The 144179-nt window shown below is 42.4% G+C and overlaps 2 protein-coding genes across 2 annotated transcripts; one reads left to right on the plus strand and one right to left on the minus strand.

Moving 5' to 3' along the window:
• Positions 1–10761: 10761 nt before the first annotated feature.
• Positions 10762–38004, plus strand: LOC132573689 (protein FRA10AC1). The gene is made up of 14 exons (XM_060241329.1): positions 10762–10971; positions 16662–16738; positions 18248–18337; positions 18440–18485; positions 21444–21520; positions 22314–22397; positions 22842–22926; positions 24033–24078; positions 32441–32554; positions 33417–33459; positions 33787–33914; positions 35148–35186; positions 36226–36310; positions 36945–38004. Exons 1-14 carry the CDS (start codon positions 10939–10941, stop codon positions 36985–36987), a joined length of 990 nt encoding a protein of 329 aa, XP_060097312.1. The 5' UTR covers positions 10762–10938; the 3' UTR covers positions 36988–38004.
• A 4717-nt stretch (positions 38005–42721) lies between these two features.
• PDE6C (phosphodiesterase 6C) lies at positions 42722–117974 on the minus strand. The gene is made up of 22 exons (XM_060241321.1): positions 117264–117974; positions 82553–82705; positions 81416–81505; positions 78166–78306; positions 77898–77972; positions 77748–77812; positions 77592–77658; positions 71407–71454; positions 70053–70202; positions 67988–68131; positions 67831–67899; positions 59823–59969; positions 57548–57655; positions 57327–57436; positions 55898–55985; positions 54787–54887; positions 52974–53081; positions 52813–52876; positions 51800–51874; positions 50926–51009; positions 49662–49815; positions 42722–43203 (listed from the first exon to the last, which is right to left on the minus strand). Exons 1-22 carry the CDS (start codon positions 117741–117743, stop codon positions 43127–43129), a joined length of 2598 nt encoding a protein of 865 aa, XP_060097304.1. The 5' UTR covers positions 117744–117974; the 3' UTR covers positions 42722–43126.
• Between the last annotated feature and the right edge of the window lie 26205 nt (positions 117975–144179).

Genomic DNA, 144179 nt, shown 5'->3' on the forward strand with positions numbered 1-144179 from the left:
GAGCAACAACAATGCAAGCAGGTAAGGAGGAATTGCTATTGCTGTCCCCTCCACTGGCAAGAACTGGTGTGTGGGTGGGTGAGCCAGGCCAATGGAAGGCTAGGAGAGAGCAGGGGAGGTGTGGTGGTGCAATTGGCAGGTGGCTTGTCCACCAAGTGCCTGGCCAGGCAGGCAAGCAGAAGAGATGCTGGGATACCAGGAGATCTTCAGGCTCCATCTGGAGGTTGGCTACCCTAGGCCTGGCTCCTTGCTACTGTTCAGTAACAGCCAACCAGCCATTACTTCCCAGGGAACTATTGTTACCAATCTCCAGGTGAAGGCTAGAGATCACTCAGAATTGCAACTGCTTTCCAGATGGCACTCACAGACTTTCAGCCTAACCTACTTCACAGGGTTGTTGTGCAGATCAAAAGGGAGAGAGGAGAATTATGTAAGCTGCTTTGGTCACCACTGTGGAGAAAGACTGTATTTTTCTTAGGTAGAGACTGCAGGGAGGGGGGAGGGGGTGGAAAGCTGAAGTCAGATCAATTCCCCTACGGAAAATGGCCACCAGGCGTGGATCGGAAGACAGGAAGCGGGGGGCACTTGACCACAGCCTCTTTCTACAGCTTGCTGTACACAGCAACAGGCCTTATTCCTAGTGAAGTAATACATCTGTAGACTGAAGGAGCAGATAAAAGAAAGGTTGATGGGTGCAGGGGTGGAATTCTAGCAGGAGCTCCTTTGCATATTAGGCCACACACCCCTGATGTAGCCAATCCTCCAAGAGCTAAGCTCAGGGGTGTGTGGCCTAATATGCAAAGGAGCTCCTGCTAGAATTCCACCCCTGGCCACCGTGGGTGGGAAGGAAGCAGGGGAAAGGGAGAGGCTATGGGTGATGCCAGAAGTAGAGAAAGAAAAATAGTGTGAATAATGGAATACGGGGGGGGGGGGGGAATGAAGTGACACTCCCTCCCCCATGGATTCCCCTCTTGTAAAACAGAAACACCTGTTTTATTTCTGAAATGTTGTAAACAGACTATATCAAAGTGTTGGGTCTGAGGTGGGTCTTCCAGGAACTATTAAAATTTATGTTATTCTATGTTAGGGAGCTAATAAACTGACATTTCCCCATTCTAATTTCTACATATGGACATGGCGGTTCAAAAAGGTGCTTGCATCAGCCAGAGAAAGGAAGAGTAATTGCTGTTGTGTGTAGGCCCTATTTAATCTGCATGTCCAGAGCATAAGGAAAGCCAAGTATATGGAGTTGTATGACTTTCTAGCGGCTTCTAGGGATGGCTCAGGCAGTCTTTTCAGCACTATGGCAAAATGTGCTCATGGAAGTGCATGCTGACAGTCCTGATTTCTATTGATAAGATTGTCTTGATCATGCTCTAGTTTGATACTGTAGGTGGAGACCAGCCAACCCAACTAAGAATCTGGGCATAAATCCCTGATAGGAATCACAGTCAGAGCATTTTGGCTTCTGTCACCCGATCTCCCTAACAGTCAGGTTCAGTTTTCTACGTTTTACTTGCTAGTTGCTACCTTTGAATCTTCCCATGTTCTGCTTCTCATACCATTATGGCTAGGTGGCTATTGTAGCCTGGCAACGAGAAGAATGCAATCATGTATGTTCTGCAAAACCTATTAAGATTAAAACTGCCTCCCCTCTGCATTCATTTCAGCATTTGCTGTACATCCTCTCTGATGTAAAAATCTTGATGAGGCATACCTTGGTTAGTATTTTTCTCCTGCTGCAGGATTGTTGGAAACAGCCATCAGAAATGAAACAAAACAAAAGATGGAATGAAGCCAGACTTCTCCTCAGAGACAGAAACCTTTCTTTTAGTCTTCCACTTCAGTTCTTTGCCTGGAAGAAATATTTCTCTCTCTCTAATGAACAGCACTCTGACTAGTAATTTCCATGCTTTCTGCAGGATCTCAATTTTCTACTTCCCTCTTAGGCCATGGTCCACCCAACCTTTTAGGAGGTCTATCTATCTAGTACAGAACAGTAGTCACTCTACTACTGGATTATTTTGACCAAGTAAAATTTGCTGTGAATAAAAAAATAGCTATATGCCTTTAAAGGTATTGCTGCTGAAATGTTAAAGTTCCAGTGAATCAGACAGACTCCTACATTGAGTCAGATCGAAAACTTGGAGCAAAACCCAGTTTGCTTGTTGCTTTTTTATGCAATCCCAAGCTTCTATTGGGTTCCTCCCCAGCAACATTCAAGGGATTAACATGCTTTGTGTTTAACTTAAGGCAGAGAGGCCTGTTTCTTCTGTTAAGATAACTAGGAAGCAAACATATTTATTTACATTTTCATTTACAGTTATGCATGTCTTTATTTATATTTACATATTCATTCACATGTTGATAACATTATTATTATTCAAAGAAAACATAGGGCCTTTTTAATGCCCTAATTAATGCCCTAGCATGAGCTCATCATGTATTTATTTCATTATATTCATTTACTATATAGTTTGCCTTTCTCAATGAGACTCAAGGCAGATCACACAGTGCAAATCAATGTGATCAACAGGATGAGTCGATGAGTCATTTAATAAGCAATGTACTAGTACTAGGATTACAGAAATCTCAAATAAACAGAATGGCACACCTGGTACAGAATACAGACACAAAGCAGAAAACATGATATTACATTAGTATAAAATAATGCAGTGATAGCATGACAATACATACAGAAAACAGGTATCTCTCTAAATAGGTTTCTGTTTAAGAGGTGATGGATAATTATAGCCCCTTTATTTTAAATAGCACAATTGGGTATGTTGCTTAGTTAAGCTCCTATTTGTCAGATGCATTTTAAATTAAAACTGGTTCTAGATAAGGGGTTGGCAGCCTTGCTCATGCACGCTGATGGTGGCGCACCTGATCATTCTGCTTAGCAGGGCTTTTTTGGAGCAGGAATGCACAGGAACGCAATTCCGGCTAGCTTGGTGTCAGGGGGTGTGGCCTAATATGCAAATAAGTCCCCGCTGGGCTTCTTCTGCCAAAAAATTCAGCATGAAACAATGGCAGTGTTGGGGTGTGGCCTAATATGCAAATAAGTTCCTGCTGGGCTTTTTCTACAAAAAATCCCCCTGCTGCTTGGCATTCTGGCCAAGCAACCAAGACCTTGGTAGCACTGCTGGGGCCAACGGTAGGGAAGAAGACATGGCTTGTGTCTCCCAGACATACATAGACACCAGTTGAGTCCAAGGCTAATCCCTGAGATACAAGCAGCACAATCAAGACTTGGCTTGCTCCATGGGCCAATCTCCAGGTTTGACCTGGAGATTTCCTGGAATTAGAACTGATTAGAACAGACAAAAGGAAGTTCTTCTTCACCCAAACAGTAATTAACATGTACAATTCATTGCTACAGGAAGTGGTGGCTACTACAGGCATAGATGTCAACATATTTTGATATTTACTGAATACATTTATTAGTTGCTTGTCTACTTGAACTTTCCTAAGGCTAATCAGTCATTATAGTGACACAGACTACTAACTGAAATTATACGTTTCCACTATGGATCCTCCATATTTGTTACTTGACTTGCATTGCCCATAATTCTAAATACTAGAAATACTTCTCAGCTATACCGCCACCAACCACTTAAAAAAATGGACTGTTTTCTTTTCTTGTGACAAACCCAAGCTGTGTGAGACTGTCTCTTTGAAAGTATGACATACAGAATCAGACAGCAGACATCTACCACTCCTCTCCTTGATAGGCTGGGGAAAATACACGAAGCCTTACACTTAATACCTTCTTGGTAATAAATTCCACTGAGTCACATTGAACTGATTTCTAAATACACCTGTTTAGGATTATTTCCTTATATTTAGGAGGACACAAGCCCTGGGATTGGCAAAAGTAACACTTCAAACATGTGACTGTGTTAATGCTGAATAACAGAACAGATTTTTGCACATTCTAAACTGAAAGATTCAAGAAAATGCTAAGTTTTGGCAGGGCACACAGGACACACCCAGAAGTTCAGCATTTGGATTGCATTTGTTTGAAAATTAACTTTCTCCAAAAACACATCACAGCTGCTTCTGAGCTGGCCAGCATAAACAGTCTAATGCCCAGTCACAAATTCTTTCTACCCATTTAAGAGTTGATTTTTTAAATTTAAAGTGCAAAATAGGCACACAAAGAGACAACACATTCTGAAATTCTAATAATTCAGAGAAAGCAACTATACTTCTCTGAAAGCAGTGACCCTAAAATCTAAAACAAGATTGGCAACAAATAACTGTATCTACACTTGGTCCTTATGCCTATATGGAAAACAGAAAACTACAGAAATATCTCAATAAATAAAAATGCATAACCCTAGGTCAGATCAAAGGAACAATATTTACACATGTCTATATTGTATCTATTTAAAAAAATAAAATCACTAAGCAAGGCGCATAAAGCTCTGTGTACTTTCAGCCTTCTTGAAGGTTTATGGATTCAGTCAAATTTATTGGATTGGCAACTGTCCATGCCTTAAAAAAACAAACTATCAGCAATAGAGGTTCTTGTTTGTGCCACATAATTGCTACAAAGATTCCGGCTGCTGACAATAAATTCTAAATTAGTTCTCAATGTTCTGGTCTAATCTAATCTTTGAAACACTCAAGCAACGCAATCATAAAATCAAGAACATTATAATGAATCTGGAAAGGTATATATGTATTTATGGAGGTTCTCTGTGTTCAAACTGCTCTCAGCTATTGCTGAATTCATGTCAGGGCTATTCGTTTTAGACAGTCTCAGTACACATCTTTTCTCAGTAAAGGCAAGAATCTGACTGAATCTCCTCAGCATCCAGCTCTCTCAAGACTTTCTGCTCAGCAGATGCCAACCAATCATATTTCCAGGAGCAGCCTGCCACTCAAGGATCTTTGGCTCTGTGAAGAATTGACTCTTTACAGTCCTTTAGTTGTTGGTACAGCACTTTTAAGCCTCTTTAAAAGTGCAATCCATCACACCACCAACATGGAATCAGACTTTGTACACAATGGGTGGTAACAGTAGAATCCTATACAGAGTTAAGTTCATCTAGAGGCCATTCAATGCAATGGATTTAGACTGAAGAAACGTGTGTGCAGTGAGCTGTGAGCTCACAATTTGAAATAACATGAGCTAAAATTGTGAGCTCACAATTTGAAATAATGGAGCAATTAAAAATACAGTGTCATACTGAACATATAGCATGAAACTGTATACAGACAACTTTAATTTATGATCTACAGTATGTTTGCACATTGTCACAAGTTATATAAAATATGTGTTTAAAAAATAAACTTTCTTTTTTCCCCATTGTGCTTTTGGCCATTTAGCCTCTGATGTTCACAAAGAACTGGTGTGTATCTTTCTCTGCCTAGACTGATTCTAGTTTAAATCAGCATAGTTTAATTTACCATTTTGCATAAAATATGCTTTAATAATTTTTGCTTATCTGGCAAAATTAAAAATTGAATAGGCCTTTGAAGGAGTTTTCTAGTTATTAAATTAAGAAGTGAATTTTGAAACTAATTACTGTAGTGTAGGACATGAAAGTTTTTCAACAAAGAATACTGAGAAATAAGATTTTGTATAGCTACAAAACAACTGACTAGGACACACAAACCCAGTGAAAGAAACATGGGCTATGGCTTCAATCCAGTTTGGTTCTCAGTTTGTCATTATTTTGAAGTCATCGGAAGAATTCTAACGTCTCATTGAATTCTATGACTACTATTACTGCTGCCTTTTTCCTGAAGACAAGATTGTCCATTCATAAAGTATAATTTGAGTTAGGAGGTGGAAGATGACTGAGGATATCACTACAAACAGGTCTTTTTTTGTAGAAAAAGCCCAGCATGAACTCATTTGCATATTAGGACACACACCCCTGATGCCAAGCCAACTGCATCCCTGCTCTAAAAGACATGACGACAAATAAAATTCACTATCTTCCCTCAGGTCCAAACAATATATTACATTTAACATATGATCACCAAGGGGACTTGCAAGTCATATGGCAGCTGTGAATTCCCTACAAGAACTCAATTCCAGAGCACTGCATAGGCCCAAATCAGAATGGAATCATGGTACACTGCAACTTTCCCTCCTGCACCATTTGCCTAACTCAAAAGGACCATGGGAGCATTATTTGCCCCACTGTGGGGCTGCACTTGCACTGAATGAATTACAGACAATCAGGCTTGAGGCTCACCTTACCTTAAGAATGCTTGGCCTTGGAGCAATCGCCACGCATGCAAAATTGATGTTTCATGGTTCAGACTATGGACATGAACTGCACTTTTGTGGTTCAGTTTGTGGGTTGTGGCTGAACCATGAACCAAAATGTCAGTTTGCAAACTGCCAATTTGCATCAGTTTGTGACTCAGCTTTCTGCCCTCCACTGGTTTTGGTAGGGAGCAGAAAGCATGGGTTTAAATGGCTCTGAACCATTTAAGACAAATGGCTGAGCAGCGGGGAGCAAAAAGCAGAGGTTTAAATGGCTCAGCTTTTTTTTGTGATCTTTCTGCTCTTCACAAACCACTACAAACTGTCTTAAAATTTGTGGAAGTTTGTGGCAGTTCTTCAGTTTACGAACATCTCTTTGTGAACCATGAACCAGTCAAAATTTGTGATGAACTTTAGTTTGTGAGCTGATTTATGCCCATCCCTAGTACAGACTATAGCAGTCATCTACAACATGATAACAATAAAGCTGCCATATCACTTGCAAGATCCCTTATGAAGCATTTTGAGTGGCTGCAATTAATTAATTCATACTTCACTTACCTGGTCACCTGAGGAGAGTAAAAATCTGTCTTAGGCAATTAGGCAAGGATATTTTGTAATTAATTCTTTGTTTCTTGCAGACCACAAAGAGAATGGGGAAAGGCTTATGGGTTTGAAAACTTATTTGCAAGGCTGACTTATATGATTATTATTAGCAATAACTGTTTTCACATGCTAGGTTCCTTATATTTTCTCGTCTTTAAATTGTACAACAAGCATATCCAAAGTACCTTAGATAGTAGCAGAGTTAATAATGAAATAGCATCTGAGGTACATCTGCTCTAGAACAGGATTAAATGGTATTCAATTTGAAATGCAAGCTGTATTTTTTTACATTATCTGGCAATCAGTACTGTACTGTTCCTAACACAAGATCAATATTGCTTTGTATTAATTCAGTACTAATAAATGATGTCCCAGTACAGAATTGTACAAGGCACATGTGTGAAAAATGGAGTTTAATTAATTGATTCCATTTCATTGCACCAAGTGGACTCTTCACAACCTTCTTCATTCACTAGATGATCAGGAATTAATAAAGTAGATGAATTCAGCTACAATGACTCATGCTAAGCACTACTTTGTTTTGTGAATAATTACAATTAAATTACTAAGAAAGTATGGGCAGTTGATACTAGATGTTTAATTCCGTTGTGATTTAAAAGAGAATATATTATAGAACCCACCATTATGAATGATGCTGAAGTAGCTTCAATTAAACAGTGATCACTACTTTAGAGTACTGACAATTTTAACATTTAAACCATATGAGGCAGAAGATAAACTGGAGGATGGTATTACAACCTCCTTTATCTTCTTCCCTTCAACAGACACCCTGTGAGGTGGGTGGGGCTGAGAGAGCTCTCACAGAAGCTGCCCTTTCAAGGACAACTCTTGCAAGAGCTATGAATGACCCAAGGCCATTCCAGCAGCTGCAAGTGGGGGGTGGGGAATCAAACCCGGTTCTCCCAGAAAAGACTCTGCACACTTAACCACTACATCAAACTATCTGAATGTGTAATAGGGCTGCCTTTGTGATGTCAAACTTGCTTTCAAGTTTTGTGCCAGGTACTTATGGGGTAGTGCATGGACTGAAGATAGCCTATGGATTCTAATGAAAGATCACAAATTGGGTCCTGGCCTCTGTCATTCACTCGCAAGTGACATCATCGTGCCGGCAACATTGTGCGCTGGTCGCTATTGGAGCTTCCGGGAAAACTCTATGGTTTTCCTGGATGCTCTAGTAATTTGAGAGGGAAAACTCTATGGTACCCTAGAGTGACATCATTGTGCCGGCAATATCAAGGGAGGATCCCCCACACCAGCCCAATGTGGGCTGGCAGGTTGGGAACTTCCCAGACAGGGGAACCCCCACCTGGCCCGGAAACGTGGCAGCCCTAGATGTAGCCAATCCTCCAAGAGCTCACAAGGCTCTTAGTGCAGGGCCTACTGTAAGCTCCAGAAGAATTGGCTACAGCAGGGAGGTGTGGCCTAATACGCAAAAGAGTTCCTGCTACAAAAAAAGCCGTCCTGTTCTAAAGGTATGCTATGGCCAAATTTATTTGTATTAGTGTTTCAATTACTTGCAACTGCAATTATTGAGATTTGTGCTTAGATTATTTTGCAAAACCAAATATGTCCCACCATAAATTCACTAAGTAATATAGTTATAAACACCACCGCAGCCTTCAGAAAGCTAAAATAAAATTGTAGTGAATTATTCAGATGTCAGTAATGGTTGTGACCAAAGTCCTGTTAGGGAGGAACAGAGCTACTTTTCAGGCATCAACAGGGGTGGTCCACGCTTGGGGATTCTATACAACCTGTGCTTTTTTGGTAGAAAAAGCCCAGCAGGAGCTCATTTGCATATTAGGCCACATCACCTGGCCTTGGTGCACATGGCTGCCGCATGGTGGGTTCGGCCAGCCCAAGCAGAGCTCCGCTCCTGTGGGCTCCTGCAGGAAAAAAAAGAGCCCTGTATATGACTAATGGGCAAAATAAAACTAAAAACAAACTACATCCAGATTATGCTTTTACATACCAAGTCCATCTTCCTCAAAAATACAGTTAATACACTGACTGATTTAACCTTAACAAACCAATACTAAATTACTACACAGGCTATGTAGGCAAAATCAGGGCTGTAGCCAGGATCTGGAAGGTCAGGCGGCATATAATTTTTTCGGGGGGCACTCATGCCCCCTGGCACCCAACACAACCTTCCCTTTCCTCATTCCCCCCTACCCTCCCTCCCTGCTGCTCTTATCGCCTCGCCACTGAAATAGTGAGCAGGGTTTGGGGTAGAAGCAGCCCCCAGCTTCCAGCATGAGTTAAAGGGAGAGACTTTAACACACGTGAGACTGGGGGCTGCTTCTGTCCCTGCCCCGCTCACTATTTTATTGGGGGGGGAGGGAGGCCAGCGACAAGAGCGGCAGGGAGAGCCGCTCTCTCACCAGGCTTCCTTCCATGCCACTAAAATAGCACATGGGGCCAGGAGAAGCAGCCCCCAGCCGATCTGTGGCCCTTTAACAAAAGTGGGGTGCTGGGGGCTGCTTCTGCTATTTTAGTGGTGTGGAAGGAATGCTGGTGAGAGAGCAACCTCCCTGCCGCTCTGGTCACCACCCTCCCTTCCCTGCCACTAAAATAGTGAGCAGGCCGGGGACGGAAGCAGCTGCCAGTCTCTGGTGCATTAAAGGGCCCACGGATCGGCTGGGGGCTGCTTCTGACCCCACATGCTTTTTTAGTGGCGTGGAAGGAAGGCTGGTGAGAGAGTGGGTCTCCCTGCCGCTCTCGTCACTGCCCTCCCTTGCTGTCACTAAAATAGCACGCGGGCCAGGGGCAGAAGCAGCTTCCAGCCCCCAACTGCTCCGTGGGCCCTTTAACTCAGGTGGGGTGCTGGGGGCTGCTTCTGCCCCCGACCCTGCATGCTGTTTTAGTGGCGGAAAGGGAGGGCAGCGACAAGAGCAGTAGGGAGAGTTGCTATGGCTGCCAACCTTCCTTCTCTGCCACTAAAATAGAGCGCCGGTGTGGGGCAGAAGCAGCAGCCAGCACCCCCCCCCTTGAGTTAAAGGGCCCGCCAATCAGCTGATTGGCGGGCCCTTTAACTCAGGCAGGAGGCCTCTGCTGTTTCTGGTGCAGCCCTGCCAGCAACCTCTCCATCACCTGGGGGCTCCTTGGGGCCCTAGAATCAGGGGGGCTTGGCAAGAAGTTGGGGGGCTGTTTCCCCACAGCCCCCCTCATAGCTACGGGCCTGGGCAAAATGAGTCTTTGAAATGAAGGCTACAGATAAAGAATCCTCATTTCTTATTAGGACCAATGAATTAGTTTCTACAGAACACAGTTTGGGTATTATGTAGAATTAATATCCAGCTTTGTTCTGTAATTCTGCTGTTTTACAAGGAACCAGTTCATTTCTGTTACTACAAGAGATACACAATAATTGCTGGCCTCTATATATTCTAAAGTAGAGCAGTAATTAATTTTTAGTTCTAAAGATGCTTTGGCACCAGGCAAAATTAAAGCTAATTAATCTTACCCCAAATCACCATTTGGAAATAAGACTTCAATCATGCCATTTTAACATGTTTCTTCATCATATATTCGTTTTCTTTAACGCTGAACCTGTAGATGAGTTTTGTGAAAATCAAAAGCTGGCTCACTATTATGTAATTTTTCGTGACTATTTTTCCTGCTTTCCTAACGGACCGCATCTCTTTCCCTTTTCTTTTTTTTTTGCACGGAATATCCAGTTTAGTGAAAAGTTCTGGCGGTTGTTTGGGGTTTTGCTTCTATTGGATCTACACGGCTATTGTTTTCTATTTCTAACAGGAGATTTAAAGGCTCTTTTTAACTCGGGAGCCGGATTACATCCAAGGAAAGGTTATTCCATTAAGAAAAAAAACAAAGGAAGGTTTTTCTTTTCCTTCTCACGGCAACTCAAACTAGGAGAGCACCGCGTGAAAAAAAAGAGTATGACGAGGAGTTTCCCCCGAGACAAGAAAACGCTGCGGCCCTTTCGCTGCCCGGCTCCCTCGGCCTTCAGTCGCAGTTTCCGATAGGGCGCTTCTTGCTGTGGGACGCCGCTGAGCAAAGGCCTAATCGCTCCGCTCCGATTTGTGAGTAAGTGAGCCGTAGGGAGGCTCGGAAGTATGGATCCATCCCAAATGAAGCTCTCCAATGCTGTAAGTAACCGTGTTTCGCTGCGGGAGGAAGCGCGGGGCTCAGACTCTCGCCTGGCAGAGAAAGGCGGGAGTGGGAAGTCACGCCCTGGAGGGCCGGGCATTCTCATTTCTCCCCTCCTTAAACGAGCCCGAAGAGTAGGCGTTTGGCTTTGCTCTTTCTGATGTTCGGAGGCGAAGGCTTTCCAACCGGATCAGTGATTCGGCTACAGTACCTAGTGATTTCACCCCAGCCTAACCCCTTGTACTGGCATTGTCACATCGGGATTCAGGCCTGAATGCAGATGCTAACTAGATAAAGAGAGCTCGGTGATCCCGACTGTCACAATTTTATGTGTCATCTGCTTCCTGCTGTTGTTGTGATGGCAGAATGGGAATAATCACAGACATGCTGCTCTGAGCTTCTTGAAGGAAAACTGGAATAAAACGTAGTAAATTCATTTTTAAAAGAATCGTCCTGCTTTGCACTGTACATCAGTAACCAATATACTTTAAAAGATGCTCATTAGCCTAATTAACTATGAAATTGTATGTTAGTGATATGAAACTATATATTGGGAGTTAATATTTTTGTACTCCACGTTAGTTATGCAAAACTACTTCCCACTGCTTCCATATTCATAATCACTATTGCTGATTGGAACTCTTCGATTACCCGTATGTATGTTGTAAAAGGAGGAAATCGTTTCCTTCCACTACTCTTTTTAAATTATAATGAAGGTGATTTTGATGAATTTATAATATGGTCATAAAGAGATATTAAAGGGTGATTAATCCATGTATCTTGTTGCAGAACTGCACTTTCTTGTTACAGTTCATGTGTTTCTTGTATTAGATGAGGTTTAAAGTATTGTAGAAAAACAAGCCATTGAAAACCATAACAGTGTAAACTATAAAAGTAAGCCATCCTTTACCCACACCTCTGGGAATAATAGTAGGATAATTAATTACCATTTCTAAGTGTTGGGAATCATCCATGGCAGAAAGGAATCCCCACTTCTGCAGGGAGCAAGTGCCAATACAAATGGAGTAATAGAAATTGCTGGTTTATTGGAAAGGGTGTATATCCTAGCTACACTAACATTATATATATATATTATATATATATATATATATATATATATATATATATATATATATATATATATATATATATATATATATATATGTATATATATATATATATGATCCTTGTTGGATCTCATACGTATGCTGATCCTTGTTGATCCTCATACACATAGAAAAACTATGTCATTCTGGTTCTGTACTCTTACAGTGCAACCCTAAAGAGAGCTACACCCTTCTAAGCTCGTTGACTTCAGTAACTCTGTTTAGGACTGCAAGACCAATCATAGAGTTGGAAGGGACCTCCAGAGTCATCTAATCCAACCTCCTGCACAGTGCAGGAACCTCACAAATACCTTCCCCCCAACACACACACACATCCCCAGTGTCCCCTGCTCCGTGCCCAGAGGAACCTCCAGGATCCCTTGCAAAACTGGGCGGGAGAAAAATTGCTGACTGACCCTAAAGTGGCAATCAGCATTTCCCTGGGCATGTAAGAAAAGGCCATGAGAACTAAGCAATGCAATCCTTCCTGCCCTCCCTCTCATGATCTGTCTGATTCACAGAATGAACATTACTGTCAGATGGCTATCCAGCCTCTGTTTAAAAACCTCCAAGGAAGGATAGCCTACCACCGCCTGAGGAAACCTGTTCCACTGAGAAACTGCTTTAACTGTGAGGAAGTTCTTCCCAAAGTTTAGCGGGAAACTTTTTCAATTTAATTTCAACCCAGTAGTTCTGGTCCGACCTTTTGGGGCAACAGAAAACAATTCTGCACCATCCTCTATATGACAGCTCTTCAAGCACTTGAAGATGGTGATCTTATCATCTCTCAGTCATCTCCTCTCCAAGCTAAACATACCCATCTCCTTCAACCTTTCCTCATAGGACTTGGTCTCCAGACCCCTCAGCATCTTAATTGCTGTCCTGTGAACACGCTCCAGCTTGTCTATAACTTTCCTAAATTGTGGTGCCCAAAACTGAACACAGTACTCTAGGTGATGTCTAACCAGAGCACAGTAAAGCAATACTATTACTTCACATGATCTGGACTCTACTGTTGATACAGCCCTGAAATTGAATTTGCTTTTTTAGTCACCACATTATACTGCTGACTCATGTTCAGTGTACGGTCCACTAAGTCCCCTAGATCGTTTTCGCACATACTACTGCCAAGACAAGTCTCCGCATCTATTATACATCTGATTTTTCCTACCTAAATGCAGAGCTTTACATTTATCCCTGTTAAAATTAATTTTATTTGCCTTACTCCAGTTTTCCAGCCTGTCAAGACCATCCTGTATCCTGTTTCTGTCTCTTATTGTATTTGTGACCCCTCCCAATTTAGTATCATCTGCAAATTTAATAAGCATTCCCTCTATTCCTTCATCCAAATCATTTATAAAGATGTTGAACAAAACAGGTCCCAGAACAGATCCTTGAGGCACTCCATGGCCAAAAACAGACAGCTGACTTGGGGAGGCATCAAGCCGCCCCAGAAGTAAGCTGGATGGAAAAGGAGTGGCCAGGAGCCTCTGGACAGCATGCGGCCCACCCCCAGAACATGGATGGGCTGCGTGCACCCTGGAGAAGCTTCCAGAGCGCTTGTGTGCTTATCGGTTGCTCCCCAGGTGTTTCCTGGCCATGCAGATGGGCGGCGTGCAGGACGGGGATAGAGGCAGATGTGCACGTGTATATGCACTTTTTTGATCCGCCTGCATTCCATCCCCGGGGCGGTTTAAACCGCCTCTCTGTTATCACTCTACTTGTTACTCCTCTCCAAGAGAATGAGAAACCATTCACAAGCTCTCTTTGGGTGCGATCTGTCAGCCAGTTATAGATTGAAATTGAACTTACCCTTCTCCTTTCACACATAGACCAGCATTTATAGTTGGGGGGGTGGGGTGGAGTATTCTTTACTCACTGCATCGCATTTTCTGAAGTCTGTGTGAGATTTACATAATAGAGAACATGTTGTTGGGGAAAATTTTACTCACTTTCCCTTAAATAAACTGAAGCTGGATACAGGAGTATATGTGAGGAAGAAGTATTGCACAATCTTTAAAAGAACTCTCCTAGCTTAATAATTTCCATATTTCAATTCCGAAGTATTTTCTGTTCTTTCTACATTTATAATTGTGGCTGCATGCCTGACTAAGAAGGAACCGAATTTACTTGTTTGTCATTGAAATCTGACTGTATAAACTGAACCTTCATCCAGGAGTTAAAATGATTGGATATAGGAAGGCTAACTAGATGCCTATATTTGAAATAGGCCTAAGCTGTTGTAAATCACCCAGAGCCCGACACTAGCTGGGATGGGCTGATTCATTAAATTAATAATAATAAGCTGATTCATCCAGAACAAATGGTAAACTATCTTGGATTATCTCTTACCTTGACAACTCTTTAGGGTTGCCACATCATTTACAAATTGATTACAAAAGTGGGGGGAGGGGTTATATGATGGTACCAATTCTGTTTTCTACCTTTTGTAGAAAACAGAATTGTCTCTTAAGGGTGACAGGTTTGACAAGAGCTAATATCAAAAACTGGAGAGTGCTTCAGAGTAGCAAACTATCACCATTCCTCTTATTAACCTGCTTGCCAGAGACCAGTGGCACTTTTAAGACCAACAAAGTTTAATTCTGGGTATAGGCTTTTGTGTGCTTGAGTTCTGGATTGCTAATCCTCATGTTATCTGACCAGGCCTGTAGTCAGAAAAATTTTGGTGGAGAGGCCCAGAAGATAAATTGTTAGGGGGGGGGGGGGCGTAAAACACTGCTGCAGTGGCTGCCGCCCCCCTTTCCTCCCCTCCCCTTCTGCGACTCCGCATGCCGCCCCCCACGGTGCCTCCTTCTCTCTCCCTTCTTCACACTTTTAAGGCTCAGGGAAGGGTTGGTGAAGCGCTGCTCCAGGCTCTTTAAAAGGTGACCCCCAACCGATCAGCTGATTGGCAGGAAAACTGGTGTAGAAGGCTGGCCACTCAGCCCCTGTGCCGCTCTGGTGTGTTCACAATCAGTGCTGGGGGAAGGGCAGTGCTGTTTTTTCCATGGGTCGCTCATTGCTGCTGCCCCCAGCACTGATCATGAGCACACCAGAGGGGCATAGGAGCCAAGTGGCCAGCCTTCTACACCGGTTTTACTGCCAATCAGCTGACGGGGGGGGGGGGGTCACTTTTTAAAGAACCCGGAGCAGCACTTCACCACCCCTTACCTGGGTCTTAAAAGTGTGAAGAAGGGAGGAGGAGGCGCTGCAGGGGGGGACAGGGCGCGGAGCTACAGAAGAGGAGGGGGTCAGCCGCTGCAGCAGTTTTACCCTCTGATCAGCTGATCAGCGGGGGGGGGGTGGCAGTGTCTGCCTTGGATCTCAGCCCAACAGAGGGGCCACAGAGCTTTAAGGGGGGGGGGGTGAATGGAGGGGCCGTGCCCGCCCCCAATGGCTATGTGCCTGTATCTGACCAGATTGAGACACATAGTCCAGAGTTTCAGAATCTAAAAGGCAGGTCTCCAGGCTGCACAAAGCCTCCATCTACAGTCCAGAATTAAGCAAGTCACTTCCCCTAGCCAGGGTTCCTTGCACTAATGAGATGGAATGCAAGGCGGAACTCCCTCCTGGTTCTGGCCTTGAAAGCCTGTAGTCCCCATGATTTCACTGGCACCTGTGTCTAACTCCCATCCTCAACTCTTTCTCTGAAACTGCAGTCAGCATGACCTCAAGTTCTCAGAGAAAGATGCTTCTGTGGTTTTTGCTAGGTCACAAACCTAAACCAAAGTTATAAAAGCTAAATTTGAAGGTCAAGAATGGCTGGGAGGCCAGTTTCTTGGCAAGAGTGGCTGGACCATGCTGAAACAGCATCACCTTATCAACTGCCACCCACTTATTTTCTTACAGGTTAAAAAAAAGAAGATTGTAGCTCATTTTTCTTTTTACATGGAAGCTTTGTCTGAGAAGAGGTAACCTGAACAATAACATGTAATTGATTTATAGTATTGTTTTCTGAAGTGGGAGGTCCTTGGCAGATATTTGTATGTATGTAAAAAAAATCTGTGTATTCCTTTCTGATGTAGTATTTCCATGCCCCCTCTTGTCTTTATAGTCTGTTCTGCATATGTAGCAGAGTGAGTCATAAATGAACTGCATCACTTCAGATGGGGTGTGCCATTTTTTAAGGCTGGCCTCCGAGAAAGAAAACAGCACTAAAAACTAAGGCACCAGGAGAGAAGTTCTAGCCCTGTGTGTTTGTTTCCTACTTCAAGGAAGGTTTTATGTAAGCGAACTTAAAAATGGACATAAGAGTGGTCAATTGCCTACAGTCTGAAGTGGTACAGGTTATTCAACCATCTTTGAATTTTACTTCTTCATTCCCACCTTGCTTTGCTACAGGAGCAGGGAGGGACAGAGGCCACAGACAGCAAAAATCTGCTGACACCTCCACCCTCTCTCCTCTCCTCTTTTCTTCTCTTGCATGTGAAGCCATCATGCTAGGACTTCCATAGTTTGACTTTGCTAACCACAAATATTTTTAGTTTTTTAAGCTGGGTGGGCAGCAGTGTCTTTTATGTTACCGTCTTGTGTGCCTTTATTAAATTTAATAATATGCTTTTTTAAATCTAATTTTTTTCCAGATCCTTGGTCGTGGGGACTATGACTCTGATTTCAGTGATGATGAAACCAGCAAGAAATCTGACAGGGAAAGAAATAGGTAACACATTGTACTAATTGTACTATAATGTGCCTGTAAATGAATTTAAGTCATACTCTGCTGTCATGGCTCCATCTATACAAACTGCTCATGAAAAGTAGATATGCATGTTTGATTCCTCTGCCACCTTTCTGTCAAATTTGACAGAGCAGCCTGTCTCCAAGGTGCTGTTGGGGGAAGGAAGTTGCCACATCCATCTGGTGTCTGTAGGCCATTTCATGTCTTGCAGGTCTGTGCTTCCAAGAACAGCATGGAGAGTTGGCTGGTCTTTTCTTTTTCTTTTTGCTATTCTGTCTCTGTGCCAGTTCTCAACATTATTAAGCTACTGAAAAATAGATCAATGTAGTTCAGGCCAGGCCAGTGTCAGGCTACGTAGGAACAAGACACCTGGCTGGGGGACATGAGGGGCTGTTGCTTCATGTTTCCTGCTGTCCTGTCTTTGTATTAACTAGAGGTGCAGTTTCCTGCATGCTTATGTGGAAAGCTCTGCTGACCTAATGGGTATTAATTCCGAAGAAGCATGCATAACAGTGGCAACCTACCTATCACTGGTATGACTAGAACAGGGGTGGCCAAACTTGCTTAACGTAAGAACCACATAGAATAAACATCAGATGTTTGAGAGCTGCAAGACACGAACAACGTATTTTTGAGAGAAGGGAGGAAGGAAATAGATGAGAGAGGGAGGGAGGAGGTGGAAAGAAAGCAACTTTAACTTTAAATGCATTCTTCAAGCTGCTGGCTGGCTTGACTTGGAGAAGTGATTTAAAGAGACAAATGCTTTCTCTAAGCCAGCCAACAGGGCAGTGGGGGCTTCGAGATCCATACAATATGTATGAAAGAGCCACATGTGGTTCCCGAGCTACAGTTTGGCCACCCCTGGACTAGAAAGTGGCTCAGAGAAGATATGTAGTAGTCCATTGCTTGACCCCAACCCACCAGTCTGGCTGCATTAACTGTTAAGTTCACAATCAGTCCTGTCATAACATATCCTGCAGGCTGGGCCAGCCCAGCCATAGAGGCAAACTACATAACTGCACTGTTACACCTACAGAATGATTCTTGTATAAAAAATACATAGTGTTACGTTTCTCACCTTGACTATCTTTCCTCCTAAACAGATGTCTTAGTGCTCATTGCAGTTACTCATTGGTAAAGGAAAGCCATTCTGCATATGCTCTGACACTATTTTCTTGATTCTAATGTCATATAAAGGAGCACTGTGCTTCAAGGACTATTAGGAAATTATTTAATAGTGATAGCAGCCCAAACTTAAGAAAAGTATAAAGAGGAAACAATGGGCAGTCCAAGACTAGGTGAATGGGTGGGAAGTGGCCCACTATCCTCCATCTTCTGTGCAACTGACCCTCTCGTAAAACTAGTTAGCTTTTATTTTAAGACTAAAGGCTTCTTATGTAAATGCTTTAATATAATATGTACGTATAGCACTGCTGATCTTTAAAAAATAATCAATTATGTGCTTTTTCATCTTTTATTGTATGTACCAAGAAATGAAGAGGTGTTACTTTCAAAGCCCTTCCAGAAAGAGAAACAGAGCAAGGTGGCCCACAGACAGGTAGCGGCAGAGGAATGGGACAGGTACTTTGCTATAGTTACCCATTTCCTCCCCCCCCCCCCAACCCCCATCCCGTAAAATAATCATTTGGTTTGTAAAACTGGAATAATTTTTTCTTTTATTAGGGAAGAAGCAAGAAATAGAAGATTTCATTTAATAGCAATGGATGCTGTATCCTTTAAATATGCATTGGATTGATAGCAACATACCACTTTATAGTGCCTTTTAACTGAAGGGGAGAAAATCTTTCTGTAGGAGAAATTTCTGTGGGATTTAATTCATATTCAGGGTAGCCAACCCCCAGGTGGTGGCTGGAGACCTGCTATTACAGCTGATCTCCAGGCGACAGTGATCAGTTCACCTGGAGAACATGACCTCTCTGTAAAGTGGACTCCGTGGTGTTATATCCCATTGAAGTGCTAAAAAGAAATCCTCTCTGCTGTTGAGTGACTTTGCCCTCCTGTTATTCCTCTCTGTGTGTTTAAAAGAAAGGCAGTTGAGGTGGTGTCCTTGCTCTTTGTGCACGTGAACTTTTAAAAACCCAGCAAAAATGATGGTTCTTTAGAAGCTCATAACCCAGCAAGTGGAGCTGTGTGACTTACTTGAGATCACCGTCCTAATAGGTTTGTCATTTATCCACAGAAGACACATGGCATAGTCAGTGACTTGGATCCAGCCATGCACATGTGGAAACATAAAAGGGCTTCATACAGTTCTGCTTGTGCAAGATCTTGTGCAACCCCTAGCACTTTCCTTCTTATATATTATAGTGCCCAGAAATTGGTTGCACAAAATTACTCACAAGCAGAAACACAAGTGGGGATGCAATAGGTTTGACTTAACACGAGTAGTTGTCTTGGTCTTTTCCCTGCATTTCTGCTTGTGAAAGAGCTCTAGCAGAAGGGGAAATTTTGTGCTGGATCCAATCTGATGTGTTCATTTTCAGAAATATTTTAATTCACTTCCACTCTTTATTCTGGCTGTCCCTCAGACAAGTTGAATGGCTAAAATGAAAATGTATGTAAAATTTGTTTAAAAATCTTATACAGATTTCTTCTTCAGTGTAAAATGGCTGTTTTGGGGAATGCAGGATTTAAACTGGAATAAGGAAAAAAAGCTGGTGCTGCTATGAAATTTGCTTTGCTTTAAATTTGGTTTGAATGGGTAGTCTGCAGTGTTCTAGGTGCTGCATATTTAGGAACATCTTCAAAACCAAATGGGTTAAAGAGCGGAGCTGCCTTAGTTTAGTACTTTCTAGAAGTATTGCTTTCTGGACCAACAGAGCCACTGGCTTTTAACCAGACTTTCCCGGTATAATGAAACATCAGGCTACCAAATTACACAGCACTTAAGGAAATATAGCATGAACTCAGTGCCTTACATAACTATAACAAAATAATACAGGACAGGCCATGAGTTGTTAAAGTGCAGACACCATTATTAACAAAATACACAAAGTTCAACTGAGGACATCCCATCCCAGAAAAGTATTGAAAATGATCTTCCCATTAGTATGATCCCTGAGATAAAGCAACTCTAAGAAAGTTCAATGTCACATATTTGTATGGCAGAAAAAAGGTAAAGGTAGTCCCCCATGCAAGCACCAGTTGTTTCTGACTCTGGGGTGACGTCTCATCACAACATTTTCATGGCAGACTTTTTTACGGGGTGGTTTGCCCTTGCCTTCCTCAGTCATCTACACTTTCCTTCCAGCAAGCTGGGTACTCATTTTACTACCTCAGAAGGATAGAAGGCTGAATCAACCTTGAGCCGGCTTCCTGAACCCAGCTTTCGCCAGGATTGAACTCAGGTCATGGGCAGAGCTTGGACTGCAGTACTGTATCTTACCACTCTGTGCCACGGGGCTACATTTATGGCAGAAGACACACATTAATTCTACAGCTGTTAAACCTGGTTTTTATTGGAAAGGTACCAACTGATGCAGTTCCGGGCTTCACCTCATCCACTATGCCTCCTGATCAAGACGCTAGCCAGCATCTGCATACAGGGTAGCTGGAGGCAGGGTACCTAGAATCCAATTGTTTGTGCCCAACTTGGCAAGGTCTGGTGTTTTAATTTGATTTCAGGAGTTCAGCTTACCTCCAGGGTAACTTTAACTGATGAATATTGTTTATAAAGTTGGCCAGAACCAAGGTAATGCCGGTAGATCAGTTTTAAAAATAAGAGAGAGGGATATAGTCAACATTGCATTCAGTCCTCCCTTTCAAGTTGGTACATTTGAAGGCCTGTTTTCAGCCTGCACATCAACTGGTAAACATCAACATAACCTCCTCCCTGGTTATACTACTTTTCCAACAGACATTAGAAACTAATGTAATTTGGTGGATCCTAAACACTTTTTAAAAAGACATTTATATTCCACTTCTCTCTCCCAACAGTGACCCAAAATGTCTCACATCATTCTTCTCCCCTCCATTTTATCCTCCCAATAACAACCCTGAGTGAAAGTGTCAGACCCAAGGTCACCCATGGAGCTTTCAAGGCAGAGTAGGGGTTCAAACCTGGGTTTCCCTAGTTCTAGGTCAGTACTCTAACCCAGGGGTCCCCAACCTTTTTGAGCCTGGGGGCATCTCTGGACTTCTTATACAGCATGCTAGGTGCAGCCACAAAATGGCTGACACCAAACAGCTGCTGCAGGAGGTGGAGCCAGCCACAGCTTACCTTCAGTCACAAAGTGAAGATTATCATGCTGTGGTGGCAGCTGCTGCCAAAGCAACGTTTTTAAAAATCTGCATAGCCAATCATAGACTCCAATGGCTAATCAGAAGCTTTACTGGGAATAGGAAAAGTCCCACCTGGCCCTTCCCACTTTCTAAAATCACTTGGTGGGCACCAGGAAAGATGTTACTGGGCATTGTGGCAGCCACTGACAGCACGCTGGGAACTTTTGCTCTAACTGTTAAACAATGCTGGCATAAACATATGTCTTGTAATTGTCTTAATTATTGGTATGACTTAACCTCCATTACAAGTAAACTTAGCTTTGGAATTTGTGTCCTTACAACTGTTACACCATTCAAACATTGTGTGTGGGCGGTTGGTGCCATGAAGCCCTATTAAGCAGCCATTGATGAGAAACACTCACAGTGAATTCCTTAATTCTCTCAGTATGCAAGGCATAAGAAACTGGTGAATGACTACATTTTGTTCTATGGTGGTAAGAAAGAAGACTTCAAACGTTCAGGGTAAGTGCCGGCTAATTACCAGAGTCTGTTTTTTTAAAAGCTTCTCAATAGGGAACATCAAACAATTCTAGACAGTTACATTCTGCTTGTTTGTGTTCCATGTTACACTGGCTTACAGAACAAAGAACATTTTTGGCACTCCAAAAGATCTTGCCTTGCATTGAGGTTGCCTGTTCTTATAGGAATATAAGAAGCCCTGACTTTCAGACCTCAAGAGCCTGGCTTTGTTAGCCACTCTGTTATGATGAAGTCCTATGAACACTTTCCTGGAAGCAAGCCCCATTTAGTAGACAAGAGTAGGATTCTGAAGAGTCCTTCTTGGAATTTTTCTCTTAGGCACTGAAAGTTTGGGTTCCCCAGAGAAAGGCCTCTGTAGAAGATCTTAATTGTCAGGAGGTGCCAGAGTTCTTGGGGTAAAAACAAAAATTCCTTTGATGATGCACATTGTCTATGGCATTTAAAAAAAACAACACTGCTTATACATTCAGAACCAAGAACACAAATGAATATAACATAATTGAGAAGTTTAATTTTACGGTACATGGGTTAAAAAAAGGCACACTTGAATGGCTGTTTCAACCTTGGTTTAATATAAAATGAGGTAGGCAGTGGCCCTTGAAAATTTTAATGTTGCTTTTCAGATTCTGGTTACTGTTTTGTTGTTTGTCATTAGAAAATGGTGTTCTTGTTCTGGAATTAAAATTTTGAGGTAAAATATGGACAGTGAAGATGTGATTGTTTCCTACTGTAAAAATATATTTGATATCTAGGTGTAAACATATTTTTTTCACAGAGCAAATGACAAGACTGACCTTGATATTGTAAGGGAAAACCACAGGTTCTTGTGGAGTGACGAAGATGAAGTGGATATGACCTGGTAACTTGGGCTGTGATTGAGCTTCATTTATTTATGTTGTGCTGACATTTTAATTCCTATGTATAATTTACGGTGTCATCTTGGATGAAGCACTTAGGAAGATTAGTACTGCACCTCTGTGGCCAAGTAGACTCCTTGATGAGCCATAATGAATGTTATGAATTCCTAATTAAAAGCAAACTAGTATTAAAAACGCCCACAAACCAAGGCTTTTCCAAAGCTATTTCTAATCTGTGCTTTTAATGTTTATTTTTAACACAAAACTTCTGTTTAAGGTAGTTACTCCCACTGAATTTTCTGTAATTTTCTTCTGTAGCTACTAATTATTATGTAGAAATGACTTGCTAGTATTTCTGCTTTGCTGCTGTTTGAGCTAGGAATAGCTTCTGTTGCTTTTGCCCACTTGTATTATTTTGTGTACCTAATAAATTCTTCCATTTTCAGGGAGAAGAGACTTAGCAAGAAATACTATGATAAGTTATTCAAAGAATACTGTATAGCAGATCTGACAAAATACAAAGAGAACAAGGTACAGGTTTAACTTTTAAGTTTCATCTTGTTCGGGGGACGTGTAAGCCCAGGGTTGTTGTGCTGGGCAGGCAGTGGCAAACCACCTCTGATGTCTCTTGTTTTGGGAACCCTACTGGGTTGCCATAAACCAGCTTGGATTTGATGGCAAAAAAAGAAAGGCTCAAACATCCACGTTTGATCTCCTTTTAAGGGCACTTAGGCAGTAGGTTATTGAATAGAATATATATAGGTAAAGACATAGTATCCTGTATTCAGCTGCAGTCAGTAATGGGAGCTCCAAAGGATGAGTGCAGGAAGTAAGGCTATATATAGGGTAGTTTATCCATTATTGTTTACTGCCAGCTTTCAACAGAAGCTTATGGAAACTAGACTTTGTATGCAGGGATCATGTTTAGATAATAAATGGAATTCTGAGTGTTGCCGGGTCTGTGTTGGAAAATACCTGGAGACTTTGGGGCTGAATTCAGGAGAAGATGGAGTTTGGGGAGGGGCCTCAACATGGTAGAATGCCATAGAGTCCACCCTTCAAAGCACCTGTTTTCTCCAGGGGAAAGCAAGAGATCTTCAGGCCCACATGAAGGCTGGCAACCTTATGAACCTAGGCATGTTACTTTTTATGTTCCATTCTAGAAGTTGTCTTGGTCTTGTGAGCTTCCTCTAAGACAACTGTATATTCCCCTTGGAAGAGAATTACTGGTTCAGACCAGAGGTTCAGCACCATGTTTCCAGCAGAGGCCAGGCAGCTTTTCTGGGAAACCTGCTAGCAAGGCCTCCTGGTCTTTGTCCACTAGTAGTTGTTGCCTGGTAGCATTCTGAATGACATTAGAGGGAACTCTGGGTTAGAATGGATCTTGCTTATTTTGTAATATTTATTGTGCATGTAGTACTTTCAGTGATTAGTAAGAGGAACACATTGGGACGCTTACTTCTTTGGGTCACAAACCTGTTTGTACTCCAGATGTAGCCACTGATGAGATGCAAGGGAACTGAAAAGTTGCAAATTAAGATAGAAGAGGGACAGTCTGCACTTAGAACTTGGGGATTTTGCTCTCTTTTGGCTGAGTCTGGAAAGTTCTTAATGGTGCCTTTTGATTTCTCTACTAGTTCGGGTTTAGATGGAGACATGAAAAAGAGGTTGTATCAGGAAAAGGCAAGTTTTTTGTTTCTTTTTTTGTTTGTTCTTGCTGACTGGTTTGTAACACACTGTGTAATGCATTGTGTGTTTATTTTATTTATTTATCAAATGTTAATTTTAAAAGTTTCAAGCTTGCTTTGCAAAGGCTGCAGTTGTTGGCACAGATTAATAATATAGTTCACCACTAAGGGGCACAAATGCTTAACGTTGGAGTAAGGCCATCTTGAAGTTCTAGAGCAGTTAGTTTTTCTGAATTTATAATGTGGTTCTAAACAGAGTTGTGCCTTTCCAAGCCAATTGACTTCACTGGATTTAGAAGGGTATAGCTCTTCTTAGGATTGCATTGTTATTCCCCCCCCCCAACAATAAAGTTTATTTATCCTTTACATAAAATAGTGACAAAGTGTCAACAATGTAGCATACCTCAAATCTGACATATGAAAATCACAGTAAACAAGGACAAAACAAAAATTAAATACAGATCAAAAATAGATCAGTTTTTTGTAGAATGAATTGTTAGGTACAATGTCATATTGAGTTAAATACTTTACCATAGGAAACCAGACAGCTACCACACAATGGTCATATTGCTCAATCGAAAAATCAAAAGAATTGCATGCAATTTTATTCAGAACAAACAATTCCCACAGCCTATGAAACCACTGATCTAATAAAGGTGGAGAAGAGTTTACCCAGTTTGCAGCTATTGTCATTCTAGCTGCTGCAATCAGAATATTAATTAATTCAACAGTACTTTTGTTAAGCACATGGTCTTTCCATGTGTAAAAGGTATACATCAAGTTTTAGAGGGAGAAAGTAGCCTGTAATAAGTTTGATCTGAAATTGGATTTGTTTCCAAAATTTTGAAATATGCTTACATGTCCACCATCCACTATAAATGAAGCAACCTCACCACAATTTTAATGCAACTAGGTGCAATAGAAGGGACAAATTTATGTAACCTAGCTGCAAACCAATACCACCTCATAAGAATTTTTACAAATTGGAATTTAATATTAAAATATTAGATTTGTTACCATATGAGGATCAAATTCTGTTCCACTGAAAGCTGTTGATATGTTTATTAATGTCTTTGACCCAACTAGCCTGATAGTTTAGAGGTTTAGTTTCAGATGTATTAAGCAGAACTTTGTATAATTTGGATAGCATACCTTTAGAATCACCCTTCAAGTCCTTGAGCAAAGCCTCAAAAGCTGTTAAGGGGCGAGCATGCATTACTTGAATTTGAGGGGAGAAAAACATGCTTAATTTGCAGGTATTGAAACCTGTAAATTTCCAAACCTATCTTCTTCTGTAAAAATTGCTATTCTTTAAACTTTTAAAATACATTTTATTATTGTTCTCAAATCAGACAAGTATTAAACCTATTTTGTATGTATTTTAGGATGTCATAGAGGGGGAAAAGTCAGATGGTACTCTTCCTGTTAAGCTATAAAAACTTATGCAAGTATACCTGTGTAAAGCCTGAGTTTTTACCAATGTAGGTAAAAAACTGCAGGCTACTGAAAACAGTGATATTTAGTTTTAACATAGCAACTTTCCTTATTAAAGGCTAATATTAGTTAATTTCACCAACCCTTAATAAAACGTTGTATTTACCTTTAAAAACCAAGATGGAGTTTTTCTCCACTGCACATATTTTTGCTAACTGGAATACATTCTAAAACTGAATTGGAAAGCATACGTTATGTAGCCATTATTTGGCCAGAAAACTGAGCTAAATGCAGATCTGTTTACAGGAGAATAATAAAGAATGGCTTAACAAAAGTCAGTAATCATAACAAAGAAAGGGAGCTGTACTGTGTGGCTTCAGTGTTTGTAGATTACATTCCAGATTAATTTAAATTAATTTAATTTAATATTCTCATTCTGCGGACTCAGGGTAGCTCACAAAATGAAATACACAAACCAAAATACAATTTAATTAAAGACGTACAGCCCAACAAGCCTGCAGTACACTCTTGAAGCAAGTGATTACTGATAAGGTTGTCCCAGATTGTTGCTGGTTCTGCCACCACAGTGAGAGATGGACTCAAATCAAAAGGGCCAATATCACTGATACTAGGAGATGTCTATTTTTAATTGTTGTGCCCAGAGTATGGAAACGTGAACTAATTAATGCTAATTACATACACCAGTAGTGTAATTCAGGATGTCAGGATAGAAGTAGCCTGTCAGAGAGAAGCAGGCTATGGCCTGCCATTGAAATCCTTGCCCCTTGTGTTGGAATATAGAAAAGATTACATAGTAGAATATGACTTGGAATTAATTATGCATATTTTGATGTTGGTCAGAACCAAAAACAGTATCAAGATGGGGATCTCCTGATGTTCTAACTTGGAAATGGTGAAAGAGAGTGGCACCTATGGTATTCAGTAGCCCTGACCTGGATGATCTCATTGGATCTCAGAAGCTAAGCAGGGGTGGCCCTGGCTAGTATTTAGATTGGAGATCTCCAAGGAAGTCCAGGATTGCTTTGTAGAGGCAAGTAATGGCAAACCAGCTTTGAACATCTCTTGTCTTGAAAACTGTATGGGGTTGCCATAAGTCTGCTGCGACCTGGTGGCACTTTCCACCAACACTGTGCGGTATATTTTGATACAATGGAAACCATTTGTTAATTACTGGAACAGGCATTGATCTTGAAACCTAATTAATATTTAAGGATTCCTTTATGCTGAGTTTTATATTCGCTGTTTTCTGCTGTCTCTTCTCTATTGGCATCATCACTGATTGCAGGAGATTGACTGGTGCTCCACTGTGACAGAAGATGATTAAGTATATGTACGTTTGACGACATAATGGTAGCATTGCCATAATAAAAGATGGATGTATATTGCTGTTTATCAAATTTCTGAGTCACTTTTTCTCCAAACATTGCTGAAAGGTAGTTTTGTAACTATATCCCTGCAGTTTTGAGCTAGTGAGTAACTGGCCCAAGGGTCACTAAGTGAGCTTCATGCCACAGCAGAGATTTAAATACAAGTTTCTGGTCCAAGTCAAACCTGTAGCCAATATACCACGCAGCTGAGGCTTTGCTCCATCAGTGCCGTCCCAGTTTAACATTATGAATGTTACGCTATGGCTGGGAAATACTTTGGATTAGTGTAATGAGCATTTACAGTTCTGTCTGTAATCTACGTAGAATCATAAGGATGGAATTGGTCAGAAAGTGATTCAAGTCCAGTCTGTTACCTCACAGAAGGATACTCCCTTTGAGTGTAAGCTACATAATTTGGGACTGAATTCACCCATACCAGTTTAAATGCTCTGTGGATGTGTAGATGTGAAAGGGCTGTTCTAGATGTGTGAGTATCTGTTGTCTGAGATTTGAAAAACAGGCTATTTTAAATGTGTTAAAACAGAGGCTGTGGCAAATCAAATGCAAGACTGTGATCAGGCAGGCAAAAAGAGACTATGAGAAACATATTGCAAAAAACATAAAGACCAACAATAAAAATTTCTTCAAGTATATTAGAAGCAGGAAACCAGCCAGGGAGGCAGTGGGGCCCTTGGATGACCAAGGGGTAAAAGGATTACTGAAGGAGGATAGGGAAATGGATGAGAAGCTGAATGCATTTTTTGCCTCCGTTTTCACTGTGGAAGATGAGAAGTGTTTGCCCACTCCTGAACCACTTATCTTGGAAGGGGTGTTGAAAGACCTGAGTCAGATTGGGGTTAAAGAGAGGAGGTCCTACGACTGATAGATGAATTAAAATCTAATAAGTCACCAGGTCTGGATGGCATACATCCAAGAGTTCTGAAAGAACTCAAAGTTGAACTTGTGGATCTCCTGACAAAAATATGTAATCTTTCACTGAAATCTGCCTCCGTTCCTGAGGACTGGAAGGTAGCAAATGTCACCCCATCTTTAAAAAGGGTTCCAGAGGAGATCTGGGAAATTACAGGCCAGTAAGTCTGACTTCAATACCGGGAAAGTTGGTAAAAACCATTATAAAGGACAGATTGAGTAGGCACATTGATGAACACGGGTTATTGAGGAAGACTCAGCATGGGTTCTGTAAGGGGAGATCTTACCTCACTAACTTGTTACATTTCTTTGAGGGGGTGAACAAACATGTGGACAAAGGAGACCCAATAGATGTTGTTTACCTTGACTTCCAGAAAGGTTTTGATAAAGTTCCTCATCAAAGGCTCCTTAGTAAGCTCGAGAGTCATGGAGTAAAAGGACAGGTCCTCTTGTGGATCAAAAACTGGCTAATAGGAAGCAGAGAGTGAGTATAAATGGGCAGTCTTCACAGTGGAGGATGGTAAGCAGTGGAGTGCCGCAGGGCTCGTTACTGCGTCCCATGCTCTTTAACTTGTTCATAAATGATTTGGAGTTGGGAGTAAGCAGTGAAGTGGCCAAGATTGCAGATGACACTAAATTGTTCAGGTTGGTAAGAACCAGAGAGGATTGTGAGGAACTCCAAAGGGATCTGTTGAGGCTGGGTGAATGGGCGTCAATGTGGCAGATGAGGTTCAGTGTGGCCAAGTGCAAAGTAGTGCACATTGGGGCCAAGAATCCCAGCTACAAATAGGAAAACGTGCAGAAAAGGGCAACTAGAATAATTAAAGGTTTGGAACACTTTCCTTATGAAGAAAGGTTAAAACGCTTGGGGCTCTTTAGCTTGGAGAAACATCGACTGCGGGGTCACATGATAGAGGTTTACAAGATTATGCATGGGATGGAGAAAGTAGAGAAAGAAGTACTTTTCTCCCTTTCTCACAATACAAGAACTCATGGGCATTCAATGAAATTGCTGAGCAGTCAGGTTAAAACGGATAGAAGGAAGTACTTCTTCACCAAAGGGTGATTAACATATGGAATTCACTGCCACAGGAGGTGGCGGCGGCTACAAGCATAGCCAGCTTCAAGAGGGGGTTAGATAAAAATATGGAGCAGAGGTCCATCAGTGGCTATTAGCCACAGTGTGTGTGTATTTGGCCACTGTGTGACACAGAGTGTTGGACTGGATGGGCCATTGGCCTGATTCAACATGGCTTCTCTTATGTTCTTACGTGTTTGTATTGGGTTAATTAATTGACCGAGAACCATGCAAGAAGGTTGGTTTACAATTTATATTTCAGCCTGCTTAAACTTTACAAAGCACATGTGATTTCAGTCTAAAGGACTGCCAGAAGCCAAGAGCATGGTATACAAGGGAGGCCAACAGTAGCTCTCCAGATGTTTTTTGCCTACAACTCCCATCAGTCCCAGCCATTGACCATGCTGGCTGGGGCTGATGGAAGTTGTAGGCAAAAAACATCTGGAGAGCTACCGTTGGCCACCTCTGGTATCACATCATGCCACCAGTGAAGAATTTTAGCAATCACAACAGATGCAGCATTATTAGCCAATCTAATCTAGGATTCTCAGCAGCAAATATGACGACCAGTTGGATCTTTAAATAAACCAAATCTTTTCATCCAGGACTTTTTTTGAGCAGGAACGCACAGGGACATAGTTCTGGCTGGCTTGGCAGGAGGGGTGTGTGGCCTAAAATGAGTTCCTCCCGGGCTTTTTCTACAAAAAAAGCCTTCTATGATACAATGGTGACATCAGGGGTGTGGCCTAATATGCAAATGAGTTCCTGCTGGGCTTTTCCCCCTGGGTTGATTAAAAGATCTGTTGAACCTGAAAACTTGTTGGATATGCAGTCCATTTATAAGCCTTAATTTATTTTCTGGGTTGGGCCCAGTCAAAATGGCAGCCAGGTTTATAACACAGGCTACAATCCTGATCTATTGAAATAAATAAGTTTTTATACTGGTATGGTTGGTCTTTCTCTCTCTTTCAAGTCACAGCTGACTTACGGTGATCTTGTGACATTTTCAAGGCAAGAGACATATCTCTAAAAGTATGATTTAAAAATGTTTCCATTGTGAAAAGCAATTATTTACTGTGGCAGACAAAAGGCTGTCCTGCACCCGAAGAGAAAAAACAGCCGGTCAGATGAGCCTATGGTAGTGCTGCTCCAGCATCCAGTCACTCTTCAGAAAGGGGATGGAATGTAAGAGGGAAGCACAGCAGAGGAAGTTTAGCTCTGCGACAGGCAGAGAGCACTTATAGCTCAGATCTGGCTCATCGAAAGGTAGCTCTGCCTGTAGTATGGCAGAGTAGTATAGCTCTAGCTTTGGGAGAGAATAAAGTACACAATTGTCAGCCTTGTCTCTGGTAATAAGCAGACCTTTTACCATTTAGCCTGACTCTTGGGAAAGGGCAGACTGGTGTAGGTAGCATTCTGTGTATGTGAGAGGACCCAATCTAGTGACTAATCAATTTATACCTGAAAGCATTGAAAAAAATTTAAACCACACTCTGAAGTCATAACTAGCTTAAGTTTATGTGCCTCAGCCAAGTTTCTCTTCTGACTATCTGGAAACCTGTGATGCTTATCTATTCTCTGAAATCAACCTGTAAATTAATAAATTTTCTTTGTTTATATACAATTCCTGTCTCAGTGATCTCCAAATTCTACGTGAGCACCACAAAATTTACCTCATGGCAGTGAAACCATTCCTATATCCTTGCTATCTTTAGGACACCCGGTAACTGAGGGGATGGTTTATAGTTTAAAACAAACCTGGTTACCCAGAATCATGGGAGACTGTGAGTCCCATCGGTTGGTAGAAAAGGCTTGTCATTTAATTTTTACAGTTATACAAAGCAATTGATTTTGTTCATTGCCTTTTCTTTAATGAGGATTTATGAAATCTGAATGCGTTTGATGAAATATACAAGCAGCAGCAACTCTCTGTATTCTTTGGTCCAAGCGTTAGCATGCCACTTGGTTTGACACTGCAGAACTGAAGTGTTTGAGGACACTGTCAATCCACTGGATAGCAGCTTAGGCGGACCATTCTGAGGTTAATCTGTCAAAAACAGTCCTGGAGGTGAGCTTATTAATACAGATCCTCACACGACCATGTGACCACTATCCAATGAAATGTTGTGGTTTTATTTAGCAGGTCCGTCTTAAACAAAGCTGTTTAGTTTGTTATTGAAGCAGTTCTTCTGAAAATAAGCATTTGGAAACATAAAACAATGTAGTGGTCATACCCTGCATTGCAGAGAACTACCTGACTAGCAGTCACTGCCCTGGAGGGCATTTCACATATTTGTTTTGAACAGGAGCCCTTCCTTCACTCAACACAGAAGGCAGTCCTGCTGTTTGGAAACTCCAGGGAGTTTGAAAAATAATGTAGAGTGTGATATATAGGAGAGTTCTGTTTCCCGAAGGGAAAAAGTCAAAATCTCCTTGGGCACGTTCTGGGTTAGAGGTGTATGAGTGCCAAATTTTGTTCTTGGTAATAAGTTCCAGAATGTTTCCATTAAATTATTGTCTGTATGCTTCAGCCATATGTTTATTCAAGTTGCAAGAAAAACAAAGCAATTAAAAATGAGTTAAAAACAAAATATATAAACACAAGCATCAACAAAGGGCTACTCCACTCCTTTTCAAAAATTTAGAAAACCAAAACAGCTCTAAATTTCTTCTGGAAGATCATGCCACAGCCTCAAGCAATGACGACAGTCCTTTCTTCAGGCCACAGATTACTTTGCTCCCTGGGGTATGGGCACGAGGAGCAGGGAACATCCTACAGAACATAGGCAAGCGCTGAGCTTGTTCTCAGAGATCCCATGCCATGAAGGGCTTCAGAAGTAAGAACCAGCATCATGAAATTAATGGGAAACTAATGCAGTTCTTACAGACAGGTTGGATAGGTTCCTGTCTTTGTTCCAATCTCTGTCAGATTTTCAAGGGCAGCCCTGCATCAATAGCATTACAGCAATCTATCCTAAAGCTTATAAAACATCAGACAGCATAGCAAGATGTCTATTCTCTAGAGAGGGGAGTAACCTTAGTAAAAGATGAAATTGATTGGTGGATTCTATCCCAATCCTACCACTCAGCTGAGGAAAGCATGACACCTTTCTCCAAATTAAGAGTGTCTTCTTCCAACAGTAGACATGTTGGGGGAAGGAAGCCAATAAAAGTTTATCGTAGCCACTACTCTTACCTGTTTATCCAGTAGGCAAGTTCTTTGAACATTGTAGGCTTCTAACCTTTGAAAATTACGTTCTCATCTAGGTTTCAGGTAAGACACATATATATGGCACCCCATAACTTTCACTCTTTACTGAGCAAAAACGCATGGAAGATAAACACTCCTTATATATGTTAAATCTTTAATGAAACATTACTTGTGAAAAATACCAATGGGATTAGATTTTACTTGAACTACCCTGATCTGTTGTTATTTTTTGCCAATATTGTGCACTGTTAAACACATAAACATAAAATGAATCCTCATTAACTGTTTTAGTTATTTGTTTCTGACCTCTTTGCAGGACAGTTTTTCTGTGGCAATAAACACTGTGATGAAAAGGAAGGCTTGAAGAGCTGGGAGGTGAATTTTGGTTATGTTGAGCATGGAGAAAAGAAAAATGCACTTGTTAAATTGAGTGAGTTCATATATTCTTGACATTAATAGTTGTGTTTTTAAGGTTAATGTGTACACAGTAAAGAGAAGACCATTGTGTTGTTATAGGCGGCCATTTAAAAGCTTTGGTTAAAGGAGAAGTCGAAGGCAGAAGGAGCTGCCTAGTTTGATTTAAAGTTAGTCATAACATGGCTGAACCACTGATAGCTGTTGAATGTGAACATGCATCATCCTGTCTTGCCTCATCTGCCGGCTATTGGATCCAGAACTTCAGGGATGGAGCCCTGGCTGATGTCTGTGTCCTGTCAAGTGACTGCCACAGACAACAGGTCTGGATGGTTGTTTGTGCCAGTTAAAGTTTCCTAGGCAACATTAAGTATCTTTCTCCTTTTCCCAGTATGTGTAAACAATAGGATTATAGAATGTGAGGATATATCAGTATCCATCTAGTTCAGCTCTCATTTTTGGATTCCCGTGTTTATCTAATATATCCCACAGGTGATTCCATAATTTCTCTGAGTGAATCCAGGCTTTCTCTGCCCCAGAGTTTTTCATCCTGTGTCCATATTTCAAACAAAATCAGCGTAATTTGAGAGCTGTTTCTTTATCGTTTGAGGTACAGCAGATTCTACATCAAGACCCCCTGAATGTTTAGAAATCAGGACCACTTCAGATAGAAACTTAGGAAATGCCTGGTTACTTACATGTATTACAAGTTTTTATTAAGTTTTTAAGACAGCCTTTTTAATTAAAAACCTAAAAACTAGCACTGACAGTTTCCTTAGCATGTGGGATTTTAAATGTGAAGAACTAGAAGACAAATATATAGAGATAACTGCCATCAAACATTTACTTTGCTAAGAGATTTTCCCTTTTTTTGTTAGGGCTCTGTCCAGAATGCTCTTACAAATTAAACTTTCACCACAGGTAATACATCATCTACTCTATCTTATTTTTGTATAAAATAGACTCTTCCCTCAAGTGCATCGCTAAAATTTGTCTCTCACAGGGTGGAGTCGAAACTTTATTATTCTTTTTTTTTTTAAATGCATATAGAAAAGGTATCTTCTTTATTTAATATTTACTCATCACCTTTCCAACACCGTTCAGTTGCTTAACTTTAAAACTGAAATTTACAGGGCCAACTATTGAAAAGTTTAAGGAAAACTTTCTTTTATAAACCCATGTATGTTTGTGTTGTATGCATTTGTAATGCACATTAGTATAACTCTGAGATGTATTTGTGTTACAAAGGAGAAAAGAAGTCAAACCAAAGAAAAAGAGAGCAAGCTCTGAACAAAGCTCTGAAGTGCTAAGAAGTAAGAAGTCGAGATTATCTTCACCACAAAAACACAAGTCAAAGAAAAAGAAGAAATATAAAGGTAGCCTCCCTCAGTTCTTATTGAATCCAAACATGAATAATTGATGCATATGTCTGATATTTTGGGGGATCACAAAGACTTTGACCATTAAGTTGTGTTGTCTTTGGTAGGCCTGTAGTAGAAATTAGTTCTGCTTGGGGAAGCCAAAGTGTATGTGTGTGGGGGAGAACTACTGATTACTGATTTATTTTCTGCAGGTTAAAAAAAATATTCAGATAGTTATACCTTTTGAAGATGAATGGTAAATACACAGTTGCAGCCTTTGTTGTGAAAAGGATTTATTTCAGTGTACATTATGGCTAGCACGATTCAAGAACTCAGGACCAATGGTCCCTCTAAACTGTGGAGTCTTGTGAGCAAAAATTCAACTTTGTGAGCTGCTGGCATTAAAGTTGTGAGTGAGTGATTTGGCTACTGCCTAAACTAGTTTGCTCTGGAGCCATCCTTTCTGAGCTAAGACAAAAATGTGTGAGCCAGAGGCTAAAAAACTGTGAGCTAGCTCACACTAACTCAGATTAGATGGAACATTGCTTAGGACTGTTACACAAGGTGGGGACCCCAGACTCAGTAGTATGGAAATTGGTCTGCAGTGCAACTAGCTAGAATCTGAGGGCAAACAAAGTATATATATGCTATTACTGAGGCAAAGAGACTTGTGCTTCTTTTCTTCTGTTGTGCAGCCCTAGCAGTTTTCTTGTACTGAATGGCAAGGCTTTTGCTGATCCAGTTCACTTCATAGAAACAGTTAAGAGCAGGATATGGTTGGGATGAAGATACAATTCTCTCTGCAACCCTTTCAGAGGAATGTGCTTTTGGAGGTGCATAAGAATCTGCATTCTGGCCCAATTAGCACATTACATGTCACTGAATCTGGGTGAGGAAGGATCACCCAGTTACCTGGGCAATAGGGATATGTTCTCTGAACCACTATGATACCAGTTCCTGTGAGCACAGTTTCACATTCTTTTACAAAGGCATTTAAAAAAACAGCTAAAAAAGGAGAAGTAAACAGTATTAATAAAATATGCCTCCTCTGCCTCTTAGCTCCACTGTGGATTTACTCGTAAATGTCAGATAATTGCGGGCAGTGCAGATTAATCACTAGCCAGTCATTAACTACAATTTAAAGGATTGGTGGGCCACAGGAATTACTGGGGAAAGTGAGATTTCTGTCCCTTAATGTTCATAAGAGTAAATATTTATGTAATGTTAATTATAATATGGCTTTTTCAGATCAAGAATTGTTAGAAGAATCAGATGATTCCGATAAAGGTAAATAATACAAGTGACATTTAACTTTTTTTTTTTAAAAAAAAATCATTAATAGCATTATTTTCAGTTTTTTTTGTTTAAATGTTCTTTCTGTTCATTAGTAAAATCAAAGACTGAGAAGGTAAAAAAGCTGTGAGAAAGGAACTGGACTATCTCAGAGTTTAAATTGATAAGTAGTCTCTGCTTTAGGAAAGAAGTATCATGGATTTGAAAGAAGATACATTTAGGAGTAAACTCTCTCCCACCTCATTACTGTGCACATGTGCAGATACTGAATGAATGAATGAATGAATGAATGAATGAATGAATGAATGAATGAACTTTTTATTACGGTCATAGACCAATATAAAAACTATGTGCAGATACTGAAAAACAAAATCAGTGGCAGTTCAGCTGCCATTGTATGTTGCCATGGCAACCACAAATATGTGTTGGACATGGTGGAAGATGAGATAGTGACAAATGGAGGGAAGACAGAGATAAGGGAAATGTAGATCAAATTTATGCTCATCTGTGTTTTCTCACATCTGCCAGCAGCAGGAGGAGAAGGGTGGGGGGCAGATGTTGCAAAAGGGGACCTGGAGCCAGAGCCCACATTGGAGCAAGTCAGGGGAGTGGTTTCTGTTTTCCTAAGACTTCGTACCATATTTTATATATATTTTACTTCCATTGGGCAGAATTCAAGAATTAAATTGTACAATTTTTTCCCAGGCCTTGTGTACAGTGTTTTCTTCATTAAGGAAGTCTTGTTGATCAAACATAATCAGGGCTTTTTTGTAGAAAAAGTCTACAGGAACTCATTTACATATTAGGCCACACACCCCTGATGGCACCATTGTTTCACAGAGGACTTTTTTGTAGATAAAGCCCATCAGGAATTTATTTGCATATTAGGCCACACCCCCTGATGCTAAACCAATCGGAATGGTGTTCCTGTGTGTTCCTGCTAAAAAACAACAACCCTGAACATAATATAAAATGTAGAAACGAATGGAGTAAAAGTTATTTTAAATAATTTTCAAGTCACACTGTTTAACAGGTTCAAGCAATAGTGATGACCAAGATGGTCCCTCAGATGCTGACTATTGGAAGGGTCCTGCACAAGAGACAGAAGAAAAAACACGGTCAGTGCTGACACTTTTCATCTTTAAAACTGTGTTTGTTTAAAGAATAAACCCACAAATGTAATTTCTTTAAGACTGATAATCTCAGAGTTCACTCCTGGTTCATGGCAGTCCATCCAAAGAACAGTAACAAAAAAAGGACTGGAGAACTCATATTCCCAAACCCCCATCTAATCTTCACTTGTTACTATGTTGTTAGTACTTCAAAACTGTAGCCTCTCATTGACACTTTTGGAGAAATGATGGGCAATTGTCAGTAAATGCTCCATTCTTCCTTTGTATGCTCCACCCACACATATCAGTCATCCAAAGGGCTTTTCAGTGTTGGTCATTTAAAAGCTTTGGTTAAAGGATCTTTTAAATGCATCTTTCCTCTTTTAGTTCCTTTTGGAATTCCCTAGCAATATTGGCATTACTGTTACTGTATCTGCTTTCAGAATTGATAAGAGTACATCTGCAATGCAACTATAATAGCATGATTTTTAAATCATATGCTTTTATAGTAATATGTACCAATTATTATTTTTTGTTTGACCAATCACTTAAAACATCATCAGCTAGCACTTTGAAGTGCCCTCACTAAGTGTAATTTCTCGAACTTCTTGAAATAATCTTACTTGCTTTTATTTTATAGGGAGGAAGAATTTGATGAGTACTTTCAAGACTTGTTTCTCTGAAATACAGTGTGGAGATCTCAAATTAGTTGCTTCATGCTTCCTTAGAATCCACAAATGAACTTCAAATGAGATGAGCCTCATTTTTTTCTTTCGGTGCGGTTTTAGTTTTATAGTTGATAGAAATTATTCAGCAAATCTTTCCTTGGACTTTTGGCACAGGAGTAATTTTGCATTAATGTGGTCTTGGCAGGTTTTTTAAAAAAATATTTACATTCAAAAACTAATATGACATTATGTTAATACTTTTTGCAGGCATCATCATTCTAAGATGAAGATTAATAGGTGTGTAGAAGTTGCTGGATGTTATTTAAAAAAGACCACCATGTGTACTGAGAAATGATAATAATTGAGTTTAGCCCAATTACATGAACTGCTCTGGAAGGGAGCTGGGGGGAAAGCCAGAGGGGGGGAGACTTGCATACAGAGCATTTTTTGTAGCAGGAACTCCTTTGCATATTAGGGCACACACCCCTGTTGCAGCCAATCCTCCAAGAGCTTACAGGGCTCTTATTACATGGCCTAATGTAAACTCCAGGAGGATTGGCTACATCAGGGTGTGTGTGGCCTAATATGCAAAGGAGTTCCTGATTAAAAAAAAAAAGCCCAGCTTGCATAAGATGTGAATCATTCCTCCTCTGGCTCCCAGCTCCTTTGCTGGCACAGAAGCCATCATGTCACAGCTGGCATTTGATGTAAGAAGCAGGTCTAGACTGATAATAGCTCCTTGAATAGATTCCCATGACCTGTCTGAGTGACCTCAGATTTCAAGGACAGGTGCAGCTGTGTTTCCAGGACCAAATGACCCTAAATACCTTTTCTTGGAAGTATATTTTAATGGCATACAAATGTGCTCTATACTACAGCCCTACCAATCCAATGTATTTATTCAAATGACTGGAAGTAAACTGATTAAAATGTCCATTGGAATCTGTTGGGATTAGTCTAAATAATTATATTTAGTCTAGCTGAGCATTACGTTGTTATTTATGTTTACAATTAAACCCTTTGAAATATAAATTGCTTTTTGTTACATTATGTTTCAGAATATATGCTATTAACCACTGCATACAGATTTCATATGCATCTCTATAGATAACTTCTTTAAAGGGACTTGATTATGAAAGTCCTTCCCCATAGAGAGCCAGTTTGGTGTGGTGGTTTAATTGTGCCGACTCTTATCTGGGAAAACTGGGTTTGATTCCCCATTCCTCCACTTGCAGCTGCTGGAATGGTCTTGGGTTAGCCATAGCTATCTCAGGAGTTGTCCTTGAAAGGGCAGCTGCTGTGAGAGCCCTCTCAGCCCCACCCACCTCACAGGGTGTCTGTTGTGGAGGGAGAAGATATAGGAGATTGTAAGCCGCTCTGAGTCACTGATTCAAAAAGAAGGGCGGGTTATAAATCTGCAGTCTTCTTCTAGTGCAAGACTAATAGGTTGTGGGGATGAATGAAAGGCCCTTGAATTACGTAAGTCCTAGCTGACTTCAGATTCACCCAGTCCAGAACCTTTAGCACTGCAGCACAAGTGAATTGTAGCAGTGGGGATTTTCCAGTGATGAAAAAGGAAGTTAAGGTCCCCAATGACCACTAAAAAGGCTAAGCTGGGAGCCATGGGACCTGCTTGCACATACAACAGCAAAGGGGGATTAAGGAAGGAGGGAGGGAGAGAAGTGAGATTACACAAAAAACCTGGCTGGATCTAACCTGTTGATGGATGAACACAAAGTTCTTTATGTAGCCCTGAACTTGAGAGTGGCTGCACTGGAGGCTGTGGTGAAAGTGGCATCTCTCTCTCCCTCCTCCATTTTAAATTGATGATCAACATTTGGTGTTTCCTGCTAGGCAACAAACATGCTCAATCTTCCCAGGACTGGGGTGGGGTAGGGTGGGAAATGCTGATGATGAATTAATGTTATTCTGTGTATCTGGGAAATTCCCTGTTTATGCAGAAGTTCGAACCCCTTAACATGCCTTCTGCTAGAATTCATAAAAGGAATTGCGGTTGATTTTTGGCATAGCAATTTTAAACAGCATTTCCTTTCAAATTGTTGTAAATTATATATTTTTAAACAAAGACTGCTTTTGGTTGAAACCCCTCAGGCCACTTTCACAGGTACTTTTTGTTCTGATCATGTAATGGGCAAGTTCAGCAGTGCTTGTTTTAAGAAAGAGAAGATGACTCATCTGGGGAAAAGTACATGTTGCTTGTATGGTATCCATGGTTTCTGATCTCCTTAGCAGTGAATGAACGGTAATCTTGTTTTAGAAGGTAATCCTGAACACACAAGACCACATAACATTTCAGCCTTTCTCTTTTTTTCTTACCATGACCTGGATGGCCCAGGCTAGCCTGATCTTGTCAGATCTTGGAAGCTAAGCAGGGTCAGCCCTGGTTAGTACTTGGGTGGGAGGCCACCAGGGAAGGTCAGGGTTGCTACACAGAGGCAGGCAATGGCAAATTACCTCGGTTTGTTTCTTGCACTGAAACTCCTACGGAGTTGCCATAAGGTGGCTGCAACCTGATGGCTCTTTCCAGTACCAGGTAGTCCCACCCCCCCATTTCAGATTGCAGCACAACATAGTACAATGTTTTAAGAAACAGTCTGCACAAGAATAATTGAAGGATTTAGTCTCTAAGCAAAGGAAAATCACAGCAAAAATGTTCATTAACATGGTATTGAATGAAATTTACACTTAGTCCATCTGGGAAAACAATGGCAAATAAAATAGTCTATCTCTCATTGTGGAATTTGGAAATTGGGTATGCCATACAATAAAGAATTTGATTTAAAATATTATTGAATGCATTTTTACATGGTACACAGTTCAGCTGACCATTCATGATTCTCTATTTACATTTAACATTACTTTAAAACAATCACTTTTTATACATGTCATGCATAGGACAATAGAACAGCCTACATCAAGGGTATCCATGAATAGCAAAGAAAGGTAGAGCCTTCCGCGTGTGAAGGTTTCCTTAGGTAAGAGGCTGGATTTAAAGGTTAATTCCTTGTCATCATGCAAGCTTGATTGCGAGCCAAATCTAATAAGAAGCTCTCAGCTTATATCTCTATAACTTGACAGTTAGGACTTTGGAAGGACCCACTACTATATTTCTGTTGCAACCCCCTTAGATGTCTCTCGCAGATACGTAACACTCTTTTTTTCATACCTTTCCAATGTAATTATAAAAAGCAAAACTTGTACAGTACTTTTGAATACACTGGCTTTTAATACAAAGTATATGATTAACATCAATCTTAGTATGCCCTTCTACATTTAGTACAGAAATATAGTGATCTTTTTATGGCATTTAAGAATCTGCACGAAATATTTGGCCCAGTAGTATGATGTCTAGAATAAATTGGAAACTTCATAGAAGGCTGTATAATTTTGGTTGCTCTTACACATTATTTATGTCTTCTTGCATTCCTCTTAGAAACACTCCTGTGGCACTTTTAGAAGTGCATAGGACCAAGTGTTACATAACACCAGCCTAAAAGTTTGTGTCAGTTGGCAGTGGCTGCCACCTAAGGACGTGGCCACTGCCACTTCTTACCTATCCTTCCTATTGTATCCATTCGAAGAAGCCAACATTCCTTTTCCCCTCATTCCCCAGACATCTTTAAACATAGCACAGTAAGCCACATATGCCTAATAACATTTCCCAGCTTTCACAAGAGGAGTTTCACAAAAGTTTGGGAAGCCTTTGGGGGTTCAGCATGATTGTTATTACATTTCTGAAGCTTTTGGAACTGCCTTGAGAGAGGCAGCATTTATGTTTTCTTAAACCAGTGATAGTGAACAATGAGTAAATCTTACCTTAAATGCAAATATTTCCAGTGCCTGCTTAAGCTCAAGGACAGGGGAAAAGATTCTTCAGTATAGATTTGATGGGAGTCTAATCAACATGAATCCATGGAGAAAATCTTTTCCCCGCTCCAGCCGATGAATGGCTGCTTAAACTTCGTAGAAGCTGATCCATTTCTAAAACTGGAATAGTGGCCATGGAACATCTTTCCTCTTGACCTTCATGTTGGTTGCAGGAATAGGATTGTGAATGTGGAGTGGGGGGGGGGGACCCTTCCCCTGACTTAAGCATGAACTACAGTCTTAAACATACTTTTGTAGAAACAATGCCTATTGAAATCAAAGTAACCTAATTCCACATAATGCCCACAGTCTCCAGATCCTTTGTGTTGGTATAAACACCAGAGGGTTCTCCAGAATATTTTCTGAGAACATGTTCTCCAATTGGCTCACTTGTGTGTGTGTGCGTGTGTGTTTGTGTTTGGGGAGGGGGGAGCTGAGATCTAATGACAGGGAAAACTAGGTCTCAAGGAAGGCCTCAAAGTGTTACAGTTGAGCCTTCTAGATTGTGGCCAACGTATTAGGATGAGGTTAGGGTTGATTGTTTTTGCTTACCTATTGACTGAGCACAGCAGCTGATTCCAGGTCTGAACTGTACATTTTTGTGTGTATGTGGAGATGTCTTTTACAAAACAAATACTCCCATTTTATATGGTCCTAACAGTTTACACAACACCACCTCTTTCCCCTTTTCTTATTTTACCTTCCCAGCAGAGGAACATAATGTGAGAAGCCATGGGTCATGAATTCTTTTCCCCCAAATAGTACAATACTGGTGAGGAGATGAAATGCACTATGGATTCCACTGATATGGCCTGTGGTTTCTGATGTTATGTACACTACTGAGGAAGGAGCCATGGTACAGTAGTTCCCTATGCCACAAAGGCAGTAGAGCACACAAGCTTTCCATTCATTCAGTGGATATGATATATCCATTTGTGCAAAGCAAAGCAATGGCCAGCTATGTCAGCTTCACAAAGCAATTAATAAGGAAGCCTTTGTGAGTAGGAAAACGTTTTGTTTGCACTAGAATCTTGCACCAATGAAAATTCATTGGACCAGGGTACATATGTGCGTGGGCAATGAGCCTGTGTATAGGCACCAATCTGACGCTGGAATTACAACTTCTAAAATGCTACAATTTTATTACTGATAGTACAGAATAAAGTTTGCATTTCATGCCAGATGATGAAAGTAAACAGTAGAAAACCTCTTTCTAGTCACTAGTAATTACAGAGTTACAAGAGTGCAACACAGAGTATACAATATGACTGAAGATAAAAGCTTTCTACACATGACATTATATAAACTGAAATCAACTCATGTGGAAGGGAAACAGGTACAAACATGTTGGCTCTGCCTCCTCCCTGTGAATGATTACCAACTTGTGAACATGGAACCTATACACATAAGAAGTACATGCTCACAGAAGCCATCCTGATTATCAGGAAATTTTTCATAATGTTTCTGATCACATAGAACCTTTGCATTCAGGCTACAGTCCTTTTCAGACTGTCAGTTTTGGCACTCAAAAAGTGCATAACAGGAATGTATGCTACGGGCAATCCTTCCAATATCTGTGGCTACCATTTTGTACAAATAGGACAATGCCAATTTTTTCATGGGTGCCCAGCTTCAATATGTGGAAAAGGAACCCCAAATGTTTTGAGGGAAACATTTGCATGTACCTATGCTGCCCATACATGCAACATGCATATGTGGTCTCCCAGGTAACACTAAATGGTGACTGTGCATATTGGAAGGACTAAGTGTTCCTGTTATGTACAGTTGGTGCACTGAAACTGAATGTGTGAATAGGGCTTCCATGCTCATGATCCAGCAATTGTACAGAGGCCACTCCACTCATCCTATCTCCTTATCTGTGCAAGCTGATTTTATTGCACATAGTATCATCTGTAGAGAGCTATTGTAAATATCATAGATTCCTGACAATTTACAGTTTTAATACATAAAATAAAAAACATTCTCCATAAATCATGAATGACAGAACCCAATAACCAAGAAACAAACCCATAAACCATTTATTTTGTAAAACCTCTGATCATGTTAATCTCTCACGATTTTTCAGTTTTCATTGGCTTTCTCCGCTTTTCGTTTAATTAGTAACGGCAAATGTGTAAGGACCGAATAGTCTATGCTACTTTATGTTTTATAGAAATCCTCTGGGGCTCCTTGAAGATCTTCCTAGATTTCTTCCACGGTAGCAGAAATATAGTCCTTGAAAGGTTTACAGCCACACTGACATTAATTATAAAATTGTACATGTTTTTGATTTGCCATCGTCTTCTCCTCCTCCTCCTCCTCCAGCAGCAGCTCTTGCTGCAGCTAATAAAAGGCAAATAAAAAGTGTTGTTAAGGTGAGCCTGTTTATGTTAATAAACATTATAAATGTGTTTACTTTTTGGCACAAAAGGTACATGTATGTGACCATTATAAAACTAATTTTCAACATTTGGGCATCAATTAATATCCAAATATTATTCATCCAATGGAGTGACTGTAGTAACAAGCTTCTCAGCAAGTAAGCACATTCTAAAACTAAAGTCCAGTGGTGCCTTAAAGACTAACAACATTTATTCCGGCATTTATTCCACTCTTATGTTTCTATGAGCTTTTGTAAACCAGACTGATAGTTTGTGAGTCTGTACAGTGCCACTGGACTTCTGTTTTGTTTAGCTACAATAGACAAACCATATCATCCTTCTGAAGTGCATTCTAAAACACGCTCCCTGGGAAATTTCAGTTAATGGGTTATCATTAACCCCAAGCAGAAAGTATTAAAAACCATCTTGAAAGAGATGATAAGGTCATGGCTCAGTAAAATCCTCCATGCTATTGAGAGAAAAAAGCATGCATGTTTTTTATTCTTTTTGTTGTTGCTGCTGTTTGAAGCAGGGAAGATGGGACAATGAAGCTGTTGTAAGCCATTTGGGGTCCCCATTTGAGGAGGAAAGCAGAGTATAAAGAAACATATCTAAAGACCAGTTCCCAAATCCTAGTCAAGTAGGGTTGCCAAGTCCAATCCAAGAAATATCTGGGAACTTTGGGGGTGGAGCCAGGAGACGTTGGGGGTGGAACAAGATTGTGACAGGTATAATTGAACTCCAGAGGGAGTTCTGGTCATCACATTTAAAGGGACTTACTGCCTTCCCTCCATGGGAAATAATGAAGGATAGAGGCACCTTCTTTTGGGGCTCAGAATTGGACTCCCTGATCCAACCTTTTTGAAACTTTGAGGGTATTTTGAGGAGAGGCACTGGATGCTATACTGGATATTTGGCGCCTCTACGTCAAAACACAGGCCCCACAGAGCCCCAGATACCCATGTATCAATTCTCCATTATACTCTATGGGAATAGGTCTCTATAGAGAATAATGGAATGCCCAGCAGACATTTCCCTCCCCCCCCCCGCTCTCTGATGACCCTGAAGTGGGGGGAGGGCCTCCAAACTGGGGGATCCCCTGCCCCCACCTGGGGATTGGCAACCCTATAGTCAAGGCAGAGATATTTCTTCTAATGCCTCGTAGTTTTAAATAGTTCCACATAGTTTTGTCATAGTTCTTAGCAAACTGTTGCTTTTCTGATTTATCTAAATTAACATGCCAATATTAGCATTGTTATAAATGTGGATAGTCAAGTTACTATTTTATATTTGACATTTTCTGCCTGCACTAAAACTAGGCTTGCCAATCCCCAGGTCCCAGCGGGAGTTCTTCCACTTTCCCAGGCTCCTTCCCGCCCCCATTCAGCTGGCCGGCGGGGGGGGGGAAGCCCTACCCCCAGAGGACCATGTGCCTTTGTACCTCCGGAGGCTTCAGTCTCCGATTGAAAGGCTCCCTCTTGGGATGGTGTGTCTGTGTTGCTGTGAAGAAGTTGGCAGCAACTCATGAGTAGAGAGGCCAATCCCCTGCTTCAGACTCACCAGAAACGGGGGGGGGGGGAGGGAAACGTCTGCTGAGCACTTCATTATTCCCTATGTGGAGATTGATTCTCATAGGGTATAATGGGGAATTGATTTGGAGGTTTCGGAGGCTCTGGGGGAACTGTTTTTTGAGGTAGAGGTACCAAATTTTCAGTATAGTATCTAGTGCCTCTCCCCAAAGTACCCCCCAAGTTTCAAAACGATTGGCCCAGGGGGTGCAATTCTATGAGCCCCAAAAGAAGGTGCCCCTATTCATTATTTCCTATAGAAGGAAGACATTTAAAAAGGTGAGCTATCCCTTTAAATGTGATGGCCAGAACTCCCTTGGAGTTCAATTATGCTTGTCACACCCTTGTTCCTGGCTCCGCCCCCAATGTCTCTTGGCTCCACCCCCAAAGTCCCCAGATATTTCTTGAAATGGACTTGGCAACCCTAACTAAAACATGTCACCTGATATTTCTTAACTATTTGGGTATAATTAGCAACCTGATATTCAAAATATTGATTTTTAAAATTTGTAGTATATTAACTTGTTTTTATTTACTGTTCTGAACTTTCCATTTTACTGGCTCAGCAAATGTATTACATTTTGTAAATCAAAAAGAAAATGCAGTATCATAACTATGTGATTTGATACGAGAATATGAATATAATATAACATTGGACATTAGTCCTCTTCATATTTAAGCCACTGCTAATGCCATTGGGAGTAAATTTCTACCCCAGTTGTACTTTTTAAGGCAAAATGAACAGGGGTAGCTCTAGAACATTTTCCTCATACAACATGGTTACCCACACAGGAGCAAACAATGTCCCCTAGGCAAGAGCACATCCAGCTCCCCTCCCACCCCCGTAAACAAAAAGCACCTGGGTATAAACTACAGAAATCAATTGATTTTGCCATAGGTATGTTTTGTTAAATGAACCCCCCTCCCCCCAAGTACTGGGGTACAAAAATGTATCAAGGATTTCCTGCCCCCATAAAACAGTTCTCCAAGGAAGCATTTTAAGTAGTTTGGGGAGATACAGTCCTTCTGGAGAAAATTTACCTCACCACAGTAAAAGATACCCAAGATACAAAGAGCATTAACAATTATTTGTGAGATGTTTTCTGCCTCTGGGTGCTTGTGGTGGCAGAGACAGTGTGTTTCACAATACCTAAACATATTTGGTTGATTTTTTTGGTGGGACATTTTTTACCTCAAGATACATTGCAATTTGGCTTGATGCGAGAATATATATTTCAGTACAAGTTGTCCCCCCCCCATAACAATATCAGTTTTAAGGTCTAGTGTACTTTAATGGTTCTGGATTGCATCATTGTGTCAATGGCACATTTTAATAAAACCCATATTTCTGTATGCAAAATCAAGAGTTTATTGTGGACAGAAGGCATGAGGGGCAAAGCCAAGGTGAAGGGGAGAAGAACAAACAGACCTTGTTGACTTGGAGAGAAAATGGCCATAGCCTTTTACTGAGTAGGAACACTGGCATAGAATTGGACTGGATCCAGTATAAAATGATTTGCCTGTCATCTGATGGCATCCCTTCCCAATACCACCTGCTGAGGAAACACCTCAGGATGGCAAGTCCAGGGGTCCCATATGGGTGTATATCACTGCACAGCTCCCTTGTCACCTGATGTTCAGGCACGCACCAGCCTCTGAGCAAGTATAATGCAGAATGCCCCACCCTCAAGACCCTAGGGGATGCAGGCTCAGCTTCCTCCAACACTGGATCCATCCTGCCTATAAAAGACTATGATGAGATCCCTATTCTACAGATTCCTATACAGGTTGTGACTGCAGAATGCACAAAACCGAAGGAAGGGTGGGGGGAAGCTGACTGAAGCACTGTTCCAGGCATGACTCCTAGAACAAAGGAGGGTCAGGCCAGCAAAGTTCTGGCTTCTGCCCGCCTCATAGGCCTGTTTGTTTTCTCCATAGCCCCACTGATGCAAAAGCAGCCTGGAGATAAGTCCCAGGAGCTAATCTCTGTATATAATAACAAAAGCCTACTCCAGTGCAGACAGGAAGATCTGCACAACCAGGCCAATTGCACCTGTCATTTAGAGTTCTTTAACTTTGGGAACTCCCAGGTTTCTGAGGGAAAAAAATCTGACTTTTTAAAAAAGCCTACTTTGAGAGTAACCCCTCTCAAAATAGTGACATTTTCATATGCAACAAATGTCACAAAAGAACATTTTTTGTTGCCATAGCAATCCCAAATGGGATATGAGTACAAGTTGTAACCAGCAGAAGGAAGAAAGTGGAAAGGACACAAAAACAAAGTACAAGAGGGTATATAAAAACAGGGACATATTGTAAACTACAAAATGAAAACACCACCTGAAGCCACAATAGGAATAAATATATGACAAGCATACCATCGTAAATATTAAATATAGTATTAATAAGTCAGTAAATATGCAAAAAAACCTAACAGTATGGTTACAGAAATACAAGACTTATCTTTAAAAGGAGATTTTAAGACACAAGACAAACTATGGGTTGTCAGCCAAATTCCTTTTCAAGATTTTCAAATTCCTTTTCAAGATTTTCATCAGGCCATTTTGGTGTTTTCACTTTGAAAACAGTCACCAGATCAAACCAGGGAGCCAAAATATCAGCAGTTGTTATTTTTCATCTCATACAGCAGGGCAGAGACTTGTTTTGGCTCTGTGTTTTGAACTGGTGACTATTTTGAAAACTGAATAACAAAAATGGTCTGATGAAAATCGACTTGAAATGGAGCTTGGCTGGCAAACAGTAGTTTATCATCTGTGTTAATGTTTGCCATGTGTGTTTTTCAGGTTTTCTGTAAAGGTCACAACCTCACACTTCCTTTCTTGAACAAGCAGTTCAAAATGAAGAGATTTATTGGTTATTGCTATGATGAGTTATGAAAGGGTTATCTTAGTCCTTGCATGTCATGCAGATTCAGTGCCTAGGAAAAAAAACTCAATGTGAAAATAGTGTCTATCCAGGTCTGGCCCTAGACTTTCTGGCACCCTAGACAAGGCTAACTTTTGGTACCCACCCCTGCACTGATAACATCATCGAGTCACATGCGGGGCACCCAATTTGGCATCCTCCCCCCAGAAGGCTGGTGCTCTAAGCAATTGCCTAATTTGCCTAGTGTTAAAGCCAGCCCTGTGTCTATCAGAGGATGCTCCGAGAAGTATCATATCACACTTTTAGAGGGTTCAAATATGAAGGTTCAGTAAAGTCATATGCTGGGCTATGTAATAAGATGGCCACACCCCATAACATCTGAATAAGATGGCCACACCCCATAACTCCTGAATCTCTTGCATTTGGAATTAAATGAAATCTGCTCCCCCTTCCTTTTTTTGGCAAAGCAATGGATAAGAAGCTTGGAAATTTAATCTCCCTACCTTAAAATAAGTATAGGTAGAATATGCTTAAATAGGATTGATTTTTCTGGGTTATGCCTGTGTTTTGTGTTATCTATTCAATAATATTTTAGTTAATCAGATCTAGAACAAGTGGATTATTTTTAAATAAACGCTTTAATTAATTCATTGACTGGCTATTTTCTGGGAAATGCAAGATTTTCATTTTGAACCTGCAACAAATTAGTAAACCTCAGTTTCTCCTTATAAATCTGAGGGCTGACCCTTCAAGGACAGAATGTTTTAAGGAAGCATTCAGTCACCAAGTGGCACTGTGGTTTTGTGGTTAATGAATTGCTTTAATTCAGCCAAAGGAATTTTAATCTCCATGGGACTGTTTAACACAGTGCCCCCTCACAGGTGAGCTGAATAACCTCCACTACACAATACATGACCTGCCCATGATGACCCTGGGGCATATATAATCCAAGCACAACAGTAAATATGTACCAAAAGCAACAATTTAGTCAGCTGCTGTGTTGAATGCAACACAGCACAAATGCAAAACTGTGGTTGAAATTCTATTTGTTTTTGGTTTGTGAAGAGAAGGTCACTGTGACAATACAGGGTGCTTAATGCTGGAGAAGCCAGGCTTTGTGAACTATGATTTTCTAATGCCTTATTTGTGAAAACTGAAACATCCCTGTCCAGCAGGGGCACCAGTGAGGAAGGGGAGCATTGTTGCCAGCGCCAGGATGGAAATCTCCTGGAGATCTGGGGATGGAGCCTGGGGAGGACAGGGACCTCAGTCTATCCTCCAAAGCAGCCATTCCTCCAGGGGAACTGATCTCTGTAGTCTAAAGATGAGCTGTAATTCCAGGGGATCTGTAGGTCTCACCTGGAGACTGGTATCCCTACCTGAGTGTCCAGGGCTCAAGTTACATGCAGGGCTTTTTTTGTAGCAGGAATTCCTTTGTATATTAGGCTATACACCCCTGATGTAGCCAATCCTTCAAGCACTTACAGGGCTCTTAGTACAGGGTCAACTGTGTGTACAGGGCCTACTGTATGCAAAGGAGTTCCTGCTACAAAAAGCCCCCTTCATTTCAGAATTAGCACAGAAGGAGAGAGCTAGTTTTTAAACAGGTTAAACAACACTATTTATTCAGCCCTTCTGGCAGTGATGATAGCTGCCATTTCAAGTCAGGAGAAATGTTGATGGGAAGTGGCATTCATGACTAATATAAACTCTGTTCTTCCCACTCTATCCATGTCCATCTCACTTTCATATTTAATATGGTATTCTGGGGCCACTTTGGGGGAGACAATTTTTTTTCCTTTTTCACTAATATATTCTACCATATACTATTTAACCCAGTTCAGTGACATTTTACCTTGAAAAATCCAGTACAGCAAAACATTCCTGAATGATAATACATGTTCTCCTGCACCTATGTACCAAAAAGTTCTCTCATATAGGAATGCCAATTTTAAATACAAATCACCTCTCTGGGCAGCTTCTTCCTCCTGCTTCTTCTTTTCTTCCTCAAGAGTTTTCAACTTTTGTTCATAAATATCTGCTCGTTTTTTCCACTGAACTCGGTTATTTAGAAGACCATTAAGCATAGGCGTAATTTCCCTGTGGAACCTAGAAAATTCCTGAGTAAACAGTGCCCAGCTGTAAATTGATTGTTCATGGTGCATTTCAAGGCAGTATAGACAATGCTAACATGTTCAGATAATCTGCAGTGATTTTATTAAACAGTTGATAGTTCAAGATAAACCAGTTTTAAGCTAACATACAGGGTTGGTGCGAGCGCAAGAAGTGTGCAAGGACTGTGGAAAGATCACTGATCCTCCCCACCCCGGTTTTCTCCTATCCCATCATTTGCTTCCAGCTCTGGGGAAGTGTATTACTGGGGTTGCAGGATCCGTGTGGAATAATAGCCATGCTGACTGGGAAGCTGCAATGGAGGAGTGAAATGGCTCCCTTCTTGTTCCATAAATGCAGCTCCACTCGTGGAAGATGCAGAAGGAAGCTATCCTTTCCCAGGGTTGGGAAGGGTTGCTTGGGGAAGGGAAAAGTTGGGAACACCAGCAAGGGTCAGTTTGCAGGATTCATCCTTTACTTTAATGATACTGCTCATTTAGCCTACAGGCCTTGAGCAATGTTACACCAGACACAACAAAAATAATCATTTTCAATAATTTCAATAACCAGTCAGTTAACATTCTTGAGGTCCTTTGTATTTGAATACATAAGTAGAAAAATTGGCTAGAGTCAATGTAACTTCTGAATCCCTGCCTGCTAGAAGTTTCATCTGTGTCTAGAGCTTTTTTTGTAGAAACAGCTCAGCAGGAACTCATTTGCATATTAGGCCACACACCCAGGCACCAAATCAGCTGGAACTGTGTCCCTGTGCATTCCCACTAAAAAAAAAAAGCCCTGTCTGTATCTGGTATTAACAGCCCCTTATTATCACAAAAAAGAGGAGTAATACACAGATCCCTGATACTGCAAAAGATACTGCATTTCAGTAAGGAGTGCTTGTGATATTCCCAAATCTTGCATTTGCCTTCCGCTTGGAAAAAGGGCGGGGGGAGGTATTGGTAAAGGAGGAAAAAACCTTAAGTGGATTCAAAATTTTTATGAAATGCAAAATCCTATGAGGTCGAACATAATTTACATAACAGACCGTTCTAATTCTTAATTTGTTTTTAAAAGGTTGTAAAACAAAAGTCTATCTGAAATGAAATGCTTCATCTTACCTTGTACACAAAGGTACACACAAAATCAATGAAACCAACTTGAAGCTTGGGCAGTTCATCAGATTTGTTCCTGTCCATCATAGGCTAAAAAAAGATAGACTATTGTAACATGCTTGTTTAAGGAAACCGATTTTAACAAAGGTCCACCACACAACCATTAGCACAGATCTTAAAACAGTCAGTTATCTCAACCCAGAACAACTGGGAACCATATGGAACCAAACAGAACACTTATATGCACAACAGCAGTCCCCCGCTGGGCAGGAGGTACTTGTGTAACCAGTTCAGTTTGCAAAGGAAATTGTAGACTTGTCAACATTTATTTATGCTATTTCTATGCTGTATCCTGCTCCAAGTGGCATACAATTAAAGCAATGTAATGATATTAAACAAGCCAAGGAACATAAACAGCATAAAATTATCCATAAAATAGAAGCAAAGCATTAAAAAGCTGATAAGACAAACTCCCTAATTTAAAGCTGTGTAAAAAAAAAAAAATGTGTTTCGACCTAGTGCCTCCAGACTGAACTCACTTCTGGGTTTTCCCCAGAAATAAAATTATGCCATTGCCCATTAGCAATTTTTAAATTATTTTTTTTCTTGTTGGCTGCATCAACTTCAGCAGGAAACAGGAGTAGGGAGGGGGCAGAGGATTCCCTGTGCTCTGGGCAGGTGTATTGTGTCAGTCCTAAGCACACTATGATAAGCAGAGCATGGGTACCATGGACAGATCACACTTTTTGAAGAATGGCTGTAGCTGGTGAGCCAGCCAAAGCTGGTAAAAGGAGCTATGTGCCACAGCCGAGCCTCCAACTGTAGGCCAAGATCCAACACCACCCCCAAGCTACAAATATTAATATAATCAAGTACTTACAATTGGTTGTTGCTGTAGGACGGTTCGTTCAAGATCACCTTGCTCCCAGAATTCATTTGCAACCATCATGGCAACCTGGGAATAACACACAGTGTTATGTGTATGGGGAGGGGGGAGTAGGGGGTTGCCATCTTCAGGAAGGGAAATTCCTGGAGTTTCAGGAGTGGATCCAGTGGAGGGCAGGGTGGCGAGGGAAGAGGAGGGGGCTCAGTAGGGTGTAATTTCATACTGTCTACACTCCAAAGCAACTATTTTCTCCAGGGGGATTGGTCTCTGTAGTCTGGAGTGATTCTGAGAGATCTCCAGGCCCTACGTGAACCCTTCTGTCCCTCTGGCTTCAGCCTGCAGCTTTTGGGCCAGGGAATACAGGTAAAATATCTGCCCCTAGCAGGCAGGGTCAGCACCGGACAAAAACAGATAATGTAGCAGGAAGCCATCCATTGTTTATATTCTTTGAAAAAGCTCTTCCCAAGCCAACAGGAATAGCAACATAACTGGTAAAAACGGCTGTGCATAGAAATGGCTAGGAGGACAATCTTCTCTGGCAGGAACATCTACTAACTTTTCTAGGTAGATGTCCCTGTTGGATTATCTTTGGCATCATCTCCCCCCCACCACCACCCTTGCCTCTTTCCCCTCATCTTGTGGAACTGTGAAAAACAGACTAAGTACCTTTTGAAAGATTTCTACAGATCAACAAACATCATTACTTTTAACAGTTGTGTCATATTAAAAAACAATTACTGAATATACATCTCTCTCTTCTGCTGTCTGAGTAGACAGAGAGCTATTTTGGAGTTATTCCTTTTAACAAACGATATGATTAGTTGGTCTCCACAACATAAACCTATCATTTTTGAAAGCTGCTTCACAGGAGAGTATACATTTAAAATATATGCACACTAATTTGAGCATAGCACTTAAAATATTTCCCCCCTGAAACTGAAGCATCATTCTTTACAGATATATGAATAAAACCCTAACTTTTATATGTGACTTCTACAGACACCCACCTCACTTTGCACCTCCCAGGGTTTTGTGATAGCAGACAAGTCACAACCGGTCATCATCATAGCCCTTTAAATAAAGACAATAGATTAGAGAAAGAAGAGAAACTATAGAGTATATTGTCATAGAAAGGATAAAAGAAAAGGATAAAAGAAAATTGACCTACATAATTACTTCTTTTTTTGTTGGGTCCATGGTTATGTATCTAATTGCATCTTCTTCTTTTTCCATTTTTTCAATGGCATCCACTATCTTTTGAAACATAGTCCTTTTCCTGCGAATATATATATTATGACATTATAAGAGAGGTACACATAGTCCCTTTCTATGCAATACATGAACTTCTGAAATGCAAGTCTTATGTAAGTCTTAGGCACAGCAAGTCCTGATGGACTGATCATGCTGTGATTCTAGTTGTAGCAAAAGAAGACTTGGTTTTTATACCCCACTTTTCACTACTGAAGGAGTCTCAGAGTGACTTACAATCACCTTCCCTTCCTCTCCTCACAACAGATCATCTGTGAGGCAGTTGGAGCTGAGAGAGCTCTGAGAGAACTGTGACTGGCCCAAGGTCACCAGCAGGCTTCAGATGGAGGAGTGAGGAATCAAAAACAGTTCTCTGGAGTCTGTCACTCTTAACCACTACACCAAACTACACCAAATTGCCTCAGTAATAAATAACTTGATCAGCTAATACTAAAGTGAAATTTAATAAGATTTAATAAGACATTACTGGTCTTCAGATATCTTTTTATATTGGTCTTGAGATCTCTTTCTTAATTTTTAACCCCAATCTGTACCACGGTCTGATTTAAATGGCATTTTTCTTATGAAAAACAGAATATAAAAGGTGCTGGGCGAGAGATGACCAATGGTTCATCTAGGGCGCTATCACACTGGGAAACTAGCACAATATTATCTCTTCCACTTATGAGTCACATGCAGGCATTCAGAAGGCCAGTGAATATGTAGCCTAAATGTGATTCAGGGGGAAACTACTGGGAAGATCCAGGTGGCTTTTTAATCTGGATAGGAGGCATCTGGAGATGAGTGAGAACGGGTGCAGCTCAGGGGCAGATGTGCTTGTGTGATCAGGAGGTGTGGCTAAATCAGGCCAAATCTCTTGTGTGATAGCACTTCTAGTCCTGCATTGTGTTTTATACAGTACCAACCAGATGCTTTTGGGGAGGTCAACAAACAGGGCACAGAGGCTGATTCTTTGCTCCCGTGTTGCCTCCAGGTCATGTTATTCAGAGGCTGGTGCATATGGAGGCTCTTTTAGTTACCTTAGTTAGTAGCTATTGATGGACCTATCCTTCACTGTTTCTAAGCCTCTTTCAATGCCATCTATGCAAATTTCCAGACCACCAAGGAAGTCCAGAGTTGCTATGCAGAGGCAGGCAATGGCAAACCATTTCTGTTCATCTCTTGTCTGGAAAACCCTACAGGGCCACCATAAGTTGACTGCAGCTTGACAGCACTTTCCACTGTCAACATACTAGCTACACTAACAATGTTTTGGTGGACATCCTTCCCCCCCCCCAAAAAAAAAAAATCCACTGTTGTTACATAAGAACATAAGAGAAGCCATGTTGGATCAGGCCAATGGCCCATCCAGTCCAACACTCTGTGTCACACAGTGGCCAAAAACCCCCAGGTGCCATCAGGAGGTCCATCATTGGGGCCAAACACTAGAAGTCCTCACACTGTTGCCCCTCCCAAGCACCAAGATGACAGAGCATCACTTACTACTTGGTGGTAACATGGAACAAAACGTCCATGTGGAAGAAACCACAAATAGAGAATTAAAAATTTGTTCCATTTGTTTTAGAAACCAGCATTTAATCAAATAGAAAAATAACAGCATACAACATACTTAAAATAAATAATTAAAAATTATGATTCTCCTAATAGTGGTAATGACAGCATTTTAAATTGTGTAGACAGATTATTTTAGAAGGAAAGAATTTAACACTTACTTGAAATATAATGCCAAGTCCGTTGCTATGATTGCAACTTCAAATAAATGTAAAACCACTTCATGTTGCCGCTTATTTAAATTCTGGAAGATGTTTAAAGTCTGCAAGATTGAGATTTTTATAGAATAAATTCTGTTTGCAATATCAGTTTGGGAGTACAGTATAGTATATTATCACACATCTACTTTAAGTATTTGTTAAAATTTCCTAACATAATCCAAAATTAAAATAAAAAGACTAGATCCATGGTAGAATATCCTTAGACATGGTATTCATGCTTCTATCATACCTAGAGGGTCAAAGGCCAAAATGAATCCTACTATACTGAATATAACATTTAAGAGGTGTTGCATTTTAGTCCAGTTTGCTGCCATGACATCCAAACACAGATGCATGAGTGAATTTAGGGCTGCTAACTCCCGTTTGGGAAATTCTTGGGGATTGGTGGTGATGGGGGGGGGGGCGCTTGGGAGGGCAAGTTATAATGCCATATAATCTACTTTCCAAATCCCTGTTTAAAATCCTGATTTCTAGCAGGCAGAATTCCAGTTGCCCTGGTGCCACCTTTCCAACATCATTGCAAACTGAAGCATGATTCAAGGCTTCTCAGACTAGCAATTTCTTAGTTTGAAGTGAAATTAGGGTAGGGTAGGGAGGCTGGAGACAGTGTGACAACATAACAACTCACTGCATTTGTGCATTAGTATGTATGCGAGTGTTGCAGAGAAATGAAGGTTTATCAAGCTATAGAGTTGCCAGGTCTGGATTGGAAAACACCTGTAGACTTTGGGGGTACAGTTGAGAGAGGATGGGTTTGGGGAGGGGAGGGGCCTCAGTATGGTGCAAGGGCATGGAGTTCACCCTTTAAAGCAGCCATTTTCTCCAGGGGAGCTGATCTCTGCCAGCTGGAGATCAGTTGTAAAAGCAGGAAATCTCCAGGCTCCACCTGGAGGCTGGCAACTCTGTCAAGCCATCTGAATTTAAAGTCTTAACAAACATTGGTAAACTTCAGCATGTTAGCTAAAAATAGTGGGTATTTTTAAATTATTTAATGGTCTAAAAATACATTTTCACAATGTTAACAATAAATAACCAGACATTAGACACAAACCTCATCCTGAAGCAAAGTTTTACTGTATTCTAGATGGTGCCTTTCTAAAATGGAAGTGCCATGGAGTTTTGCCAATGGAGAAGATGACCTGTGTTAAATAAAAAAAAAATTCACAGTGCATAATTCTGAATAATGGTTATGTTTTTATTCTATCTTTCTTCAAGGAGTTAAGTCCATCATACATGGGTGTTCCCATTTCTATTTCACATCAATCCTGTGAGGTATGTGAGGTTAAAAACGAATGCATCGTCCAATGTTTTCCATGAGTATCATGAGCAGACTTCATGTCAGAGCAGGGATTTGAACCCAGGCCTCCTCATTCTTATTCCAACATGTTAATTACTAGTGTAGTATAATTAGACACTAGATGGTTTTATCCAATGTAAACTTTATCAAACAAGTTCAGTCCAATTACTACATTAATGCCCTTTCCATACTCCCTGACTTTCCCCCTCTTTTCTTTCCCTGTCATTTTATGAGAAGGAGGAAGAAATTGCAGGAATTGTTGTCTGTGTGCTGCAGAAGCCTGTTGTGTCTCACTTTGTATAAATGTAAAAAAACAAAAGTTTTTAAATTCAGTGGCAGAGGAGGTGGTCAAGGTTTATAATCAGCTGCAGACTGACACACCTTTCCCCAAGAAAACAAGGAAGTCATCGATTTATGTGTGTGTATGCATGTGACTGCATGCACGTACATGTACACATACAAACGTGACACACATGCATCTGTACACACAAAACTTGGATTCCACCTACAATTTCCACAGACACAAGGATTTCCATCCACAGATGCGTGACTTCCCCAACTCCTTTTTCCTGCTGTAGCCCAAATGCCCCTCATAATGCTCCTTCCCTCTGTTCTATTGACAAGTTCTGCTCTTTTTGTCCTGTAATATGAGTAGCTTCCAGTGACGTCAGCAAAAGAAAGAAAGGGAAGTAGAGTAAGACAAGTGATATAGGGGCTCTCACTAGCTAAACAGGGGCCCACGGGGCCTGGCCCCCTGACAGTTTTGGGGGGCTCTTGCCCCTGGACTGCCCCTCTCCCTCCTGCACGATTTAAATTGCATGGGAGGGGCACCCAGGAGCAGCCCTCCCATGCCATTTAAAGGGTCCAAGAATCAGATGATCAGTAGGGTCCAAATCACGGAGGGTGGGCAGCAGGAGCAGTCACCAGCCTCCTGCATGATTTAAAAGGCCTCCTCCCCCCATGGCCCCTAGCTATGAGCCCATGAAACTGGAATTACCACTCTCCATGTTACTTTGACCCCACCTCAACAGACCTTCTGACTGCGACCTTGTAAATTCCAAGCACACCCTCATGGAACATGTTTGCTTCTATAACATGAGCAGCAACCACTTGAAAGACTTTCCCTCCCTGTACTGGAAGGGGAAACTGCCCCCTGCATTTCTTGTTTGTAGACAACACTTACTTCATCTGATACAAGTTGTTGGTGCCTCTGTGATCGATGTCATGGCAAAAAGCTGCAGCTACCATAGCAAAGGCTTCTAAGTCACTATAATATTTCTTTATTTTACCTGTCTATAAAGAGAAAAGTGGTTTTTTTTTTCACTTTTATGCCTGCATACATTTTATAATGTGAATTAGCATGAAAAGTAAAATCTGCAGTAGATCCATAGCAAAACAACATACCATTAAGAGAGTAAACATGGTCTGCCCAACGTTGAACCCATGTCGCCAGTTGTGGTAAGTGATATCGCGATACCCTTTTCTGACTGTATACATCCACCTTGTAAGTATCTGTCACAAATGAAAGACACTTAGTTCTTTGTACTGCTGAATCTCATAACACTATTTTTTTTTTAAAAGGAGTTCCAATATATTTATTAAAATTGGCCATTTAATAAAGCTGAGAATGGATGTCTGACAATTTTGTTCAATGAATTTTGTTCAGACTTCCCCCCACACACACACACACTTGTGTGTGGGCTCCTTGTCACTTGCTGGACCTTGCTTTTTTGGTTTTGGGGGAGAAACTCCAAGTTAAATCCACCTACATACTAATCTAGGAAAACACAGTCAACAAGTGCATTTCCTACAGGGAAGGAATGGGAACTGTGCCAGAGCCAGGGTTTTGTTTTGGTAGAAAAAGCCCAGCAGGAACTTATTTGCATATTAGGCCACACCCCTGATACCAAGCCAGCTGGAACTGCATTCCTGGGCATCCCTGCTCAAAAAAAGCCCTGGATGGAACAATTCTGGATCCAAGTTGCAGTCTACTTATGGGTGACCCCCTTAGTCTTTTCAAGGCAAGAGACATTCAGAAGTGGCTGGCCGTTGCTGGCCTCTGTGTCATGACTCTGGTATTCCTTGGTGGTCTCCCATCCAAATACTGACAAAACCTAGCCCTGCTTTGCTTCTGAGATCTGATGAGATTGGGCTAGCTTATGCTATCCATATCAGGGATGTGTACTGCAGCAAAATTCTACCAACGTGCTGGCTTCTGTTACAACATGGAAGAGTCATCTCTGGTAAATGTAATACATGTCAGAAACGAATAGAAACAAATAGCAGCGTCATTCACTATTGTTTAAGGCTGGAAGATATGCTTCTGAGATGGCAGAATTTGTTTTAAGCAATATTCATGAAGCAATTTTCATGTGGAATGGCAAGGAATAGCCTGATGTAGTCAGATCTTTGCAGCTAAGCGGAGTCAGCACTTGGATGGGGGAACACCAAGTAAGACTCTGAGGAGGAAGACTGTGGCAACCCACCTCTGCTTCTTGCTTGTGTTGAAAGCCCCTTACTGGGGTTGCCATAAGCTGGTTGCAACTTGAAGGCACATAATCAGGGGGGGTGGTTAGCAGGAACTTCTTTCTTTGCATATTAGGCCACACATTCCTGGTGTAGCCAATCCTCCTGGAGCTTATAGTAGACCCTGCACTAAGAGCCCTGTAAGCTCTTGGAGGATTGGCTACATTGCGGTGTGTGTGTCTGTGTGATCTAATATGCAAAGGAGTTTCTGCTACAAAAGAAGCTCTGACATACATACATAATATGAATTGCATCCTGTCTTGCATATTATGGTGGCTGAGGAATGCTGAAGCAAATGAAAACACTATTATATGATCTGGCCCTTAGTTGTTTTATCTATTTCACTTTATAAAAAGCTGTCGTTTTCATAGGTTGGAAGATCCCTCTGCACATAGCCCCCCCCCCCCCATCTCAATTTTTAGCTATTTGGAAGGGCAGAAGATTTTGCTATATGTATTAGGTACATTGCTCATGTATATATAAAGAAGCAACTGCTGTCCCTGTGTATGTTTCTTTCCCCCCAGTTTTAATTTCCACATAAATACTTAGGATTTGGTCTTGATGTGAGTAGCCACAGGTTTCTTGTGCACTACACACACACACACACACACACACACAAGGAAGGTCCCCTAGAAAAGCATCAGACTGTAAAAATGCCTTGCCAGCAGTAATTCATCTATAACAACAGGAAAGCACTTAGTCTGACTCAAAGGCTATGGCTGTAAATAGATTATTTTCCTCCTTCCGCATATGTTAGCCATGCATGACGCAAAGGGCAAAGAAATACCCATAATGATATTCACGTTGGTCATAGGCAGACTGGGAGCCTTCCACCTTGGGTCTGATTGGGCAGAGGGACAGATAGGGGACGTAGTGTTGGCAGCCTTAAATTGAGCTGGCCTGCACTCCAGACTTTAGAGACCGCACCCTGCTGTGCTTTCTCTCCATGCTTGCAAACATGAATTCCAAATAAAAACCTGCTTGTTGCTGACCACCTTGTATTGGTGTTTTCCTGATGAGATGAAAACAATCCATAACAGTCCCCAGGGCACCCTGAGTCAAAAAGACTCATTACTTATAGAATGCATATTAGATGCAAAGGAGCTCTTGTATCTCCTTCTACTTTATGAAAATAAGGCACAATAAATCTGACCTCTGCTGGAACTTTGAACTTTTCCACAACATTTAACTCAAAGAACATTCGTATTCCACACTTGATCAAGTCAAATTCATCAACAGGGAAGTCACTGAAATGAAATTCAAAAAGCTCCACTTCCTTCGGATCAGGCAATTCCGCTTTCTGTTGAGGAACAAAAAAAAATCAGTCAGACACATAACAGAGATTAGGCATGATCATTAAGTGGCTTTCATAATTTTTGTGTGTGGATGTGTTGCCTTGCCAACCATTTAGGAAGAACACCATGGAGGGCACAAAGAGCTCTCATGCTTCAAACCAAGGCTTCTAGCAAAATTAGTATTGCACACTAAGCTACTTCATACTTCCAAAATATTTTTAAAAGGCGATAAATATAAACATTTGAGCTTGTACAGCTGTTGCTTCCTGGGGAGTTTGCAAGTATTAGTTAGGAGGAACTGATGCACAGTTAGATCAGTCTATAGGTACCAGTTTACCATGAAATATACCCAGGGCTTTTTTTGTAGCAGGAACTCTTTTGCATAATAGGCTATGGCCCCTTGCCCCCCCCCCCATGTAGACAATCCTCCAGGAGCTTACAGGGCTCTTCTCCCAGGGCCTACAGTAAGCTTTGGAGGATTGGCTACATCAGGGGGGGGGGGTATAGCCCAATATGCAAAGGACTTCCTGCTAAAAAAACCCCCAGACCCTTGAACATACCTACACAGTTTCATAAAAGTTGGGTTGCCAACCACCAGCTTGGGAAATTTCTGGATTTCGGGATGATATCTGCTGAGGGCAAAGTTTGGGGAGGGGAGGGAACTCAGTGAAGTTCTGCTGGAGAATAGAGATGTGAAGGCCTGTGGGAAAAACCAGTAAAAATTCAGGGGGAGACTTGTTTTTCTGAGGCCCCCTCCCAATTTTCCCATTGGAAATTTTGAGTACTAAAAAAACCCTCCTTGAAATATTGCTGCTCCCCCCCCCCCCCGCTGCACTGTCATGCATGAGCAGCTTTCAGATGTTGGCATGAGTGAAAGGCTTTTGAAGGCAAAGTAGGCAGGGCATTCTGTAGACATACATAGCTCTTAAATCCAACATGAATTTTTGCACCTAGAAAGATACCTAATCTTCATGAAGGGAGTATGCAGGGCTTTCATTGCTTCTCAAATGGTCTTAAGTATACCATTTATCAGGGTGGTTTTTTTGTAGCAGGAACTCCTTTGGACATTAGACCACACACCCCTGATGTAACCAGTCCTCCTGGAGCTTACAGTAGCCCTGTACTAAGAGCCCTGTAAGTTCTTGGAGGATTGGCTACATCAGGGGTGTGTGGCCTAATATGCAAAGGAGTTCCTGCTACAAAAAACCCCCTGCCATTTATTGTTACTGCGGTTTTTAGACCAAATGCTTCTCAATTGTTGCATGTCTTCTGTTGTCCTTTTTAATTGGTCTTCCCTTGTGGTTGACTTTTGCACCTATACCTCAAACCACTTCTATGACACAAATACCCACAAAGTGGATAACAAGTAATTTATTGCCTTGCTTTGCTGGAAGGAAACAAGATTAAAAGGAGGTGGCACAGAAACTCACCAAACATTTAAAGGAAAACTCTGAAAATTTCATTGAGAACTGAGTTCACTCTAACCCGTAGCCACAGAAGGAAGAAGAAAGCATCTAGCTGGGACATCTACTTCCGCAGGTACTATTATCAACCCTTTTGACTGACCCCCTCTCTAACTAAATAATATATTTTATTTACCACAAAGCTCCACCCCAGATCTCCAGGAATTTCCCATATGGAGTTGGCAACCCTGGTTTCAACTTTAGTATTGCTTCGGAAATCCTCAATTGTTTTTGATTGAATGGAAGTGATATCTCATTCAAGCTTTCAACTCTGTTGAAAATGCATATAGCCATGCATACAAAGGTGTGCCTTCTCAATCCATATAGTGAGAATCTCAGAATTAATAGGACAGCTTATTCTGTGGGCTGATGTCTAACTAGCATTCTTTGATTTCTTTGTTATTAAATGGCCTTCTCCATATTTCTGAATACTGTTTATAAAACATAAAGGGCTGGTTCAACACTCTAGTGTAGTGGTTTAGAGAGTACCAAATCATGTGGAGAGGAGAAGGTGATAGGCATGTTTACCTCCCAGCTCACCCTTCTCCAGTGGCCAACAAAGATATTCCACAACCATTTGGAGAGGGGTGAGTGGGGAGAGACGCAGTAAATCAGTTTTGCTAACTATTTGGAAACCAAAGAAGGGAACTACCTGGGGATCCTAAGCTTAAAAGGGTAAAGTCTAACCTAGAGTGCTAGACTAGGTCTGGGAGATCTGGATTTGAATCCCCACTCTGCCAAGGAAACTTGCTGGGTAACATTGGAATACTCTCAACCTCTGATGGAAGCAGCTTTGGGTTCCCATGGAAGGTAGGATATAAATTAAGATTGCCAACCTCCAGGTGGTGGCTGGAGATCTGCTACTCAACAAATGTTTGAGTAGCAGAAAGCAATGTAAAGAGATACATTTAAATTTGGAAGGAGGAAGTGACATCACAGGAAGGGAAGGCGTTTGGGTGCAGTGTGCTGAAAGTGACACCATCGAAAGAAGTGGAGTGTGGAAGTGACATCACTTGATCTTTGACCTGGAAGTGACATCACAGGATATGAAATCACAAAGGTGATGTCATATCCTGCTCCTGGCTCCACCCACAAAGTCTCCTGGCTCCACCCCCAAAGTCCCCAGATATTTGCTGAGTTGGACTTGGCAACCCTACCACGGAGTGAGACAGAGACGTTTGCCTACTCCTCATTTAAAGACTCCCATGGGGGGGGGGGCATGGGAGCAGCCTGGGTCAGCAAAAATTCCAGCACCCCCACCCCACTGGTCCATGGAAAAATTGTCTTCCACAAAACTGGTCCCTGGTGCCAAAAAGGTTGGGGGCCACTGGTTTAGAGCAAAGCAGCAGGTTTCAAAGGCAAAACTAAATTGAGGTTGAAAGGTGGAAACATCTCTCATTTTCTTGCATTGCCCCGAGGCAAATGGAGGCTTCACAAGCCTGCAATTTACATTTTATAAATTCACAAAGATATGTCTGATTCATCATGCCTCTTTGATTATCATAAAAGAGTGCAATTGAGCTCCACCAATATGCTACAGTAACTAGATCCTTTATCCAGAATATATTTAGCATTGGAGACGTTGTAGAAAACTCATCTGCAAATATTAATAATATGACAAAACTTGTTATTGTGATTATTATGCAAGTTCCTTCTCCATTTATTCTGGTCCCAGGTCAAGGACAGAAACTAATGAGTCCTGAACCTACAGCAGTTTTAAGATGCAACACTTGCTTTATCCTATTAGCAAGCTAAGATTCCAAGCTTTCTAAGTGGATAAAGCAGTTGTATGTGGCAGAATAAGAGATCAGACCTTAAGTTTAAGCACCCTACTGTTTCAGGAGACTATTTGCATGCATTTCTGGAAGTTTCTATATTTTTTCCTCTCACCGGGAAGCTTAGTGGAGAATAATAAGAGACATGGGAGTAGGCAAGCTAGTATATTACATTTTAAAATTCAAAATGTCAAAATATTAAAAGTCCAAAGATTTTTTAGTTTCTTCAGAGCCTCTGAGGGCAGAACTCCATGTTATGGGAGACATATTGGTGAAAATGATGTTCATCTCCTCTTTTCTGTAACATCCCCTTTGCTATGTACCATCTTGTGCATTTTCCTGTTTCCCAATATGATGTAAGTTATTCTACATGCTACAGAAGAGAAGAGCACATGGATACTATTTTCAGTGACATTTCTTCCTTTAACCTGAAATTCATTAACATTACTGCTATTAATTCCAGAATCTCCTCTTATGTATATATGGAGCTATGAAAGCAGACAAGTTGATCTGTAGGGCTGCCAAGTCCAATTCAAGAAATATCAGGGGACCTTGGGGGTGGAGCCAGGAGACATTGGGGCGGAGCCAAGAGCAAGGGTGTGACAAGCATAACTGAATTCTGAAGGAAGTTCTGGCCATCAAATTTAAAGGGATTGCACACCTTTTAAATGCCTTCCCTCCATTGCAAATAATGAAGGATTGGAGCATTTCTTTGGGGGCTCATAGAACTGAACTCCCTGGTCCAATCTTTTTAAAACTTGGAGGGAGTTTGGAAGAGAGGCACCGGATACTATGCTGAAACTTTGATACCTTTACCTCAAAACATAGTCCCCCCCCCCCCTCAGATACCTGCAGATCAATTCACCATTATAACCAATGAGAATTGGTCTCCATAAGAAATAATTGAGTGCCCAGCAGACATTTCCCTCTCCTCCTCCCACCCCCACTTTCTGATGACCCTGAAGCAGGGGGAGGGCTTCCAAAGTGAGGGATTTCCTGCCCTCACCTGCGGATTAATAACCCTAATGATTTGAGATGTTATAGAGCAGGGTTACCAGGCCACAGCTGGCAATCACTGAAAGGCGGGGGGGGGGGCGGGTTTGGAGCAGGAAAGCACAGGAATCCAGTTCTGTCTGGCTCGGTGTCAGGGGGTATGGCCTAATATGCAAATGAGTTCCTGCTGGGTTTTTCCTACAAAAAATCCATTTGAAATAATGGTGATATCAGGGAGTGTGGCCTAATATGCAAATGAGTTCCTGCTGGGCCTTTTCTATTAAAAAAGGCCCTGCTGAAAGGAATTGTGGGTTCAGGGCCTGGCACATCAGCATTGCTACATCACTTTTGGTAAAAAACAGAAGTGACATAACATATGTTCTAACATTTCTCAAAGAATCTGTGGCAAAGCCATTCCTCCTCTGCCTCCCATTTTCTCCCACCAGTGCCTGAGGCACCAGCAGGCAACAAGAAACATTGGAGTTCAAGGGGTAGCCTTACAGTGGCTGTCCTCCTTTCTCCGTGGTTGGGACAAAGGGTGGCAATTGGTGAGCAGACCTCTCTGTGACACCCACTTGATTGTGGTGTGCCGCAGGGAGCAATTCTCTCACTGACAATATTTAACATCTATATACGCCCCCTTGCTAAGATTGTCCGAGGTTTAGGACAGGGTTGTCACCAATATGCAGATGACACCCAGCTCTATCTGTTGATGGATGGCCAGCCAGACACTGCCCCAGACCATCTGACCGGGGCCTTAGAAGCTGTGGCTGGATGACTGCAGTTAAGCTGGCTGAAGCTAAATCCAACTAAGACGGTCCTGTACCTGGGTCGGAGGGGATTACGATCGGGCATCTGACTTCCCACCCTAGATGGTGCTCCTTTGGTGCCAGCTCAGCAGGTGAGGAGTCTGGGGGTGATACTGGATGCCTCCCTTTCCATGGAAGCCCAGGTCACTACAGTTGCACGATCTGCCTTTCATCATCTTCGGCAGGCCAAACAGCTGGTGCCCTATCTGACACCCCTAGCTCAGTGATCCATGCAATGGACACTTCCAGGTTGGACTACTGTAACTCGCTCTACGCAGGCTTGCCCCTGAGACTGATCCAGAAACTCCAAAGAGTGCAAGGTGCGGTAGCACGGCTTCTGACTGTATGGGCAAGCAGTTGACCAATGCTGTGCACATTGCACTGGTTACCAGTTGAGTACCGGATCTGCTTCAGGGTTCTAGTATTGACATTCAAAGCCTTACGTGGCCTGGCACTGACATACTTGCGGGACTGCTTCTCCCCATATGAGCCCCAAAGGCAGCTACGATCTGCCAATCAACACTTTCTTGTTATCCCTGGCCCAAGGGACGTCCGTCTTGCCTTGACCAGGGCCAGGGCTTTTTCAGCCCTGACCCCATCTGGTGGAATCAGCTCCCGGTGGAGATACGGGCCCTACCAGATCTGTTACCTTTCTGGAGGACCTGTAAGATGGAGCTGTTCCGCCAGGCGTTCGACTGAGGTGGGCGGACGCCCCCTGCCCTATTGCCTATACCATCGGCTATCCTCCCCCACAGTGGTCGGAACTTTGGTATTTGGGTCGCTAACTCTACCCTAGCCTGTATTATGAGCCCGCCCCCTATGTTATACTGTATTGGGCTGTCATTGTTTTAACTGTATTTATTGATTTTATTGACTTAGAGGTTTTATTGTACTGTATCTATTTGATTTTATTTGTATGTGATCCGCCCTGAGCCCATTTGGGATAGGGTGGAATATAAATGAACCAAATAAATAAAGAGGGAATGCTGGAAGGCCTGGCATCTTAGTTCTAGATCAATATGGGCCACTTTATTAGACTGTACTGACCATCAGTGATAATTTCATTATAAAAATAACAGAGATGTGCTGTTCCTGAGCCTCCAACTTGCTTCCCATCAGAAAGCGCTGGGGAGGGGAAGTGCCGAGTGTTCTTTCTTGGCTTTAAAGGGTCAGAGGAGCTCCCCCGACCTCTTAAAGGCAAGAAAGAATGACACTTCCTGTTCCCAGCGCCCTCCGAACTCAAAGAGCGCTGGGGAGGCAATGTGCCAAGTGCCCAGCATAATGAGTGCCCTGTGGATGGCATCATCATGCCGTACGCGCACAAAAAAGTTTACTCCAGGGGGCTGAGCATGTGTTGGGGTTCTGCCTTGGACAACAGAACCCCATGTGCTGGGGCTGGCTACAACCGAAGAGTGGGGATACCAAAGAAAGGCTCCTGCACAGATGACTCAACCAAGAAAGCCTGTTTGCCATAGAAAAGCAAAACAGATTCTAGTGAAATTGCTGGGAATTTGCTATGTAAATGTCAGGATCAAACAAATAATAATAAAAACCCCTATGGATACTAGTATCAATTAGTATTATTTAGCTCCCTTCTATTTAACAGAATGCTTAATGGATAACTGTTTTGAGCCTGCTTTTACTGATCTACTGATCCATGTCAGTGGTGGGTACTCCAAGAAACCAATGTGATGCAAAGATCAGGGTATCCTGGGTTCAAATCTTTATTCTGTCATGAAGCCCACTCGGGAGGAGATAACAGTTACAGTCTTCAGGTGGTGCCTGGGATTCAGTGTGAATTACAATTGATCTACAGACTAGAGAGATTGATTCCCTTGGAGAAAATGGCAGCTTTGGAGGGTGGACTCTATGGTGTACTATAGAGTATAAAATTAAGACCCTCCCAGGCACTGGCCCCCAAATCTGTAGGCATTTCCCAAGCCAGAGTTGGCAACCCTAGGAGGGGATCCTGTATGACTCCTTGAAAGAAATACAAGTAAAAAACTTATAAATCCATCCATGAAGCAAACAGCTTCAAAATGATTTCTAATATATATTGCTCTCCCACAACAGCAGAGAAGACAGTTCCACATCTTAAACCCAAGATAATCTAGAGTTGATCTTTACATTACACTGTTATAAGAAGGGAAACCATAAGGGGAAAGGAAAATCTCATTACCCAACTGACTGCATCTGGATTGCCTCTCTTCCCTCATTCCAGTTTAGGCCCACATTGGCTGCAAGCACGCCTGCTAAATAATGCAGTTTCACTCCACTTTCAGTGCACTTTCAAACTGGATTTTGCCAGTTCACGCAGTAAAATCCAACTGAAAAGTGCATTAAAAATGGATTGAAACTGCATTATTCAGCATGTGTGATTGCAGCCTTTTTTTGTCACCCTCATCTCTTCCTCCTACTGGCAACCACCTCCTCCTCCTTCTGGCCGATGTGCTTTTTTACCCACCACTTTGAGTTGCTGTAGAAACCCAAAATGCAGAGATATTGCTATTAACTTGGGTACAGTTAATTGGCAAAAGGTAAAGGTATCATTAGGGAGGGTTAAACTATCTTTCTGAAATCTGAGGATTCTCTGGTTTGTAGCTGTGTCCCTGTTGCAAAGGTTTGCTTATTTTTGCAGTGGGATCAGCCCTTGAATTACTGGCCTATGGTGGACAAGTGACCTACAAATCAGAATGATCACACAGCTGTAATAAGGAAGACTATATTCTCAGAGTTATACCCAAAGTAAACATCTAATTCCTGTAAAATGTGAGCTCTTTTGACATGGGTGGGAGGATTACGATCTTTTGGTATTTTGCTACTCACCAAAATTCTGAGAAGATCCCTCTCATCACACTCGTCAATGCATTCTGCTTCCAGTTTTTCCCTGTATGGCTAGCAATAGAAGGTGAAAAAAACCTCACTGAATTGATCTGGCAATATAAGTCAGGCATAAGTGCTGTAGAAGTGCAAAGATACTCACCAAAATGGACTCAATTTCATCAGGTGTGGCCTTTGTTTGGTACATCAGCATTTCCTGAGCAATGTCTTTCCTGTTTTCAAGCTTATTCATTTTGTCATATGTGTCGGTATTTAAAACAGACCATCCAAGGAACTGTGTTAACATCTGAAACAGTGCAAAGAACTATGAATACTTAAATACCTCAATTCAACACGTATGTAACTACATTTGCATTTGGAGCAATGCAAAGTTATGCTCCCAGTGATGATTTATAAATGGTTATGTCTTTTATACACATACGAAAAATGCTGAGCTTAATATAGTTACAAGTTCCCGTTTACGGCTGTAGCCTGAATAGCTCAGCTTATCCCAAACTCATCAGAACTTGGAAGCCAAGCTGGATCAGCCAGGGGTTAGTACTTGTATGGGAGACCACCAAATAAATCTATTAAATAAGAAAGATGGAGATTGTTAGACAAAGGAAGGCAGTGGCAAACCACCTTGGTTCCTCTGATGCTTGGAATGCCCCATTGATGGGGTTACTGTGAGTCGTTTGCAACTCAACACCAACTCCCCCTAAAATCATAACATTATGGTACTGTCAGTCATTCCACAGATAATCCAGGAAGCAAGGGAGGACTTGTCTGGAATATGGAACTGAATGCTTTCCCCATAGATACTCAGCTGACACTGAGTGTGGTAAGTTTCTGGTGTCTTGCTACAGCTTAACTTGTTTACCTAGGTTTCCTGTTATTTTTCTATGATTATAATAATCAGGTAATAACATTTAAAATATTTTTGAACTATGTGACTGTTGTCAACATTGTTAATGGTATGTAACTGCCACAAGTACCTCAGGTGCAGAAAGCAGGATAGACATTATTTAAATAAATAAAATGTCACCCTCTTTTCTTTCAGACCTCTTGGTCTGACAAAAATTCACATTCAAATTAATGCTACCAGTATACAGTTACTTGAGACTACAAGACAACCTGTAAATCCATTCATGGTCTCTTGTCCGGTAACAGATCAGTCTCTAACCTCACACCTCTGGAAAGGTAGTATATGTAGTATTGTATGTAATTTCTGTTTAGGACAGCAAGAACAGCTTGTTGTTATTCTGTAGATTTTGCAAAAATATTAATAGGAATGGTATCCATAAATGTCAGACTAACATTTTATGTTAATAAAAATGACCTTCACCCCACGTTCTTAAAACATGTTACAGTGAATTGGAGCATTGGTTTATCAAGGTCAGTATTATCTAGCTGGACTGGCAGCAGCTCTCTCAGTTCTTGGGTCAACATGAACTATTATTTGGTTCTTGTAACTGGAGATGTCAAGGATTGAACCTGGTACCTTCCACATGCAAAGCCAATACCCTTCCACTGAGCAACAGCTCCATTCCCCTTGTGTGCTTGGGACAAGCAGAGTTTTATGCAATTCATTATGAAATGCACTGTCATGTTGGCTATGCAACAATGCTGGATACTAATAACATCAATGCAAATATTTGAGATCAGAACATTTCATAATTAGAGCTGTCAAAGAATTTTAATGGATTAACCTCTTGCCTTTCAACCATTAGTTGATAAAATTTAAATACATGTGATATTATCAAAACGTCAGTGTATCTCCCCTTTTGAGATATTGAAGGAACTGTAAGGTAATATTTTAACATTTTTATTCTGATTATACTAACATACTGGACCCCAGTACGTATGAACTTATGAAGCTGCCTTATACTGAATCAGAGCCTCAGTCCATCAAAGTCAGTATTGTCTACTCAGACTGGCAGCGGCTCTCCAGGGTCTCAAGCTGAGGTTTTTCACACCTTTTTGCCTGGACCCATTTTTTTTTAGTTGGAGATGCTGGGGATTGAACCTGGGACCTTCTGCTTCCCAAGCAGATGCTCTACCACTGAGCCACCGTCCCTCCCCTTTGCAACAGTAAGGGCTGCTTTAAGTTGCACCAGTTACAATGTGTTTTATTTGATGAATCTATTGATTAGATCAATTAAAACTTGCAAATAATGCCATTTTTTCTCTATTGCATCTTGCCAATATCAGTTAACTTTCAGCCTTACTTCAGTAATCTGTTCATCATATTCATCAAAGGGTTTGCCATCTTTCCTGTTGTAAAATGTAGCTACGCCAACAATTTCTTCCTTTTTGTTGACAATAGGTAAAGACAGGACATTTTTGACTAGCCAGCCTGTCTCATCAAAAGCTTCTTTCTGCAGAACAGTAAAAGAATAGGCAATGTTACGTACTTACTTAAAAAGAGAAATACAGGCATGTGTTGTAGTTACAAGGGTCAATGTTAACACCAAAGAGGGTGCAGAGTAACAATCTAACCAAAGGTTAGATTGTTTTAAATTGTTTTAAATTGTTTTGGTTTCAATGAATACATGTTCTCCTGGTGAAATGTATGGGACCAAAATTGCTTAACTTTGGTGGGAGTGCTCTCTAAGATTTATTTTTTTAGGAAAGTTGTGTAAGAAATTATTTAATATTAATGTTTAGAACTGCAGCTGAATTGAAATGGGGCGATAGTAATTCCCAAACACTTCCCCCTCCCCAAATCCACAAAACCTACCCTATCTAGCAAATTAGGGGATTGTTTTCAAAAGTGGGCAAAAACGTTCCCTGTGCTTATCCCACTGGCACATTTTCTTTTTTAAAGATGCAGTGGTTATTTTTACAATATTAAAAATTAATTACAAATGCATGTAGGACTTGTTAACTGCACTGGCACATTTTTGGACCTTGTTTCCTCATGGTGATTTACATTCAAATAATAGAAGTAATCAGGGCTTTTTTTGTAGAAGACCACCAACAGGGATTTATTTGCATATTTGGCCACACTTCTGACATCACTATTGTTTCACGTGGGATTTTTTTGTAGAAAAAGTCCAGCAGGAACTCATTTGCATATTAAGTCACACACCCTGACAGCAAGCCAGTCGGAACTGCGTTCCTGTGCATTCCTGTTCAAAAAGCCCTCGGAGTAATGCTTTAGTCTGGTTGTAACCAGTACCAAATCAGCCTTCACATCTGTTCACATCAAGACTGTTCGCATCAGTCTTCTTTTCATGATTGATGTCACTAATCAGATTTGATTACGTGATGATCTCACTGGGGAGATAAACAATACCAACTCAGAGCGAGGGCATTGTCAAATTGCCTTCAATGATACTGTTAGATAGCCAGATCTACCTAGTATAGTGATGATGGCACTGTTCATAAGAAGAAGACTAATTTGCAGTTACAAATAAGGTCAAAACAGTACTACAGTCAAGTTGAAGTCACAGAATATTTCCCCACTCCGAATTTTTCTTTCATTCCAAAATGGTCACAAGGAAGCACTCCAAGCAACCATACTTACACCTCACACATTCCGTTGCAAGCATACTATCAGAATAAAGGAAACAATGTTACCTGAAAGGTGAAGTAATCATCTGCAGGTGCATTAATCATATTACAAATCTAGGGAAAGAAAGACATGCAATAAAGAGAAGTCCCTGCACAAATACATACACTGATCCTGCTTGTCAAGGCCAGGAAACAGAAGGAATGATCAAGATGTCACATGCCGATTGCTGAGGACCTGTGCCGAGACCGTAAGTGGCAGTCACCTGAATTTTCCTCTGTCCCCTCTTATAGAGAGGTTCAGATGGGAGGTGGCCCATTTCAGGTACTGTTGCCTACTCCAGATTAGGAAATTCTGAAGAATTTGGGATGGAGCCTGGGAAGGGTAGACTCTGAGGAAGGAAAGGAGCTTAGCAGGGAAATGATGCAATAGAATCCACCCCCCCCCCCAAGCTGCCATTTCCTCTAGGGGAACTGATTTCTGTAGTTTGGAGATCAGTTGTAATTCCAAGGGATCTCCAGGCCACATCTGGAGATCGATAACCCTAATTCCAGGTAGGGTTGCCAATCCCCAGTTGGGGGAAAGGAATCCTCTGGTTTAGAAGCCCTCCCCCTGCTTCAGGGTATCAGAAAGCAGGATGGGGTTTTTTGAATGTCTGCTGGGCATTCCATTATACTCTATGGAGACTGATCCCCATAGAGTATAATGGAGAATCAATCTGTGATAGGATTTCCAGGTCCAACTCAGAATATATATGGGGACTTTGGAGGTGGAGCTGGGAGACTCTGGGGACGAAACCAGGAGACTCCCATTCCCTAAAATAAATAAAAATACAGCAGTTCATGTCCCCAAATACGGTCTTCATTTCCTTGTCCCCTAGCAGCTAAACTTCTACTAAATGAAAGTGAACACACACACACTCACACAAAGCAGCCAAAATAAACACAGTTAGCGAGCACATATTTTTGTGATCTCACTGGGGCAATTTGCTCACATTGCTGAATGTAACCATCTGCTGTATTTTAACCAACTTCTTCTTCAGTCTAGGGAATGGAGTTTCCCCCAAAACAAATTAGGGACTGAGAGCAATGTGGCTCTGTCTGCTCACCCCCCACCCCCACAGATTTCCTGCCAACATTTAAAGGCACACACATGTTCAGAAACATAAACAGTTGCAAGCTTCTTCTAAACCTGCTGAGGTCTAAAGGTACATGGTGGCTGTTGGGGAGGGGCTCTCCCCCACTGGCTGGCAGCAGGGAGAAGCCTGAAAAACTGCGGGATCCTTGCCCGGACCTAGGGACTGCCAAGCTTAATCTGTGGGTATCTGGGGCTCTGAGGGATTTTTGAGGTAAAGGCACCAAATTTTCAGCATATAAACTGGCAGAACCAGCGCCATAACAGCTCTATCGCTGCCAGATATACTCATATATATTTAGTCTAACGAAAATCATGTATTTTAACTTAACTGACTGGTTTTTATGTTTAATTTTAACTGTTAAATTTAAAGTTTTATTAATTATGTTAATGTGTAAGTTGTTGTTAGCCGCCCTGAGCCGCCTAGGCGGGGAGGGCGGGATAGAAATAAAAGTTATTATTATTATTATTATTATTATTATTATTATTATTATTATTATTATTATTATTTGGTGCCTCTCCTGAAAAAAACACACCCAAGTTTCAAAAAGATTGGACTGGGGGTCCAATTCTATGAGCCCCAAAAGAAGGTGCCCCCATCTTCCATTATTTCCATTGAAGGGAAGTCATTTAAAAGGACCATGGTCCCTTAAAGTGTCATGGCCAGAACTCCCTTCAGAGTTCAACCTTGCTCCTGGCTCAACCCCCTAAGTCCCCAGATATCTTCTGAGTTGAACCTGGCAACCCTAATTCCAGGGCTCTTGGGTTGGATGCTTCAGTGCTTTGGACTGGGCTGCCAAGGGAAGTTATAGCTATGCCATCCCTGGCCAAGTCTCCTGAGGCTATAATGTGGTGCTTTTTGAGAACATTTTGATAAGACCTAGAGAGGGCTGTATTGAACCAGGATAGTAAGCTTCCTACTGGGGTGAGGAACCTCCTGCCTGCATCTCACATTGTCTACTGCCATTCAGATAGGCAGAGGGAGTGTAAGGACCCTGTCCCCTCCTCTTGCTGAGACCCCTCCAGTCTGATCCCAGACTCCTCTTTGTTCATTTGAAGGTTACCCCTTGAAAACCTAAGCTCAGTGGGGATTGCAAGAGTGAGTCTTAAAAAGCACACACACACACAGCTGGTGTGCCATGACCAAGATAAACTCTATCATGGAGGCAGAGTGTCACTGGAATGCAAAAAAAGGGGATATCAAACTCATTTGTTACAAGGCATGGATCTGACATTAATGGGACTTTGTGGGACAGGGCCATGCATGTCTTAAAATGAAATGCCAAGTAGCAGAGATATAAACTTTATAAAGGATGCAGACAAACAGACATATATTTTTAACTTAAAATGCAAACATGCCTAAAACTCTTGCGATATTTAAAATAGAAAGCGGGGGGGGGGGATTTGGAAATGCAATTTTTAAAATAAAACATCAAGAAAAAGCACAAGCAGAAATTAAAAATATAAACTAAACATATAAGCCTAGGAAAACATGAAATGAGTGGGCACTGTAAGCTTCCCTTCCCTCCCCCCAGTGTACTCAGAGTGGCAGTGGCTCTCCAGTTTAATGTCCTCCTTTTGCTGTAGGTTTCCAGGTTAGAGTACACACTAGGCACCAGTTCTCAGGTCCATTCAGAGACAACTCCAGCAAGCAACAACTTTAGCTGGCCATACAAATGCTAGAAATGAAACTACTTGAGCTACATTTCATTGAAATACATTGTAGCACAAAGTTGCAAGGAAAACGTGGAATGGATTTTCCATTAAGGTCTCTGAGTCCAAAAACACAACTCCTGGACTGAAATGATAGCCCTCAGTGTGAAATGACAGTACCTGGGAGTAGCAGAAACATTCTGGGATTAGAATGAGGGCCCCCACAGTGGAATTCCATTCCCAGAATGCCACTGCTATTCCCAGGGGCTGTCATTCTATTCTGCATGCTGTCATTCCAGTCCCAGAACACAGATTCTATTGCTAGGACTATCATTCTACTCTGGAGGCTATAATTCCAGTCCCAGAGCACTGTTTCTATTGTTAGAAACAATCCAAGAGTAGTCTATCTGGGCCAGATACTTTAATGGAATCTCCATTCAACATTTTCTTTGTAACTTTTCAAGCCCAGAAGAGTTTCTGCCCAAACAGGTGGAGGGAGCTAGGAACTTCAGCAGCCCTGGGCTTCAAAAGGTGAGAACAAACAGGTGAGGGGGAAGAATGGGGAGAAAAGAACCACTGGTCGGATTAAAGCCATCAGTGGGCTGAAAGTCTGACACCCCATAAAACACTTATGCTCTAAGGCATGCCTAATACAATCATATCTCTTGCTCCAAGAGTTGCTTCATCAAGGCAATATAAACCATGTAGACAGTTGAGCAGCTCTTAATTATTACTAATTCAAGCCACCCACTGATAAAGACAACCTGACATTCAATCAACTCAGGATGAGTCATCAAACCCATGAGTCATGCCCAGTCTTTTGTCAATGATTGCACCAACTTGGAATGTCATTTATTTTTCTCCTAGTCTTCTTGCCAGCTTTTGACAGTTACTTTCAAACTGCCCACATTCATACTTCATATCTTGGACTAGGGTTGCCTCCGGTGGGAGATTGTTTTTGCATGCGTGTGTGCCGTGATGACATCACTTGCAAATGACATCATCGCACCGGTGACGTTGCGCGTTGGCTGCTCTAGGAGCTTCCAGGAAAACTCTATATGGTTTTCCTGAACGCTTTAGCAATTTGGGAGGGGAAACTCTAGAAAACCATAGAGTTTTCCCAGAAGCTCCAAGAGCGGCCGGCACACAACATTGCTGGTGTGATCACGCTGGCAATGTTGGGGGATGATCCCCCCACCAACCCAATGTGGGTTGGCAGGTTACAGACCTCCTGAGCAGGAGAACCCCCACCTGGACCAGGAGCTTGGCAGCCCTATCTTGGGCCAATCCTGACCTTGAGGAGGTCAAATGTCTAGCAATAGGACCCTTCCCCATAAAAAGACCATCCTAAGTCAGTGAAGTGTGTGCCAGGCCTTCCCACTAGCCAGATACCCCTGTAAGTGCTTTGCAGGCCCCCTTTCTCTCCTCTGGAGGCAGGATTCCTCTGACACCCGGCCCCACTTCCCAGTCACTGATCAGCTGGTTGGAGGTGGGCTTACCTGGAAAAAGAGCAAGGCCCAGTTGACATTGCAGCATGGTGTCTACATCACGTCTGGCGTGACCTGGAAATGACATCATCAGGTTGGTGATGTTGGGGCAATGCTCTGGTATTTGGTCAAAAACTTTATTGTAGGAGCCAAATTTACTTTATTGTAGGAGCCATAGAGTTTTGCTCAAATACCAGAGTTGCCCTGAAGTACATGATGATGGGACTTCTGGGTCACATTGGAAGTGACATAGACATGTCGTTGCAATGTCAGCTGGGCCTCCCTCTGGCTTTTGGTAAGTCCCTTCCATCCTCACCAGTTGCCAGGAGGGACCTGGCAATCCTTCTCAACACTCTTCTACCTTGGACTTCTGCTGCCATCATTCCCACAGTCTTCTGTTTCTTATCCTCCCTTGGATCACGTAGTAGCACCAATTTGAATGTCCTCCCTTCCCTCTCCTTGTCTCTTTTTCTTTTTCTATTCCTGGTCTTAAGGGTCTGTTGTTTGATTTGCTCCTAGTGGTGTATATTTGCTTTTTTTTTTAGTAAAGAAATCTTCCATTGGATCAGTTGGTCTTTGTCTGTCATGAGTCAGCCAGCACTCAGAGATAGCAAGGACTTCTCAGGAGAAGAAGGAGCTCTACGTAGCCAGCCACAAGTCAACAGAAGCCAACCAGTGGTGAAATGAGCTGCAGGCTTGTCAGGATTCACAGTCATTACTATCCTCCAGCCCCAGCTCAACAAGTGAAAGTCAGTTGTCCATTCCCAGGCCTCTGCTATCACCCATACCCTTGGAGCAATGCAGACAAAGGCTGAGAACAGAACTTCAGGCAAGGTGGCAAAGTGCTTCCCTCCTGGCCTGATGCCAGCTGTTTGCTGATAATGAAGATACATTGTTGCAGGACTGTTCCTGAGTAGCGGACTGAAGGCTTGCAGCTATAAAGCTGCCCAAAGAGGACGGCTGTGTGTGTATATAACACATATGTTATACATTGAACTGCTGCCACTGCCACACCTGATCTCTGGAACTCTGACTTCAGAATAAGTGACATTGCCTTGTTTAATCTATGATCCTCTGACCCTGGACTGAACATTGATCTGCTGAATCTCTGACCCTCTGACCTCAGAATGAACATCACTGCTTGGTCTCTGAACAACACCAGACTTCAGAACCCACTCTAGCTGAACCTCCATCAACAAACAGACTGGGGTGTGGCAACAAGATATCCAGAGCCTACCTGCCAGCCAGTACATTGTCACTTTTCATTTGGGAATATTGCTCTGGAATATATCCTCCGTATACATAGACAAAAGATTGTTTACTCTTCTGCAGATCCTTTAACAGCTAATTTCCCCTCTCTGGGTCCAGTTTAGATAAAATGAGGAAAAGCCAGGTGAAATGGGGAGGTTCACCACCCTGAAGTGATGTCATCATGTCAGGTGATGCTCTAGCATTCACCAAAAATTCTATGGTTAAACCATACAGTTTTGGATGAATGCTAGAGTGACATCACCAGCAGATTGACATCACTTCCAAGCCACAACCAAAGTGATATTATTGCACTGGGTATGCCTATCACCTGCACAAGACAGAAGTCTGAGCCTTTCCCAGCTCCTGACAGTAGTCAGGTGATGCCTGGCAACCCTATAACTGGACTGAATTGTTATTCAGCTGGCTGACTATTGCCATGAAGATGTATAACTGACTGCTAGTGGTCTATTTTGAAGTGCTTTATTATGGGGATTTTATAATTTCTATTGTATTCATCTGAATACTACTTTGAATTTTGCAATTTGGTGAAAAGAGCATTGAGGGGGGGCAGATCTTCCACTACAGCAGGAGACCTTCCAGCCAGGGCCCACTATTTTCCAATGCCACTTGAAAGGCCAGTGGGGAAGGAAGCTTTTTAATTGAAACACACACACAAATATACACACACTCGTACAGTCAGTTCAAGAGAGATGAAAAGTGGAACTTACAAATCCATTTTCAGCAACATATGTCGGCAACCCACTAACCAAACACCAGTGGTCAGCAGGTGGTGTCCTTCAAGAAGAGAACAGATAATATGAGTGCCTCCAACCTGAACATACACAATTAGATATGATAGAGCAGATGGACCAATAAATACTCACGGAATGACTTTGATTTCTTCTTTTCCAATTAAAATATAATCAATTATCTTATAAAAGTTGACTTCCTAAATGCAAGCGGAGAAAACAATGTAATAATCTTTAAACAAAAAAAACATTCTGAAAATCGCAATTTAGAAAGAGGAAACTCACTCGGCCATCAGGTGTTTTTGGTCCTTTATAAGGCTCTACTTCTCCTAGCTTGACTGGCCATACATCATAGAACTCCTAGAAATAAGGAAATAGGAATTAGCATAAAGTCCCATAGAGTGGGAGACTTGAAAAATGGCTTCAAATTTCAGCTAGGATTGGACAGTAGATTTGGGCTCAGATCCTGTGAAGTCAACTATGTGCAGGATTAAGTCTTAAATTACCATTTAGAGTTACTTTATTTTCTAATAGTAAATAAAATGATGGTGACCTTCTCTTTGGTCATGTCCAGAAGACCAACAGAGTATCTTTCACAGTTCAAATATGTCCGAATAGTATATAATGCTTTGTGAAACTGTCGCTCAATATCTGTAAGCTCTTCAAATACTTTGTTAGCAGACCACAAGAGCATCTGTTTAAGAGAAAGAAAAAATGAAGACAATATTTTAAAAATTGCCATTAGGTGCATTACAGGAAGAACCCCAAACAATGTAAGAAACAAAAATATGGCACAGTCAATATAATCCAGCTCCAGGTTTTCTTGGAGGAAATGGACATCCTAGACCCCTTCTCTGGCTTCTGCCCCATCCATGAGACGGAGATGGTGCTGGTTGCCTTAGTGGATGACCTCCGGAGGCATCTGGATCAAGGTGGTTCAGCACTGCTGATACTTTTGGATCTGTCAGCAGCGTTTGATATGGTCAACCATGATGTGTTGGCCCACCACTTTGCCAATGCGGGAATTTGGGGATTAGCTTTGCAGTGGTTGACCTCCTTTCTCCAGGGTCAGGGATAGAGGGTGGCTCTTGAGAGGGAGGAGGAAGTGTCCCAGTGGTACCCACTAGAATGTGGAGTACTGTAAGGGGCGATCTTTTCCCCAATGCTATTTAACACCTATACGTGCCCCCTCACCCAGATAGTCCAGAGGTATGGGCTGGATTGTCACCAATATGCTGATGACACCCAGTTCTATCTGCTTATGGATGGCTGCCTGGGCTCTGCATCAGAGTTGGCTGAAATTGAATCCATCAAAGATGGAAGTCCTGGGTCTGGGTTGTGAGGGAGTGGGAGCTGGGATCATACTCCCATCCTTTGATGGTACTCAACTGGTGCTATCAACAGAGGTGAAGAGTTTTGGGGTACTCCTGGATTCCTCTCTATCTATGGAAGCCTAGGTTGCCGCCACTGCAAAGTCCACCTATTTCCATCTGAGGCAGGCTCGGCAGTTGGTCCTTTATCTTGCTTCCCGTGATCTAGTCACAGTGATTCATGCAACGGTCACTTCCAGATTAGACTATTGTAACTCTCTCTACATGGGGCTACCCTTGGTCCTGCTCCAGAAAATCCAGCAGATGCGGAATGCAGTAGCACAGTTGTTGACCTTGACGCCTGTGCGGGTGTGGATCCACCCAGAACTGCACAAGCTGCACTGGCTACCTCTTGAGTACCAAATCTAGTTCAAGATGTTGGTTCTCATCTTTAAGGCCCTATATGAACAGGGACCTGCATATCTTTGGGACCATCACTTCCCAGATGAGCCCCCCACCCCGAGTTCTGAGATCTGCTGTGCAACATCTTCTTGTGGTCCCTGGTCCTAAGGACACCCAGCTGGCTTCAATGAGGGCTAAGGCCTTCTCGGTCCAAGCCCCTACCTGGTGGAATAAGCTCCTGTTGGGGATCCAGGCTCCGCAGGACTTATCAAAGTTTCGCAGGGCCTGTAAGACGGAGCTTTTCTGCCAGGCTTTCAACTGATCTGGTGGGCGTCTTCTTGTTACCAGCTGCCCGTTACCAGAGCCAGTTTGGTGTAGGAGAGCCAGTTTGGTGTAGTGGTTAAGGGTGTGGACCCAGACTTAGGACTTCTGTGAGAACCGGGTTTGATTCCTCACTCATCCACATGCACCTGCTGGAATAGCCTTGGGTCAGCCATAGCTCTTGCAGAGGTTGTCCTTGAAAAGGTAGATGCTGTGAGAGCCCTCTCAGCCCCACCCACCTCACAGGGTGTCTGTTGTGGGGGAGGAAGATAAAGGTGATTTTGAGACTCTTGTGTGGAGGGCGGAATATAAATCTAATGTCTTCATCTTCTCTCCCCAAATATTTACCATCACTGTGACCACGCTTATGTTGCCAGACATTGTCCTAGGCTTCCCAACCCTCCCACCCTGGCGGGGGACCCCCGAATTTGCAGCCTCCTCCCCCGCTCTCAAAAAATCTGGGGGCGGGGGGGGGGAAGAGAACATACCTGTAGGCATCATGTTATTGTAGAGCTTCTGATCCGTTTTTAAAATGTGCCCCTTTAAGGCTGCACAGGAAACAGGAAGGGCTTCATGGGAAAGGGTCAGTAACAGTTTCCATGGAGAATGGCCCCTCCCTTTCTTTTCCTGTGCAGCCTTGCTTTCATTTTCACAGCAAAGTTCTGCTGGAAGAAGACCAAGTAAGAGGGAGGGGGCAGGGAGGGGGGATTCCCTGGTATGGAGGCCCTCCCCCCCTTTAGAAAGTGTGGGGGGGAGGGAAATCCTTACTAGGCACTCTATTATTCCCTATGGAGAACGATTCCCATAGGGAATAGTAGAGAATTGATCCGTGGGTATTGGAGGCTCTGGGGGGGCTATTTTTTGAGGTAGAGGCACCAGATTTTTAGTATAGCATCTAGTGCCTCTCCCCAAAATACCCCCCAAGTTTCAAAACAATTGGACCAGAGGGTCCAATTCTATGAGCCCCAAACGATGGTGCCCCTATCCTTAATTATTTCCTATGGAAGAAAGGCATTTAAAAAGGTGTGCTGTCCCTTTAAATGTGATGGCCCGAACTCCCTTGGAGTTCAATTATGCTTGTCACATCCTTGTTCCTGGCTCCACCCCCAACGTCTCCTGGCTCCACCCCCAAAGTCTCCTGGCTCCGCCCCCAAAGTCCCCAGATTTTTCTTTAATTGGACTTGGCAACCCTACATTGGCCTATTTATTGTTGTGTAGATATGCCTTCTTGCACCTGTTTGTTGATACGTTGCACTGCCCTCAGATTTTTATGCTGTATGCTTTTATGATGTTTTATATTTTAATTTGTAAGTATGCTACACTTTTGTTGTAAGCCACCCTGAGCTTGCTTGCGGAAAAGGGTGGGATATAAATATAAAAATTAAATTTAATTAATTAAATTTAAAATTAAATTTACCATATCTTATTTTTACCATGGCATTGTTAAAGTAACCTGTCCTGGATGGCCAAGGCTAGCCTGATCCTGATGATTTTGGAAGCTAAACAGGGTTTCTACTGCTTAGTGTTTGGATGGGACCCCACCAAGGAAGTCCAGGATTGCTCTGACAAAGCAGGCAATGGCAAACCACCTCTGTTCATCTCTTGCCTTGAAAACTTTACAAGATCTCCCTAAGTCAGCTGTGACTTGATGGCACTTTCCACCATCAGCACCACAGCTATTAAAGCATTAATTATAGCAATAAATTCAATGCTAAACAATGGAATATTCACTGGCCTTGCATTTAGGCAAGTTAGTAAATAGTACCTTACCTGACTTTTCCTGGATTCAATATTGTAGAGGTATGCAGTGTGAGCTTGTTTTAAAGCAAGTGAAATAAAATTCATATATTTCCTGAAAACCTGAAATGAAAAACATAAAAAAAACCAAGCTAAAGTTCAGATTTCATTATTTCAATGAGAAAGTCAAGCATGTGCCAAAGTTTGTTGGATTGTGGTATATTTATTAATATTTACATCACATTTTTCTTTTGAATGACTGGAGAGGCTTAGATATGGATGCTGGTAGGCTGCCACCCTGGTTCTTGTCAGGCCTAAGCTTCAGTAATGCTACAATTTTGGGTACTCCCAAATCAGCAGCTGTTGCCTACTTATTTCTTCATTTTTGTCCCCTGGGAATCGCGTTTCCAATCCCCAGGTGGGGGGCAAGGGATCCCCTGATTTAGAGGCCCTCCGCTTCAGGGTTATCAAAAAGTGGGGGTGGGGAGGGAAATGGGCACTCCATTATTCCCTACAGAGACTGATTCCCATAGGGTATAATAGAAAATTGATCTGCGGGTATCTGGAGCTCTTGGGGGAGGACCTGTTTTTTGAGATAGAGAAACTGAATTTTCTGCATAGCATCCAGTGCCTCTTCCCAAAATATCCTCCAAGTTTCAAAAATATTGGACCAGGGGGTCCAATTCTATGAACTCCAAAAGAAGCTGCCCCTATCCTTCATTATTTCCGATGAAGCAAAGGCATTTAAAAGGTGTGCGGTCCCTTTAAATGTGATGGCCAGAACTCTCTTTGGAGTTCAATTATGCTTGTCACAACCTTGCTCCTGGCTCTACCCTCAATGTCTCCTAGCTCTACCCCCAAAGTCCGCAGATATTTCTTGAATTGGACGACAACCCTACCTGGGAAACTTCTGCTGATAGAAAGGATTTCTGTCAGCAAAGAGGGTCTTCTTCACTTTCCCACTTCTGCTGCAGCCCCAATGCACCCCTAAAAATGCTATTTGTGGATGGCAGAGAACCCCCAAAACAACATGAACAAGATGGATGTCTGCAGTGGGAGGAAGGGATTTTTAAAGATCACCCTCCCCATTTTGTCAGTGGCAATTTGCATTACATCCAACACGTCAAACCACTGTGCTCCTTAAAGAAAACAAAATAAACCCCCTCTTACCTCTTCATCTGCTTTAGAGAATTCAGGGGCACCTTTCTTATTAAGTGCCATAATCACACCAAGGACTTCCTTGCCTTGTACAACTGCAGTCGCCAGCATGCTGACAGTTTTGTAGCCAGTTCGCTTATCCACAAAGTCACAAAAATGATCATTCTGAAACAAACAGGAATAATGCATTATTTTATTTTATTATTTATTTATTATATTTATATCCCGCCCTCCCCTATCGGGCTCAGGGCGGCTAACAACAGTTAAAATACATAATGTTAAACGAAAATACAATAGAATCATTAAAAATCATTTCATACCCATATAATACATCCTAAAAGATGGTGTCAGTAGTATTGGTTTGTATTTAGCGCTACATACACTAATGTTGTTAAATATTGTTTGTCACTCTATATTTATATTGGGATGGGTTTAGATATCAATGCTGTGGTGTAGTGGTTGCTTCCCCGTTAGTTATTAAAGGCCAGTTTGAACAATTCTGTTTTACAAGCCGTACAGAATTGTGGCAAGTCCTGCAGGGCCCTGATATTTTTGGGAGAATTTTCCACAGGGCTGATAACGAAAAGGCTCTAGCCAGCCGAGTATCTTTTGGCCCAGGGATCACAAGGAGATTTTGGAAACTTGATCTTAGTGCTCTCCGGGGTCATACGGGGAAAGGCGGTCCCGGAGGTAAGCAGGTCCCTGGCCATATAGGGCTTTAAAGGTCATAGCCAGCACCTTGAAGTGAACCTGGAACGCTACAGGCAACCACCACAGCGTCACCAGCACAGGTTGAATGTGCTCCCTTCAATAACAACCTGGCTGCTGCGTTTTGCAGCAATTGCAGCTTCTGAATTTGCGTCAGGGGCAGCCCTATGTAGAGAGCATTACAGTAGTCTAATCTTGAGGTGACCGTCGCATGGATCACTGTTGTCAAGTCACTGCACTCCAGGTAGGGAACCAGCTGCCTTATCTGCCTAAGATGATAAAATGTGGATTTGGCAGTGGCTGCTACCCGGGCCTCCACTGTCTGCTTTTTTCAGTATTTTACAGTATTACTATAAATTGAAATGCCTCTTCTAATTCACACAGTGCTATTTGGTCTCATAATAGTCCTGAAATGTTCCCTTCAGAATGGACAATTAAATAATTAAATGGACAATTGCCCTCTCAACACCCCCCCCCCCCGCTCCAGCCTAGAAATACCAGCTCTCCAGCAGCCCTGGCCTCACTCAATGCACAGCAGCCAAGAAGGTCAGAATGCCTGCTCCGGCTGCAACGCCACTGAGGATGTTCTCCGCAGCTGAGAATGAAACGTCTGGAAGAAAAACTTTCTCCAGTAGAATACGGCACTTGAGCCCGAAAGATTCTACAAACCCTAATTAAATAAGAGAAAGTGTTCTGGCCGAAACAAGTTGATAGTTCAGATATTAGTTGCTTTAAAGTGCCATCCTAAACATAGTTACACCCTTATACGTCCACTGAAGTCAATGGGTTTAGAAGGGTGGCATTCTCTTTGGCATTGCATTGTTCGATGCCCATCCATGCAAGAAGAAAATTACATGTGAATCTGGCATAAGTAGGGTCATTAATTACCACAAAGTCTTGTTTGCACCACTGTGCTGGGAAAGGGAAGGGCCAGTAGGAGGCAGCTGGCCATTACAGCCAGGCAAGATGAAGGGTGGGTGAAAGAGGGGTGGGTGGCAGGAAATTTTGGCTCTCTCCTTACCTGTTGGGCCAAAATCCAGTCTGATCAGTGCTGGGTGAGTGGTAAAGGGACAGGCCACTTGAGTGGTTTTATGCATCAGGAATGCCACCCACCTGCATCTTTTGGCCACGGTGGACCAAGGTTGACCCTCCCTTCTTTATTTGATAGCTAATAATAGTGAATGTATGTTTTGTTTGAACTTCACTTGGGTGAGGGGCCATTGGGGTGAGATGAGAGGTACGATATACAGAAACTATGTGTATTCTTGTCACAGTTTTTAGCGGTAACAGCATGGGGAAATTGGCCTGCTTGCCATTTCCAGAATATGGGAATCCCCATAAGGGATCTTGGGGTGAAGGTGCTTGGGGAATGCCCAGCTTGGAGGCTGCCCACAAGCCACCCTCATGCTCAGGTGGCAGGGGAGACCACCTAGTGGTGGTCACCCTGGTAGAATCCCAGATGCCTGCCATTCCATGGTCTTTCCACCCCCTCCCCCCAGCAGGCTGGCTAGTGAGCGACAGGGATGCATTGACTGGCATGACTGTCAGTTGATGCTGGATCTGTAGACCCGTGCTGTGCCAATGCTACTTACAGCTGTAACCAGTAAAAGTTTTGGCCATTTTTATTCCATATGTTCCAAATGTTATGAGTCTGTGTTTTTACTGGGACAAGGAGAAGGTGGTGGGGTTTTTAGCTTTATTGTACTCCTGCCCCCAGATATGTGCCAAGGCTGCAAGCATGTAGCAGTGACTGTCTAACTCTGCAGGCATTGTCCAGAAATGACCATCCCAGAGGTGCTATCAAAGTACTTGTGTTCAGAAGTATACCAAACATACACATGCACCTGAAATTATAGCAGGCTTTAGCACAGGTTTCATGTGATCAATGCCTACTTCAATCAAGTTCTGTATATTTTTACCCTTGGCCAGCTAACATTCTATTTTCAGAAAAGTATAATGGAAATAACTAAGGGGTTAAAGAAATGTCAGATTTATATAAAACTTGATTTCTCAAAACTAAATTACATTTGGTGACTGTGGCTAAATTTGTTTCCTGACACCAGGAAAAGGCTCAGTGTTTGAGGGCCTATGGAAGCTCTATTTTGTGGTGGTATGATGGACCATCAGTCAAGAGCTGTACATGTGAACCAGCTCTGCATATACCAGCTGACAGAGATGAACCAGCTGATAGAGATGAACCATTCTGTCTCCCAAAACAGAAATTAAATCTTACCTGGATTAGACTTTATCTTAATATCTTCATTTTACACTATAAATGTTATAAATATAGGTCAGGATTAAACAAATTTTAAACAACTAGTTTCCTGAGCCCAAGGAGCTTTGGAACTGTACTTCTAAAAAATTAACCAAACTTATTAAATGAAAAGTTCCAGGATTCTATAGAAGTGATGACAGTTAAAATAATATTAAATTGATATCCATTTGTAGGCCAGATATTCATTGAAAACCTCCATTGACTCAAAGAAAGTAGTTTGTTTGGAAACCATTGCTGGCTCTATGAGGACTGGTTTATTTATTATGCATGTGTGGAGACAATAGAAGGATGCAGTTCTTCATGATAAGACAACTTCAGTGCATTGAACAAGTTGCTGTCTAAGAAATTTGTGGGCCACACCACATGTTCCTATTTTTATTAATATTTATATAGCTCCATGGAAATGCCCCCCCTTGGGTAGAAGGATAGGGAATGGTTGCCCTAAAGCAAAGTTGCAGACATAGATGTGCAACAGCAGCATTGCCGCCGCCACCACTGAACCAGGAAAAAGTACTTCTCTTGTTTCCAACCTTAATTTGTGCTTCCTTGAGTTTTTATATATTGAGTCCTGCTTTAATTACCCATAACTCCTTGTTGATTAAACCCCATGTTTATTTTGTATTCTACTTGTGACCCTTAAAAGGTAGTTAGAGGGTTTTGAGTAGGGTTGCCAAGTCCAATTCAAGAAATATCTGGGGACTTTGGGGGTGGAACCAGGAGACTTTGGGGTTGGAGCCAGGAGACATTGGGGCGGAGCCAGGAGCAAGGGTGTGACAAGCATAATTGAACTCCAAGGGAGTTCTGGCCATCACATTTAAAGGGACAGCACACCTTTTCGAATGCCTTCCTTCCATAGAAAATAATGAAGGATAGGGGCACCTTCTTTTGGGGCTCATAGAATTGGACCCCCTGGTCCAATCCTTTTGAAACTTGGGGGGTATTTTGAGGAGAGGCACTAGATGCTATACTGAAAATTTGGCACCTCTACCTCAAAAAACAGCCCCCCCCAGAGCCCCTGACACCCGCAGATCAATTCCCCATCATTCCCTATGAGAATCGTTCATGGAAGTGCATAATGGCTGTGGGGGTGGGGCTTCCCCCGCCAGCCAACTGGCTGGGGGAGGGGGGAAGCCTGTAAAACCAGGGATTGGGAAGCCTAGTTTGGAGAGCTCTTCAAAGTTGTGATTTCCTTTCTTTTGCCTACTGGAAATTACACACACACACACACCCCGTTAAGAGCACTGGAAGCCTATGGGGTGGAGGAAATGCTACTTTCCCCTCTTGCCACCCTGCTCCCTCCATTAACCAAACCGGGTTCCATAACTGCTGCCATCAATTGGGGTTGAGTGATGAAACTGGGGTTATGTTGAAAATAATCATATAATAATTGTTACTGTTATTTATAGTTTTAATGAGCACAAGCTGCTGTTCTGAGAACACTTTCCTAAGAGTATACCCAGTTGACTACAATAGCACTTCCTTTTGACTAGACCCACTTAGAATTGCTTCCAAAGCACTCCACATTCACTTCCTGATTAGTTACAGGTTTTGTATGTTATTAGCATTCACGTGTTATGTTATTTTCTCTACATCCAGAGAGAAGAATCATCCAAGATTACAATTAATCCATGAAGCATCCCAGAATGTTTCCCACTGAGTTGAATCCCCAGCTGATGCTCCTATTTACTGTACCTCTTCCACAAAAGGGAATTTATTTATACACCAATTCATAACAGCGTTATTCAATAATTATGAAACATGCTAAATGTGTCCTCATGTACATCAGTGACAAAACCTCCTTCTTCGCATATGTTGTGATGTTATAACACCATAACAATGTTTAAGAAATAGTAAAGAAAAGAAAACACATCAGGAGCTGCAGGGGGAGAGTGAAGGAAAAACATTAACGCTTGGCATCAAAACCTACCCACCAAAAAAATGAAAGGAAAGGAATTTCATGGATGGGTAATCACACAGAGAAGGCTACATGAAACCTCACTGCCTGTTTTGTTTGGTTATAATGAAAAAACTGTGTCATAATGCAATCAATATTACATTAAAAAAATAGCTGATTCCTCAGAGGACATCCTGAGGGGGCAGGAGAATAGAAGGTGGGTGAACACACAACACTGATGACACAAAAGGGCAGTGGGAAACAAAATTGGAAATTACTCACTAGAAAACTGAGTTCAGATTCAATGGGGTGGGGGAGGAATCACAGAAAAAGTAGATTGGAAAATGTGGGGTAATGGAGAAATAAATTCAGAACTACTCTGGGGAAGCAAAAAGTTGTACAGACAGTTTTAAAAACTTCAGTTATTTAAGAACACCGGTGCATAGGTTTGCACTTGTGTGGAAATGGAAGAGGAAAAAAATCCCAGTCTGAAAGGATTTGAAAAATGACTCTTATCACCACCAGCTGTATTTGCTTCTGTCTAGTGGATGTAGGTTTATGATGTAAAGCCGATTCAGTTTAATGGAAATAAATGAAATTAAATCCATGTATTTCCACGTCACCAGCGGATGACAGTTTGGATTTCAGTCACAATTTCACCAAGGATGCTTTCTGAAGAATGGTTTTCCAGGTTCCAAATAAGTAATCTGGTGTTTCTGCATGATTTTTTGACATGATGGATCCTATTAACATGATAGGTCATTTTATTTATTTTAAACATTTCTATGCTGCCTTTCCACCCAATTCATGGGTTCTAGTGCTGACTTTTAAAGCCCTATGGGGCCTGGGGCCTGCGTATCTCAGGGACCATCTCTCCCTTTATGTGACCTGCAAAGCCTTGCGCTCAACTGATCAACATCTTCTGGTTGTCCCTGGCCCCAAACACATCTGGCTTGCCTCAACTGGGTCCGGGGCTTTTTCGGCCCAGCCCCAGCCTGGTGGAACAAGTTCCCACCTTAAATCAGGGTCCTGTGTGATCTGTTACAATTCTGCAGAGCCTGCAAAACTGAACTGTTCCACAGGGCTTTCAGTTGAGGCAGTGGGTATCCTAATTATGTGACATTGCAAACTGCTGTAAGCCCACTTGCAGGGACGGCGGGATATAAATATTTATTTATTTATTTACTTTCCATTTATATCCCGCCCATTCCGAACGGACTCAGGGCAGCTAACAATTATATAAAAACCAACATCTCGATTTCAAATATAAAACAATAAGACAGTCAATTATAATTTAAAACAATTTAAAACAAAGGGTGCTATACAGAGTATACAGTTTATCTTTTGGTGGTCCTTCTGGTGGAGTTGCCCAGTAATTTGCTCCACATCAATGTTGAAATAACCCAAAAATGGAGAGCATGAGGTTAATCCTCCTGAAATATAATAGAACATGCAGGAGAAATTAAACAAATAACGCCAGAAATCAATCTGTCATGGAGAGTCAATTAAGCAGGCCAGACAACCAACACTCCCTCCTCATTCAACTAAAGAACCACCAAGTGGTAGAGCACAATGGATCATCACAAAATGAATCTGACACCGGGGTGGTACTGATATACTGGCTCCTGTACTCCGATTGCAAGTCCTTAGTTGGGAGCAGGGGACCCCTGGTTTGCAGGCCCTCCCCCTGCTTCAGGGTAATCAGAAAGTGGGGGTGGGGTGAGGTTTGAATATCTGCTGGGCACTCCATTATCCCCTATGGAGACTGATCCCCATAGGGTATAATGGGAATTGATCCATGGGTATTTGGGGCTCTTGGTGGGCTGTTTTTTGAGATGGAGGCACCAGATTTTCAGCATAGCATCTGGTGCCTCTCCTCAAAAAAAACCCTCAAGCTTCAAAAAGATTGGACCAATTCTATGAGCCCCAAAAGAAGGTGCCATCATCCTCCATTATTTGCAATGAAGGGAAGGCTTTTAAAAGGCGCATGACCCCTTTAAATGTGATAGTCAGAACTCCCTTCAGAGTTCAATAATGCTTGTCACAACTTTGCTCCTGGCTCACCCCCAAGTCTCCTGGCTCCACCCCCAAAGTCCCAAGTTATTTCCTGAATCAGACGTGGCACCCCTAAGACACAAATTAACTGCTGGAACAAAGCACATGGTCAGGCTTCATGACTGATGCTAACAGGCCTTACTCTCAGGTGTTTAGGATGATGGTCTTATTTTATATTACACTGACCCTTCTTTTGCATTTTATGCAATATGCAATATGCATGCTTTCTGTTACTGAGGATGATATTGTTTAAGCATGCTTCACTTTCTTGATAATCTTACAGATTTCACATGGTGTGTAATTCATAACAGGAATATGTGTGTTGTACTTTGCATTTTGTGCTTCATTTTCATAGTATTCTGATTTGCATCAAACATTGACTTTTCTTATTGTGATTTCAAATCTGTCTCTCTGCTACATAGGGTGAATTCATAATGATTGTGCAAGATTAAAACAGAAAATCATTGACAAAAGTGAGTTCCAACAACAGATGAATTCTAACACACAGTGTACTTTAGCTATGCAATGCTGCATATTCAAAGCACCATTTTCTGAAGATCTAGACTGCCTCATAATCGTGAGCTTTCTGTTTTGAAGTACAGAGACAGGACAAATGTTTACAATAGGGTTGCCAAGTCCAATTCAAGAAATATCTGGGGACTTTGGGAGGTGGAGCCAGGAGACTTTGGGGGTGGAGCCAGGAACAAAGGTGTGACAAGCATAATTGAACTCCAAAGGGAGTTCTGGCCATCACATTCAAAGGGACTGTGCTCCTTTTAAGTGCCTTCCTTCCATAGGAAATAATGGATGGGGACAGCTTCTTTGGGGGCTCACAGAATTGGACCCCATGGTCCAATCGTTTTGAAACTTGGAGGGTCTTTTGAAGAGAGGCAGTGGATGCTATGCTCCAAATTTGGTGCATCTACCTAAAAACACAGCCCCCCAGAGCCCCAGATACCCGTGGATCAATTCTCCATTATACCCTATGGGAATTGGTCTCCATAGGAAATAATTGAGTACACAGCAGACATTTCCCTCCCCCCCCGCCACATTTTCTGATGACCCTGAAGCGGGGGGAGGACCTCTAAACTGGGGGATCCCCTGCCCCCACCTGGGGATTAGCAACCCTAGTTTAGAATTATAGTTGAATATGGGGAATAAATGGATATGGAATGGTATAGTATAACCTGATCTTCTCTTATACTGGAAGCGAAGCAGAGTTGATACTTGGATGGGAGAGCACCAAGAGAGGCTTTGCATAGGAAGGCAGTGGCAAGCCACCTCTGCTTAATCGCTTGCCTTGTAAACCCCATGGTGGGGTCACCATTTAATTAGCTGCAATCTAATGGCACTTTATACACACACATGCTTATCAAATAGGCATTAACTGGAGAATGAATCCAATTTCAAATTTGAGATACTGTGACTAGGCTCTAAACAGGGGACAGCTGGTAGCCATACAGAGAATGCAAGCTGAAAGATAGGTACTTATTTTCCTTTCAAGACTTGCTAGGTGGAAAGTGCCCAGGTATTTTTGTCTCCATTGAAAATAAAAAAGATGTTTATGATTATCATACTTTGAATTGCTACTATAATACCATTCAGACACATTGTCTGGAAACATATTAATACAAAACGTTTGGGATGGAGCTAAGGTTGCCAGTCTGGAGACTTTGGGGGTGAATCCAGGAGAGGGCAGAGTTTGGGGAGTGGATGGGGCCTGTCAGCATGGTACATTGCCATAAAGCCCACTGTTCAAAACATCCATTTTCTCCATGGGAACTGATCTCTGCCAGCTGGAGATCACTTGTAAACACAGGAGATCTCCAGGCCCCACCTGGAAGCTGGCAACCTTAGACGGATCTGAACTTTCACTGGGAGAGAGCACGACTTTCCCACCTCCTCATTCCAATATACTCCACAGAGGTCCCCCATTCTTAGAGTTGCCAGCCCTGGTTTGGGAAATAACTAGAGATTTTGGGGGTGGAGCCTGATAGGTTCTGAGGAAGGGAGAGACTTCATTGGGGTGTAATGCTATAGAGTCCACTTTTCAGATCAGCCATTTTCTCCAGGTGAACTGATCTCTGCCACCTAGAGATCAGCTAGAATCCCAGATTTTCAACCACCACTTGGGTATTGAAAACCCTACCCATTCTGCTTCTGGGGTTCAGAAAGCCTCAGAAATAGCATTGATAGCAAAGTGGTCCACAAGGAGAGGTGGAAATCTTCAGAAATCGTTGTTCCCCTTTGCCAACAGAAGTGTTATTCCAACATTGTATTTACATTTCAGGTGAAATTCTTTTAGTCAGTTGCTGGTAACATTTTGGACTCACAGAGCTTGTTTCTAAAATATAAGTCAACCAGGTGAATGTTTTTATAGTAAGGTAATTAAAACAACATTTTTTTCTTCTGATAAAAGTCTAAGGATCCCCCCCCCCCCATTTTTACATTTCTATTCGCAATAGCTACTTTTACCCTCTCTGCCAGGGGATAAGTTCCTCAAACACTGTCTATTATACTTGTCCTTTTGCTTTATCCTTCTGAATCTCTCTGCAGGCATCAGATGGCAGAAGTACTACAGAAAGTTGAGATGGAGAGGACAGTAATAATAGACAGTGTTTGGGGAACTTATCCCTTGGCAGAGAGGATAATATTATTGCTTTCCCCTGTTTTATTGCTTCTACGATAGGGGTGCCAATCCCCAGGTCCAGGCGGGCGTTCTCCTGCCCAGGAGGTTCCCAACCTGCTAGCCCACATTGGGCTGGCAGGGGAAACCTCCCCCAACGGTGCTGGCACGATGATGTCACCTGGAAGTGACGTCATAAAATGGCGGCGCCCATGTGGGGCCGCTCTAGACATTTCCAGGAAAACTCTATGGTTTTCCTGGACACTCTAGCTATTTGGGAGGTAAAACCTCTATGGTGCATAGGTACCATAGAGTTTTAACTTCCCAAATGCCTAGAGCAGCCCCACATGGGCACCACCTTTTTGATGATGTCACTTCCAGGTGACTTCATCGCATCACATGTGTGCTCCGCGCGTGAGAAAGAGTCCCGCACTGTGGGAAGCTGGGGACTTGGCAACCCTATACGACGCCATCACCCATCAGACCAGTCCTCACCTTTATCTCACTTCAGTTTCTTGCCTAGAAACCATCAAGTATTGCACACTTAGCTCTGCAATCCTCAACAGTGTTACGACCTTCTAAGCTCATTGTCTTCAATAGACTTTGAAGGATGAACTCTACAATTGCAACGTAAACAGATAGCTCATCATGCAACTGTTTTTTTAAAAAACCATTTTGTTCTTACACAAAGAATTCACCAGTTTGGTTTTTATGCTTAGCGGGCAACTGAAGGCTGTATTACAATGCATGCTGTTTCCTGCTTTGAAATATTAACTGCATGTTAAGAATATCGTTGAGTGCCAGAAATTTTGATTGTAATGCAGTAGGTAGGGTTGCCAGGTCCAATTCAAGAAATATCTGGGGACTTTTGGGGTGGATCCAAGAGCAAGGTTGTGACAAGTATAATTGAACTCCAAAGGGAGTTCTGGCCATCACATTTAAAGGGACCACACACCTTTGAAACATCTTTCCACTGGAAATAATGAAGGATAGGGACACCTTCTTTGGGGGCTCATAGAACTGGACCCCCTGATCCAATGTTTTTGAAACTTGCAGGGTGTTTTGAGGAGAGGCACCAGATTATATGTTGAAAATCACTTCAAAAAATAGCCCTTGCAGAGCCCCAAATACCTGTGGATCAATTCTCCATTACACTTGTGGGAATCGGTCTCCATAGGGAATAATGAAATGCCCAGCAGATATTTCCCACCCTCTCTCTCCACCTCTGCTTTCTGATGACCCTGAAGCGGGGGGAAGGCTTCCGAACTGGGAGATCCCCTGCTCCCACCTGGGGATTGGCAACCCTAGCAGTAGATACAGCCAGGAGACAATGTCCACGCATAGGCTCCTGGTTCTTTATCTTTTCATCAGTGGGTTAAGAAATATGAACATAAACACAAATAGTCATTGGAAAACATGTCACAAAAATAAAAGGATAGCAGTCAGGCTTCCCACCCCCTCACAACATTAAAAATCTGCCAGGGTGAACTGTTCCTGTTTTTTTTAGACAGAATACGTATAATTTTCAACATCAGCCTATCAGCCATAGGTAGGTGCCTCCTCTGCTTGCTTACTTCTGATTAGACAGGCATAGTCTTGCAGTATAAATGTGCAAACGCTGAATGCTATTTTAATAGCATAAAGGCAAGATATGGATTTTATTAATTCTTATGTATGTGGACTCAAGTGAAGACTTTGAGTGTGCTGACCGGGCTCATTGGAGCCATATGAAGTGAGCTTGAGGACTTGGGAACAAAGGGCTGCAGGATCCAAATCTCTGCAGCCCTAGACCAATCACGAGCCCCCACCGGTTTGAATGACCCAGTGATGCGCTAGTGCAGGAATCCAGAGCTGTATATAAGTTGGGCCGGTAGGCCCCATCCCCAGTCTTGTAATGTAGCCATCTCCTATATCATGTGTATTAAAGAACTTGTTATCACTCAACTGTCGACTCCTCCATGCATAGAACCCACTATATTATAGTGGTGATGAAGATGGGATCCGAATGAGCGAGGTCCAGGACCAACCGGCATCACCAAACGCGCAGAGCTCCAGCACTACCACGCAGCAGGCACCGCCGACCGGCCCGACCATGGCCACCGCGTCCGGATCACAAAACTCCATTTCGGAGTTCGACATACATAGCCCGAGGCCTGGGAAGCCTGGATCAAAAGACTCAAGTACCACTTCATGGCACAACAAATCAAGGATGAAGAACCAGAAATCAAAAAGGCCATTCTGCTGAGCAACTGTGGAATCGCAACCCTACAGCTCGCAGAGGGCCTGGTCGCACCAGGAATGCTCAAAACATCCTCTGATGAGATCATCAAGGTGCTGACCAGCCATTTTGTCCCGAAGCCAACCCAGCGTTCACTAGCTGCGACTGGCCACAGAGTCAGAAGACTCTGACGGAGATGATGCCCTGAAGCTGCACCAGGCAAGTTGACAAAAGCCATGGGCACGGGCGACAGAAACAACCACCCCCAAGACCTGTGCCAGCTGCAGGGAGACACACGAGCAACACACCTGCAGGTTCCAGAACATGACCTGCCACACATGTGGAAAGGCTGGACACCTGGCCCGGGTCTGCCGGTTGGCAGCCAGCGGCAAGGGAAACCTCCACACCAACAAGATGGCTGCTGCCATGAGGTCACACTCATGGACGACATCCAGGCACTCTCCATGACAGGGACCCAGGTATGCTAACTGCCCCTTCCATCCCCCGATAAGTACCACTTGACTGTGTTCATTGATGGCAACCCTTGCAAAATGGAAGTAGACTTGGGGGCAGGCCAGACAGTCATTTCAGCCTGCACATTTAGGGGGTTATGCCCTGGGGAAAGGGGGCAATTACAACCATCCCTATTCATAGTCCGCGATTTTCAAAAGTGGGAGGTTGCAGTCCTGGGAGTGGGCCTGGTCCAGGTTACCTACAGGAGGTTCAAGGGCAAGCTTCCCCAAATGGTAGCGGAGGGGGACCTGAGCAGCCTTCTGGGGCTGGCCTGGTTCGAGGCTCTAGGGATACGAGTAATGGGTATCCATCAATTCCCAATTCAAAGAGACTTCCAAACCATGTGCGAGGAATTTCCCGCTGTGTTCAACGGAACCCTGGGGATGTACACAGGGGACCCCATAGTGCTACAGCTAAATCCGAATGTGCAGCTCATATGGCTGAAGGCCAGGCATGTGCCCCTAGCATTAAGACTGAAGAGGAGCTAGACCACCTCGTGACCCAAGGGGTCCTTGAACCGGTAGCAAAGGTGAAGTGGGAAACAACCATCGAAACCCCGATCAAGGCTAATGGCAGCATCCGCATCTGAGATTATTACAAATGCATGATTAATAAGGTGCTGCAGGGCCACGCCTACCCGGTTCCGGTGGTAAGCCACGTACTAGCCCTCCATTGACTTCCTGGGGTACATGGTAGACATGAGCGGTATTCACCCGGCCCAGGATAAAATAAAGGCCATTTGTGATGTGCCACCGCCCACCAACAAGGCGGAATTACAATCCTTCTTGGGAATCCTCAATTTCTACCACGCCTTCCTCCCCTACATGGCGGCGGTAGCAGAGTCCTTTCACAGACTGTTGGACAAACGGGCATCATGGTTTTGGGGTTGCAGGCAAACTGCTGCTTTTCAGACTGTAAAGGACATTTTAACTTTCAACAGCTTGCTGGCGCACTTCGACCAAAGGTTGCCTGTTGTTTTAGCATGTGGTGCTTTGCCCTACAGGGTGGTGCTGTGCTGGCCCACGTACTACCGGATGCTGCGAGGTTCCGGTAGCTTACTATTCAAGGAATCTACAGAAACCGGAGCGAAACTACACTCAAATAGACAAAGAGGGCCTGGCCATCGTGGCAGGGGTTAAAAAATTCCATGATTTCTTGTATGGCTGGCCCTTCACCATATTGATGGACCACAAGCCCCTACTGGGCCTGTTCGCCCCTGACTGACAAACGCTTCAAATGATTTCACTGCAGGTGTTGACGTGGTCTATCTTCCTCGTGGTGTACCAGTGCGACCCTAAGTACCGCCTGGGGAAGGTGATGGGCCATGCCGACGCCCTGAGCCGCCTGCCACTGCCCTCAACGAGCCCAGATCCAGCCCCAGTGTTCCAGATCATGTTGCTAGAGTCTCTCCCAGACCGCCTGGTGCATGCCAAGGACATTGCCTGCTGCTCCTCTAAGGACAAAACTCTGTCTCAGGTTCTGGACTGGGTGTGGAGGAGGTGGCTGGAAGGCCGGGTGGGCTCTAAATTCTTGGTATTTGCATCCCGCAGGGACGAACTGTCTGTACATAAAGGGTGTCTGTTGTGGGGAACAGCCCCCGGTGCTGCAGCAGCGAGTCCTAACAGCCCTGCACAAGACCCACCCGGGAATTGTGCGCATGAAGGCGCTAGCCTGCAGCTATGTGTGGTGGCCTGGGATAGACGAAGCAATCGAATCCTGGGTGGCCAGATGTCAGCCATGCCAGGAGACCTGACCAGCGCTGCCCTGCGCCGCAGCACAACATTGGGAGTCCACTCTTTGCAACCCCTGGTCCTGTTTGCACCTTGACTTTGCAGGGCCATTCCACGGGCAGGTATTCTTCATTATTGTGGAGTCCTACACTAAGTGGATGGAGGTAGTTACGGTAGCGTCCGCATCCATGCAGGTGGCACTAGGGGTCCTCTGCAGGGTTTTTGCCACACATGGCCTCCTGGATACTCTGGTATCGGATAATAGGACGGCTTTCACCTCGGCCAGATTCCAGGATTTCTGTGGCTGGAACTTAATAAAGCACATACAGTCAGCCCCTTTTCATCCTGCCACCAATGGCCAAGCAGAGAGGATAGTGCGGGTTACGAAGAAAATGCTCCGCCGCATCATACAGGGAGAGTGGGAAGCCCACTTAGCCGAGTGCCTCCTTGCACAACATTACACCCCCAGAACCATCACTGGCTGCAGTCCAGCCAAGTTGCTCATGGGTCGGCGGCTGACTACCCTTCTCGACCGCATGTACCTGGACTGAGCTCCCAACCAACAAGAGGTGCCAGAGGCGGTCCGGGCACCCTGGGGGTTTGACACAGGGGACTTAGTGTTTTCTAAAAACTAGAACCCACTATATTATATTAATAAATACATATTTTTAGAAAAGTTGTTAATTGACATTGTTCCTTGTACCTTGCTTCCTGAATGTGGATTTAATGTTTTAAAAAATCTGCACACCCAGTCAGACCTCCAATGCCAATCAGAAGCCATGCTAGGTAAAAGCCCCCTCTGGCCCCATCTACTTTCTGAAAACATTTGATGGGGGCCAGGAAAGGCATTGACAGGTGCCATGTTGGAAACCCCTGCTTTAAAGTGATGCAAAATGCTGCTGCAAATCTTCTCTTTAGTATGAGTTATAGCTGACACAGCTCTGAAAGATCTGAATGGACTGTTGGTTTGCTTCTAGGCACAATTCAGAATGCCTTCATGATAGGGTTGCCAACCCCCAGGGGGGCCTTGAGTTCTCTTGGAATTCCAACTGATCTCCAGATTTCAAAGAGAGTTCTTCTAGAGAGTGGAATCTATGTAATCATGCCGCCTGAGGTCCTTTCCCTCTCTAAACCCATCTTCCTCAGAGTCCATTCCAGGAATTTCACATCCCAGAATTAGCTGCTCTAGGTTCTATCAATTACCCCACAGCTGCTAACAGCTAGGAAATGTTATTTAGGCAACTTCCAGAGAGCAGCTTCCCCAAGCAGTCAGAGTACTTTCTACAAAGAACAACTGTTCTGATTTACTGTGTATCTCTATTCTACAAGGTTAAGATGCTTGACTATTTGGAGTTTAAAGTAATTGCAACACTCTGTAACACCACTAAGCAATGAACCATTTACTACATCACTGAGAAACAAACAAACAATGCTTAAACCAGGTCAGTTTCTAGCCTTTGGAGTGTGGATACTGTCACATACTTCCACCTACTAATTTCAGTTTTAGTTTCCTACTGTAAATCACTCTAAATATAAGTCAGACACATCACCTGGTAGCCGCAGAATGTGTTGAAATGAAGTCAGGAACTAGACTTTCTCATGGCTCCATTTAGGGATGCCAGCCTCCAGGGGGGACCTAGGGATCCCTTGAAATTACAGCTCATTTCCAGACTACAGAGATCAGTTCTCCTGTGGAAAATGAATGTTCTATGGCATTGTATCCCATTCAGGCCCCTGTCCTCTCCAAGCTCCATCCCCAAATCTCCAAGTATTTCCCAACTTGGATCTGGCAATCCTACCCCCCTCAATCCCCCACTGGAAGCGAGGAGGGATTTGGCAATCCTAGTTCCATGCACTGAAACAGTAGTGCAACTGGACCCTAAAAAGATGCTGAATTATGTTGCCGTTGATGCTTTGCAATAAAGTGACTGCTGCCAAGTGGCTTAGATGTTGAACCATGGACAAAAAACTTCTACTTCTAGTCTCACCACAAACTTACAAGGTTGCTTTACCATTCCCTCCTATCTAAGCCACATGCAGTGCAGGAATCAGGGCTTTTTTTGAGCAGGAACACACAGTTCTGGCTGGCTTGGCCAGGGTTCCAGCTCAGAAAAAGGTCTCTGGCACAGAGAAAGCACTGGGCAGCCACGTGCTCCCAGACCACATGCTTCATCCTCTTGCCACCTCTAACGGGCTTGCAAAGAGAGCGAAAGAGCAAGAGACACCCACGAGCAGCACCTCCCAGGAGAAGCTGGGCCTGCCGCTGCCTGCTCTGCCACACATGGCTCTCTCTGGCCATGTTTTGGGCCGGGTGAAACAGTCTCTCATTGGGCTATGTGAGAACACACATCCATTAAATGCAGCTGATGGCACTGTACTGCTCTGTGTCAATATGTGGAAAGTAACCTACTGAACAGGTGATGCCACTTCCAGTGATGTCATGGGGCATGGCCTAATATGCAAATGAGTTCCTGCTGGGCTTTTTCTAAAAAAAAAAAAGCCCTGGCAGGAATCATAATACCTTATAGAACTGTTCCAAGGATTCATGAAGGTAAAAGGGGAGAGGAATTTTCAACTTATAGCACCAACATCAGGGAACTAGGACAATTTCCTTACATCTCTTTGTTAAAACAATATCCACTTCCTGTAAAGTACGATGGTTGGCAAAATATCATGATCCTCCATCTATTGAAGAGCAGGTAACCAAGTTAACTCAAAATTGGCATATGATGTAGCTGTTTCCATATAATTTGTCAAATTAGAAAGTTTACACATAACTTTCTCAAACTTTCTCATACCAGAGGGCTATAGAGAGAGGTTCGCGTTCTTTCCAATTAGATGCAATTGTAAGGCACGCTGAGGCCAGTAAGATGGAAATTAGTTCTCACTGGGAATGTTCCAGGTTCGATTCCAATCATAAGTTCAAAAGCATCATTTGCGGTGTTCTGGGTATTTATTGAGTGACGATTTTGCTTATAACCACTGCAACTCCTTGCCGGAAGGTTTGGATATAGACACAGTCCCACCAGCAATGCATATAGTTATCAGGGTTCCCCCAGTATTTCCAGCATCATGTGTTTAACTGAGCATTTACATGGCTCAGGCGCACTGGAGTCCAATACCACATGGAAAGCAGTTTAAATAATTGTTCTCTTATATTGAAGACTTTAGAGATGTTTGCCAGGGATCTCCAGATATATTCCCAATGTGTCTCTGTCACAATAGTAGCCAGATTGTTTTACCATGTCTAATTCTGTAATTTAGGGGTAAAGGCAAGAGAGAGGATCTAGTAGATTTTGGAGAAGATGCCTTTAGAGGTGCCATCATAGTCCATGAGACTCTTTGCAAAATCCATTAATGATGTTCGAAGGTGTCTACTAGAATGTAAGCATTCAAAGCAGCTTCTCATTTGGAGATATTGAAACCATGGGATGGGGAAGCCTGCCTATCTTTCCAATTGTGCTTTATCTAAAAAGTGATCTTGTTGGGATGTGTCTATGGATCGAGTAAGACCTGCATGTAACCATTTTTGAAAACCAAGTTGTTCCCTACTAGCGAAAAACAAGTCATGATTTGTAAAAGCTGCAACTGGTGAGATGTCTTGTACAAGTTTTCATCTCAGGAGATCCCAGATTTTTAAGGTAGCCAACAGAAATGGATTGTTCTGTATCCAGGGTGATGGTGATCTGAGTGAAGGTTTTATCCAGATTGTCTCTTTAATCGAGAGTGGATAAACAGCTTCTTGTTCCATGCCTATCCCTGGTGATGTAGGGAGTAACATTTTAATAAGCATAGTGCTTTTAACACATTTGCTGCCTTCTATAGTGTTAGTTTTCAAGGCAGAGAATGGGTCTTCAGTGTATTTTCACACAGAGGTAATTTATGCAAAGTGAATGTACGAAATTAAGAAGAATCAGACCACTCGTCCATCTAGCTACTGTATGGCAGCAGTTATCTAGGCGCTAAAAGAAGATGAGAAGGTTTTTATATCCCACTTTTTACTACCCGAAGGAGTCTCAGAATGACTTACAATTATCTTCCCTTCCTTTCCCTACAACAACTGACATCCTGTGAAGTAGGTGGAGCTGAGAGAGTCCTGACAGAACTGTGACTGATCCAAGGCCACCCAGCTGGGGAATCAAACCTGGTTCTCCAGATTAGAGTCCACCACTCTTAACAACTACACCACACTAGCTTTTCCAGCAGTTTGTTGAAGTGCTTTGGACAAGCTGTATAGAAATATACTATTACTACCACTTCACCCTGAACATGTCCAGATGTGCTCTACCTACAGTGTCACGACTCCAGTTTTGGCAAGTGAGAAATGGTTATATTCACTATGAGAAAGTCAACAGAAAAAATTCCACAAGGTGGTAGCTCTATGTAGGATGGAGGGCCGGGGTCTAAAATATTGTTTATCATGGGAATCCTCCAAATTGCACAGAAGGTCTCCTCAGTCATGTTAGATGCCATAGAAATTACAAGCTTTAGTTCTGAGCAGGGCTTTTTCTGTAGAAAAAGTCCAGCAGGAACTTATTTGCATATTAGGTCACACACCGATGACATCACCATTGTTTAGAATGTAGAAAAAGCCCAGCAGGAACTCATTTGCATATTAGGCCACACCCCCTGATGCCAAGCCAGCTGGAACTGCATTCCTGTGCATTTGTGATTTTTAAAAGCCCTGGTTCCAACATTATACTATCACACTGGACAATTTCCTGGTGACTTCCACATGACTTGTATAGTGTGTATGGAGAGATGGTGTGGCATAATGGAAAAAAGCTTTTGACCTGTGAGCTGGGAAATCCCCTCTTCAAATGTTACATCACCAATTAGCCAGGTGACATTAGGCAAGCTGTTCTTCTGTCAGCTTCAGCCCTTCATCTGTGATATGGAGAGAATAAAATCAGCCGGTTTCAGGCTGCAGTAATGACTGTGTAGATGAAGTGATCTGAACTCATTAAATACACCCTACAGACACAAAGGCCAGTAATTACAAAATTATGTGCTGGAAGATACTAATGTACCATGAGAATAGTGATAGTGTACTATGACAGATAAATACAGGTCTTTTCAGCCCAAATTAATCAACCATCAAGAAGAATTCCCTCTGCAACCCTTGCTCAAGATGCACTGCTGTAGTCTTCCTTCCTTCCAGTCATCCCTCACTGGGGGGGAGTAATTCTGCCATGTCTTTGTAGCAGGTATGACTGGATAATTCATTCAGTGCCAAATGAGATGAGATGCTGTCCTCATGTCTGCCACAGGGATACTGCTGCCATTTTAAGGTGATTTTAAAAGGCTGCAAAGGCCTGATCCTGATTAGGTCTGGACTGTGGTGGGATGAGGTGCTCCCTGGCAGGTGCTGTATCAATTGCCAGAACATTCCCCACCCCCAGGCTGTTTTGGCCGTTGAAAAAACATGGGGAGAACAAGAGTGCCTCGGCCCACTGTACTGCAGGGATTGGGCCCTCGTGGCATTTTCAAATCATTTTTAAGTGGTGGCTATAGCGGTCATGAGGATGCTATCAGGTTTAGTTTGGCCTTCAGTCCCAATGTCAGAATGAAAAGCATCATGAGATGCTGTCTGTTTCTTCTCTGCATGAGTAACTGTTCTGAATATGCATCCTTCCAGTCAATAGGCATACTTAGATCAGTGGCTTTTACAGAAACTTACAGGCTAGGCTTGTCTAAGGGAAATAATTCTAATATACTTTGAAAATAATTTTCTTAATGCTTTCAACTTCAGTCAAAAGAAGATGGCCTCAGCCAATATACCAGCATTATTACTACCAGCTCTGAATTAGCCCCACTTTAAAGACTGTCCCTCATGTTATCTTTGCAGATCTTGGGATCCTACCACATTCTGTAAGATAGAATTGCTCTGATACTGGAGGCATAAGTCCCTCCTCCTTTACTAATCTTAATTACCTTGACCTTGTTCCTTGGAAACTCCCTTCTCAACACTGTTCTCATAATCTCCTTCTAGCCTCCAAAGATCAACTTAAGGCCTATTATGCATGGGTATCTTCCCTCGCTTTTAATGTGCAATTTTGTCAGCTTTTCTTTTTCGTTCTGCATTTACCTCGTACCCCCCCCCCCCTTTCAGTGCTCAGTTTAATTTCTAGTTACTGTTTTCCCAGATTTTCTGAGAGTGATTTTGTGCTGATTTCCCCCTTGTTTTGCTTCTGAACCAAAGGTAATCCAAAAGCATACATATTCCCCTCCAGTCCCTTTGCTGCCCCTGGAAGGTCACTCCCCTGCCTACATCGAGGTCATTCTGCCCACTCTGCATCTTCTGATGGTCACTTTGTGTGTGAGCTCCATTCGGATAGAAGCTTGCCAGTCAAACTTCTGGAATGAGCATTTCTGCTGAATGCTTTTGCACATGCTTAGTAAAATCCTGTGCTCCACCACCCCACCCCAGGAGGGGAAATTCTTCCCTCCCCCACATTTTTCTTCACAAGATCCTGCAGAAAGCGAGACAGACTTCCTTCATGACAGACAAGCTATCTTCACTCTCCAAACCCACACATTATTTTTATTTTAAATAATATTGTTGTATTTGCATGGGAGAGGGGGTGGGGCAAAGGGGGGAGGGGAAGACCAGTAATGAAAGAAAGGGCTGGCAGAAGATGGTAAGTCTTTTCCATTTTAAAATGGAAGTATTTTACTTGACACTGTTCTGCAGCAGCAACAGGGCAATTGCATAAATTAAAAAAACTTTTGGACACCCACATGCCACAAGTGACATTTCCACCCAATTAAGAAAAACTGCGAAGAAAAAATAATGGTGCATAGGGCAGGCACAGATTCCGAAGTCAAGCTTAAAGGCTTGACTGCTCTGATTCTCTGCAGTAAACTGTGCGTGGTTAATAGGCCACAAATATACCTCACCACAATATTCAGTTTGTTAGGGAAATGGCACTCTTCTCTTGTTCAAACTGCCAAAAACAGGAAATAACATCCTATAGCGACATTACCCCATCTTCAGTATGATCACATAGTGTTTCAAAATTTACTAAAATCTAATATTGTCACATGTTATGTTGTTTACATTTAAGAATTGTCTAGTGGGGCAAAAGAAAGATGGTGGTATAAAATGGTTGTACTATCAAGAACCTGTCATCTGAGAATTTATTCTTGGTCCTGATTCTGGTTATATTTATATATAGTGAATTATTTTTGCCGAGTGTGCCGAGGATATTCTTATTTAACCAGCTATAAACCTTCTTCGTTCTTAAAGCACCTTTCCAAGGTTCCAAATAAAGTATCGGTAAATGAATCCTATCCCAGAATACGACGATAATTTCCCAAATGAAATTACAGATGAAATATAGCTAATTTACTATGTTGTTTATCCTTTTTGACCAGCCTATTTGTCGGGACATTGGACATAGCTGCTTTTCTGATCCTTTATATGATTAAATCCTGGGTTAAAGTCTATTAGCTCCTGTGAGTAACAGTTCTGTTTCCCCGCTAATCCTTCTTGGGGGGGAGGGAGCAGCTGCTATTTCTAAGCTAATTAGTGAAGGTCTGGATCTTTCTCTGTACTCTTAAGTTTCTGAACCGTGCACCAGGGCGAGGTGCTTTCTTATGTTTAGTGGCAAACTCCCAGGCTTCAGGTAGATAATCCTGGAATAAACAGACACTGAAAGGGGAATATCACTGATTTTAACTGATATCCCGCCTTTTCAATAATTTCTTTTGTGATTGATTTTCTCTAAGGGTTGGTTGCCACCTTTTTCCTGACAGAAGCTCCACATCTTAAAAGCTGTTTGTCAGGCTCCAACGGGTATGCACAGCTTTCACCAATCCTGTCTACTCTGTAGCAGGAAATCTGAACGCATGGCATTTCTGCTGGGCAAGGATTAATGGACATCTCAGGGCATCGCTTGGGTTGTAGAGCTGGAAAAATTCCGGACAGCACCTGGAGGTTGGCAACTCTACGGCGCCCCCTATCAGTGAAAAAAATAGATACTTTCCTATTTTCCCTGATATCATCAAGTATTATAAATTTAAACAAACTGAAAATGTTACAGCTCATATCAGGTCAATAAAATTAAATTGATTTATTTCCTTTATTTTCAGCAACTGACAATAAATCAGTTGAACCTTGGAAGTTCAATACTAAGCAGAGTTACATTTTAAGCCCACTGACTTCAGTGGACTTAGAAGTGTATAATGCTGTTTAGGACTGCCTTGTAAAACACACACACACACACACACACACAAAACAACAACCACCCTCCAACTAATAAATTACAATAAACCATGAATAATCCAGCAGCCAGGAGTATTCTGAAACTAAAAAATCAACAGCAGATTTTTAAAAAGCATAATGGCATCTAAGGGTTACAGCAGTTAAAACTCAAGAATGAAGAACAAATACCAGAAACAGCTTCACTGTACGACAAAGGATAAGTGGACACAGATCTGACATCAGGAATCACAAAACTGAGAAACCCATAGGAGAATATTTTAACCTTACAGAACATTCAATGGGTGCCCCCAAAATTGCTGTTTTACTGCAAAGGAACTTCAAGAACAGAATGGAGAGGGAAATTGCTGAATTACAAATTATTATGAAACTTGAAACAAACCCCAGGACTGAACAGGGATATTGGGGTTTTTTATCTCATTACATATGCTAAACCCAGTCTCACCAAGTATAGCTATATATCCACAGTATTCCAGTGCATTTCTCTTTTAAAATAGTGTACCAGAATGTTTTTTGTATTGATATACTCAAATAAGGGATATTGGCTGTTTATCTCATTACATATACTAAACCCATCTTTCACTAATGGCAAACTAGAATGATCTTTATATGTGTGTTATATGTTAAAAAGTAAATTAGGTCGACAGGAAAAACCTCTGAGAAAGAAATGTCCTCATTTTCACCCAGACTTGTTAGCAATAGAGTAATTAAAGACATTTATTACCTCATTCTTCCATTCTGACATGTTACTGTTTTCTTGGTTTCCCACGCAAATGCTATCCAGACCAAATGTTCTTTCAATTTGTTAATTACACTATTTTGCCATTGGTTCTAATTTTATACCACTTTGCATTCTAAACCACAGCCTACCAGCTATAAGTAGCTCTGCTCACTGTACCCTGTTCTGATAAAGTATGCATGCATACGAAAGCTTACATTCTGAATAAAACTTTGTTGGTCTTAAAATTTTGTTGGACTCCTACTTTGTTCTACAGTTTCATCGGGAAGCATAGTGGGAGTGTATAAAAATCATATTTAAAACTTGAATGAATAAAAAGTATTTGCCTTATATATGAAGAATTGCAAATTTTATTACAGATGAGAGAGAGGTCCAAACCACTGGTGCTACAACAGAAAAGTTTCATCTTTGCTGTACTCACTCACTCTATCTCTGACAGTGAAGGCACACAGAGCACAACCTTTAATGATGATCTCAGTGGGTGGGCAGGCTTATAGGAGAAAGTGATCCTTCAGGTAACCTGGTCCCAGACTATAGAGGGCTTTATAGGTACTGACCAGCACTTTGAATTGTGCCTGGAAACACATTGAGCAAGATTTGAGTACAGTAGCGTCTTAAAAAGACCAACAAGATTTCTAGGCTATATCTGCTATCTGATGAAGGGAACTTTGACTCTTGAAAGCTTATACCCTGGGAATCTGGTTGGTCTTTAATGTGCTACTGGACTTAAATCTTACCCTTCTATTGCAGACCAACATGGTTACATAACTGAAAACACATTGGCAGCAGTGCTCCCTCTGAGCTGAGTTAGTGTGAGCTAGCTCACAGTTTTTTTAGCATCTGGCACACATATTTTTGTCTTAGCTCAGGAAGGATGACCCCAGAGCACACTAATTTATGCAATAGCTCACAACTTTAATGCCAGTAGTTCACAAAGTAGAATTTCTACTCACAAGACTCTGCAGCTTAGAAAGAACATTGATTGGCAGCCATTTTAAAATGGCAAGATTGGATCCCCATAGCCCACACTTGCAGGCAGTTTTGAGGCTATATTTTGGAACAATGGAAGCTTCCAGTATCTTGAAGATACTGGAAGCTTCCTATGTGCAGGGCACACTGTTGTGTGAAATCAAATCTTAACTGTGGTCAAATCATAGTCTGCCATTGAGTGAGCACTTTATGGAATTTACAGCACCACTGCATTTTATTTATTTTATGTCCCAGTGAGCCACTTGGAAAGATAAATGTTGGATCTGATGAATAATAAATATTATAACTCTGAAGTCATAAATCATATGAAAACTGTGTAATTTCCATCAAATTTATTTCTGCTTTACCCAGTCATGTTATGCTTGAAATAATAAATTCCTGTGGTTCAATCCTGCCACTATTCTGCAATATAGCAGTATTCATCTTTGGTTCCATTAATCACATCAGGCAAGCTCTGAGACCACACAGTCATGCAGATCTTGGTTTGTGTGACAAATGCTGGTTTTATTGCTTTCACTCTGTAGTGTGGAAGGACATCACTAGAGGATAAACCAGGATTAAACCACGAGTGGCCCATGTTCAGAAAATCAGGAGGGCAGGGAGGGGGGTAGCCATTCTGACCCATCTATGAAGAAATTGCAGGATGGGAATGATTGGTCACAATTGTAGATTCCACACTGCTACAAATAATTATGCAACCAACAAAATGGTGCAATTGGTTCTGATTCAGGTGTGCATCCTGCCACACCATGCCTTTGAGCACGGGTGGAATTCTAGTAAGAGCTCCTTTTAGGCTTACCAATCCCCAGGTCCCAGCAGGGGTTCTTCCGCTTTCCCAGGCTTCTTCCCACCCCCAGTCAGCTGGCCGGCGGGGGGAAGCCCCGCCCCCAAAGCCACCATGTGACATTCCCCCTCCGGAGGCTCCAGTCTCCGATTGGAAAGGCTTCCTCTTGGGAGGGGTGTCTGTGTTACTTGGAAGAAGCTGGCTGCAACTCATGAGTAGAGAGGCCAATCCCTCACTTCAGAGTCGCCAGAAAATGGGGGGGGGGGAATCTGCTGAGCACTTCATTATTCCCTATGTGGAGATCGATTCTCATAGGGTATAATGGGGAATTGATCTGGAGGTTTCGAGGGCTCTGGGGGAGCTGTTTTTTGAGGTAGAGGCACCAAATTTTCAGTATAGTATCTAGTGCCTCTCCCCAAAGTACCCCCTCAAGTTTCAAAACGATTGGACCAGGGGGTCCAATTCCATGAGCCCCAAAAGAAGGTGCCCCCATCCTTCATTATTTCCTATGGAAGGAAGACATTTTAAAAGGTGTGCTGTCCCTTTAAATGTGATGGCCAGAACTCCCTTGGAGTTCAATTATGCTTGTCACACCCTTGTTCCTGGCTCCACCCCAATGTCTCCTGGCTCCACTCCCATTGTCTCCTGGCTCCATCCCCAAAGTCCCCAGATATTTCTTGAACTGGACTTGGCAACCCTAGCTCCTTTGCATATTAGGCCACACATTCCTGATGTAGGCAATCCTCCAAGAGCTTACAAAAAAGAGCCTTGTAAGTTCTTGGAGGATTGGCTACATCAGGGGGTGTGGCCTAATATGTAAAGGAGCTCCTGCTAGAATTCCACTCCTGACTTTGAGTAAGAAATATGTAATTTGGACTCACTAAACAAAGGATGCTGTGTTAAGCTCTTTTATAGACCTACATTAGGAACACATGACATTTGTTGTCCATTTTTTAAAAGGGGAAACCGTATGAATTGTTTTAAGTCTTGATAATAATTAATTTAAAATGTATGCCCAAATTCATTTTATATTGAAGTACTTTTTCTTGCTCAGTGCTACAAGAAAAATGCCCCCTCTTTTTAAAGTTCATTGAATGGCATGAGGATATCTGTTGCAGTACTGATTATGAATGACTTCATGGACAATAATCCATGGCACTCTCACCAACAACAGTCCACACAGTAACACCAGCAAGGTGCTATTCCGTGGGGAAGGGAAAGTGCATATGAAAACATTTTTGGGCACAAAATAAGGCACCTCAGCATTGTAACATCCTATATTTTTAATTAAATATTTTTATTATATTATAAATCAAAATACAAAATTTGGCATCCTAACATTAAAGTAGGTGCTGACATTAGGAGTGGGTGGAACACATGATATCTTGAGTTAATGTTTGCATTTTGTTTGTTTGTATGATAATTTGGCAGCCATTTTCTAAGAAATGACAGGAGGCCAAACCTTGTTCCTTGACATCATTATTCTTAGATTTTTTTTTTTTTTTTGCTTTTTATTTACTTAGTAGAGGCAAATTCCAAAGAGTCTTTTGCGACAAAAGCACAAGTCCAGTGACTCCTTAATTAGTTTATTGTGGCAGAACTGTTCATGCATCAGAGCCCCTCATCCATATGAAGCAACCTCAAACTCTTGAAAACTTCAGTCACAATCTATTTATTATGACTTAATGTGCCCCTGGGGTATTTGTTAAAATTGTTTATTTTCAAACGCATACTTTCTAAATTCTAGAACAGTTGTTCATAAAAGAAAAGAATATTCTGGGGCTCTCCCCCAGCTTTTATCTCCTTTCTCCCAGACTGAAAGAATTCTAGAAATGTTAGAATGGTTGTGCATGCATACATACACACTTAAGAAGAATCATTCAGGTGGGTAGTCGTGTTGGCTTGGACCAGCAAAACAAAATTTGAGTCCAGTGGCACCTTTAAGATCAGCAAAGTTTTATTTAAGGTATCAGCTTTTGTGTGAGTTAATTAACATACACACCGTCTGAAGTGTGCAGGCACGAAAGCTTATACCTTGAATAAAACTTTGTTGGCCTTAAAGGTGCTATGGGACTTAAACTTTGTTCTGCTTTGGATGAATGATGTCTCAGGAACCAATATTTCAAATTATTGGCGTTGGGTTATCTCATAAATTAATTTTAGCAATATATCCTGAGTAAAAGTTAGAGCTGTAGTTTGCAATTAGGATTTATAAATTCAGTGATGAATGCTAGGCCAAGACCAGTACTTGAAATACTTGGGAGAGAGGCATGATTTGGCCATGATCGATTGAAGGCCCTCCCCAACTTCACCAGGGACCCTTCAAATAGACTTCTAGCAAATTCTGTTGTCACGATAACGTCTCCTACTTTTTCTTAGAGGACAACTGAAGGACTGATAGTACCTCAGGTGACAGTATCAGTAAATTTTTCATTTGAGAAAAGAATCAGATAAATTGGACCAAACTAATGAAATGTATAGAATTTGCTGAAGTAAGATGTAGCCAATCCTCCTGGAGCTTACAGTAGGCCCTATACTCATAGCCCTGTAAACTCTTGGAGGATTGGCTAGATCAGGGGTGTGTGGCCTAATATGCAAAGGAGTCCTGCTACAAAAAAAGCCCTGGCTCTCACCAAAGATCTACAAAGAGATGGGTAGCTGTGTTTCTCTGTAATAGTAGAGAAGAGCAAGAGGCCAGTAACACCTTAAAGACTTAACAAAAATTATGAGCTTGACTTGAGCAGTAGCTTATGAAAGCTCATAGCTTTCCTGTCACAAATTTTGTTAGTTGTTAAGGAGCTACTGGACTGTTACTCTTTTCTACTGCAAAGATCCTCAAGAACATTGGTTCAGCTTTGTTTTTGCTAGTGACAGAAAAATTTAATCAATTTTAGCCATTTTTACAACTTTGGTATAAGAAAGGTGTGAAAACACTGCCTTGGCGAGAAGACCTTCCTGTGTTCTTCAGAGTACATTCAGGGATAATTTTGTCTCTTCAAAAATAACCTGTTAAAGTTTTTAAATAGAAACACTAATGACTCCTAATATAATTAACTCAGCACTGAATACGTTACTGATTAAGGCCCAGAACTGCAGCTCTCTACATGCTGGTGACATTAATGGAAGTTTTGAGTAGAAATTATGTGTCTGAAATTGGGTTTTCGCATTTTTTACTAGCAGAACTACAGCAATTATGATACTGTAAAATACAAAGCTGTGTTGTAGATTGAGATTTAATTTTTGCACTAGGCTTGTTCTGGGTGGAGAGCCCTTTTGCTCCCAGCGCTTCTCTTGCTTTTTACACAAGCTGCCCGAAAGCTGCGAGTTGGTGCGCCGCTTTTCTGCATCAAGCAAGATCCTCTTATAAGTGGTTTCTGTTTGTGGTGGAAAAGCAGCTCTGGGGCAGCTTTTGCGAAAACTGAGAGAAGCACCGGGGGCAAAAGGGCTCTCCACCTGGAACAAACCCTAGTGCAAAATCGGTTCTACATACTAATTATTTGTCTCCCCTCAATTAAAGTCAATCATAATTCTTCAAATAAAACAAGAAAGATCAATATTTAGCTCTAAGAATTTAAGAACTCCAATGAAAAATGTATGTGAATTGCACATATCAATATTGTTATACTTTAATGGAGTAATTTTAAACAGAGCTAAATGCTTCAAAAACCACTGAATTCAATGGGGTTTGAGGGGTGTAAATCTGTTTAGGATTGCACTGTTAATCCATCTATTACATCATTTTATGAAACAATAATGTGGTAGTGATTAGCAAAACCTTTTTTTCCCCTTTCCTTTGAGGAAATATTCCTCTATCAGAGAGTGATTGGTTTGGTTTACTGATTGTTCTCAATAAACTTTGTGCTAAAATATGGCACTTAGCAGACAAATCGTGACTGTAATGCTGTCTCCCTAAGCTTCTTGTAGGAAGAAAAGGATAAAAGTGTAACAAATAAATAACACAAGACATTATAAGTCTGAAGAAATGTGCACACACATGAAAACTTGTCTCTTGAATAAAACTGTGTTGGTCTGAAAGGTGCCACTGGACTCAAACTTTGTTGTGTTGCTTCAGACCAATATGGCTGCACATGCAAATCATCTAAAGTTAAGCACTGCTACATCATATTAATTTTAACTGTAGATAAATTAAAGTATGTCCTTAGTTGTTTGTTGTTTAAAGGGTATAAATGACATCTGTACTAATACCAGAGAGGCAGAATCCATTTTAATTTGAGGGGCAACCTAAATTGTTAATATTAGAACAATAGTGATGAGATACACATATCTCGATCCACTTGATCTTTTCTCCTGCAATGTGCCTTATGAATTTAAATGAATTGTCCACCAAGCTTCCCAGCTGGCAGCAACAAGCAGTAGGTTAAATGCTGTTTGTCAGTCCCACAAGATGGAGCCAAGCTGTAAGAAATACCTAAATGTAATAGGTTGGATCCCACTAACTTTCCTGCTGGTGCAAGGAGGAAGAGGAGGGGCAAACCAGGCTATTTTTCCTCTTTGCTGCTGTCCCATTCCATATCAGTTTTTGTCCATGTGGGTCCCATGATAGCATTTTGAAGTGTGGAGACTATTCTTCCCTTTTTTACTAGTAGAAAAGATGGTGGGACCCCAATCATAAAATCCTAATCCCTGGTGACATGTTGCTGCAGTGCAGCATGATTTCAAATATTGCAACTAAATACTCTTTCCTAACCCAAGTCAATGTGTCCTTGGGAGGAAGGAGGAATGTCCTTAAGCCAAAATTGGCCAGTCAGTAAAATATTTTCTTTCCATAATGGAACACAGGCCGGATAGGCATCTACTTTTCTCCCTATTGTATAGCAGTGGGTACAGTCTATTGCTTAAAGTCTCATGGGAGCTGTACAGGAACTGAGGAATGCTTTTTCATAGCTCCTACTAGTTTCAGTCAGGCTTGTGCGGGAGAACCTTCTCACTAGAATATGTCCTGTGGATCAGAACCATTTGACCAGCACCCAAAATCTGTCACTGGATGTGGTTGCTTACTTTGCCTCATGCTCTCTCCACCACTAATAGATTGTAAAATTCATTCTATTTACTTTGGAATCACCCTAGTGAAATCTATGAGACTGCTCCAGATCAAACTGGTTGAAGAGATGACTATTGGAAAATTGTTCAATTGTGCATTGATAGCTGGATCCTGTACAGAGTTAGGTTTTAATTTAATTTATTTAGAAGAAGATATTGGATTTATACCTCACCCTGCACTCTGAATCAGAGTCTCCAAGTGGTTTACAATCTCCTTTATTTTCCTCCCCCACAACAGACACCCTGTGAGGTAGGCAGGGCTGAGAGAGCTCTCACAGAAGCTGCCCTTTCAAGGACAGCTCTGTGAGAACTATGGCTGACCCAAGACCATTCTAGCAGCTGCAAGTGGAGAAGTGGGGAATCAAACCCCGTTCTCCCAGATAAGAGTCTGCACACTTAATCACTGCACCAAACTAGCATTTCTATGTTGCCTTATCTCCACAGCCTCAAGGCCCATAAACCCATTGATTGCAAGGAGCTTACAGTGCAATCTTAAACAGAGCTGCATCCTTTTAAATCCATGGATTTAGAAAGGTGCAACAGTGTTTAGGACTGCAATGTTAGGCATGTATAACTCAGAATAGGATTAGTCTATAAGACTATGACTATGTACTGTCACCTTTTGGAAAGGATTTTTATATGGCTATTCTCAAGGGATTGAACACTTTCTGTGATATAAACACAGATTAAAAGCAATAGTACCGTAGTGAGTTAAGTTAAATTCAGTTTATTGGTTAAGCACAGACGTTTGAATTTCTGAGGACAGCAAGCAGCAAAACATTAAAACATAGTAAAACCTAATACAGCATACTGAGTTGGCAATTAGGCCTTATAAATTTCCATGAGTTCCGTCCTGTACTGAATATATTGACTGTTATAATCAGAAAGTAAAAATGTAATTTCAACAGAATCATCAGTTCTTTTGATCTAACAATTCACCAGGGATTTTTTTACCCTGGCAAATTACAGAATGGTAGCTTAGTAAATGGGGACAAACATCTTCTGTTTCACCCATAATATATACACAGTTAGATTTATTCTATTTATTGAAATTTTAGCCTTTGCTCCCCTGTAAGCAGTAAATAATTATATTTATAAACAATAACCACAAAATTAACTATTAAAACAATTTCTGTTGTATTATTAATATCAAACACATGGCACCTAAAACAGAAGTGTGATTGCAGATGATAGGCTGATGTTAAAGACAGAGTAGACAGCCAGGGGGAGATCTGTCTAAATGTAACTGTTGTTGCCTTGATCATAGGTCTGGTGGAACATTTTGGTTTTGAAGGCTCTGCAGAACTGCATCAGATCCTGAAAGGGCCGGATCTCACTTGGAAGGACATTCCACCAGGCCCAGAGGTAATTTCCAGTACAGTATAGCTCCCCTCAGGCCACATTAGGCCACACCCCATGATGTCACCATTGTTTTTGCACAGGGCTTTTTTGGTAGAAAAAGCCCAGCAGAAAGTCATTTGCATATTAGACCACATCTCGGAATGCCAAGCCAGTCAGAACTGCATTCCTATGTGTTCTTGCTAAAAAAAAAAGTCCTGCCCCCTCTCAAAAACTTGAGTGGGCATGGTTTGAAACTGGAGCGCCATCATAGGTTGGTAAGATTTTCTGTTTAAAAAGTTATTTTTAGTGGTACTGTATAGCAAACAATAAAAATAATTTTATTTATTTAAAACTCCTGCACTCTTTAGTTTTAAAACCTCTTACTGTGGCTCACAACAGTGAGTAAATTACAAAACAACAAAATATACAATAAAATAATAATCAGTGGTATTAAAAATTCTAACTGGGGCAGGAGCACCATTTTCAAAATAACCTAAAGCATTATAATATAATGAATTAAATGGAAGAATACACCCACATTTTGAATACTTCACCAGGCAGGCAGGATAAGCCTTGTTCTCAACAAAGCAAAAAGATTCTAATATAATTACTGTTGGAGGTTTGAAGACTCTGTATAGAGACATAGCATCTTTCAATGTCTACTGAGATATTTGGCAACTACAAGTTGGCACATTCCTTTTCATATTTTTTTTCCAAATGTCTGCCCCCATGGTTTCAGTGGGATTTACTTCCAAGAAAATGTGCAGAGGATTGCAACCAAGTTATTTGAAATAATTAATGTTTTTAGATATTTCAGTTTTAGGAATATTTTTATTATATCATATAAAACTGAGCATGAATTTAGGCTTTTGATGTTCACCTGAACTGAGTATACTGTTAGGCTTCTATCACCTTTAAGCAGCTGATAGCCCAGCCAACCTATTTTTGTTGAAGCATGGAAGCTATGTAGGGTTGGCCACGGATAGGGTTGCCAGCCTCCAGGTGGGGCATGGAGATCTCCCACTTTTACAACTGATCTTTAGCAGGCAGAGATCGACTCTCCTGAAGAAAACCCAATGCAAAAGAGAATCATGGAAGGAGGCAAAATACAAAGAAAGCCATGAACATTGAGTAGACATTATTTATAAGGATTGAATGTATTTTTGTAATGGGCTATTGCATGTATATGTGGTGTTGTTACTGCATTGCATGGAAATAGAATTTTTTGGATAATGAATGCCTTTAGTTATTTTTCATGGCTTTCTTTGTAATTTGCCCTGAAGAAAATGGCTGCTTTGAAGGGTAGACTCTATGGCATTGTACCTTGCTGAGGTCCCTCCCCTCCTCAAGCCCCACGCTCTCCTGGATCCACCCTCAAAGTCTCCAGGTATTCTTCAGCCACTGTTAGTACATTAATGGGAAACCACAAAGGAAGACTGTGGGGTTGCTGTCCAGAAGAAGGCCCTGAAGAAAGGGCCATGTTTGCAGTACAATCCTAGGAAGAGTTATATCCTTCTAAGGCCATTGACTTACAAAGGTATAACTCTGCTTAGGATGGCACTGTTAAAGAACCTGCCTGTGGTCAGTTATGTTGTTGTTGTTATTATTATTAGTTTATTTCTATTCCTCCCCTTCCCCCTTTTGGGGGGCTCAGAGCGGAGTACAACAATTTGAAATGTATGGGTGATGGGGTTGCATTCTGTTTAGTAGATCACAAATCATGCAGACCCGCTCTGGGGCCTGGGGTCTTAAGTATTTTCACATATGAGGCTTTGACGTTGTCTATGTTTAGGTAAATACATGGCTGTTGTCAATGCAGAGCAGAAATAAAAGAGAGGCATTCAGATTTGTATTATGACCAAGGCTGGTTTTACATTCACATTTTAACCCAGTTTAGGCAATGCACACTTTAAAGTTTTCATGGAAATACCTTTATCCAGTGTTCCCTTTATGCTGAGTTAGTGTGAACTAGCCCACGATTTTTTAGCCTCTGGCTCTCTTAGCTAAGGAAAATGGCCTCAGAGCAAACTAATTTATGCAGTAGCTCACAACTTTAATACCAGTAGCTCACAAAGTAGAATTCTTGCTCACAGGACACCACAGTTTTGAGAGGGAGTATTGCATCCCTCTCTAGAAGTCTATGGCACTCTACAGGCTAGAACAATTCATCATAGGACATTGTATGGACCCTCCAAATACTTAAACATTTGTATGCGATTTAGTGATACAGGACTAGGCTGAAACATGCTAAACAACATCCAAGTATGCAGCAACCATTACTAATTTAAATCAGATCATCACCTGGTTTGAATGGAATTATCTCTGCTGATGCATACTGAGTTTTTCCGGTTTAAACCATCTGAAATCTCATCAGGAGTAATTCTGTGCCCGTCAGCTGCAGTGTACCATACACATTTTCTTAGCAAACTTATTTCACATATTTTCAGCCTTGTCTGAGATTTGGTAAATAGAAAACCTGAGAGGTAACTTGCAGAGCAATCTTAAATTTGTTGAAATAAATGAGTTTAGAAGGATATCATTCTGGTTAGGATTCATGACATCCAGGGATAAGTAAGCACCCGAGCTATAAGCCCAGTCATAAATCTTGTGAAGGTTTTTTTTTTTAAATCCAAATTTGGATAAATTATCAGATCTCTTTCAAGCAGACACTCGGTGGGATCCAGCCAGCATTTTTGCTCAGTCTTACCTCATTCCGCCCCCCCCCCTTCCTACAGGCTCATCTAACATAGCTTTTTCCAGGACTTTTTTTTGTAGAAAAAGCCCAGTAGGAACTCATTTGCATATTAGGCCACACACCCCTGATGCCAAACAAGCTGGAACTGCATTCCTGTGTGTTCCTGCTCAAAAAATCCCCTTGCTTTTTCTCATACAGGTTTCATGATCCCCAGCACAGCCTTTTTGATGGTCAAAGGAGAACATATTAGGCCACACCCCCTGACATCACCATTGCTTTCCACTGGGCTTTTTTTGTCGAAAAAGACCAGCAGGAACTCATCTCCATATTAGGCCACCAAGCCAGCCAGACACCAAGCCAGCCAGAACTGCGTTCCTGCTCAAGAAAAGCCCTGCCTCTTCCCATTTTCAACATGGCTGGGAATTGGAAATTGCTCCTGCTATTGAAATTAATGAGAGTTGAGCTACAGATTGCATTTTGTTTCTCTACATCTTGACAGCGGCTACCTAAAACTGTGACAAAGCAAAGTTAGACATTTTACACATGGCTAGTGCAAACTACAATCTTATATCATAGTCTGCTCTCTTCCATGTCCTACATATAGTTTCTTGCTGGAGAAACTGAGTTTGGACATTTTCTCATTTTGTCACTCCTGATGAAACTTCCTGAGTCACTATCTTTTTCGCATCATTCCCCCATCCCCATTTCCTTCCCAAAGATAGGTCCAAATGTAGGCTTAGTCTACATTGTAGGCTTAGTCCAAATGTAGGCTTAGTAAAACTCTTTTGGTTTTACAAACTGTATGCCCTTGCTTTGCCGGGAAAAAAAAATCCCCAATATAAAAAAATAAAAAATAAAATTCTCACTCACCTTTCTTACATCTGGTATGTTATATAGCTTCTTGGTATGGGCAACCCACCCCACTAGCCCAATGTCCATAGGGAAAAAAATTTCTTTTTCAGGGGGTATCAGGTTGCTCTCATATTTGGAGGTAGGGGTGACATCTAAGAGCCGGGTAGCCACCTCTGGTGAGCCATTGCGGGAACGGGCAAGAAACAGGCTACACCGGTCAGCTTCCAGCACCTGTGCCATCCTTCTCAGGATTTTGTGAATTGTCATCTCAATGCTGGTTGTTTCATCCTGGATTTCCATCATCAACTCAAACAGCAAGTTAGATTCCTCCAGTTTAGTCATATCCTTGAAGGAGACTCCATCCTTCACATTCCCAGGGCTGACTTTGAAGATCTCCTGCAGCGCTTCCGCTCTCAGCTTTCGGTCAAAATACTCCTTGGCAAATTGTGGATTGTTTTCCAGATATTTCTCAACATCATTTTTATTGATCCCACCCATTTTGTGTGTCTCTTCCTTGGCAACTTAAAAAAAAAAGACTTAGAACCTCATCACTCTTGAAATGGTGGCAGTAGCAGTCACAACAAAAACTCTTATTTTGCTTCTAGTGGGAAAATGGCAAGCCGCACATTCTGTATCTCCCATAGGCGTAGTACTGTAGAACTGCTCTGTGGCTTTCCAACCTTCTAAAATCCTTGAGGTATGACAGCAGTTCACTGGCTTAGCGTCTTCTTAGTGAAATATCCAGGAGACTGCTAATTAAAGAGATGTCAGGACACTAAACCCTTGAGCGCTCTTAGCTCATAAATCCAGAGGGAGTCATTTTAGTATGATAAACTAAACTAATCATTCCTAGATTGTGCAGTAGTGCTATCATGAATATTGCAAGGGTGTGTGCATCTATGTCCTTTATGATCTCTTGAATGTGCTTTCCACTGACATGCAGTGTGGTGAATTCTTCTTAAGGTTGTTTCCTTCTCCATATTTGTGCGGATTATTACTTCAGAAGCTTGCACATCACATGTAATCCCATGCACATGCAGAGACCTCGCACCATATAAATTGCAAATATTGTAGACGTGGGCACAAGCAAGGAAGGCGCTTAATTCTGAGAACTGCTTTCTCCTCCAAAATATGTGCACATGGTACAAATCGCAATATCCAATAGGTTGAATACCTGTTCCTAGACTGTAAATAATCAGCTGCCGGCGATGAGACTTAGTGTTTGGAAAGGGTCAGTAATGTTTTAGAGATCTGTTGTGATACTGGGAAAAAGTGACCTTGAGGAGTATCTTGTAATTTTTTATCATAATTATATATATATATATATATATATAAAAACATCTTAGCCTAATAAGACTTATTAATAATTAGTGTTACTAAGTACTTCTCACTGATCTTTAGATTCTGCCCTATGTATTTATTCAAAACACATCCATAATAATTAATTTTCATTTATATATATATATGACTTTTTTTGTAGCAGGAACTCCTTTGCATTTTGGCCACACACCCCTTATGGAGCCAATCCTCCAAGAGCTTACAGGGCTCTTAGTACAGGGCCTACTGTAAGCTCCACAAGGATTGGCTACATCCTTGTGTGGCCTAATATGCAAAGGAATTATTGCTACACAAAAGTCCCTTCGCGTGTGTGTGTGGTAGTGTAGTAGCATAGTATATGTGCTTTTTATACATCCATAGCTTCAATGGGTTAATCAATCTGTTAACCAATACAAACACTACTTCAGGTAAACTATACTGTGGCCCTATCCACTGTGTCATGCAGTAAAATCTTAAACAGCATCACACCCTTCTTATCCTATTGACTTCAATGGATTTAGAAGGGTGTAACTCTGCTTAGAATTGGGCCATTAGTGATTATGCAGTTTGACTGCACATATTATAGCTCCTACATCTCAAACAGAGTCTATTCTTTGTCTGCTTTGCTGGGAATGTTGTTTTCTTTTTAACTTTCAGTGCTTAAATACAAAGCAGAAAAATATACATCCTATGAGAATGTAAAATTAAAGTATGAAATTATTGTACAATTGACATATATTATTTATCAAATCTGGATCATTCAGCAGTTTCACAAACCAATTTAATCTGCAGGATCTCTCATTCCAGGAACAGATCGTGTGTTTTATTTTCATTACACCTTGACAACCCATTAGGGTGGTCAACTGCATGGAGAAAAAAAATGTTCTGTCCCTTTAACAGAAGTTTAATGGTGCATTATTGAATAGGTGATGTTATTTACATGCCATGCTCATTTCTACACATTATGCCTGCATTATAATGGACATTTTTCTTCAGGTCTGTTGGCAACATTGTCTCTGCCTGAGATCCCGGAGTCCACTGCCAGTCAGAGGTACTGAAAAAATGATAAAGTGAGCAATTTCAAAGATTGCCCTAGAAGGTGAAGAGGACTTGTTCTCAGCACAAACAGTTGCTTCCTCTCCCCCCACCCCCCATTATTGCATCCGAACTGCATCCTAACTGCTAACAGAAGGAGAGATATTATTTTTGCCAGTTTCCTCTTCTTGCTGCAAAGCACATTTGCCCTACATGCCATTCCTGAGGGCCTCTTGCCCCACAGGAGCAGGATTTCAGGGAAATCAGGGGTCTGCTGTGGTCAGGAGGGGCAGCAAAAGAAAACCTCTTTTGGATCCAATCCTTTCTCCCAACCTGGCTCATTTCTGGTATTAAAGCCTGGCTAGAACACAAATGTTTCAAGCACTAGACTGAAGTCTAGTAAGGTATGGGAGGGGGAGAGGGTTTAGATCCCCTGGACCATACGCTCCATTTTTCTTTAAAAATAAATCCCTCCTTATTTGCATTGGGGTTATATTCAAGGATTCCCCCATATGTGTTTATAATACAGTGGGTTCAATGCAAGGAGAAGACGAGGTTGCAGTGATTATAGCTCTCCTTATTAGTTACAGCATGGTAACGAGTAAACTAGAAGACTGGCTGACTGGGCCAACAGGGCCAACTGTATACAGTTCAAGGTTTCCATGCTAGGATGCCATGGGACCATTCAAACCAGCAGGGGCCCATGATTGGAGCAGGGCAGCAGAGATTTGGATCCTACTGCCCATTGTTCCTGATTACATCAGCCTTCCTGGTTACATCAGGAGTGTGTTGCCTAATATGCAAAGAAGTGCCTGCTACAAAAAAAAGAGCCCTAATTATGATGGAAAGATGATCCTACTACATCATCCTAACCAGGTCCCTGTTAAGAGTGGCATAGCCAAAGTAAGATGTAGTTGATATAGGCTTGCCAATCCCCAGGTCCCAGTGGGGGTTCTCCCACTTTCCCAGGGTCCTTCCCGCCCCCAATCAGCTGGCCAGCAGGGGGAAGCCCCGTCCCCACAGCCATCATGTGCCTTTCCGCCTCCAGAGGCTTCAGACCCTACTTGAGAAAGCCTTCCTCTTTGGATGGTATCTGTGTCTTTAAGGCTGAAGGGGAGCTGGGGGCGAGGAGGAGGCAGAACAACATGACTGTGAAAGGAACCCAGACCCTCTGTTTGTTGCACAATCCTTGCAGAGGTCATTTGCATAGTGTGAAGGTAAACTTGTGTCATGAGCCCTGACGAGGAGGAGCTGGAAGGGTTAGCAGACCTGGAAGAGTTGCCAGCCAGTTCCTCAGCTGAACAAACAGCAGCTGGCTCATCAATCACTCTCCCGGCACCAGTGTCAGCTGTTGACGATCAATCTCCTCCAAGCTCTCCTCCTCCCATCTCAAGAATTCGAAGCAGGCTCTGGAAAGAACTTTCAGAGTGAAGACATGAGGCACGCCAACGCTTCAGATCTCTCAACCCTGAGTTCTAGCAGAGTCACTGCCATCCAAGGAACAGGCTGATTGAGACTCCCACATAGCTCCCACCCAGGACCTGGTAACCTTGTGGAAGCAACAAGTCTATTCTCTGGCTTGCATCCACGTTCCTTCCTGATCCTGACCTGCTTGATTTCCTTGGCACCCTGACCTTTTGGCTTTTGGACATTGACTTCTCATTCTGGTTTGTGATTCTGCTTTGGTGACTTGGCTCCTGCTTGACTTCCTGAACTTTGACCTTGGACTTGCTTTGAACTCCTGCCTGCCTGCACCCTGAGAACGTGACAACTTGAACCTTTGATTGCCCTGTGTTACTGTGAAAAACTTGGAAGTTCAGCTACTCGTGGGTAGAGGTGCCAATCCCCAGGTGGGATATAATGCAACATAGTTTGGAATTTGAGTGTAATAGAAATATTGTGCTATTTCAGTTTCTCCAGATAAAACATTTAATTGCCATAAGACTTCATAAACAAGAGTTAGAAAGAAAATCGACTTCTTTAAAGCTTCTTTTTACCTCTGAGAATAACTTTTTCTATTTCCAGTTTTCACAAATTTGTTATCTACTAGTGTTTGGGGTTCTGGCTAGACTTATTTACAAAAAAATGGCAGAAAACCTTAGGACATGAATTAAACATTGTAAGGAGATTCTTTTTTCTCAACTGCTCTGACATTTTTCAATACTTCTTCGTTTTCATGAAAATGCAAGATGTCACACCAGTGGCATTTCTCTCCCATTAGATTTGTAAGAATCTATAAAGATGTTACTGGCAAGTACTGGTACTGTGGTGAGTTAAATGTGGGCAATATCGATATGTGGTGGAACTGCGCAAGAGCACAGTGCTATTTGAGAATGGTTACAATCATGTTATCTTGGATATATGGTTGTGTCTTCTGCTGAACTTTCTCCATTAAATTATGTTGAACTTCTCCTTAGGAAATTTTGGATTTGCTGTCCATCTGTGCATGCTTTCAGATTGTACAACATTTCAAATTGAATCAAGTCTTGGAGCAACTGGTTCTTTCTGCTTCCTGAAGAAACCAGCACTGCTATTTGACTGGTGCTTATGGGATTTGAAAGAACCAAGTCTTTCCCTTCTATCCAGTAATGCTTCAGGTTTGTTTGTTTAAGAAAGGAACAAACTTTTTAAAAAAGCTGTGACAAGGAGGTCAAATAAGTGGGTGGTAGATGAACATGCAGGTGAGCATGCTAGGAGAAAAAAAAATTGGGGTGGGGGGAGGGCAAACAAAGTTTACTCTTCTGCAGAAAAACCAGCTCCTGAAAGGATGTCATTCCATCTTCATCATTAGTAACCTTAAAATTTGACATTTTAAAACTTTGTTTTATATTTACAAATAAAATAAAATCAGTAGTTAACAGGGCTTTTTTTGTAGCTGGAACTCCTTTGCATATTAGGCCACACTCCTCTGATGTAGCCAATCCTCCAAGAATTTACAGTAGGCCCTGTGTGGTCTAATATGCAAAGGAGTTCCTATTACAAAAAAGCCCTGGTAGTTAACCTTTATATATTTTCAAATATTCTTTACAAACTGGTTATTTTGTTTTTAGGTCAACCTAAATAGGAGGCCCTATTGACTTCCTTAGATGCAGTGCATTGGGTCTACGTTCCCTTGATAATGGTGCTATTTCGAAGTAATTTTGACATACATGTGGCTTATTTTAACACATATGACGTGCTTTTAATTTGACGTCTACAGTTACTATAGCAAATAAAACTGTTTATGGAATAGTTCTCTGTAGTACACCATCCTTGAGCTCTATAGTACATGGAAATTCCTAAGAAGGATAACCAACAGACGTGTGGTTGTATAAATAGAATCAAGTAGCATGTAAACGCCAAAGGTATTTATAAGGTTCCACTTTCCAGCCCGGTGTTTACATGCAAGAATAGCCATAGGGACAAGAGGAAGTGTGAATCCATTCATAATTTTTTTTCAAAAGAAATAAGTAAACAATTTATGACCTGTTAGTAAAGGTGTTGTGTTTGTGTGACATCTGTAAGTTTACATAACTAGCAGTACTACCCTAAGCCCATTGACCTCGATGGTTTTGTAAACTTATATACAAAACGCTGTATGTTAAATTACTTGCACTTTCCAAGTTTTGGAATATTTTTGGGGTCAAGAAAAAGGGGTGACTTCCTTGATCTATCTCTCTTGTTCTGTGATACCTATATAGCAGCTACAGTTCCAACAGCTAAACAAGGAAATTCTGAAATTGTGATTTATTTTAACAATAGTTTTCACAACTCAGTTAAGATGGAATATTTGATTTTAAACCAAGTGTAAGTTAGGTTTCCAAAAGGCCAGAAGAGGAAATATCCTATACCTTTAACAGAGGCATAATGTAATGTTGTTACTGGGTGATGTTATTGACTTGCATGCCATAAAAAGTTTCAGCGGTCCATTTCCACACATTAAGCCTCTATTAAAGGTACAGAACATTTTTCATCCGACAAAGGGCAACCCTAGATTTGTGCAAGGCAACTAAGGCGGACAGGGTGGACAAAATTCCAGGGGCGATGTATGTCAGATTCCCTGAATTCCCAGGTTTCACTTTTTAAAAGTCTCCAGCCTTTCCATTGTGGAGATATGCATTTGCCCTTATAAATCCACAAACGACTAGAGACTGCCTTCAATTTAAAAAAAGAAAGCAAGCTGGGAAAGAAATCCAGAGAACCTGGTACAATATTTTTTAGAACGTCACGTCTGTATAATATTCTAGTGACATTTAAAAAATTTAAAGCCTCCTATGATGGTGAAAGAAATGGCCACTGCCAGGACAATCTCAGTGAAAATGGCTGTCATGTGGGTGGAGTTCTGGCCATCACAATCAAAGAGACCACCATGATTCTTTTAAATGCCTTCCCTTCATTGGAAATAATGGAGGACGAGGCTCATAGAGTTGGACCCTCTGGTCCAATTTTTGGGAGGGGTTAGGAGAGGCAGCAGGTGCTATGCTATGCTGAAAATTTGGTCCCTCTATCTCAAAAAATAGCCCCCCAAGCTCCAGATACCTATGGATTAATTCTCCATTATACCCTACAGAGACCAGCATAATGAAGAGCCCAGCAGACATTCAACTCACCCCCTCCCACTTGCTGATAACCCTGGAGGGAGGGCTTCCAAACCAGGGCATACCTTAGCAGGCTTGTAAACTAAAGTATGATGCAAAAAAACTGAAGAGGGAGATTCCCCCCACCCCCCCCGCCTCACTGCTACAGTTCATCCATAGTGAATTTGATTGGCAGCAGGTTCAGGACAACAACTATGGGGGAGGGCCGATGCCGCTATTCCCCGCTGGAGGGATTATTTATTTATTTATTTACTTTCCATTTATATCGCACCCATTCCAAAAGGACTCAGGGCGGCTAACAATCAAAATAAAACCAACGGCTCAATTTCAGATATAAAACGATAAGACATAATAATTTACAATTTAAAACAAAATTTGTGCTTTACCAATTACCGAAAGCCTATAGCTGACCTGGATGGGAAACAGGATGTTGAACTGGACAAAACTTTGGTTTGATTCAGAAAGCCTCTGTGATGGACAGCATATGTTCTGCCTCTCCCTAAGAGTGACCAATGAGACCTGATGGAATGTTGGACAGACAGTTGGAAAACACAGTTGGGAGAGCAGTTGGGAGTTGACAGCTAGGGATTTGAGAGGAAAAGATAGTGAAACTGTTGCTCAGAGCTGGTGGAAAGCAATCAGTTTCTAACAAAGGATCCCAATTCTGGGAATAGGGAAACAGCTCAAAAGCTGAAGGGAAAATAAACTTTGTTACTCCTAGGGTGCAGCCAGATGTACCATTAGTGGCGACACAGCTCCGTCTCACTGACGGATTAAATGTGTTCGTTCAGACATCCACATCTGGCAATTGAGCGTCATCCAGGGTCATTCCGACTTGCTGCGGATCAGTGCCGCATTAATTTGACAGTGCAGAAAGTCCGGCCCTTTTTCAAAACAGCGGCACAAGATTGGCTTTTTCCTGTTTGGACAGCTCACGCGCGATACTGCCCCTTGGAATGTTTACCGCCCCTCCCACCTTTTTTTTAAAAAAAGCCCCAGCAGACATGCGCATTGCCAGATCATCCAGGAATCTGAGGTGACACTTCTACTTCTCCAATCAACATAGGATCGGGGGGGGGGGACGTTATCCCACTCTTCAGAACAGGAAAAAAATCTTTTTTTTCAATGTAGAGGATTTCCAGATATCATTGTCACTTCCAATTTCTAGGAAATTAATTCCTGGCAGGTCCCTGGTTTGAATCCGCAATGTTAATTCCGAAAATTTTCCTCCTTCCTCCTTCCCCCCTGCCTCTGAAGCAACGTTTGATTTCCCACCTCCAAACAGTTGGGCGCATGTTCAATGGACCCCCCCCTCCCAGAAATCAACATCTGATCACGCATGCTCCAAGAAAAGAGCGTGATAGTTTTGGATGTGTGATCGCTCAACAACAGAATGAGTCGCATTCTTGGATGCTCGTCTGAACAGCCCTGCATCAAATCAATATTCAGCCATTCAAATTTGAGCGCTACACACCCGCTTTAAATGTGAGGTGTGGCCACACCCCTACCTTACTTTCTTCAGTATTATTTTCAAACCATAAATAAAAGTTAACTCCTTGTCAATATCTCAGTCTATATCTCGATCTATATATTCTATGTATATAGCAGGGGTGGCCAATGGTAGCTCTCCAGATGTTTTTTGCCTACAACTCCCATCAGCCCCAGCCAGCATGGCCAAATGGCTGGGGCTGATGGGAGTTGTAGGCAAAAAACATCTGGAGAACTACCGTTGGCCACCCCTGATATATAGGATCTGTGAGTGAGGGCCTATTATTAAAGGGGGCTGAGCTACCCTGTTTGCTGATGTCTCTGTGAGTGAGAGAGAGGACCTGAGAGGGGAAATGGTCATGGCTCTCTAAATGTTTTAAGAGAGACAAGAAGGGTGTCAACGAGTATGGCATCATGATCTACAGGTAATCCAGTGCCTAAGAAAGAGGTTGTAGAGGGTGGTAGCCACTTTGTGTGAGTGGGGACAGGGCATCACAGCCTCTTATTTTATTCTTATGAAAGCTACAGCACCTGTAGTTAACTTATTCTCATTTTACAGAGGGGTTTTAAAATGCAGGGTGTCCATGTGAATCCTCTACAATTTGGAGTAAATACAATAAATGGGGTCACATAACATTACACAGCTTTTTTAATCTTTTAAGGCAACTCAGAAAGTTTATTATAGGAATTTTTGTGTGTTCCCAGGTGACTGTAGATAACTGAGGAATGCTACAGCAGAAGATAACTGATACAGTTGCAACAGTAGATGTGAGCATTTGTTTATTTGTTTGTTTTAGAGCATTTTTATGGTGCTCTTCCACCTGATGAGGTTCTCAAGGTGGCATCCATAAAATATCAGAACTATTAAAAACAACATTAAAATTATAACATAAATCAGTAAAAACACATAAACAATCAGTAGTTGAACCAGGGAGAAGAGCCAGCAGCTGTTATCAGGGATATGCCAAACAAAGTCTTCACTCACTGGTGAAAGACAGCAACAGAAGGGAGACAGATTAATGGGGGGTGGGGTTCCAGAGTTTTGGTGCCATGATAGAGAAAGCCATTTCTTTGGTTGCCACCCATCTAGGTTCAGATGTCAGGGACAATTGAAGCACGGCTTCCAAAGATGACTGGTACGAGTAGGTAGGTTCATATGGAAGTATGGTTGAACGAACCTGGAGCATTGACAAGAAGGATTCATGTTGAAGTGGAATTTGGATCTGTCTGTAAAAATAAATTTTTGGATTTGCTCTATTCAATAAAGTAAACTTTATTACTATGTGTGTTTTCAGTCAATATTTATTGTGATTCAAAGGTTTTATTTGGACACACTATATAATCAATAATCCTGCTGCTTCCTCTGCATCTATAAGTACACCACTGGATTAATAAAGTGTGAGGGAGGAAAGGAGACTGCAGTTTTCCTGTGTTGATGAGAAGGCACTCTGTCCATGCACCAAAGTATTTTCCTTCCAGTACTCATTCTGTGCTGAAAACAGTCTCTAAGATCTAGTGAAACCTTGGCACAAGTTAAGTAGTTGTGAAGCTTGACAGTTGGGACAGATTCTAGAGCAGTAGACATGTTAATCTGTGGTGGCAAAACCAAAAAAGTATCTTATGCCACTATAAACAAATAACAGCACCTGGGGCCACCTTGGCTAATGTGCATGGAGGATATGGCCGACTTTTCACTTCACCCCCCATTTTCCCCCCATTAGGCATTTTTACTATGTTGTGAGCTTGTTCATTTGCTTTGAGTGAGTAAAAATATTTAAAATATTTTTTCCCCCCAGTTTGTCACAGACATCCATTTTTGGGAGGCTAGTCAGGCCAGGATCTTGGAGGCCATCAAGCTATCCAGTTACCTCAGTTGCCAGTATTTAGTCTGCCAGAAAAGGGAGAGAATCCATTATATAAGGTTATTCTCCCACAGAATAAAAAGAGCTGAAGCACTGCATCCTTATTTTATTATAAAAGTATATATATTTACAAAAATAAGTGACAGGTTTTAAGGAACAAGCATGGATTTAAAAAGCACAGTATACTCTTTGGCATTGTTTCAGGCTCTTTCTCTTTAGTTGATTCTAAGCTAAAAGTTCATGAAAACCTTCCAGGATGCTTCACAACAACATGATAGGATGTTATGATTTCATTGCCATAAACAATTTCAGCAAGCAACATTAGCTCCTTCTGACAGGGGCAATGTGACCTCCAAAAACTCCACAGGCCGTATTTTCAGAAATGCTGAGCAAGGCTGTCACATACAGTGGAAACTTTTCTCAAAAACTAGAGCAGTCAGGACATCATGGATGTTCTGAGGCATCATACTATGGCCAGCCATGACATATGAGAGATAGATATTTTATTTTATTCAGTGAGGCTTATTCTCAGATAATTTATGTCTCATCTGTATTTAATTTATAGTATATTTCAGTAGTCTAGCTGGGCCCCTTACCTGGGAAGTCTTCTTGTTCATTTTTTGGTACTCTATCCTATTGCAATCAACGCAGATGTATTCTTTAAGAATCTTGTCCCTTTTTGTTTACTGCCTCGTACCCAGTGCACAACTATTATTCTCTTTAATGTATAGGATAGAAGCCAAATGATTTGTTTTGTTATGATGTTTTGTGTGAATCAGGGTTATGGCCCAGATGGAAGTTTTGCTTTGGACATGTAAACATAGACAATAGGCCCTACCTTTTATATAAATGGATTTGGATTTTGGATCAGAGAGAGCGACCACACTGAGACCCAAATTACAGTTCATAACTGTATCTCCATATAGATACAGATGCCACCTACCAATAGCAATATCTGGCTGAAAAACAGCACAATGTATGTAATTTTGCTAGCATTTCTCTGCCTCCTGCTCTTATCCATTAGCTAACAGGAGAACAGTGGTGGCACAATAAAAGACCAAAGTAACAAAATAACTGTACCTGAAGAAAAAAACTTTCATACAATTTCAATGGAAATATCAAAAGTTTCTTAACAGTGAATAATCACAAAAATATCAGTAATAGCAGTACAAAACTTACAAGCACAGTATCCCTTATACCAAAAGTCAATACTCCTGAAAAATTTTTGTCATTAAAAACTGTCATAGAGGATCCAAAATTCAAATCCAAAAGAGGAGTCTACCCACAGTAATCGGCTCAAAAGGATAATTTTCCTTCACGTGCTCACCAGCTTGAAGATTCACATTTCGCTGAATATTTACTATTCTTGGAGAAAGAGAAAGAAATTTAGAGCTTTTTCCGCAAGCCAGATAGAATATTTACTATAGAAAATCTCTTGCACTCACCAATTTCTCAAAGCAAGCCATCATTTGGGAAGAATGTTTTGAGAAATTGGCAAGTGCAAGAGATTTTCTATAGTAAATATTCTATCTGGCTTGCGGAAAAAGCTCCATTCAGCGAAACGTGAATCTTCAAGCTGGTGGACTATCCAGTCCAAAATTCCCTCATACAATGCCTAAAAAGCACCAGAATGTCCATCAGTGGGGCCAGGGCACTAGAAGCCCTCTCACTGTTGCTTCCCCCCCTCCCGCCAGCACCAAGAATACAGACAGAGCATTACTTGCAGGGAAAGAAAGAAAGAAGGGGGGGCAAAGAAAAAAATGCCTTCCTCGCCATCAGATGATCCCAGGCAGCAAAAATTCTGCCCAGGGGTCGTTTGGTAAAAAAAAACAGCTACTGGAATGCCCACTACCCACCCCTCCCGGCTGAAAAAAACACACATCCCCTTCTTTGCTGCCCAGGGCTCCTGGGGAAATCTCCTCAAAAGAACATACTGCAAGGCACATGAAAGCTCGTACCTTGAAGAACACTTCATGGGTCTAAAGTGCCAATGGATGCCAGCTTTTCTCTCAAACACTGGGAGCGGAGGAGAAAGAAAGAGAGGCAGCCCAGCTCCTCTCTGCACAACACAAAAATGGGGTGGGGCTAGCTTTGCAGGGGGCTTGGCTAGCTTTGGCTTTTCTTGTGACCTGGTAGTGAGGCTTCCATGGCCTGGTACCAGGTCACAACCATGCAAATAGGAAACACTGCTATAAGAGATACTGTGCTTGTATGTTTTGTACTGATATTACTGATATTATTTTTGTGATTGTTCACTGTTAAGAAAAACAGGTTGCCTACCTGTAACTGATGATCTTCGAGTGGTCATCTGTGCAGTCACACTGATGGGATTAAGGCGCCTGCGCCGATCACGATCGGTAACTTCAAAAGCTGCGGATTTCCGCGCCCCAGGCCCGGTGCGCATGCGCACAGCCCCCACTGCGCATGCTCACCGAGCCCGGAGCGGACATCCCGCCAGTTCCTTCTGACCGCTGCATGATCCACTGATGGACCGGCAGCAGAGGGGAAGGAGGGCGGGTAGTGTGACTGCACAGATGACCACTCGAAGATCATCAGTTACAGGTAGGCAACCTGTTTATCTTCTTCGTGGTCTCTGTGCATCACACTGATGGGAGACTAGCAAGCCAATGTCCTACCTGGAGGAGGGTGCTCCGGTTCATCAGTAAGACAGCGACTGCAGTACCGCCTGGCCCACCGAAGTGCCCTGATGCCATCTCAGGTCCAACGCATAGTGTCTAACGAAGGTATGCGGCGAGGACCACGTGGCTGCTGCACAAATGTCACTCAGGGGCACTCCCTTCATGAAGGCTGCTGAAGTGGCCATCGCCCTCGTGGAGTGTGCTCTAATGGGGCCAGGCAAGGGCCTCTTATTTATCAAGTAACAGAGTTTTATGGTCTCTGAGATCCATTTTGAGATCCTCTGAGCTGAGACCTTGCTCCCTTGAGACGCTGGGGCGTAGGACAGAAAAAGTCTGGAGTCCCTCCGGAAGGGCCCCGTTCTGTGTAGGTAAAAGGATAATGCCCTTTTGACATCTAGTGCATGGAGTTTGCGCTCCCCATCTGTCGTAGGGTTCGGGAAATACACCGGCAGGTATATTTCCTTATTTAAGTGGAAAGAGGATACCACCTTGGGGAGGAATCTGATATCTGGTCTTAACCAGACACCGTCTGCACTAAAGCGTAAGTATGGGTTGTCACATCGGAGAGCGGCCAGTTCACCTACTCTCCTGGCCGACGTAATGGCTAAGAGGAAAGCCGTCTTCCACGTTAGCAACTGCAGAGGACATGTCGCCATGGGTTCAAATGGTTTCCCCGATAAGGCGTGTAGGACTCCAGGGAGGTCCCATGCGGGGGCTGGAACCCTTACTACAGGGTACAGTCTGGCAAGGCCACGAAGGAATTTCTTAGAGTCTGGGTGTGAGAACACCGAGTGGCCTTCAATGTTCACGTGATTAGCTGATATGGCAGCCAAGTACACTCTAGCTGATGATACTGCTAGTCCCTTGTCGATTAGGGCGAGGATGAAGTCCAACACCGTGGAAAGGCCCGCTGTGGCGGGGTCTGCTCCCTCTGATGAAGCAAACTCCACAAACTTAGACCACTTGTAGTCATAGGACTTCCGAGTGGATAGTTTTCTGCAGTTCAGAATAACTTCTTGTGCCCTGGCTGATAATGGGGCAGTTATAGCCGCCACGCCGTCAATTTCAGGTGCGGTGCATCGTGATGAGTCACCCTTCCCTGATGCGATACTAGTAGGTCTGCGGCTGGTGGGAACTGATGGTAGACCCCTTCGGATATGCTTAGGATTGGGGCAAACCAATGTTGTCTCGGCCACCAAGGGGTGACTAGGATTCCCCGTGGCCTTTCGCTGTGAATCTTGTGGATCACCTTGGTTATGAGCGGGATGGGAGGGAACAGGTAAACGTGCTGTCCCTTCCATGGAAATATCAGGCCGTCTCCCAGCGATCTCGGGTCGGCTCCCCCCCTGCAGCAGAATTTCCTGCACTTTGAATTTCTGCGAGTCGCAAACACGTCTATTTCCGGTGTTCCCCACTTCTGAAAAACTGGTTGAAGGAATTGCCAGTTCATTTCCCATTCGTGGAGTACGGCACCTCCTCTGCTTAGAGAGTCCGCACAAGAGTTGAGAGTGCCCGGGAGATGTGCTGCAGTTAGGGTTGTCCGCGTTTCTCTGCATATCTCCCAAATGCGTAAAGCTAGCAGGCAAAGCTTCCGGGACACTGTGCCCCCTTGCCTGTTTATGTATGCTAGGGCTGTCGTATTGTCTGTAAGAATTGCCACCGATCTGTTTGTGAGTAGTTTCCGGAATGAGATGATGGCGTGATGGATTGCCAACAGCTCTAAAAAGTTTATGTGAAATTCTAGGTGGCATGGAGGCCACCTGTCCCCAACGCACATGCCGTTCAGATGTGCTCCCCAGCCCCATAGGGATGCATCTGTGGTTATCGTCAGGGAAGGGGCCCTCTTGTGAAATGGGGCACCCTCCGTTAGATGTTGTCTCTGGTGCCACCACGTTAGAGAGAAAAGGACTGGTTCTGGAATACGCATCCTGCGTGACGGGGGGTCCCTCAGGCAGTTGAATGCATTGATGAACCATAATTGGAGCATCCGCATGTGGAACCTGGCAAACGTGATGACTGCTGTGGTTGCGGCCATCAGCCCTAAAAGGCGCTGTATCTGTCTCGCTCTCACCGTTGGGTTGTGGAAGAATTCTGACACAAGCGAGACTATGTCGTTTGCTCTGCTTGGTGGGAGAAACGCCTTGCATTTCCTTGTATCTAGGATCGCTCCTATGAATTGTATCCTTTGGCATGGTTGGAGATGTGACTTTTTGTTGTTGACCTGTAACCCCAGTTCTTGTAGAAGGGTTAAGGTTATCTGGATGTGGTGTAGTAGACGGTCCTTGGAGTTTGCCACCAGGAGCCAATCGTCTATATAGGGAAATATCACTATCCCTTGCAGTCTCAGATGTGCTGCCACTACTGCCATGGTCTTCGTAAAGACCCTTGGGGCCGTTGAAAGTCCGAATGGCAACGCCCGGTATTGGAAATGGGATTTCCCGATGGTAAACCTGAGGAACTTCCGATGGTCTTGGCGGATACTTATATGGAAGTATGCGTCCTGCAGGTCTAACGTGGCCATCCAGTCTCCCTGGTTGAGCAGAGGTAGAATGTTTTGCAGTGAGGTCATCCTGAACCTGTGATGAGTGATGAAAATATTGAGAGCTCTCAGGTCCATGATAGGCCGGAGGCCACCATCCCGCTTGGGGATTATAAAATATCGGGAGTAGAATCCCTGTCTTTCCTGACACTGTGGGACTGCCTCTATTGCATTCTTGTGTAGAAGAGCTTGTACTTCTTCTTTTAGTATTGGAGAGTGTGTGGTGTAGACGACCGTAGGGACAGTGGGTTGTTGTTGAAACTCTATTTGGTAGCCCAGTAGAATAACAGATAGGACCCATTTGTCGGTAGTAATCTTGGTCCAAGCTGGGAAGAAAGGGTAGAGTCTTGTCTGGTTCCCAGGGGATGGGGATAGGGAAAAACACAGGGGGAGGCAGTCAAAGGCTCTGTTTGGGCTGCCTATTTCCCTTTTGGCGAGGGGTCTGCGTAGAAGTTGGTGAGTATTTCGTCTTTGCACCATACTGAGGCTTGGAGAAAGAGCCCGAACTTTTTGGTCTCCACTGCTGGTCCCCTTGCTGCTTTGAGAACGGTTTCTTGTTCCAAGTCTTTGACCAAGGTCGTTTGGTCTGTGTTTTCGATGAGGTGGATACCCCTAGGTTTCTTGATGTTTTAATGCTTTTATCTAATTCTTGTAAAGCGGTGTCGGTGTTTGCACTGAACAGACCGCTACCATCGAATGGCAAATCCTCTATATATGATTGAGTATCCGGTTGGAGGGCCGTTGACCTTAGCCACGAATGCCTTCTGAGTGTCACGGCCGAGGAGATGGTCTTTGCCCCTATATCGCCGACGTGTTTTGCGGAACTGATTTGTTGTTTCGCCAGTAGGATTCCCTCTTTTTGCAGTTTCCTGACTGCTGTCTTTGCTTGTTCTGGGAGAGTAGGTAAAATGGAGGAGAGTTGGTCCCATAACGCATATTGGTAGCGCCCCATGCATGCTGTGTAGTTCGCCATTTTCACGCCTAGTGAACCCGCTGTATAAAACCGCCTACCCAGGTTGTCCAGCTTCTTGCCCTCCCTGTCAGGGGGGGTCGAATGGGTCTTCCTAGCTTTGGAAGAGGAGGCGACCACCACCGAGTTCGGCTTAGGGTGGTTAAATAGAAATTCAGCAGTCGATTCCTGAATTCTATACATGTGGTCAAGCCTGCGTGACGATATTGGTGTCGACGCAGGTTTGTCCCATGCGGATTTGGCCGTGTGTAGCATGACAGACGTTAGAGGGAGTGCCACTGCCGTGGAGGTGTCGAGTTGCACTACATCGAACACATTGTCAGTGACTACCGGTTGAGGCTGAACAGTAGTCAGGGCCAGTGTCTGGGCCATGCGTTTGATAAGATCCCCATAAGATTTAAGATCTTCAGATGGGGATATAGGTTGTTCTTCCCCGACCTTCTCCGGAGGTGATGGTTCCTCCGGGGAGGAAGGGGTGCCTTGTTCTTCTGAGGCAGACTCCTCCCCTGACTTCGAATCGTCTGGCGATTCTGAGTGCTCTGACCTAGGATGGGGTTCTGGGGTCTTATCCGGTTCTGGTGTCACCTTTTCCTGTCCTCGGGGTCGAGGAGAACTTTGCTTTGGGGGCTTTTCGATGCTCGGGGGTTTTGCCAGTGACGCCGATGATGCATGCCTCGGTGTATGATAGGAGGTTCTGGATCTCACTGACGCCTCGGATTGCTGGTCCCAGTCTATTTGTCTGGGGGGCAACCAAGGAAAAACTGAAGGCATCTGGTAAGAGCCGTATAAGTATTGCCACTGTCTCTGGTCCCATGGTATCGGGGGTGGTGGCTTCCGGAGTGGTGAAATGTCTCTGGGCTTCGATCTCGGTGAACGATCGACCGGCGATCTGGCCTTGGTCGACTCACGTGATCGGTGCCGACGTCTAGGGCTCCTGGAGCGGCTATGTGATCGGTCCCGACGTCTGCTTCGGGAGCGATGGCGGGGGGGTGAGAGGTCTGCGTGGGCTCCGCGACCGACCCCTTGGGGGAGTAACACGGTCATCTCTCTTAGGTTGCGGGGATGGGGTTCGAGGGCGGTGCTCGTCCGTAGGACTCTGTTCCGTTCCCGAGCGTTGGGCGAGTTCGATGTCGGAGTCCGATGAAATCGCTATCTGCGTCGACATGGCTGAGAGTGTCGGTGAGCTGTGACGATGGCTAGGCGAGGCGAATAGCCTAAGCGGTGGAACCTTCCCGATCGCCTGTACTGATGGCGATGTCGGGGCGGAAGAAGCAGAATGCCCACTGGGTTTGGGTTTGTCTGCCTTCTTTTTCTTTGTTTCGGTGTGGGCGACCTTCTCCTCTCTAGGCCGTTTTGCGGGCGTAGAGGAGTCCGACTTCGGTGCCGAGCCCGCTTTCTTGCTGGGGCGATCGGCGTCGGTAAGGGCCCTGTCGGTACCGACCGACTCGGATGTCGACGGTTTTGAAGCGGTCGACATCTTCTTCGGTGAAAGTGCCCTCTCCATTAATGCGGCGGCCAGCCGGGCTGCGCGATTTTTTCTGGTTTGCTTTGAAAATCTCGAGCAATGTATGCAAGAGTCAGGAATATGGGACTCCCCAAGGCAGAGTAGGCAGAGGGAGTGTCCGTCTGGAGGGGCTATCTTGCTGCCACACCTCGTGCACCTCCGGAAAAATCCCCAGCGCCTTTCCATGCGTGGCGGGAAAGGATGAGGGGGGGGGGGGAAGGCGAGGAAAAAACGGGAACTGGAGAGGAGAATCCAAATTTCGTTCCCTCCTCTTAAAACGAAAATAATAAACTAAAATAAGAAAGAAAATAAGAAAAACCTCTGGAAATCCACAGTCTACGTATAGATATAGGAGAAAATACCGACCGTAGCGAAAAGATCGACTGATCCGAGCGGCGGTCAGAAGAGAACTGGCGGGATGTCCGCTCCGGGCTCGGTGAGCATGCGCAGTGGGGGCTGTGCGCATGCGCACCGGGCCTGGGGCGCGGAAATCCGCAGCTTTTGAAGTTACCGATCGTGATCGGCGCAGGCGCCTTAATCCCATCAGTGTGATGCACAGAGACCACGAAGAAGATACTTTTGATATTTCCATTGAAATTGTGTGAACGTTTTTTTCAGGCACAGTTATTTTGTTATTTCTCCATTAGCTGACAGTTGTAAGAAGTGGGGAATGCTTTAATTAATGTAATGAGTCCCCTCCCTACAATTACATGCTAATAAGGAGACAAGGGGAGATACAGGTTCCTGGTGCTCATCTATTTCTATGTAATGTGTATTTTGGGCCCCTAATTGGCTGTCTTAAATAAGATGAATCTGATTACAGACCAAACTAGAAGTAGCCAATAGCGTGAAAGAACAATAATTATAACAAAAATCATTAGCAACTCATTTGGGGGCCTCTTTCTAATTCTGCAGGGGTGGCCAACAGTAGTTCTCTAGATGGCCAATGGCTGGGGCTGATGGGAGTTGTAGGCAAAAAACATCTGGAGAGCTACCGTTGGCCATCCCTGTAATACTGGAATAAATAAGCATATCACTATCATGCTCCTATTGCAATAGGAATCCATAAATTGGTAATATTAGTGTCTAATTTCAATTTCAAGTGCAGTTAGAGTTGCCAGACCCTCTGGTGGAGGCAGGGGTCCTCTGCCAATGTGACCTGCCCCCCAGTCATTGATCAACTGTTTGGGGGACTTACCTGGAGAAAGAGAAAGGCATCACACTAGAAGTGACATCATCACACCAGCAATGTCCAAGCAATGCTCTGGCATTTGGGTAAAAACTCTATGTTAGAAGCTGGTTTCACCACAGACTTTTTATCCAAATACCAGAGCATCACCTAGACATTGCTAGTGTGATGACATCACTTCCTGTGCAACATCAGCAATTAACCTGGACCTTTCTCTTTCTCCAAGTAAGTTCTCCCGATTCCCTGCTGGTTGCCAGGAGGGACCTGGCAATCCTAAACACAGTACTTGTGATAAATGTAAAAGATAACAAGCTATGTGTCAGTGAATGAATAACAAGCAGTGAATGACACTATCTTAAGTACTCACAGAGAACAAATGACTCCAAAGAAATGAAAAAGCTAATGTTAATTATCTGATTTAAAAAAATAGCATTCAGTTAAAAGATTACAACTTGAAATTTGCATTCTAAATCTGTTTTGAACGAATAAACTACAAAACCAACTACAGTACAAAATGCAGTGCTAATAACATTCATACAACTAAAACTTGTATGTTAACTTTTGCAGAATAAATTATGAACCGCAGTATGGTGGGATAAACTATTCAAGAGATCACTATCCTTAAATAGGCTGATTTAATTATAACAAGTGTACTATGGCTTGATGCAGGAAAATGTGTGCAAACCATCTCCAGCACTAAATTTCTGCTAATAGAAGGGGGTGAATTCTGCCAATTCTCCCCCTGATGTTGTTCCTGGGAGGTCCTCTCTCAGGTGCAGCATTCCAGGGATTATGTTGGGCTGCAGCAGGATGGTGGAAGAAGAAGTTTCATTCAGCTGGTGGAAGTCTCTACTGTCCATGGAAATTACCAATGGATCCAATCCATTATGTGTATGTAGTAGGAGAGCATGACAAACTATGCCTTCCTAGTGGACACACCATATGGTTATTTTACAAGCAAATAAGTGACTTTCTGTTCTCACAGTTATGGTTCTCACAGTTATATGTACCTCCCTGCTGCATGCACAAAGCAACTTCAAAACTGACTGAAATGCAGAAGCTGTTACTTGAACAGGATTTCTACATCTGCAGTGGAATCCTGCAGAACTGAGGTCCAGTTTACAAAAGAAATGCAAGGTTGTAACAGAGAAATCTGAGGCGACAGAAATGGGTAAGTTGCCTGAATGCCAATGGCACAAGCAGGACTTGTGCAAAAGATTGCAGCTTTTCCCTGTGGAATATTGAGGAGTATAAAATAATATTCTATGCCTTAACAATTGTCAACCACGTTATACTCTCCCAAATAATTTGTCTGGTTTTCCTTGTCACCAGTTCTTAGAACATTTAAGCAACTAGCCTTCAGTGGTGAATATATTTTGAATATTTTCTACCTTTGTTTTAAGGTCCAACAACAAAAGCTTCCTTTCCCAGCTTTCTTTCTGTATTGACCTTGTCTCCATGCTGTGTATTTAATAAGGATAATCCTAGTCAGTCCCATAGCTAGGGGCCACAGGGGAGGGGGCTCTTTAAATCATACAGGAGGCTGGTGACTGCTCCTGCCGCCCCTCCTGCAGGATTTAGAGCCCACTGATCAACTGATTTGTGGGCCCTTTAAATGGTATGGGAGGGACAGCGGCTCTTCCTGGGTTCCCCTCCTGTGTGATTTAAATCATGCAGTAGGGGAAACAGCAGCCCTGGGATGGGGGTGTGTGTGAGGCCCCCCCAAAAAAAACTGTCAGGGGGCAGGTCCCGTGGGCCCCTGGTTAGCTACGGGCCTGATCCTAATCTCTTTTGTATAGGGTTGACAGGCTCCAGGTGATAGTGGGAAATCTGCTATTACAACTGATCTCCAGGTGATAGAGATCACTTCATCTGGAGAAAATGGCCAGTTTGGAAAGTGAACTCTATGGCATTATACCCTGCTGAGCTCCCCCCCCCCACACACACACACCCTGCGGTTCTCAGGCTTCACTTCAAAATCCCCAGGTATTTGCCAACCCAGAATTGGTGACCCTGCTTCTACAGGTGATCCTTATAAAAATGATTTGAATAGGAATATTAGAATCTCTTTCAGTTCAAGCTAATCACATTGTTACCATCCTGCTGTTCTCCAGCACAATTGAATAAAAGACATCTTAGATTTCAAATAGTTTGTCATAGTTGGAGATCTGAGCAACCCCCAGACTCCCCAACACTGAGGGAAGCTATGGACCCATCCACAACGTCTATCCAGTAAGGCAGGCTCACATAGGGCACCTTTAAGGCAAAGAGACACACTGGCTCTTGCTCCGAGGCGAAAAGGAGCAGGGTCAGGAAGGAAGGCAAAGAACCAGTTTGAGGAAACCTCCTCCCCACTCAGTCTTTGGGAGGGTACATAAGTGCCCTCTGCTGGCCGGCATCTGCTACACCAAGGCAGGTCTTCACTCATATTTCACAAGAACTAAAAGGAATTTTTATGTTGTTTGTTTGTTCTTACCACTACCCAACTTTTCTCCTCAGTGGGAGCCCAAAGCAGCTGACAAAATATAATTTAAATTAGGGTTGCCAGGTCCCTCCAGATTGCCAGCAGAGGGTGTGTGGGGGGGGGGGAGCGCTAGGGTTGCCAGTTCCAGATTGGAGAATTCCTGGAGACTTGGAGGTGGAGCTTGGGGAGGACAGAGCCATTGTGGGGGATACAATGCCAAAGAGTCTAACCCCTCCCCCCGATACTTCTATTTACTCCAGGGGATCTGATCTCTGTAGTCTGGAGATGAACTGTAATTCTGGGGGAGATGAGCTGTAATTCTAGGTCCCACCTGGAGGCTGGCATTCCTATCCCAGGCCTCAGCTATAAGTTGAGGGTCTCAGCTATAAGTTGGGAGGAGATGGTCAGGAGCCTATTGGCTAATACATCTGGCCACACACAAGCTAAATACCTACAAACTGAGGAGGAACAGAAGCCCAACCACAATCTTATTCAGCTAGGATACCTTAAGGTCTAAATATTTATTATGATGTAAGATTTTATGAACTAAAGTCCAGTACATCAGACAGATGATGGTCTGTCCTCAGATGGCAGATGTATATATGTAGGCATAAAGAGAAAATATTTTAAACAGCAGGGTCAAAATTCAAGTGATACAATCTAACATTTCTACGCAAAGCTCAAAGGTATACGAGATAAGCACAGAGACCACTCACAACAGCAGTTACCGGCAATAACAGAACCTTCCTAGCTTTGCTAAGTCAATTTTACACCTGAAGTGACTCTTCATCTCAATTCAAACCCAGATGAATACAATCAAACTTCCTCATACATTCCAAATCATTAATTTCAGGCTATGCTCTCTATTTGAGGATATTTGTTGTATTATGGTAATTCTCTTTGATATTTTTTGTTTCTGCTTTACTTAAAACAGCTACCCCACTGGAATTTATTGCCATGTAAGATCCCCTCCCCCATTTCTAAAATTAAAACCCTACATTTCAATATCTTCCTACATTAATTGTGAAGTGTGCTCCTTGTTAGAAGCCAGAGAGATTTGTTGAAGGCATTCTAAACTGGAATCAGAGTGGTGCTACCAGGTTATTGAAAAAGCCAGCCACACCCCCCCCCCAATAAAAACACAAATATCAAAGAATACTGCAGAAACAAGCTAGGTTGAACTTTAAGTCAGTTCTTAAAACAAGCTGGCAGTCCCCTGCTGGCCTAGTTGTCAGTGGTATCACTTAGGCTATAATGATCCATAGAAGAGCAGAAGGGCAAAATAAAAGTCGCCTGGCAAGGAGTTCACAATGGCATGAAACACATGTGACACGGAGTTCTGAAGTATGGTAGAACACCAAGACCAGACCAGCAGGACTCCAGGGAAAAACCAGTACTTTGGTTGGAAAGAATGGTCTGAGGGAATTCCTAGGATATGAGGGTAATGTGTTACATACAGAGTGAGACCACTGAAAGAGAATGTGAAAGAGAATTTAAGGAACAGAGTACACTTGTGAGCTATTATTTAATAAGATATCAGGGGGTAAGTAACATTTTCCTTGTGTCTGCCTGCTAGAATGTTGAGACAGGCCTATGTAAATTACTGATGGTCAACATACTTGAACCAAGGGTTGATTGGAAGAGGATTATTCCCACACTTTTAATGAGCTCAGCATTTAAACTGTCTCACTTGAATCTGCATGGAGTGGTGTTTTTTATTGTTTAGGGATCCCCCTCCCAAGAGTGATCCCCAGAAGCTCCTCAACATTCCTTACAATATATAAACCAGATTTGCTGCGAGCAATTTATGCAAAATTCCCATTGCCTAGCTTACTTTTTAACAACCCCAGGGCTCCAAGATAATTCAAAGGCGTGTTTAAGTTGGAGAGCTGTTAACCCAGAGAATATGGGAAGAAAGCAGCACTGCCGCAGTGAGTGGTCTATGAGATCATTCCTCTCCCCTGTGATTATTTTTCCTTCTTGATATTGAATATTTTTCCAATTCCATTGTGGCTGAGAGATTTTATTTTATGTTTTGGTTAGCTAGAGAGGAACCATCACAAAAACAGTGTGAAGCAGCACAACACTTCTGCTTTTAAAGGTGCCTCTGGACTCAAACTTTAGTCTGGCTAATAGGCAGCCTTGCAAGAGGAAAGTCTGGCCTCTGAATCTCATTCACCTTCCTGCCAAGAAATTACAGATGTGGTGCAAATGTGGTGTAACCTGTAGTAGGCATGTAAAATGTAAAAAAAATTAAACATCTGTTAAAGGCATGAATCTTATCACTTTTTGTGCAAGAAATGATTTTGAGCACTTGAGCCTGTTGGTTGTAAAGACAGGTTTTAATGAATATGAGCAGTCATCAAGGGTACAAATAAGTGGTCCTCAGTGACTCGACCCATATTTTAAAAGTTTGATTTGATGCACTGCCAAAGTGCTGAATGTTTTCACAAGATTGACAAATCAATCATATGTCTTCAAAGTGCTCCACAGGTGAGGCAAATCCAGTTGATCGGAGTCCAAAAGAATAGTCAAAATTGATGACTGACATACATTGTAGGAAATGTTCAAACGTCCTCAAAGAGCACTCCATGAACTGCACCAGTGGTCTTCAGTCCTTGGGCCAGGACCCTCAGGTGCATTGCAGAGCCTTGCCTGCTCAGTTGTAAGCCCCTATACAGCCTCCATTTCCTCCTTGCTTTTTGGAAACACCTGCTGTTAGTGTGAATGAATAGAGAACAAGTATGCTATACCTCTTAGCATGCAAGTTGAGAGGAGAAGCAACACAGTCAGATGAGGTCAGTCAGCAGTGAAGAAGATCATGGCTCCATCTTTTGGCTTGTTCCTACCCATGGCATATCTGGTACTCAATTTATATTCTTGTCTGTCTTGGTCTGTTGATCACTGTCCTGGTCTTGGTCCCAGTGAAATCATATATTTGGCTCCCTTTCTTCCACTGACAGTATTCATATTATGTGACTGTCATATGCTTCCTATGTAATGGGTTCCATACTGCCACCTAGAGTTAAAGCTGGCTGCTTGCTCTGCAGAGGTTGAAGATTACTGTAGCATACCACACCTACTATGTTTATCTTTTTATTTTTATTTGGAAGATATCCCAGTATTTGGAACCTCCCATGTTTGGTTTCAAACCCTTAAAAAACACAGAGGTTAATAGATAGGTGAAGCCCAAATTAGACACGAGAAGTGGTTGGGAGAGTCTTCCCCCCCTTAAAAAAAAATCAGAATCCACTTAGAGAGATTTCAAATTTGTCGGAAGGCATGAAGGCCCCTTCAGCCATTTTTTTCCCACTCATAGTGTTTCCAAACCTCTTTTTCTGCTCTCAGGAAGAAACATAGGAATGTCCATTTCGTTTGGGCCTCACTGGTGCTGTCATTGTGCCCTGCTCTGGATTACATATCTGGAGAATATTTAACAGGGCTTCTCTAATGCTTTTGGAAATGTTGAAACTTAGAACAAATATTGACCAAAGGGAAGCACAACTTAGCTGGAACAGGAGAAAAATAAACTAGTTATATAATAGAAGACGTTTGACACGTAGGAGAAACGGTGTGTGCATCACAGGCACAAAGCAAGCACAAGTGTCTATTTTGCTGCAGTGCATGTATTGGGGAGCTAGAACATGCACATGATGTTTGCACACAATGGCACGTTTCATACCACTTTGAACTATCAAGAAAGAAGTCTGAAAACATCGCTAAAAAGGATTGTAGAGATGATAAAATGAAGAGCCTGACAACATAGTTCAATAGGAAATGAAAATGGTGGGGTTCCAAAGTTGTGACACCTTTTATTGTGTTTGATGATTATATGTATGGTTTGTTTCTCTCTTCAGGCAAAATGACATTGCCTCTTGGTCACTAGACAAAACATATATAATATCATAGGCAAAGAGGATGCACGTGTGGATTTTGATGCTGGCTTCCCAGCATATAACCATTGCAAAATAAATGTTTTTGCTTGCTTTATGCATGTAATGCAAACATTTTCTCTTCCATGCAGATTACATTCATTTAAGAAAAATGTCCTGACTGAAATGGCCACTGGTCATGACGGCTCATCATCTGTTAGTCTAGCCCACATCACAGGGTTGCCTGAGAATAAATAGGTTACAAACGGTAAGGCCTTTTGAATGTGGAGAAAAAAATGCTACATAAATGGGGGGAAATGTTAGCAATGAAGTTCTTTTTTTTTATTGGCCAGTGGATGCCACAAAGATGTTCACAAAAATTCACAAGATACTGTTGTGAATGTCACATTTTTCTATTGGGAATTTCAAAGGGCTAGAAGCTAGTGCAAGATAATGATTAAGAGGCTGACAGTGGAATCTTAAGCAGAGGTCAACAGGCTTAGAAAGGATTCCATATATTGTATATTGTGTACCAGGAAATCCTGGGCTTCTGTCGTGAACTCATTAGATGCCTAGCCTTAGTCTAGTCATTTTGTCTCAGTCTCAGGAACCCTGTTTACAATATGCAGACAGTAATGTTAACTTACTTTACTGGGTTGTTAGAAGGACTGTTGAGACCCAAAGTGCCATTCACTTAAGGGATGTTGGCAAATAATGTCCTGATACAGTGAGCAGACTAGTATTTCAGATCTAAAGCTTCTACCACCTTTCTACCCACAAGTTTTCCATACAAACTAGAGATCAACACATTGGCTTTCATAATTTGAAGTGCAAAGCAACTACATTCTTCTTGATTTGCAAGTGTATGTTATGCTGAAAAGAGTTTTCCAGACCATGATGGATTTACAGGTCTTATTTCTGTGATGTCCCACTCAAGTGTCTTATTCTTAGTTAGGGACTGGGTTTCTTCATAGCCTAACTGGAATAAATATTTCTAGGGAAACCAGTACTTTTTAATAGTAATGTTCTGCCACAATTTTAATAGGGTTGCCATCCTTCAAGTGGGACCTGGAGATCTCGTGCTTTTACAGCTGATCTCCAGCTCTCAGAGATCAACTCCCCTGGAGAAAATGATTGCTTTGAGGCCCCTCCCCTCCCCAAATCCCTCTGTCTCCCAGATCCACCCCCAAAGTCTCCAGGTATTTTCCAACACAGACCTGGCAACCCTATTGTACAAGTAATTTTATAGTGGCAAGAAAGCAAAAAAGCATAACATAATAAACTCTTCTCAGCAATGATCAGTTTGTTAGCATTTCTCACTCTCTCTGCCTTCATGTTTGTGTCTTTGGGGCTGTGTTATACAAACCAAAGAGGCATCCTTTGGCCTCAGAGATGGTCATGTGTTTGCAACACCACCTGCGGATCTAGATGATCTAAGGTCAAAGATCCCTACAGCTCCTTCTGCCAGTGTTATGCAA

This window comes from Heteronotia binoei, chromosome 6 (assembly GCF_032191835.1).
Source record: "Heteronotia binoei isolate CCM8104 ecotype False Entrance Well chromosome 6, APGP_CSIRO_Hbin_v1, whole genome shotgun sequence".
NCBI lineage: Eukaryota > Metazoa > Chordata > Lepidosauria > Squamata > Gekkonidae > Heteronotia > Heteronotia binoei.

Bases quoted from the DNA above. Each gene is read 5' to 3' on its own strand.
- PDE6C (XM_060241321.1), bottom strand. From the start codon at position 117,743: ATGGGTGGGATCAATAAAAATGATGTTGAGAAATATCTGGAAAACAAT. The intron at 51,875-52,812 runs GTGGGTGTCTGT...TGTTATTCCCAG, and splicing joins CCTGGGAGGTGCAAAGTGAG to GTTGCCATGATGGTTGCAAA. The intron at 49,816-50,925 runs GTAAGATGAAGC...CTGTTTACTCAG, and splicing joins TGTGTACCTTTGTGTACAAG to GAATTTTCTAGGTTCCACAG.
- LOC132573689 (XM_060241329.1), top strand. From the start codon at position 10,939: ATGGATCCATCCCAAATGAAGCTCTCCAATGCT. The intron at 10,972-16,661 runs GTAAGTAACCGT...ATTTTTTTCCAG, and splicing joins AAATGAAGCTCTCCAATGCT to ATCCTTGGTCGTGGGGACTA. The intron at 18,338-18,439 runs GTACTTTGCTAT...TTCTTTTATTAG, and splicing joins GCGGCAGAGGAATGGGACAG to GGAAGAAGCAAGAAATAGAA.